Here is a 121,464-nt window from a genome sequence, read left to right as displayed (position 1 = left end):
AAGCTCAGGCAAACTCACTGATTTACTTCAATGCTGTGAATATATTAAAGAGGCTATTGTATTACGTTCATCCCATTTGTAATACTTGTTTAATGTTGCACCAATATGTATATTCTATATGTCAATATTTATTTGCACACAGGCCTGTGGCCTTGATACTGAATAAAGAAATTGAATTGAGAAGCAAACTACATATGCGCAGCCTCAAGAAAAGTTGTAAGGTTTCCAACTAACGCTTAGTCCTTGGCATAAATTAATCTTTTTTTTTTAAATATATATCTACAAACTAAAAAGCCCAGAGAAATGCCCAATTAATCTAAACTTGCCAAATCATTCTTGACTTCAGCTGAATTTAATCTAAAATTATTTTCTAATAATAATAATAAGAAGAAGAAGAAGATAGAAGTAGAAGAAGAACAGTGAGTGGGTATGGTTTTACACCGTTTTTAAGCAATATTCTAGCAATATCACGGCGGGGCACACCAGAAATGGGTTTCACATATTGTACCAATGTCGGGAATCGAACCCGGGTCTTCGGCGTGACGAGCGAACGCTTTAACCTCCAGGCTACCCGACCGCCCCGAGAAGAAGAACAAAATAATAATGATAATAATAATAATGACAATATGCATATTTATAATGCTTCAAATCCACACCCTACAGCACACTCAAAGCGCTAAATTATTACCCGGGTCACTGTATCAGTGTGCACCCGATTGCATTCCGATTATCTTATCCTGCCTGGTACCCATTCACTGCTGGATGAACAGTCACATTTCGAACAGTCACTTACCTTAGAATTTGTGTTTGTTGTTTAACGCCGCACTCAGCAATATTCTAGCTATATGAGGGCAGTCTGTAAATAATTGAGTCTGGACCAGACAATCCAGTGATTGACATCAGGATCATCGATCCACGCCATTGGGATACCGTGACGTGCATCAACCAAGTCAGCGAGCCGACCATCCGATCCCGTTAGTCGCCTTTTACGGCAAGCATGGTTTGCACGCGTTGACCATGCACATGTCACATGCTAAAAGCAGAGTCTATCGTACGATTGCGACTATACAGTATGACCAGAGATTATTGAGAATTTAAAGATACAACATTACTCCAGCGTCAAAGACAGGTGAACACTTCGTATTTTGTCAAGTCACCATGGGCAGCAATGCAGGCTTCAAGGAGGCTGGGCATACTACTGATCAAAGAAGTTAGACAGTCGTGGTTCATGCTGTCCCGCAGGACCATCTCTTCTTTCATTTCAGCAATATTTGTCAGATTTTTTGATTGACTGACTGACTGAGTATGGTTTTACGCCGCTTTTAGCAATATTCCAGCAATATCACGGCGGGGGACACCAGAAATGGGCTTCACACATTGTACCCATGTCGGGAATCGAACCCGGGTCTTCGGCGTGACGAGCGAACGCTTTAACCACTAGGCTACCCGACCGCCCCTTTTTTATTGACACTTTCCTTCATAGGACTTGATATCTGGTCAGTGTTTTTTATACTAGATATCCACTTAAACATATCCCTAAAATTCTCAATAATTTCTGATCATACTATATATCATAAGCACGTGTCACCCAGAACACATGGTACAAGTCAAAATATGGAAATGCATCGGACACCATTTTGGTCACTGGTGCTTCAAATTTAAAAATGTCCTCCACAAATTTAACATAATTCTTTTTTTTCAAAACTTTACAAAGGCCGTGTAACTTTGGAGCAAGAGTCTTCTGACGCTCTTTGAAATCTTCGTAGAACAGCACGCTCGACTGACATCAAACGGTATGAAATGTAAACACCAATTGCAAAATGTAAACACCAATTGCAGAGCTCCTGGAATATTGCTTGACATGAAGGGAAAGTTGACTAGTGGAAAGTTTAAGTCATCACTCTTGTCATAAAGTCTTGTGAGTGAGTGAGTGAGTTGGGTTTAACGCCGCTTTTAACATTATTCCAGTTATATCAGGGCGTGTCAGCTTAATGTGGGAGAAAAGCCCGAAGTGATGCAGGTCTCAGACGTTTACCACTTCGGTGAAACCCACGAGCACGGGTATGGTGCTGACAAACCTAGAAACATAATCGGGGCGAACCGGGATTCAAACCCACAATCATAGGTTTCTGGCGTGCCCAAGGGACGCAACTCTGCACAGCGAATCGCGGCGCCTTAGACGACTGGGCCACCCGTGCCCCCTCATCAAGTCGTGTGAATCTGTATGCATATGTACTGGCCACTTTCTTTTCTTTTGCTCAGGTGGGTAAATCAGTGAAAGAACTGTTTGACTATCACTGAACCAAACCAGTCTTCGATATACCATTTATCATGTTTATGCAAAATTGATCTATGTTTGAAATGTGCTGTTACACATATCCCCTGCAGGTCCAAACCGGGTTGAAACGTAATTTCCGACCATAATGCATTAGGGGCTGGTCACGTGATCCCTTTTGGAAACCTTACCATGTGTTAAGGATATATGGAGAGCCCTTGGAAATGTGCATTCCACAGTATCACTAAATAAATCAAAACTACCAAAATAATGACTTAATAGGCATTTGAAGTTATGAAAAAATATAAGTAGCCCCTTACACTTAAAGACCAATGTCGAAACCCCTAACGACCCGTAAAGATTCCGGGGTAGAATAGGTCTTCAGCAACCCATGCTTGTCGTAAAAGGCGACTAACGGGTGGGATCGGGTGGTCAGGCTCGCTGACTTGGTTGATGCATGTCATCGATCCCAATGGCGTGGATCGATGCTCATGATATCAATCACTGGATTGTCTGGTCCAGACTCGATTATTTCAGACCGCCGTCATATAGCTGGAATATTGCTGAGCGCGGCGTTAAACAACCAACCAACCAACCAAAACCCCTAACAATATGGTATCTGCGGAAAGAGCAAACCCAGGGTAGAAATCTCCATAGAGCCGAAGAAGGCAAGGGGGAAAACGAACCAAAGACAAAAGAAGAAAAAAGAAGTCCACTCGCATACATTTAACGTGGCTGAGGTGTGCACAGAACGTTTCCCCAAGCTACAAATACAGTAAACTACGGTTATAATGAACATGCTTATAACGAACGTACTGTTTTGGTCCCGACTATTTGCTGTAGTTATGCTGTATATATGCTTATAGCGAACTACGGTTATAACGAACTAAAATTAGCAGTCCCTTTGAGTTCATTATAACCGTACTTTACTGTACATTTTTTCAGATCCTTAGGGTATTTGTGACTGCGTACTAGAAACTGTAGTACAAGCAATTTGATCTATTTCAAGCACACTAAACCTAAGTGTTCTACTTCACGACACGAGACAGAACCCATGGATGTAACACTTTCAGGACGCTTCCATGTGTTCTGAAAATATTCTGAACGCTGATGTTCTCAACCCAGAACATTTTCAAAACGTTTTGATGCGCTCTGGCGATGTAACACTTTTATAACGCCCTTAACGTGTTCTGGACCGATATTCAGAACATGATGCGTTCTCAGCCACTTGCTTCTACAGCTCTGAAATGACAAATCTTGGTGCGTGTCGAATACAATTAACCCGATGGTCTTTTAAGGTGTAAGAATTCAAACCTTAGCTTCACACCCATGCATATTCTCTAGTATACGTCACAAAGACGCAATTGTGAACTATAATCATGAATTATTTATTATCTTTATTTCTCATGATCATGTGGATATTCAAGGCATACAGATGTGAGTCAGAGTTCTACAAAAACATTATAAGGTGAGGTGAAATGGGGTTTAACGTGGCGACCAAGAGTATTGCACTTACAGCGCCGTGCATGCACGTGTGTGTGTGTGTGTGTGTGCTTGTGATAGTCCGGACTGATGCCGATTTATAGTCCTAGCCCACTGAGATACCATGCCGCAGTTTAACATGAATACCCCACTCAGACACAGTATACTGACTCCGAGCCGACCAGTCCTTGTTTTAGCCCCTTAATGCTGAGCGCCTGACAGGGTAACAACAAGTACCATCTTTTAACGTCTTTTGGTATGACGCGGCCGGGGATCGAACCCCGGACCTTCCGCTCTCCGGGCGGACGCTCTACCATTAGACCACGGAGGCGGTGAGCAAAAGACAACAACATTACAAACTATCGTGTAGCATTGTGAAGCAAGCGATCCATACTTCGCCTGAAATGTTACCTGTTGTGTTCATCTTTCTTCATCGCAATCGCGGGGGCACAGGTCGCCCAGTCGTCTAAGGCGCCGCGATTCGCTGTGCAGAGTTGCGTCCCTTGGGCACGCCAGAAACCTGTAATTGTGGGTTCGAATCCCGCTTCGACCCGATTATGTTTCTAGGTTTGTCAGGACCATACCCGTGCTCGTGTTTTTACCGAAGTGGTAAACTTCATGGCAAATAAGACTCCCCCAAAACACGAAACATGTATTTTGTCATAGTCATATGAATGTATTTATCAAACTCGTACATACTGCATAAGACATTGCCCTGACAAATGTTCGTTAGTAAACACAGGGTTACCGTGACAATTACAATAGTTTCATCATTTGCTCTTGGACAGTACTGATAATCTGCAATCCACCCTGTAATAGAAACAACGTGAGACCGTTTCTCCAAAATATTACACACACCAAAAAATCTAAATACGTCTGAGGTGTAGGTTTAGTTCTTTATGCTCAGTAATATCAGTGAAGATTAGGGGTAAAATAGGTCTTCAGCAACCCATACTTGGCGACTAACAGGATCGGGTGGTCAGGCTCGCTGACTTGGTTGATGCGTGTCATCGTTTCCCAATTTTGTGGATCGATGCTCATGATGACAAATCACTGGATTGTCTGATCCTGACTCGATTATTTACAGACCGCCATCATGTAGCTGGAATATTGTTGAATGATTTACAAGGATCGTTACGAAACAGGTTTTTAAGTTAAATACCCAAATGTGAAGACACAGGTGGGTAAAAATAAATTGAATACCCTCTAAAACCCGTGGATAGCCAATCCAAATCTCCCCCACCCCCGACCCGTGAAGATTCCGGGGTAGAATAGGTCTTCAGCAACCCATGCTTGCCGTAACAGGCGACTATGCTTGTCGTAAGAGGCGACTAACGGGATCGGGTGGTCAGGCTCGCTGACTTGGTTGATGAATGTCATCGATCCCAATTGCGTGGATCGATGCTCATGATGTCAATCACTGGATTGTCTGGTCCAGACTCGATTATTTACAGACCGCCGTCACATAGCTGGAATATTGCTGAGTGTGGCGTTAAGCAACAAACCAACCAACCGACCGAGGTAAAATACCCAAATATCCAAAAGCTCATCTGTAGCTCTGTTTAATAAATTTCACATAACACACCTGACGACGATTTCTGAAGTGTAATGATTACAAATACTCCTGATTGAATCCACATAAAACGTATGTAATACGGGCATTTAGGTTTGATGAGCAGCAATGGATTGAAACATTCCAAATGAAGAAAGAAACATTTTATCATCAGTGCCAGAGCTTCTAGAGTTTCTTGGAAAGACACATCAAGTATGTCAAACCCGTGGATGTTAAACACAAAGCTGGACAAGTAATATCCTGGTAAGATTCATCAGCTGAATTCTCAACTGCAGCGGTCCCTCTCCCCAATCAGCACAATCCAGCTGCTCGCTTTGGTATTTTTGCAATGGGTTCATATGACAAGAAAAGAAACGAGGCAAATATAAATATGTGCAAAAATACACTTGACTAGGCGAAGATGTGCAGACCTTGCATATTAACGTATGTATGTATTTGAGTTTATATACACTATTTACAGACCTGTATAACTTGACAAATTTATTTATTAATGTATATACTAGTTACTGTGTGCTTGTGAACAGAGGGTTAGCATGCTTTTTGTTCGTTTACTGCCTCAAAACAAGTATTTATATTCAGTGCAAGGATCCGAACAAGTTACTTTTTTTAAATTTATTTCAGGACATCTATGTTGTAAAGCGAACAATTTACTTTTGTGGGTAAAATCTTTTTTCAAGAACAGATTATTTAAAGAAACTCATCACCACCATCCCATCCCGATTATCAAATGACGGGGCTATAAAATATATATTCAGCTAAACAAGCATCACAGTTATGATTATTATATAAACAGGCGTATTGCGGGGGGACACTGTGACATTAATCGACAGACGACTTCAAAACCAATAGTATAACTGTAATGTGTCGCGCGGGGAATAGTACATGAGGAAAAGCCGGTCAAGAAGATGAATCCGCCATTGTTGAGAATTTTCCAGAAAATCGAAGAGCACTTGTGCAGCTGGATTGCACATTAACAGAAGATCTTTCGATGAAAACCTGCATGAACACTACACTAAGAAGCAAACGGGCGAAGTTACTGTATGTATTGTGTTTGCATTGGAGCGAAAACAGGTGATTTAGCTGAGGCTTTTGTTTCGACATTCCGCGCACCTGCTTGGCGGCAAAGCTCAACATGCGGTGTTATCTATACATGTGATCAACCACCGATCTAAGCGCTCAAGATTACTAACATTGAAAGCATTTTGTGATATTTCTACGTGTTATATTCCGACATAATCAATCATGTTCATCGAAACTCTTGAATTCACAATTCCTGTGGAATTGTGTAATGTTTTTTCAACTCTTCAGAAGGGACAGAGGTCAAACGTAGAGTTTCCGGCATCCGTGAACTCATACGGCACAACGCAAGATGCCAGTGTGCAGGTTGTGTTGCGCTCAAACAAACTAACGTTCAAAGTGGACGGTGTGTCGTCAAATGCTAGCATGATATCAAAGAGTGAATGTAAGACATTAAAACTCTCTGTGTTTGATGTGGACCGCACATTAATGCCTCAAGAAAATGACAATTACGATTCAAATAATATGTCCGCAATGCAGCATTCTACACCTGTGTCATTTCCATCCAAGAGACATCAAGAAATATCAGTGTCACAACCACCTGCTAAAAATCGTAGGACTTCTTTTTCTGAGTCTCCAAGACCCAGATCTCCACTTCATCGTCGCTCACAACCTCAAATCAGTCCACGTCCATCTCAAAACACACAATCAAAATCCAAAAATGACTCTCCAGTGAATGTGAAACAAGAACCAGAAGATCCAGATTTAATAGAAATAGAACTAGACCATGATCCCGATGATGTTGTGCCAAAGAAAGAGACTCCATACATGCAAATAGATTATTCATCAGATGTACCTCATACGCAAACGTCCCAAGCAGCTCTAGATCGACTCTCTCATCCACAATCATCCCATTCTCAATCACCCGGTTCTTCATCATCGTCCTTCCATCAAAACGTTCCACATGTGCCAGATTACGCCGAACCCAGTACTAGTCAAGTTCATCATGGTGACCAAAGTGCAGATGACTTTTTAGTGTTTCAAGAACAAGACGAAGATTGTGATGACAACGATGCTGATTATGGAAATGATGGTGATTATATTTTTTCAGTTTTTCACCCTCAAGAAACTGCTGGCCATGCTCACAACTTACCAAATTATTGTAGTTATGGATAGGTATGAATTAGGAAGGCATATATATTTGTATTTTGCTAATAACCAGACCAACAAAGGGTAAGAGGATTTAAATACTTAGTTACACGTTATTGTATTGAAGATCAATGTTAGTGTATGTCTAAATTGAGAAAAATTTGAACTTTTAAAAAATCCTTTTTTGAACAAACATTATTTCCCCAATTTTCCTGCCAAAAGCTCTTAATTTTGAATCCTGGATATATGCCTGTTGCAGTGATGGGAGGAGTTCAATCGGTAAGCTGAATTAATGTTAGCTCATTCATGGGAAACCCAGGCTCAGTTGTTCATGGTTTGCCATGTGGGTTGGTGTGCCTCAACCAAGTGTTTTTAGCCGCAAGGATTTGTGTGCAAAGCTAATCTTAGTCCTGTTTGTTGTAAAGTAGATCAATGGTGATCTGGCTACACAATTTTACCTTTGTTCATTGACTGCATCACAAGATCCTGTGATATGATCAGTCCCGGTTAATCCCACTCACTCTTCTTTAATTGCCAAAGTATGGGGTAGAGCTATATTCTGAAATATGGAAAAGATACGTTAAGAACATTTCGTGCACTAAGGTGTTTTTTCTAGTATGTGAAGGGTCAACAAGAAAACTGCACGTCTAAGTCGTGTTGGTTTATGATTGCAGTGAATCATTTCTGATTCAAATGATAGTATTTCTACCATATCGCCTAAGTAAGTACCATGATGGAGGTTCATCTTGAACTTGTGTCTGTATATATTTATAATTTGCCTTCCTAACATTCATGATTTTGAAATTTTATTAATCAGATCCACAACATTTTAAGGGGACAAACAGCAAAACTGGTAACAGGACTTTTGTGTAAACATAGCCATCCAATGAAAACCGACAGTCTGCAACAAGACACCATCATATGTCTACATTACACAAGGATTGGTAAAAAAATGATATAATGAGAACATATTTAAAAAAACTGAGAAACAGCATCATAAATCTGAGAGCATGCTGCTGAAAACATGGAAACAGCAGCACTGAAGCACACAGACCATAGCGGGGGCACGGTTGGCCCAGTCGTCTAAGGCGCTGCGATTTTCTGTGCAGAGTTGTGTCCCTTGGACAAGCCAGAAACCTATGATTGTGGGTTCAAATTCTGGTTCGCCCTGATTGTTTCTAGGTTTGTCAGCACCATACCTGTGCTCGTGGGTTTCACCGAAGTGGTAAACGCCTGAGACCTGCATCACTTTCAGGCTTTCCTCCCACATTAAGCTGACATGCCGTGATATAACTGGAATACTGTTAAAAGCGGCGTTAAACCCCACTCACTCACAGACTGCAGCCTTCCAAACTAGGCATGTGCAGAACAAGGTGTCATGTGATGAGGATCAACAAACAGTGGGTAAATGTACATCTTTCAGCGGTAATACAGCATATTGAATGTTGGTACTGTAAGATGTACATTTACTCACTGTTTGTTGATCTTCATGATTATGACTGCAACTTCCTTCTTGTTCAGTCAATGATAGTTTGGAAGGCTGCTGTGTCCAAGTTTTTTGGCAGCATGGTCTCTTTATGATGCTGTTTCTTAGTTTTTGGTTACATTCTCATTATTTTATGTAGCCTATCCCCTGTGTATTGTAGGCATATGACACTTTTCCGTTGCAGTCTTGTCAGTTTTCATTGGTAGGCCTGCTGAATGTTATTATGGAATGGAGGTATGATAAGCTGGATGATCGAGGGTGCATTTAAAGATGCGCAACACCCATCCCTCCTGTGTTCAGAATATATATTCTGTGACATTGTTTTTGAAGACATTTGGGAAATTATTATTTTCTAATAAAATTTGTTTCTGGAAAATATCAATTGAAATCTGTCTTGTGATTAAATATACCGCCTTACCTTATGTTCTTTTGTAGACTTTGCAAAAAACATTTTCACGATTATTCCTGATGGATTTTGATGCCCAGTTATGTTGTTAGCATTGCCAGCAGTTTGTTTTTGTACTGAGTTTGGGCATTGACATTAGTTGAGAACTTAAAATTGGTAGCGTTTGAATATTGATATGGTTAGGTAAGTTTCAGAACATTATCAAGGATGTGTTTTGTATCGTTTGTTGTGTAAGGATTACCTCAGGCTCTACATTAGATTTCTAATTTCTAATGCTGAAGTACTGATTGAAATGTCAGAAGAAAGCGAGCGTGATACTGGACTAAAGAAATGTATTTGTGTTTGGTTTTTTTTGCTTATTGCAAGTCTGCACTTCTTCTCCATGAAAGATGTCAACTGGACTAAAGAAATGTATTTGCATTTATTGTATTTGCTTATTGCAAGTCAGTGATTGTTCTCAACAAATGATGTTAATGACCCAGCTCTGTCAAAAACAATTTCTTTATAAATTTTGAATTCAGTAATAATGTTTGTGGTTATCAATAAATATCAATTTTGGTGCCATGTCATTATAAATGGTAATTGTTAAGCACCATACTTAGTTATGTACACACATGCACTACTTTGGCCAGTGACAAGACGGATTCATATACCTGTGGAAAACTTGAGACTTTTCGGTAAATCAAAGCTGGTTTACAGTTTAAACACCCAATATTTCAGGCATAAGTGAAATTGTTCAAGTAGCAGGTTCCACCCTTTTATCAGTCTTGTCACTTGCCATGTTGACACACCCAGTGCCACAGTACAGCGAATGAAGGGGGCGTGGTTCCAGGCATCACAAGGTAAGTCCACACACTGGCTTCCTGATTCAACTGTGGCCTGGGCTAGGACGTCTCAAGCTCATCAACGATAGACCAGGTCGAAAACATTGGTAAAATACTGCAAAATAAGTTCTTGACCACAGGCGTACCATATTTGACACAGTATTTAAAACATGAATTATTCAGGGTTTTATTTCATTAATATCTGGATCTATTAGTCTCCTGCCAGTGTTGCATTTTCAAGTCTTTTTCTTTTTTCTTCTCAAAATGACATTTTATTTCCATTTTAGTGGTCATTTTTTATGATTCAAAATTTATGGAATTGTTATGAGTAATGTAAAGCAGATTTCATGATAAACAAATTTTGTATATTTTGAACAAAAAAGGTAGGGATCATGCATATTTTGGGGGATGTCTATGAAAATGTGTTCTCAGTCTTCACTACAAAAAAATAAAATTTAAAAAATATTGACGATCCGTAACCCTTTTTGTTCAGTGTGTGGAATTTGGTAATGACCCTGGATTTAAAGTGAAATAGAACCCTTAACTGTTACATATGAACACACATGCATTGCTTTGTGAATAAAGTCTGCAAGATATGGATGAATTTGGTTCTTTCTTCCCAAGTATATTATCTTGAATCACCTGTTGTAGTTGATTGGTCATCTAGGATTATGAAGGTGATAAGGCCTTGGAAAGTTGTGGTTCTGATTAACTATGATCTTATTTTTATTTCCAGACCCTTGCAATTAATTATACTGAAATTTCTAGTCAATTTCTTTTCATTGCTCTTTTATTAATGAAAAAATATCAGTGGAAAATGGATAGTGACGATCAATGGCAGTCCGAACCACAGCTTGTCGGCCAAACGTTACACAGTGGCACACATCTAACAATCAATGTCTTTATGTGGTATCGATACTGTGTCAAACATGGAACCACAGTGTTGGTGAAATGAAAGAAAAGTCGATCATCTATTAGGATCAATATTCCAAGTTAAAAAATAATGCATTTCATCAAATTAGTGATATGTTTAAGTCGATTGACATGGCTCTTCTCACATAAGCTATCCCAGCTTATACATAACAGTTTTGTAGATTCAGTTATTCACTTATTTTGCATATTTTTCCTTGACCTGAGAAACACATAGGGTTATTGAACATGCACTAGTGAACAGATAGGTATGTAACTATATGTCTCAGTGGCTAAATATTGACTATTGTTGACCATATTTGACCAATTATGTGTATGTATTATTTGTTTGGGGTTCTTAAATAATGAGTCTTTGAACTTGGAACATTGACATGCATCGTCTCTAAAGTGTTTTTGATTTATCTGGGTAATATTGTGATGTAGAAATGATCATCCCAACAAGAGGATAATGTCTGAAAATATAGTTTATACATAAGAGGTCAGATGTGGTGCTGTATGTAAGTGTTGTTATCTAATACTTTTGATATATGATAATCTACTAATACCTGATTTACTGCTTATAAGTTACAATTTCATACACCCTTTGTATCCGATAACACACATTAGTGAAATATGACTTCTATAGCGAATTAGGACATGGATCTTTATTTAGCGTAAACACATGTCGGGATTTTGGTATGGCGGATATGAATATTTCATGATGAATGAAGATAATTGGAGACTACAGTTGTAAAGAACCTATTTGAAAGCGATGTTTTAATGAGGATCGACATGTTGAGTACCACAATTTAATGCACCTCCCGTGAGAGTACTGGGAGCGACTGATACAAATATATGAGGGACTTGCCTGCACTCTGAACTTGAGCCGTGTAGTCAGTATTTCAAGGAATGATAAGACCCAGTTTGAAAAGATTCTCATTTATGATTGATTGCTTGGTGTAATGCTGTCATTTTGATAGATCCACTTCGAGTAATTCAAGTGAATATCTTACCGTTTGACATTGAAAAAAACGTTCACTAGGTCAAGTATTATTTACATGCTCTGTGGTATCAAGAACCAGTCACTCGGTGATTGTCACAGTAATATCTACCAACAGTCCAAATGCCTTCAGTCGTATTCAGCAGGGATCACACCTGTCTGTTTTAGCACCCCGTATCTGTGACATGCACTGTTTGCACCCTCCGTAGTGGTTTCCACGTGTGTCAACAAGTAGCCCATGTAACATTCGTTCAAAAAGGGAATTTTATGGGGTTCACAATATAATGTGACGTCACAATGGGCTATTCCATCTGCAGATCTGGTCTGGGATTGAAAAAACCGTGTTGAGCGTATCCGAAGTATAAAGATACGGACAGGTGTAGATACCCCCGTGAACTTTATACCAAATCAATTTTTGCAGATACAGGTTAAAGAAGTGTAAATGGTCAATTAGGCTGTGTGAAGTGGGTTTATTGTTTTCGACTCAAGTTTTGAAATAGGCTCAAGTGCACCATAGAAGATTGATACTGGTTATAGGTTTGCATCCTGCTGTGGGACACAACTGATGCTCTAAGAATTGTGATAATAATTGCATGAGAGGGTAATGCCTGTTAAGTCTGGTTCAGATTACATGTTGATATTAAGCCAGATAGCTTTGTCTTGAAGAGAGAAACATTACTTTTAGGTTGTGATGTGGAAGGGAAAGATAATCTGTAGACTTTCTACCCATATGACTGCTTCTGTGCCTGATGTATTCGTTACTGTAACACTGACAATGGCTTTTCCATTGTTCTTCAGTTGCTGGCCATAGTTTCAAATACCACAACTTTATGTTGAAGAGACTGTGTCGAATATGTGGGAAGCTAGCGGACGGTGGCCCTAAGAAAATAAAATTCCTGCCAGAACTGCTGGAATTGTTCCATGTCAACGTTTTGACCGATGTTCCCGATGTACATCCATTGAAAATTTGTCTAGCCCACAAACAAGTTCTGAATCGCTTCAAGCGAGCAAAGATGTCTGGGAGGCCGTACAGCACCCACGCTGTTCCCCTTGAGTTTGTTCCCTACGAGGAAATCCACACGGACTGTTTTGTATGCTTTCCTTTTTATGGGTGACTGAATTGTGTTCATGGAAAGGTTCGTCATCTTTCGCTGTTTGTGTTGTGATGCCTCTGTAGAACTGTTTCAACTGATGATTGTGAAATAACAATATAAATTTGTACAAAATCTTGAGTCGACCATCCCTGAACTGAAAATTCTGAACCTACCAGGTTGGTGGGTTAGGGTAGCCTGGTGGTTAAAGTGTTCTCTTGTTTATTCCCCACATGGTACAATGTGGGAAGTCCCATTTCTGGTGTCCCCATTGTGATATTGATGGAATATTGCTTAAAGCGGCGTAAAAACCATGCTTACCTTAAACAAGTGGCCAATAGTGCAGACAGAATGCAATACTCTCCCTTAATGAACTATTTGTCGATGTCACCAGTACTACTTGTATATTTTGTCAACAACTCAAAGACTTATTTTGAAGATGATCTGTCACATACGCAATCGTTTTATTAATATACACATTAGTTTTATTTCAATAGCGTATTTGATATGCTAGGATTTGATTTGTCGGCATATTTCAGTTTATTTTATGCGTATTTTACGCAAATACACAGCTGTCTCTAGCTGTGTAAGTTTCCGCCTCCCTTTCCTGTTCATGTTCAGTATGGTCAAGTTGATCTGACTGCTATGGGTGTGTAATCAAGTTACACACAGTGCAGATACCCATCAACAAATGCAACAATACCCTACCTGGGCACCGTTCCACAAAGCAATCTTAGCACTACGACTATCGTAAGCCAGTGTTAAAGTATGGGAGTTACGATCACCTTTGCGCTAAGATCGCTTTGTGGAACGGGGCCCTGATGTTCCCAAACCGGATTGATTGTTTCCCAATCATTACGATGATGTTTATTGATTCTCACCTTAGTGACAAGAGATATTGGTACATGTAGGCTTTTTATTGCTTTCAGGTTGTGCACCGAGGCAGGGTATGTTAGATAGTTATTATGACAACTCTCACACTTGGCCTGAAAGGGAATACAGAGCAGGATCCTCCACAGTGATTGGACATGACATAGTGATCCCAAATCTTGTTAAGAAACAGTTTCCTTGTCCTCAGTGCAGCAAGACATTTGCAGATTCTGGCGCTCTGCTGAATCATAGGCAAGCCATACATTACCAGATGCGCTTCACGTGTGTATGTGGTCGTGTGTACAAATACAAACCTGGCTTACTGAACCATGTCAAAACCTGTGTTATTGCTAAACAGCAAAGCAGGAACTGAACTTCTGAAAATGCCTAATGCCTGCTTTTATGAAGAATGGGCTGAAGATTCTTTGTCTGAATATGGTCTTGGTTCTCTGTGCTGCTTGATCATGTCAACTTCGCTGTTAAAGTGTTATGTTCAGGGTATCATTGTCTTATTGTCTCAGTCTTTGTGAAAGGGGACGCGGTCGGATAGCCTAGTAGTTAAAAGCGTTCGCCGAAAGACCGGGGTTCGATTCCCAACATGGGTACAATGTGTGAAACCCATTTGTTGTCCCCCGCCATGATATTGCAGGAATATTGCTAAAAGCGGCATAAAACCATACTCACTTAATCACTTTGTGAAGGACACAAGCTAATTATGAAACTCTATAACCCTTAATTACTGTCTTGGGCTTATGTTTGAATTCTGCCCTAATGGGTTGGAAGAATGATCTTCAGAAGAAGAATAAAGGTGGTGATGTTTAGTTTGTTTTCTTCTTCTTTTTTCAGAATTCAATGTGGGCCAGTCAGGGAATGTCAAAAAGCAACAGTATAGTTCAATGCAACAGGGACATGGTTATTATCCATGGGGTTCACAGTTGTCAGAAAGATTGTGGTCAACAAGTGTTGATGCGAACAGAGAACAATTCCCAAAAAAACATGCATGTAATAAATGTGATAAAGTGTTTGCAGATGTCAGTGGCTTACGGTATCACCGTCAAGCTATCCACGATAAGATTACATTTCAATGTGTATGTGGGAAGACCTACAAGTACAGATCTGGTCTTGTGTATCACCAAGGATCCTGTGTTAGTTACCAATCTCAGCGGAAATAAATGGTAAATGCTTGACAAGATTAATGCCAAGCTCAAAGGGAAATTCTGGACATAAAATTTGTACAATTAGAGGGAGATGTGCATGTTTGATTTGTACTTCATGAGTAAACCTGAACTTTGTCAGTCAGCCTATACAGATAAAGATGACACCACACACAATATTTGACTATTTATAAGTTATTGCCAACTAGTCCTGAGGAAATTTGACCTTACTGTCTTGTAACTGTAGTTGGCAACTGTTTGTTCTCTTAGCATGTCAGGTAGCCTGGCGGCTAAAGCGTTCATTCGTCATGCCAATGACCTGGGTTCGATTCTCGACATGGGTACAATGTCTGAAGCTCATTTCTGGTCTCCCCTGCCATGATATTGTGGGAGTATTGCTAAAAGCGGGGTAAAACCATAATCACTCACTCACTCACTCTTAGCATTACATGTATGAATGGCGTATGAAGATGGGTCTTTCACTAGCGTCCCTTCAAACAGTTGTACTGTTTTAAACTAACTGTTAATAGGTGTCCCATTTCAGTTTCAAGTCACTAAAACGTCATGAAGAACATGTAGCATGAGACTGTCTCAACATAGGCTTTTTTCTTGGGCTGAACTGGTGCAGTTGATTCTATTTGGGGAATCATTGCCAACTGCTTGCTGTTGGAGGATTGGTTTTGCTGTGATGTCCTTGGTTTAGTTTTGAGGAAGTGTGTCTATTTCTCACTGTTGTTGGCCTTTCTGTGGACATGAGTGGGATGAACAAGAACTTTTTGTTGGTTTCAGGTTGTCAGGGTTATGGAGAAGGGTCTTTCGGTGATGATCAGCATTTCGGAGACCCTGCTCATTGTCCACAGCAGTATGGGAGATTTAACAAAGTTGATCCGATTTCAAACCGAGTTTCACACCAATGGTCACAAGACAATGGTGCAGCCGTAGGGGCTTACCCATGTCCAGATTGTGACCGTGTGTTCATGAATTCAATGGCCAGAAAATACCATGTAGAGTCTGTGCACCAACAGATGAGTTTCCCTTGTATCTGTGGCAGGGTTTACAAGTATCGGACAAGTTTACGAAATCATCTTACGTCAAGTCCACAATGTGTAGCTCTTAAGAACAGTCAGACACAATATGATCCGTGAACAGCTCAATCTGAATGCTAAATTGTCCAACCTGGCACGATATGATCCGTGAACAGCTCAATCAAAATGCTAAGATATCCAACCTGGCACGATATGATCCGTGAACAGCTCAATCTGAATGCTTAGATATCCAACCTGGCACGATATGATCCGTGAACAGCTCAATCTGAATGCTAAGATATCCAACCTGGCACGATATGATCCGTGAACAGCTCAATCAAAATGCTAAGATATCCAACCTGGCACGATATGATCCGTGAACACCTCAATCTGAATGCTAAGATATCCAACCTGGCACAATATGATCCGTGAACACCTCAATCTGAATGCTAAATTGTCCAACCCGACAACTCAGGAGCACATTATGTAGAAATGCAATGGCCTCCAGTAGCCCAGAAGGAAATTTCATCAAGAAGACTGAACTATTTCTTATTTTCAGGTTTTCAAGGCCAGGTTTCACCCATGGTCTACAGCCATGACTATGCTCAGTACGGTTCTGGAGTTGAGCAGGGACTTGGCAGATACATATGCTCTGAGTGTGGGCGTGATTTCATGAATTATATGTCTCGGAAATATCACATGGAGACTGTTCACAAAGGAATGTCTTTCACATGTGTGTGCGGAAAAATGTACAGATACAGAACTGGCCTACAGAAGCATCAGAGGCAAAATAGGGAGTGTGCGCACCAAGCAGGGTTGATATAAAATAGGGAACTGGAACTGTTTTTTTTGTTGCCAGTATGGCTTACTCAGTCCTCAAAACTTGCTCAGGACCAAGAAATAAATGCAAAGGACAAAGAGTCTACACAAGTCAATATATTCCTAACCTGAACTTTGTCGCCACTGGGGAAATGCTCCTCAACACTGCCTGTGATGGAAATTCATTTTCTAGTACATTGACTGACATTTCAAATGTCCTGGAGATATTTTTGTAATTCACAGTGATAAAGGAGAATGTTTTTTCAAAACTTGATCAAATCGCATGTCACAATCTGTGAACAGAGGAACTGAAAAAAACTAACAGGAATATGAGTGGATCATTTTCTTCCACTTTCCAGTGGTACTACTGATTATACTCTCTATAAAATATGTTATTCCTGAGGCGGTGTCCCTGTGGTTACAGTGTATGTTCATGTTGTGGATTTGAATTGTCACATGGGTACAAGGAGAGCGCATTCATTCTTGCTGTGGTCCGTTTGGGATATATTTCTGCAGAGTGAGGTGAAACCCTATTCACAGTCTATCTTTTCTCAAAACAGTGTCAACAGAAGGGTGTCTGTCCCGGGGTCGTACTTGACGCACAAATGTAGAGAATTGACACAGACAAATAATAAACAAATCATAATGTATCTACAGCATATCGAGCGATTATGGGCATCTGTCATTTCATCCTACAATCATGACCATGGTCCACATGACTATTGATTCATTCAAAGCTCTAAAATAATTATCAATAAACAGTACACTTCACCATTTCAATACTCTACAGGACCCCCATATTGTCCACAAGGACCCTTAAAATTAATTATTGGGGTTCCAGGGGGAACCCCATTTTGTAAGTCAATGTAAAACCCTGCTGCCTACAATTATTTTCTCGGTCAAGGATCAGTTCCTCCATTCCATGGTTGTTAGTGATAACGCTGTTTTCTTGGTCGTTTCAGTAGTTTAATCCTTCATTTGATACATCCTGAGAAAATTGTTAGTAAAGGAGACTAGAGAAGACCTTTTTGTTACTTTCAGGTTTGGCTGAATTTGGCAGTTCATTCAGCTCTAGTTTAGGACAAGTGACTGGTTGTTTTCATGGAGATTCTCCTCATGGCTCCTACTACCCATGTCCTGAATGTCACAGAGTGTTCATGAATCATGTTGCAAGAATTTATCATATCGAGACTGTACATAAGCATCTCATCTTTTCCTGTGCTTGTGGGAAGGTTTATAAGTATAGGACTGGTCTTAGGAGGCATCAGAAAACATGCTCCGTGTTCATCATGTCATTGAATCACGATGGCCGTCAACTGACATGACAACAGAAACATTGTTGTTCCAGCCTGTGCCAACTCTTGAGACTACGGTCCCGGACATAGCTCTTAGCATCATTTTCAGTACGTCCTTGTGTTTTTTAACGTAAAATTATAAGCTGCGCAAACAGACGTGGGTTTCAGATGTGTGGCTAAAGTCACAGAATGTTATCCAAGGAAATTTGTTTGTCAGACTGAAGCATTTTCAGTAAATTCACAGATTCATCTGTCTTCTTTGAGTTTGGGGGTGGTTGGGTAACCTAGTGGTTAAAGTGTTGCTCGTCACGCCAAAGACCTGGGTTTGTTTCCCACTGTGTGTAACTCATTTCTGGTGCCAGCCTTTATATTGCTGGAATATTGCCAAAAGCGGCGTAAACCATACTCACTCTGTCTTCAGACTGTTTTGAACTTCAAATCGGTGCATCGTTTTGGATATTTTTGAGTTTCTCCAGAAAAAAAAACCATTCAATGGATTCATATTTCTTCAACGTTTTTAAAACATTGTAACATGGGATAATGCTTATTGACTTGTTCTATGCATGGCTGATCTTGTAGACTGGTAGACTGAAGTTCTATAGATGGACTTTTTGTTGTTTTCAGGTTTTCATGGTTATGGTGGGTCTGTGTATGGTGATTACTATGACCACCCTGCCAACTCATATGCCCCGGGTGTGAGTAGTCCGGGTGCAGGGATGCATCAGCAGACCTTCCCCTGCCCACAGTGCGATCGTGTCTTTACTAACTCCCTCACCAGACGGTTTCATATCGAGACTATTCATGATCGGAGAGAGTTTGCATGTGTGTGTGGAAAGGTTTACAAATACCGTACAGGCTTACACAGGCACTGGAGACAAAGCAAGGAGTGTGCACCTACTAATAGTGGGGACCCTGCAATAAGCTACCCCTAATTTGGGGTGTAGTGTTTTCTGTTGTGTAATGCTGCACTCCGCAATATTCGAGCTGTATGACGGCGGTGTGTAAACATCGAGTCAATCCAGTGATTGATATTGTGATCAACGATCCACGGGTTGGGGTATGATGACATGCCATCTACCAAGTCACCAAACCTGATCACCCAATCTGTTTTAGTCACCTCCATCGACCAGCGTCGGTTCCTGGGGACCAGTTCAAACCAAGAAGGCAACTAGCCCAAATGTGTCTATTTGCATCATTTTCATTGTAGTGTTATATGGACTATTATTAGCTATTATAAGCTTACTAGACCAAACCTTATTTTGCTTGACACGGGCTTCGGACCAGTGGCTGAGGTTACAGACTGATGCCTTTGATACATAATACTTGTTATGGAGGAGCAGGTAGAGGTGAAGCTCTTTCAGACAAGGCAATCATGTGTAAGATTTCCAAGGACAGTATTGCTGGGCAACAGCCATGATTGACATAGTGTTGTTTCCTGCTGCTGATCATAGCAGGAGAAAAGGTTCATACTCACATAAAAAATTTGGAGTTCATGCATGGAGTTCATTATGGGCATCTGTCATTTCATCCTACAATCATGACCATGGTCCACATGACTATTGATTCATTCAAAGCTCTAAAATAATTATCAATAAACAGTACACTTCACCATTTCAATACTCTACAGGACCCCCATATTGTCCACAAGGACCCTTAAAATTAATTATTGGGGTTCCAGGGGGAACCCCATTTTGTAAGTCAATGTAAAACCCTGCTGCCTACAATTATTTTCTCGGTCAAGGATCAGTTCCTCCATTCCATGGTTGTTAGTGATAACGCTGTTTTCTTGGTCGTTTCAGTAGTTTAATCCTTCATTTGATACATCCTGAGAAAATTGTTAGTAAAGGAGACTAGAGAAGACCTTTTTGTTACTTTCAGGTTTGGCTGAATTTGGCAGTTCATTCAGCTCTAGTTTAGGACAAGTGACTGGTTGTTTTCATGGAGATTCTCCTCATGGCTCCTACTACCCATGTCCTGAATGTCACAGAGTGTTCATGAATCATGTTGCAAGAATTTATCATATCGAGACTGTACATAAGCATCTCATCTTTTCCTGTGCTTGTGGGAAGGTTTATAAGTATAGGACTGGTCTTAGGAGGCATCAGAAAACATGCTCCGTGTTCATCATGTCATTGAATCACGATGGCCGTCAACTGACATGACAACAGAAACATTGTTGTTCCAGCCTGTGCCAACTCTTGAGACTACGGTCCCGGACATAGCTCTTAGCATCATTTTCAGTACGTCCTTGTGTTTTTTAACGTAAAATTATAAGCTGCGCAAACAGACGTGGGTTTCAGATGTGTGGCTAAAGTCACAGAATGTTATCCAAGGAAATTTGTTTGTCAGACTGAAGCATTTTCAGTAAATTCACAGATTCATCTGTCTTCTTTGAGTTTGGGGGTGGTTGGGTAACCTAGTGGTTAAAGTGTTGCTCGTCACGCCAAAGACCTGGGTTTGTTTCCCACTGTGTGTAACTCATTTCTGGTGCCAGCCTTTATATTGCTGGAATATTGCCAAAAGCGGCGTAAACCATACTCACTCTGTCTTCAGACTGTTTTGAACTTCAAATCGGTGCATCGTTTTGGATATTTTTGAGTTTCTCCAGAAAAAAAAACCATTCAATGGATTCATATTTCTTCAACGTTTTTAAAACATTGTAACATGGGATAATGCTTATTGACTTGTTCTATGCATGGCTGATCTTGTAGACTGGTAGACTGAAGTTCTATAGATGGACTTTTTGTTGTTTTCAGGTTTTCATGGTTATGGTGGGTCTGTGTATGGTGATTACTATGACCACCCTGCCAACTCATATGCCCCGGGTGTGAGTAGTCCGGGTGCAGGGATGCATCAGCAGACCTTCCCCTGCCCACAGTGCGATCGTGTCTTTACTAACTCCCTCACCAGACGGTTTCATATCGAGACTGTCCAAGGACAGTATTGCTGGGCAACAGCCATGATTGACATAGTGTTGTTTCCTGCTGCTGATCATAGCAGGAGAAAAGGTTCATACTCACATAAAAAATTTGGAGTTCATGCAGGAATCTTATACAGAGGCAATTTTAACCTGACTGCCTGTGTCATTAAATGATTTTTGTCCCCGCCGTGATATTGCTGGAATATTGCTAAAAGCGGTGTAAAACCATACTCACTCACTGTCAAGGTCTTTCCTAATGAAGTCATTGGATTTTTGGGTGACCAAGGTAAACATGATAGTTTATTTCATCCCCTTGTATTAAGCTCTTGGTTAAGTCAGGTGCAATGTCATCATTTGGTCTCGTGATATGAATAATTTGTTTTCATAATAAATCTCACATCATAGTTTTCAGGGCTTCACATGGCACAGGAGTCCTGTGTATTGGACACAATTTCCATCCAAAATACTAAACAATATATTTTCTGTGAGTTGTGTTTGACACATTTTTATCGGTCAATACAAGCTCCTACATAAACATCCAAATAGACTGCAGCCGAAGAGTATATTTTTTCATTATAATGTGTAACAATCAGCTAAATGTTCATGATATGCATTTGTTGTCCATATCTTGTAGACTGTAATATGAACTCATGCATTATTTGTAAAAGAAATATTCAGTGATTCATGATAACTCCCAATTTCACCAGCAAGGGGAACCCCTGAGTTTTGAATGATACCACCCTCACTGCCTCGACAAAGTTGTATGTGAAAATAAAGATGTCTCTGTATATTTTGTGTTGGTCATACTTTTGTAGATGTTAGGACAACTATATGAACAGGAACAAAAACATATCTTTGAAACAAAGGTTGATTTTTCGATGACATTATTGTTTACCAACAGAAAAAACCAAATGTAATTTGGAAATATTTTTTGTGATAGTGAGAATTAGTGTTTTGTGTAGATAAAAACAACCTTTGTTGTGTTTTTGCCAAATGTGTATCTGCCTTCTTACATGTCGAACCGATATTGGGTAGCCAAGAGGTTTGAGCGTTTGCTCGTCATGCCAAAGTCCTGGGTTCGATTCCCCACATGGGTACAATGTGTGAAGCCCATTTCTGGTTTCCCCACCCGTGATATTGCTGCAATATTGCTAAAAGCGACATAAAACAATACTCACTCACTCACTCCAATTGATTAAAGGTATTAAGAAAGACTGCTTGGTCAGGTTTTGACATGGATGAATAACGATTCTCTGAACTCAGCCTGATATAGGACTGTATTTCAGTCAGGTGTCGAGTAGCTGTAAAAGAGCTGAGCTTGGCTTTGGGCGTGTCTACAGTTTAGCCATAAAATTCATCACAGCCACTGAAATATAGTTTCCCATAATTACTGCTGGAATGTGTCCGTACGGCCTGATTTAGAGCAAAAATATGCAAGAGTTTGATCCATTATAGTTACGCATGAAAAGAGAAAAAAACAACCCTATAAACGAAAAAATTGAATTGTACTTTTTGAACGTAATTTCTAAGTGAAACCGAAGTGTTTGAGAAATATTTTATCATGCCTTCCAAAAGAGAATATTTTGATGGACTCTTGCATATTTCTGCTGTTTCAGGCTGTCAGGTACACTTTGACACAACGTCATGTGACCTTCCAACCCACCAATCAGCAACTGTGTATGATACATCAGGTGACCTATCAACAGGCATGTTACAAAGACAAATGACAGTGTTTGAGCCTAAGAAAAGGAAACTGACTGTGAAATCCTTAGAAACAAAGTTCTTAGCCCTATTGGAGGTGGAGAAGGGGCAGCAATCCAAGGCACAAATAGCCAGGGAATTTGGAGTCCCCCCGAACACTCTGTCCACGTGGTTAAAACAAGCAGATAGAATTAAAACTGCTTACTTAGAATGCAGCTTCAATCCGACTCGTAAACGGCTCCGAAGCGTCCAGTATGAAGATGTGGATGATGCAACTCTGCAGTGGTATAGAAACGCCATCATGAATGACGTTCCGGTGTCTGGTCGTATCCTTCTGGCCAAGACTCAGGAGATAGCACTACAGAGAGGTCATGTTGATTTCAAGGCTTCTCTAGGGTGGCTGGAGAGGTTTAAATGTAGACATGGTATCACCTTTGGGAAGGGAAGGGGAAGACACCGACAGCTCAAGGCCATGCTGGAGGAATATGGGCCATTGGATTACACGGTTTCAGAAAATAGACTCGTTCATGAAGCTGTAAATGCAGCTGAGACAAAAGATGGTGGTGAAGCTGTAGATTACACGACTGTTGAGACTAAGCCTGAAGGCGATGACGCTCATGGACGCATCCAAGACTACGACCCTGTAGATTACACTATGTCCGAGACAAAAGATGATCATCCGGATGGTCAGCATGACAATTTGCCTGAAACTACACATTACAGTCAAGATGTTCAGCACGACATTTTGTCTGAAAACAAACATTATGGTCAGGATGGTCAACAGTCTTCGGAGACTAGACATTCAAGTCAGGATGGTGATTGAATTTAGATAATGTGGCTGACGCAATATCTCGCCTGATCGAGAAGGTTGACATGATGCTTTGTATTGAGACAAAGCATTGAAGTCAGGATTATGATTAAATGAAAATAATATATTCTGTGGATGGTGCTACATCTCAGATGTGACTTAATGATCAAGGTACCTTAATGATACCTTGTCTGAAGACTGAATATTCAAACCATTTGAAAATAATCAATTGAGTGGATGATGCCTCTTTGGCCCTCACATGACGACGGGGTCAACTTGACATTTGATCCAGAAAGGAGACTGGATGACATTAAATATCTGTTCATGGGACAACAAATAAAATATGATAATAAGTTACAACGATCACTTTCTCTTACGCAAACGTTGCTTGCTAATGTCACACATAGACTGTGTTCGCCCTGTACGAGGACTTATCTCACAGGCATTGTTTGTTTATGTCACACATGGACAGTTAGTGAAGTGGTTTACGCATGGATTCAGATGTTCTCATGAACTTGGGGCGGTGGAGTAGCCGAAAACCAGGGTTCGATTCCTCACGTGTACAATGTGAGTAAAACCACACCCACTCAGATGAACTTTATGGAGCTGGATGGTGTGACAAACGAAATGTCTGTTATAATAATTGAGAGAATAACTATGAGTACCTTCTGAATCCTATATAATCAGTCCGTGTTTTGTTGTAGCACGCCATTTGTAGTTATAGAGCATAATTAGCACAACCATGATAGTTGGACAAGAATCCTGAGTCAATAAATTGATTACAACCACAAATGTTTCTATACAAATAAATATATTCACATCAATTTGAAATTTTGGTGAAACTTTCAAATTTGTCCATTGATTAAGGTGTATCATTTGACAACTAGTGCTTTCAGCATTTATGTATATATAGATAAGAATATGTTTTTATGATTTCCATTAAACTTCCCATGCTTCCCTGATGTTTGGTATTTTGCTTTTTGAGTTGGAGCAAGGGGGGGATGGCATCCACTCACTGTGCAGAAGTTCCGGGTTTAATTCCGCATACAGGAACTTTTCTAGCTCCATGGTCTAGTGGTAGAGGTTATCCCGGAGAGAGGAAGGTCTGGGGTTTGATCCCTGGTCGCGTCATACCAAAAGACGTTGAAAGATGGTACTTGTTGTACATTGCTCAGCATTGAGGGGCTAAAACAAGGACTTGTCGATTCCGAGTCCGTATACTGTGTTTGAGTGGGTTATTCATGGTTAACAGCGGCATTATATTTCAGAGGGCTAGCACTGTAAATCGGCATCAGTCCAGACAAGTTCAGGCAGCCACACACACACACATGCACACGCACACACATCGCTGAATGAGTGCAATATCTTAGGTCACAACGTCAAACCCCATTTCACTTCTAGCTTGGTTTAACATTGTGTTACCTGGATCTTGAGTCATCATGAAGGTTTGAATTTTGTTTGACATTTATATAACTATAGTCATTTTAATTCCGTGGCGTAAAGCATTACTCATCATCTTGAAAATCTGTGTGGTTTAAGAGATAATTTATTGACTTACAAGGCAACTTTCTGTATGATGGTGACAGTGACAGATATCCAATAGAAATGTTGCATCATTTCACTGATGCTAAAAACATTTGAGTCTACTGTTTGTTTGTTTAATGCTTAACTCAGCAAGATTCCAGCTATATAACGGTGGTCTGTAAATAATCGAGTATCGGCCAGACAATTCAGTGATTGATATCATCAGCATCAGTCTACACAATTGGGATACGATGACATGCATCAACCAAGTCAGCGTGCCTGACCACCTGATCCCATCAGTCGCCTTATGACATGCAATCTAGTGTCGTTAAGGTCACATGATTATGAAGCCGAGGAAGAGGTACTTCATCTTGAGGCAAGCATTGGTTGCTGAAGACCTATTCTCTACCTGGATTTTCACAGGTCTAAAGTTTACTGAACCGAACATTTCTCTTTCCATCATTTTCAGTAGATTTTAGTGTAATTAACAGGACCATGATTAGCCGACATTCTGGACTGAACGTTATCTTACCCCCGACCTAAAAGGTCGCAGACTGTCATTTTAAGGAATAAAAGGGTTAACCCTCCAGAATTTGACACCTGAACGCATTTTGACCGATAACTGTTGCATAGTTTTCGTAATTGTAGAAGCAGGCACCAGTTTTCAGATACTGGCCATCAAAATTGAGTTTTCCTTTTTGTTACTTTCAGGGAACTTGTGGTCTATGGGTAGAGATCATCATATGGCCGACATTACAAGACATGAACTGGCAACAGACAATAAACCTTATCAAAGATCAAACCAAAGTATAGCAGAATATGGTTCATTGGTGTTGCCAGACACTGCTCTGTATCCAGTTCATGACCTTCAAAGAAAGTCTCTGACGCGGAAGGTTGAATGGCCATGTCCAGAATGTGGCAAAGTGTTCGCTAATTCTGGGACGAGGACCAATCATATGAATGCAGTTCACAATCATAGAACATTTGCATGTGAATGTGGTAAAGAGTACAAGTATCGGACAGGGTTGAGGGTTCACAGGAAAACCTGCGTATCTGTTCTTAGGGACTAGTTGTGGGGGATATTTTACAGGTGCTTCACTGATTTTGATGTCAAGTGTTTGTCCTCCAGTCTCATGGAGTGACGCTGTCTGACCATACCATGTTTTGAAGCTTCCGCAAGTGTGAGTAGTGATCAAGCAGGAAAACGAATGTGTGCAATCTCTTTTGTCAAAGTTGTCCACAATAATCAGTGATAAGACGAGAGCTTGAATGAATATTCAGAAACAGCCTCCCTTTTGTGCTCATTCTTGGTATTTGCGTCAAATGATTTACAAAAATGTATGCCATTGAGATTGATCTCAGAGAGACCTTTTTAAGCTATTTATCATCTGTCCATCTTCCATTGTATTTAAGATTCAGTTTGTAGGGTCATGATAGAGATTCATTAGCAAAAACGTTGTGATGAAATTAACAAAATAAATATATCAATTGTTTAGCAGCAGTCTGTTTTGAAGATGAAGTGTATTTCTAATGTGTCCAATACCCCATTAACAAAACAGTACCATTCCTTGTCAAGTCCTAGTTATGATTTTTTAATAAAGAATCACAAGTACTTATTAATGTCCCTTTTGTTTTTAGTAGTAGGTCTGTAATCATCCAGAATTGTGGATTGTTGCTCATAATATCAGCCACTGGGTTGTCTGAACCAGATTTGATTATTTACACGATCTTGTATCTGGAATAATGCTGATTGCGGCACACAACATCAAGCATGAAAAGATCATCACCGTGCACAGTGAAACAGGGGCGGTGGGGTGGGTAGCCTGGTGGTGACCAGCTGATGACCACTGATACAAATGTGCTAGTTTATTCTAGGGCTTAATAAATAGTTGACAATGGCTGCAAACAAATGTAGAATACATTTCTTTTGGAAACAACTCCAAACCAAGTGCATATTGGATCATATTCGACATAGTAATACTTCACGCATTGATATTCAAGCATGGCTCGTAGATTCTAGTCTTTACAATATCTATTATCTTGGAATGTTAAGTGCTGATACTCTCAAAGATAAGGCCTCTCTGAAATGGATGAATCAGTTTCCCTTGGAGTGTATTCAGTGTTGGAATTGTCCCTTGCGTTAACATGACCATACCAAAGAAGAGTGCTTGACCTATTTGGTTGCTTGACCTATTTGGTTGCTTGACCTATTTGGTTACATCCTGTCTCAATTTACTACATTTGCTGAGATGTGAACCGTGGTTTTAGACATGGGTGTTGGCGTCTTGAAGGTACAATGAATTTTTTAAAATTAAGTCTTTATTTTTTTTCATGAACATGTAACTGAGAGATACAAGTTCCAATCTTTGTTCCTTTCAGATGAGGAGACATCTGTCGTTACCGATCACTTTAACGCAGGCAGTGTGACAGGTGCTTGTGGCAACCTGAATGCCGTCGACCTCAGTGCAGCAGAGGCCTATGTGCGCTCCTTCCCATGTGACGAATGTGGGAAGATGTTCAGTAGGTCCGACAATAGGACAGCTCACAAGGAGGCCATACACGGCAAAACCACCTTCTCCTGTGTGTGTGGGAAAACTTACAAATACCGAAGTGGTTTTCGCCAGCACCGGCTGAAATGTATTGAAGGCTTTCAGTCTGAACCTATCAAACACTCTGTTGATCAAAAGAGACTGTGATTGATGAAATGGTCCCTCACTTTTTCACTTACAAGAAATTGGAGAGGATGTCGCGTAATTCGAAGTTATTGGAGCGTTAAGTGGACAAACAGACTTCCCGTTGGAACGTGAGACATTCCGTGTTCGGAAGGACTGAGCTGACTTTACTTGTTGCCGAGATTGTTGTGAGATATGTTGTTGATTGTGTGTAGAGGAGGCTAAATATGTCATTCAAGAATTTGCCAATCATGTTTTTTTGGTTGTTTTTTGCTCCACATCACGAGCAGCAATTGGTTCAATGACATGCATCGACCAAGTCACACAGCCTAACCACCTGATCCCGTATGTCGCCTCATATGACAAGCACGCTGTTTATTATTTTGTCCTTTAAAGCATTTGCTCGTCACACGGAAGGCATGAGTTCGATTCCTCTCATGGGTACAATGTCCGTGTGCGACATATGCTGTTAGTCGGAAAGCGCACGTTAAATCCCCAACCTTAGTCAGTCAGTCAGTCAGTCGGGTACAATGTGTGAAGCCCATTTCTGGTGTCCCCCACAGTGATATTGCTGAATATATAAGGGGCGTTAAACCATACTCACTCAAAGTAGTTAAACACATGCATGTATGTGTACTGCAGATGGTGTTCATGTGTCGGATGGGAAAAATGCAAGTCCGTTGACTGAAAAGTATGCTTCTGAGTAACCAGATGTGCCATTGTGCTGTACAACTGAGGATTTTAGATTTGAGTCTACTGTTGTCTTCTGAAGTAAAGGGTGTGGATGGTGATGAAAAGATGATTGTTGGCTTTGTGCAATATTGTTATGAAATTGAAGGAGAAAACATAACAGGCTTATTGACATTCCGAAGATTGATTTGTGGGATCACACACTTCATTTGGGAAATATTCAATTGGCGAAAATTTGGATTGATATAGAATCTTTACCCAAGACTTAATCGTTTATAAGACATTTACTTGCCCTCATGAGGAGGCAGTTGATAACATTAGTTTTTTTTACCAAAGGTCATTGATGAAATGTTACAATTCTTACTTACACTATTTGTATTTGTCGATGCTTGCTATTGTTCATCAATACAATTTGATTCTGGAAAGAAATGCGTTTGTTGTCATCAAATGACTTATTATAAGACAACAGAAAAAGTACTCCTGGGTTTCTTTTGTTTTCAGGTCCTGGAACTTTGCATGGTATAAACACTGATTTGGCAGAAATAGCTGGTCAACACATGATCTTTGAAGGGCTAGAAACCCACGCAGTAGATCTTAATGATCCTGCTCTGTCTTGTCAGTTTGTTCTTCCAAGAAAGAGATGTAACGTTTGTGGTAAAGTGTTCACCCGTCAGGACACCCTGAAAGGTCATATGGACTCGGTACATAATGACACGACGTATACATGCATGTGTGGGAATATCTACAAGTACCGCAGTTCATTCAGGAGGCACAGGCTTGTCTGCCAGAAAGGCTACTGCACGGACCCTTTGTAGAACTGAAGGGTTTTATTGCACATGTGGACTGGCATTATGTAGGTAATAAAATAGAACCAGACAGGAACTCATGTTGTCTTTTCAGCACTCAGTTTTCAAATATGGTATCATTGCTTCATGGGGGGGGCACAGGTGGCCTGGTCGTCTAAGGCGCTGCGCTTCACTGTGCAGAGTTGCGTCCCTTGGGCACGCCAGAAACCTGTGATTGTGGGTTCGAGTCCCAGTTCGCCCTGATTATGTTTCTAGGTTTGTCAGCACCATACCCGTGCTTGTGGGTTTCACCGAAGTGTCGGAGACCTGCATCACTTCGGGCTTTCCTCCCACATTAAGCTGACACGGCACGATATAACTGGAATACTGTTAAAAGCGACGTTAAACCCAACTCACTCACTCACTCACTCACTCACTCACTCACTCACTCACTGCTTCATGGTACAAAGAACTCTGTTGAGGTCCCTAATATTTACTGTCCATATTTGTAAGGTGCTTCCTTCAGAAGAGCATTCTTATATAGTTGTTTAGATCATGAAGTAGTCAATACTTAGCCATGGAAGAAAGTTCATCTTCCCGCGCATAAATAGGGGCGGTCGGGTGGCCTAGTGGTTGAAGCGTTCGCTCGTCATGCCAAGGACCCAGGTTCAATTCCTGTCATGGGTACAATGTGTGAAGCCCATTTCTGGTGTCTCCCACTGTGATATTGCTGGAATATTGCTAAAATCGGCGTAAAACCAAACTCACTCGCTCACTCGCTTGAACATAAGGGGCTGAATGTCTTCCTTACCACTTGCGTCGACAACTCTTTCACTGCTCTGATTCCTCAACATTATGTAGTCAAAACTTGGCTGCAGAATAATGTTCATCTTGACGTGAAGGTTATCAGACTGAGTGTGTTTGTTACCACCGGGGTGAACCGCTATTTCACTGTTAGAATCCCGAACTGATGATGTTATCCACCCCAGACTCCCATGTTGACAACATAAACTTACAATGGACATCGTTTAGACAGAAGTTAGGGGTGGTCAGTGTTCATTGGAGCTGAGTATCGCCTGGTATCTTGTGATACATTAAGCGTCATGATACGGACTCACGATACTACTGGTATCATGATTCACCTATACAAATTGTGAGAAATGATGTAATCACTGAAATACGGCTCTAAAACCCCTTGCTTCACGCATGTATTTATTTTTATCTCAGAAACAAAAACTTGTTATCAACAAAAAATAAACAAGAACTAAACAGTTTTAAATGAAGAGAAGCTTATGGAATGTAATAGCTAGTGGGTGTGTCCTCCACCATGTCCTCATGTTCAGCCATGCTTACAAGTAGAAGTAGCTTACGGTAGAAACTAACATGTTTGGTCCGCTAGTCCTTATAATTATAACATATAGCAAAACCCTTATAAATTGGCAAATTGGCAAAAGAACCTGTGTGAAGGTTATTCCTGGAGCACCTGTTGCCACAGCACATCGGTACATGCAACACCAGCTGTTTGAACTTATAAAGTAAAGTAGGGAATCAGGTTTTAGAGTGTGACAGGCTTGAGCCAACTGACAGGCCATTCACATTTGATTCTGGTCGTTGGAACCTGCTGTCCGTGAAATGGGATGATGTTCATGTATCTGCAAGGTGATGATCATCCTGACTTTACACAGGCAATGTCCCTAGTTGACAATGTCAGGGATGTGTTCAGGATTCCAAACTAAGTGCCCTTGGACTATCACTTTTTTTCCAAACTTGAGGTGTTTTTTTTATCAAAGCAGCATTAGAAACTAAATTTTTAGTCCACTAGTACCTACAATGATAACATATAGGAAAACCCATAAAAATGGCAAATTAAAATGATGCCTTTACATTGGGCAGATTGGCAAGGACTACAGGACTAGTGCCAATTTCTAACGCTGCAAGTTGCACTTTGCTTCTTCTGCTATTACCAGAGGTAACTCTTATCAGCTCCTGCTCCAATGTCACAAAGTGACAATTCAAGTATTATCTGTTAGCTTAGTATCGATGATATTGTAGGTATCAATGACTCATTACAGCCCCAGGGGCCACAGGTGGCACAGGTGGCACAGGTGGCCCAGTCGCCTAAGGCGCCGCAATTCGCTGTGCAGAGTTGCATCCCAGAAACCTATGATTGTTGGTTCGAATCCTGGTTTGCCCCAATTATATTTCTAGGTTTGTCAGCACCATACCTGAAGTTCACCGAAGTGGTAAACATCTGAGACCTGCATCACTTCGGGCTTTCCTCCCACATTAAGCTGACACGCCGTGATATAACTGGAATACTGTTAAAAGCGGCGTTAAACCCAACTCACTCACTCACTCATTCACTCAATATAGCCCCAGTGTTCATGCTTCATGTTGACAAGATAGGCAGATGCGCAGTGGATCCTGAGTGTTATGCATGTTTCTGGTACAGAGAGTGTCAAATGCATTAATTATTGGTTGTGCATGATCTTCATAGAAATGTATTGGAATTCCCAGAGCTTAGAGCATATCTATTGTTACTTTTCAGATGGTTCTAGACAAGGTCCTGTTTTGGTGCACACATTTGGATACCCTTACTCAGAGCAATTTGGTCAACATATGCAGAAAGACTATGGCTCACTTGTCAGTATTGCTTCAGACACTGTCAAGTTACGACCCTGGCAATGTGAACAGTGTGGAAAAACATTCACAAATTCTAAAAACAAGAAGTTGCATATTGAAGCTATTCATAGAAATGTAACTTATTCATGTGTGTGTGGGAAGTTATACAAGTATCCGAGGGGTCTGAGTAGGCATCAGAAGGATTGTGATTGGATAAATCAAGGAGAGAGGGGTCACGGGGTCACCTCCGCTTGTGAACTTGATTGAGAACGAAGCAGGTATGCTTGACCACAGTCTTGTTATTGGGAAACACATGTTGAAGTTATCTGATCAGTTGTGAAGGATATGTCAATGATTTGTATGCATCTATCTACAGTACACTACGTTTATAACGAACATGCTAAAACAAACTGTCTGATATAACAAACTGTTTTTTTAGTCCCAGCCATTTGCTGTATATTAGTGTATAACGAACTCTGGCTATGACGAGCAAAAATTTGTAGTCTCTTCGAGTTCGTTATAACTGTAGTTTACTGTACTTGCAAGCCCACAGCACTACTGGCAATTATTTTTTGGGTCAAAGGTAGATGTGTGCAGTATTATTGTATTCCAGTAATCAAGATTTGAAATACTGATGCATATGTACCACAGTACATTTGGAAAGAACCGGTATAGTGCCTTTTTCAAAATCATGCATATTTTCATCTTGCAGACAAAACTTACTTCATTCACAAATCAAATCCAAAGTATTCGCGACCAGCCTCCTGAAAGTTTACTTGTTGAAGATGGTTTTTAATCTAGTTAAAGTAGTCATTTCAATGTGAGTGAGAAGAAAATCAACACCTTGAGTTCATATCTTATCAGCATAAATAACAATGTTATTCAGGGGTAGAAACTAAACTTTTTAGTCCACTAGTCCTTATAATGATGACATATAGCAAAACCCTTAAAAATGGCAAATTTCTACTAGTCCTTAGGATATCTTAACTATTGGGCAGTTTGGCAAGGACTACAGGACTGGTGCCAATTTCTAACGCTGTTATTGATTCAAACCTTTCGTATCTCCCAGGACACTGAATGAAAATTATTCGCCTATGTTCTCAAGTTGTATAAGTAATGCACTCACTATTTTGTGTCTGGAAAAACCTAGGAGTAAATACCATTTGTCAAGTCTAACAAGTCGGCAGCTTAATTTGGACTGGTGGTTTATGTACAAAACTAGATTTGGGGGATAAAAGCAACAAAACTCATTTCCATAATCATAAAAAATCTCGACTGAGAGCAGAATCCATTGTATGATTTGTTTACAATCAGCATGTGTTTATGAATCACTGCCAAGTACTGATGACACCAGATGTTTGCTAAAAGATGAGAAACAACCAGTCTCTTATGATTTTCTCTCGTCTCGGACTAAGGGATTAGTGGATGTGTGTAATCCTCTAAAACCCTGTAATATGAAGGGAAGGACCCAGGAAAAATGTACAGAATCAGCTGGTAAAGTTTTTTTTACACAAAGGCACATTGCTCGTGGAAGGATATGTACAGAATCAGATGGTAAATTATTTCTTTTACACAAAGGCACGTTGCTAGTGGAAAGATGTACAGAATCAGCTGGTAAAGTTTTTTTACACAAAGGCACGTTGCTAGTGGAAGAATCGTTTTGTCACTAAGTCAGAAAAAGTCCCTTGAGATTCTTGAGGCAGCGAGCATGCTCAGCTGGTGATAACTAAGAAGATGTCAGGGTTAAAAGCTGTTTTGTTGTTTTCAGATATGTCAATGGACGCCAGCCTTGGTATATCTGTCCAGAGCATTCCAGCAGGTGCTTCACTGAGCTTGTATGGAGAGACATATTTTGAGGATAGTGAGGGACCTGGTTTGGTCAGGAAGAGACTGTGGCAATGTGCACAATGTAGAAAAACATTCACAAATCCTAGAAATAAGAGATTGCATGAGGAAGCTGTCCATGGAGATGCCTCCTATCCTTGTGTTTGTGGCCGTGTGTACAGATATAGCAAGAACCTGAGCAGACATAAGAAAGAGTGCATTTTGATGAACTCAGAGAACCTTTCACATTGATTCCTTCTTGTCCAAGATGAATGGCAGTTGACTCGTGGTTGAATTGTTCAGAAATCTAGGTCATTGGTGAGCTCTGAAACTTTGTCTCTGTTTTAAATTCAGACATGAGCAATGGTTAAAAAAAAGGTCACATGGTGACAAAAATGATTATTTTATGCATCACAAGGTGACTAGTTTGTTGCAATAGCTGTGGTGAAAATGCTGTTTTGTTACTTTCAGATATGTTGGGCTCAAGGTGCTACCTTCCACCAGATGAATATTTGACAGTTCAGTTTGGTGCCGGGGATAGTGAAGGGGCATTGAGTTCCAAGAAACGTGTTTGGATATGTGATCAGTGTGGAAAAACTTTCACAAATTATAATAATAGAAAGTTCCATATGGAAGCAATTCATGGGAATGCAAAGTACTCTTGTGATTGTGGGAAGACATACAGATATCCCAGTTGTTTGATGAGGCATAAAAAACAGTGTGTCTTGTCAACAAGCCAGTGAGGAATGCCTTCACTGCTGAAGATGAAACATTACTTGTTTCCAGCATTTATTTTCTGTTAGGCCTGTTTTCAACTTGAGCGATATATTTTACCAATTGACCTTGCGGTCACCTTGACTGAATATTAGCTTGGTACTTGCTTCATGTCTACCTAACTGTGCTCACCCTACATTGCACTTACATGTAAGAAGAACTTCAAGGAATAAATCATTGTCTGAAAAATCCTCGTTCAAATGATCTTTTTGAATCTTTTATGATATAGAATATTACAAAATGGATCTTATGGAACACGCTGCATCAACATGATCAACCGAATACAAATATTCAAAACATTTTTATTTTTATTCAAAACATGCACATGTTTTGATCCTCGTATCATCTTAATTCACAACAAAGATCTGGCTATTGATACTGATTACTGAAGATTCTTTCTTATCCTTGTTCGCTTGTGTGCTCTTTGAAGGAGCTATGTTGTAGTCAGAGAACAATGTATCTTGGAGATATCACAAACCCCTCTTTGTTGCTTGCAGGTCTGGGTTCAAGTCACGGTTTGTCGAGCACTTCTCTTCAGGGCTATGGATGCTCAGTGCAAATGTTGCCCCGTCAGCATTATACACAAAGTGTAGAACATAAGTGGCCCGAGATATGTGGCTCTGGGGATACAGGGGATCCCAATAGGAAGCGTCTGTGGCAGTGTGAACATTGTGGGAAAACATTCACTGGGCTTCAGAATAAGAGGTTTCACGTTGAAGCTGTTCACGGAAACGCATCGTATTCTTGTGTTTGTGGGAAAAGTTATCGTTATCCCCGCAATTTGTCAAGACATCAGAAAGAGTGTTCTGTATTTCTGCAATCGGGAAATATCTCATGAGAAAATCACATGGAATCTGGAGGAGATATGAACATGCATATCCTACTTCTTGCTTCAAGACAGTTCCATGGTTATTGACTGTTCAAAGCAGAGTTAAACCCAACTATCTCTATGGTCAGTGGACCAAAGACAACTTTTACCTGTAGGCTAGAGCCGGTATATTTCTGTTCCTCTTCTCCCCACCCCGGTCTCAGATGAATAGGATTGGACAAATGTTGGTCGACAATTTCATAGGCTTGAATCCCACTTGAATCTGTAGACACTGACTTATGGTACCACCATTATTATTTCTGTCCCTCTTCTTCTCTCTCCTCCCCGCTCCCCCCTTCCCCCTTCTCCCCTTCCCCCACCCTGGTTTCAGATGATCAAACCCAACTAACACTGTGGTCATTGGACTCCCACCAAAGCAAACTTTTACCTTTAGGCTAGAACTAGTATATTGCTGACGCTCTTCTCCCCAACCCGCTCTCAGATGATCAGATGTTGGTCGACAGTTTCATAGGATGGAATCCCACTTGAATCTGTAGACACTGACTATAATAATGATACCATCATTATTGTTTGCTTGAATGTCTGGATGCCGTTGCAGCAAGTTAACATTGACTCTGTTCTTGATGTTGTAATAGTCTATTCCCTCCAGACACATAGTAATAACTTGCAGAATAGATCTTCCTTTTTGTTGCTTTCAGGTCTTAGAATGGACCCACTCATGGATAGTTCTGGCATGTATCACCCTAGTTCTCATGGCATTACGGGCAGTTTGGGACTTCATTTGTCACAGATGCGAGGCACTTTATTGGTTCCGGGAAGTAAAGATTCTGACTTGGCCCCCAAAGCCACCTGGGTGTGTGAGGTGTGTGGGAAGACCTTCCAGACTCAGCAGAACAAAACTTTGCACGTTGAGGCCTTGCATGATAATGTCACCTACCCCTGTCCTTGCGGAAGAGTCTATAGTTACATCAAGAACTTGAATAGGCATCGAAAGACCTGTTCCTTGTATCAGGCGTTTTATCAATCTGAGCTTGAAAAGAAAAATTCTTGAAGTTGGTCTTGGTGGTTGTTGGAACAAAAGGAACTGGTTTTATTGAAAATAAGCTTTACATTGGGGTCTTTCAAAGACTAACATTTATACATATTTTTGGGTTTTTGGTTATTTGAAAGCAGACATACCATTATAGCTTCTGGGATGTTGGTTCATGATAGCTGAATCATTCTGGACTTTTCGGGCTGATGATGCTCCCTGCTGGGTCGTTTAGACATCCGATCATGTCTACCGGATTTGTTGCTGAGTTTCATGAAAAGTTGGTGCAATGAATTGGTTCTTTTGTGACAAGTATGGTTATTTTTAGTATGTGCTGAATTCACTGAAATCATTTCACATCATGCCTGATACCTCTTGAGCTTGATTACATGTTTAAGGGCAGTGTGAATATGTCTGAACACGATGTGAAACCTCACTCCCTCAGCAGGCCTTGAACCCTGACTGACAGTGGCTGTGGACGGACATCAGTTTGTGTGGGTTGAGCTCCATGGCTCATGAAGATATTACTCTCTCAAACATCACCTGGATCTTTGAACTGGAACTTATTCTACTCTAACACAACTATTCCATATCTTGTGATTAAGACTGGCACTAGATGTGACTTTTTGTTGATTTCAGATTTGGGAACTGAGTCAAGACATTTTTCTGGGAGTAATCATCCGGAATCCCATATGGGATATGGGAATGATTTCATGCCGCATATGCCTGGAGATAGTGGTGCTCATTCTGTAATGTATGGCCTGTCCAGTTCTCAAGGCCCAGATGGCAGTTCTAGGGCAATGTGGCAATGCGAAATTTGTGGGAAAACTTTCACTGGACAGCAAAATAAAAAGCTTCATGTTGAAGCTGTGCATGAAAATGTCACTCACCCATGTATTTGTGGCAAGGTGTACAAATACCCGAGGGCTTTAAGTCGACATCAAAAGAGTTGTGCTTTGTTTTGCCAGACTTTGTAGAATTTGCCAGGACCTCCGTCAGTATTGGTTGCACTCCGACCAAGTTCCTTAAAGCTGCTCCTATAATGTTGTGCCTGTGCCGTTTGAAACATCCCAATGGCACCAACATTTAGTTTTCATGTTTGATGAGATGCGTTCATCAAAGTGGTTGAGTTGGACATGCACGGAATGCTTCTTTTGCATAATTTTAAGTTGTTTGAATAAAAAGATGATAGCTTACTTTTGACTTTGTGTTGCTTTCAGATGTCGGAATGGACTCCAACCAAATGGGTTTGAATTATGGAGGTTCGGCCTATTCAGAAAGAAATAACAATGGAGTTAATTCTTGTGGTGATATTGGAAAACGCTTTTTCCACTGTGAACAGTGTGGAAAGATATTTTCAAGCAAGCAGACAAAGACTATACATGTTGAAGCTGTGCATCAGAACCTTACATATCAATGTATTTGTGGAAAAGTGTACAAATATCGCAGAGCTCTCAATAGGCACAAAAAACTGTGTCCTGTCTATTGTAGTGTATCTCCCGAAAATTTGGGTTTATACAATATAGAATCAAAGTAGAGATTCTTGCTGTTGGCAGTATTGAGAATTTGACAAAACCATATCTACGGACATGAAAGGATATGTTTGGACAATCATTTATCAGAACCATTGATTCCTGTCGGTATTTGCCTGTTTTTGACGAAGACAAAAATAGTGACCCACATTTTACCGACTACGGACTTACAACTTATCTGTTATCAGGACTCTCTGTTATGAGACATTGTGCTTACAAACTGAAATACATTAGACCTGACATTTTCCACTTTGCCCATATTACATTAAAACCAGGAAGTTGCACTGCATGAAACGGTGTGTGGTGTCGTGGTCCAGATGAGGTTGCAAGTATTGATCAAATGTCCCTACAAAGGTTATGCCAGTTGCCAGACAATCACTGCAGGTACCTTTGTTCCAGGGAAAGGGGAGGGTGGTCGGGTAGCCTAGTGGTTAAAGCGTTTGCTTGTCAACCCGAAATCCTGGGTTCGATTCCTCACATGGGTACAATGTGTGAAGCCCAATTCTGGTGTCCCCCCGTCATGATATGCTGGAATATTGCTAAACGCCACGTAAAACCATACTCACTCACTCCAGGGAAAAGCTTGTGCCCATCATTGCATTTCTACAACACTCCTGATGGGGATGGCACGACCCATTAATTTGAAGTTAGTTCTTGATCTAGTGTCTCCACATGGGATTCAGCAGACTGGGCAAGCGTCATTCATTTTCCAACTTTTATTTTCAGAGGGTATACCTGTTGGTTCTAGCATTGGCCAAGATGTTAGTTCTCGATGGCTTTGTATGCAGTGCAACAAGACATTTGCCACACAACAGAACTTGGGCGTCCATGTTGCCGCCGTTCATGAAAATGTCACTCATACCTGTGTTTGTGGGAAGATCTACAAGTACCACAGAGGGCTTAGACACCACCAGATGACGTGTGCTGCTGTTGTGTCCACACCGGGAGGCATGCATGATGAGTACACATGTGTTTGTGGAAGGGCGTACAGATATCTGAACGGGCTGCAGAAGCACCAGGAGGAGTGCCTGTGGATGTTTGGTTGACTGATGTAGAGCGATCAATACAGGTGTTTGTGGAAGGGCGTACAGATATCTGAACGGGCTGCAGAAGCACCAGGAGGAGTGTCTGTGGATGTTTGGTTGACTGATGTAGAACTATCAATACAGGTGTTTGTAGAAGGGCGTACAGATATCTGAACGGGCTGCAGAAGCACCAGGAGGAGTGCCTGTGGATGTTTGGTTGACTGATGTAGAGCGATCAATACAGGTGTTTGTGGAAGGGCGTACAGATATCTGAACGGGCTGCAGAAGCACCAGGAGGAGTGTCTGTGGATGTTTGGTTGACTGATGTAGAACGATCAATACAGGTGTTGTGGAAGGGCGTACAGATATCTGAACGGGCTGCAGAAGCACCAGGAGGAGTGTCTGTGGATGTTTGGTTGACTGATGTAGAACGATCAATACAGGTGTTTGTGGAAGGGCGTACAGATATCTGAACGGGCTGCAGAAGCACCAGGAGGAGTGTCTGTGGGTGCTTGGTTGTAATGTTATAAAATTGTTAAAAAAGCAACATTGTGCTCCCTGACCTTGTGATGGATTGAAGAGTATATCCAAGTATATTCATATCAGTCTTATTTCTGAAACTTCATACATGGATGGATTTGACTTTGTGTGAAGAATTGGACTGAGTTTTGATAGATATGCTGATTCAGGGCAGCAACCTTTTTTGGTACAATGTGTGAAGCCAGTTTCTGGCGTCCCCTGTCAGGATATTGCTGGAATATTGCTAAAAGTGGCCTGAGACCATACTTGCTCACTCACTTCTTGGAATAATGTTATCTGAAACATTGAACCAATAAACACTGCTTCATTAACATCGGCTGTTGGATCCCTGGATACATTTATATAATACAGTTGCCCTGCGTGTAGTTAGTGCTGTTAGGTTCGCTGTAGTTTGAAGTGTAAGATTTCGGTCCTCAGGTGCTAGTTATGACATTATATTCAACGAGCAAGTTGCTTGTAATCTCGTGTGGTTCCTGTACCCGATGTCGAAGCTTTAACTCTTGCTGTTCACAATTTCGAACTCTTCCCAGCTATGCTATTTGCTGAAGGGGTAGACTTCAACAGTCATTGCTTTTAGATCTGATGTTGAATGTAGGCACATGATCAATATCAATATTGAATCAAGACTGGATCTTTTGTTGTTTTCAGGATATGGATCCACCAATATGAGTCTCGTCATTCCTGACAATTCTAACCCAGGTTATCCTGGAGACAGAGGTCAAGTGCCTGGAATATTTGGATCCTATCTTGAAAACATCTCATCTTCAGAACTAAAACATGTTCCCATGCTAAATTTGGGGAGACTTGAGGTATTAGGAAAACGTAGGTCTGTCCGATGGCCATGTGATGAATGTGGCCGAGTTTTCACTGATCCTCATTCTCGAAAGCAACACAGGGAAGCTATTCATGAGAAAGTCAAATACACGTGTGATTGTGGGAGGGCCTTCTCTTATCGGAATACTTTACAAAGACATCAGAAATACAACTGTGTGCTCAAGAAGTAGGAAAGACATGTGTTGCATCCTTTGGCTTTCAGGACCTGTTGGGGTAGGGTCCAAATCAGCAAGTCCCCAGGATAATGATGCTTGTCAGTCAAACCAGATTAGGTCTCTTCACTCATTGGGGGCGGTCGGGTAGCCTAGTGGTTAAAGCATTCGCTCGTCACGCCGAACACCCTGGTTCGATTCTCGACATGGGTACAATGTGTGAAGCCCATTTCTGGTTTCCCCCGCCGTGATATTGCTGGAATATTGCTAAAAGCGGCGTAAAACCATACTCTCTCACTCACTCACTCTTCACACATTGTGTTGGAACTGCAGGAACTAAATTAATGTTCAGTATTAAAACATCGTTCATGTGCTTTCTAACCAGTACTTGTGTGTGAGTTTAATAAGGCTCTATGTAAGAACCAAGGCCCCAGTTCTAACCAAGCACTGAAACTGTGTGCAGATGCACCTAGGATTAGCATTGAGATTTTCAATGTTGAAGGAGGTGACTTTGTGGCTCAGAGAACTATTTGGTAATCTCCATGTTTTACAGAGGAGCAGCTATTTCAGACTTTTTCCAATCAATAAATGCTGGTTGAGTTAAGTTTTTGTGGTATATTGCTGTGATTATTGTTTTAGACTAACGACTGAGAGACTTCCATTTGTGTTGAAGGAGTGGCTGAGAGATCTATTTGGTAATCTCCATGTTTTTCAGAGGAGCTAATTGAGACATTTTTTATCAATCATTAAATTCCATTGAAGCCAAGTGTTTGTGTTAAGTGGATGGTCACAATCTCTGCTTAAAGGTTTGATCACCAAAATAAGAATGTGACATTATCACGTCACATTTTGCGTTAAGGTTAACCTTTGTCATGTAAATTACAGAATGAATGGCGCCATCATGTGGTCTTGTGTTCCATTGTGTATTATTACTTATGTGATTGGTTGTCCTGACTTTACCTGCGTGTGTTCACCAGAAGTTGGAAACACTTGTTTTATTTCCATTCAGTCCTATATGTTACTAACACCAGTGAAGACACTGGAACGGATGCATGCTTTCTTTATTTCTAATGTTGCCATGGTTTCTACCATCATTGAGTTGGTATCCTGGAACATGTGTTCGATGAAGACATATGACAATAAATAACTGAATTATAACCTTGTGTTTGTTTACTTTGAATATTTGACTGAGCATTTTGTTGGATATTATTGGAGTCCGACTTTGACTCACTAGCATTGTCAAAGACTTTCATATGAGGACATACTTCTTGAATCTTCACTGGGAACAAAAAAATTATGCTACTCCACTCCATGAAACACTAAACTCATTCCATAATGTCAAGACCTGTGAAGATCCGAGGTAGAATAGGTTTTCAGCAACCCATGCTTGCCGTAAAAGGCGACTGTGCTTGTCTTAAGAGGCGACTAATGGGATCAGGTGGTCAGGCTAGCTGACTTGGTTGATGCATGTCACCGATCCCAATTGCGTGGATCGATGTTCATGATATTAATTACTGGATTATCAGGTCCAGAATCAATTATTTACAGACCGCCATCACACAGCTGGAATATTGCTGAGTGCGGCGTAAAACAACAAACCAAACAATGTCGTCAAGTGTATAATTAAAAGAAATGACAAGTGTCCTTATTTCTATCAAAAGTTCAGCAGTACACTTTTATTTCTGACTGACATTTTGACACAAGGTTACTCTTTCTAATCACACACGTGTTAGGCTGGTGATCACCCATTTCCTGTACTGAGATGCTCCATCCATGATGTGAAGCATGTTTTTAGGAAGTACTACACGACGCAGGATGAAGTACCTCCTCCTTGGCTTCATTATCACGTGACCTTAACGACACTAGATTGCACGTCATAAGAGGCGTCAAACGGGATCGGGGGGTCAGGCTCGCTGACTTGGTTGATGCATGTCATCGTATCCCAGTTGTGTGGATCAATGCTCATGATGCCAATCACTGGATTGTCTGGTCTAGACTCCATTATTTACAGACCGCCGTCATACAGCTGAGTGCAGCATCAAACAACAAAATGAACAAGTATGGTCGGGATTTTTCTGGATATTTGACTTGTTGAAATAATTCAAATAATGTTTAAGTAATTGCAATAAATAATGAATAATGTTAATGCAATTTATTGTTGGAGCCTGGACAGTATCAATTACATGAAAGACACTGCAGTCCCAAACATTTGCATGTTGATCGCCTGAGAGGCTTCCATTCATCGAGGCCTCTCTGTGGACAAAAAGGAACCTGCATGATGGGGTGATAGTATACTACTCAAAAGAAGTTAAGCAACACCTGAGTTTTTATATATTTTGGATATTATGATGGATTAAGTATGGTTGTTTAAAAAAATTGCGTGTCTTTTACTTTTAATATACTGGAAATTTTAAGAAGTAAATGTGTCCTTGATATTGAGATGAGCTGTAGTTAGGGATCCAGTCTAACATGAGTAAGAGATCTGTTTTGAAACTTTTTAATCACCATTGGACCACAATTTATGTTTTCAATCAAAGGTGCACAATTGTGAATCTGTAATTCCACAGGTTTGAAAGCTGTCTGGGTCATTTCTGTAATTCATTTTCATTGATGAAATTCCCCGTTGAAAGTGTTTGCAACAATTACCATCTTGTACCTCCATATTTATTTCAAATCCTTGTTGTATGAGCAAAGAAAAGTTTGATATGCAGTGCTTCAGATTGCCAGGGACCATGACCCAACAAAGGAGATCCATTACTGATATATCACAGGCAACGGTTCCCTTGACCCACATCAATCTGAAGCTCTGTATACGTACTTTGATCACTTGTAATCACGAATTTGACTCTTGACCAAGCCTGTATCCAAATCAACTGGCCTGTTGTCAGTGTCTCCTTTGACTAATGCCCTCCCTCTTGTTCCTTGCAGGTCCCATGGTTTCCGTAGGTACTGAGTTAGGGAACAGTCCGGGACACTCGCAGGACAGTGGCGACGATTTGCTTGTCACTTTCGCTTCTAGTGTTTATGGCTCATTCGGCCCGGAAAACAAAAACGTAGGGCATATATTCAAGTGTGACCACTGCAACAGGTACTTCTCTAGTTCGTATTCGCGGAACTCTCATAAAAAGGCCGTTCATGAGGGCGTGACCCATGCCTGTATCTGTGGCAAGAAGTACAGGTATCGTAGAGGACTAATGCGACACCAGAAAGAGTGCCAGGTTGTCCGTAGTCTTGAAAACACCTCTAATTAGACAAAGCTTGGCGTGGGCTGCCAGTGGCATGTTAATGTACAGGACTCTATATAGACCTTGTGTTAAGATAGCTTTGTGCAAGTGGTCCTGATATAGACCTTGTGTTAAGATAGCTTTGTGCAAGTGGTCCTGAAGCATTTCAGGGGACCAGTTTTTAGTTTGTGTTTTTTCATGATTGACTGTCCCAAAATTTCATGCCAAGCCACTTTTTTGGTTCTATTTTGGCTGACTTAAACCCAATCTACCTTTTCAAAAAAGTTCTTTCAGTACTACCAACATTAATGAGATGAAAATGGCAAATGACCGGCTCAAGTGATCTTGTTATAGCTTTTTGCCTTTTTTTTCTAATCATCTGTCTGATTTCCTGAAAGGTGAGAGATACGTGAAACACACAAATAAAAATATTGACCTTCTAAGGCGTTATCTGCATTATCTGGCTGGCATGATATGTATTTTATCAGACAGTGGGTCAACCATCCATGTGTTCACTTAATACCCAAAAGACACAGGCTTGATGGCACACGTGGACTGTGTGAAGGCTATTCCTGGAGCACCTGTTGCCACAGCACATCGGTACATGCAACACCAGCTGTTTGAACTTGTAAAGTAAAGTAGGGAATCAGGTTTTAGAGTGTGACAGGCTTGAGCCAACTGACAGGCCATGCACATTTGATTCTGGTCGTTTGAAACCTGCTGTCCATGAAATGGGATGATATTCATGTATCTGCAAGGTGATGATCATCCTGACTTTACACAGAGGCATTGTCCCTAGTTCACAATGTCAGGGATGTGTTCAGGATTCCAAACTAAGTGCCCTTGGCTTATCACTTTTTTTCAAAACATGATTTTTTTTTATCAAAGCAGGGATAGAGACTTGTCAGGACATGTTAAATGTGTCCTAAGGGCTGGTGGGGAAAATATTGTTATATAACATCCCCTTTGTGGCTAGTAGACTTTCTTCGTTAACTTCTGTCCCTGTGAGGGGGTGATTTTAAAACTGCATTCAATGCAGTAGTGTAAAACTAAGTACAAAAGCAGCAGTAGAAACTAACATGTTTGGTCCACTAGTCCTTACAATGATAACATATAGAAAAACCCTTAGAAATGGTAAATTTCTACTAGTCCTTATGATACCTTAACTATTGGGCAGTTTAGCAAGGACTACAGGACTAGTGCCAATTTTTAACGCTGAAAGCCTTCTCCATCCTCTACATTGGTCCTGGTATTAGCGATAAACAAGTCACCTCTTCAAGACCTTAATATTGGTTATCGGCACAGGTCTAGATAAATACCTTATTATGACAAGCATATTCCCTCGTTTCCATCAGTCATTGGTAATAGCTGGTTTGTTCCAACCTCTTGATCATCAATGAGAATCAGTTTCAGATATTTTATGTATTTGCCAGATATTAATGCTATGTTGCCTACTCCAATCATGAGATTAAATTGTGAAATCTTGTTTGTGTATTAAACAGTTCTACACATGTGAAATATTGATTCATGTTGGTGAATTTTGTTTTGAAATGAATTAGAACATGCACAGATGCGGCAAGGAATTACAATGGATAACAAATTATTTTTGCCTGACCTTGACCATGACCTTGCCTCAATGAAGATATATCATTATTTATGCCACTGTTGTGTGGAATTGAGGATTACTGAGTTGAACTGGACAAGCTCCCATGTCCAACAAGGTGCATCTGTGTTGTTTTCAAGGATTGTTTAATATGCTATTATGCTGTACTCGCCTTGTGATACTGTAACATGGTGGACACAATGTAGTTGTGTGTTTGTTGTTTGTGTGAACAAGCCCAAAACATGGGTTCTAACTGGATATACTCCCTATTCTGAAAGCAAGTTGATAACAATTGTTATGCTATGGTCATTTTATTGTAACCTTGACCTTGACCATGACCTTCGTGTTGATTGGATGATTGAAGAAATACTGTCCAGATCACAATATTGACAGATTAACTGATGAATCTGTCCAGCATTAAAGGCCATGAACAGTCATTAAGACTGAATGACCAAGGTGTTCTTGTACATAATACTGTTTAGTTATTTACAAATCTGTGCCTCCTCATTGTGATCGATATGTTGTGTGTCCTGTGAAATGCTTTCATATATGAAAATTGTACAGTTTAAGGAACCAGTTCAAAAGTTCTGTGTCGGATAAAAATCTTAATTGCTTAAGTTTTGGGGTGGGGGTTTAATGGCCCTGCAAGTTTTCCATCCGACTTACCTGAATGTTTTATACAGTAACTAAACCAAGCTAAATCTCTGATCCTGTTACACCATCATTTTAATTCATCATCACAGTCAGAGCTTGTTAAGAGAAAAAGCAGAAACTCGGCCTGCAAGCTCTTAGCACCTCTGGTAATGTAAACTGTAACACAATAGGATTTGCCAGGCATATCCTGTTTGGAGTTGTCAAAAAATGTATTTGTCATTGTTCATGACAGCATGTGTTTGAGTTCAAAATTATATTTGGGGATATTTCTCAAAACTAAGGAATTAAGTTTTTTTAATCTTCTATGGAACTTTTGAACTGGTCCCTATGTTACCTGATATTTGCAGAAAACTTTTGTGAATAGTGACTTTCTACATGCCAAAATGGTGTGCAGTCATGGTGCATGTTGGTGCAGCTGCATTGAGACGCTGCACATTGTGGAACATAAACCAGGGATGAGCATTTTCAGTGGATTTACAGAATTTTACAGATTTCATTACATCAAGGGTCACTGTGCGATACATGCCATAACGCTATACACATGAATCATATAGCACCCTGGAGACTCAGCTAACTTTCTCATCTCTAATTGGTTGAGTTAGACTTTGTATCAAACTGTTGAGACCATGTTATATTGTTTCTTTTTTTCCAATAATCTCATCCTTCCAGTGGTGTATCAAACTTTTTTCAGCATAATAGTGTCAAGTGTCGGATAGCTATTTTGTGTAACCGTTCTCATTATAGCCAAGTTCTTACAAGTGGACAATTTCTTTTCAGAAAATGGACTGAATATGAGCAGGAATTTAGCTGAACATAATGCCCTGGGCCTGAACAGACTAGGACAAGATGCAAGCTTATATCCCATATCAAACGAAGATTATAACCTGTCTGTATTCCTTAATAGCTGGAAAATCCCCTCCAAGGATGTCAGTGTTTTAGACAAACAGCTTTGGCCATGTGATCAATGTGATAAAGTTTTTACCGAACAACGCTCAAGGAAACGACACAAAATAGCTATCCATGACAAGGTTACCTACTCATGCTTGTGCGGTAGGGTTTTCTCCTTCAGGTGTTCCTTAAAAAGACATAGGAAAACTTGCAGGCTGCATATGATGAGTTCTTGAGAGTGTTTGTAAGCATGGGTGAGACCAGGAAGGTGAGCTGATTTAGCAAAATGGATGATGGGCAGATGTCGGGGGTTGATGTGGCCGATGTTGTGGGTAGACGTGGCCGATGTCGTGGGCTGACGTGGCCGATGTCGTGGTCTGACGTGGCCGATGTCATGGGCTGACCTGGCCGATGTTGTGGGCTGACGTGGCCGATGTCGTGGGCTGACGTGGCCAATGTTGTGGGCTGACGTGGCCGATGTCGTGGGCTGACCTGGCCGATGTCGTGGGCTGACTTGGCGGATGTCTTCTGAGCTATTATGTGATAGCTGTCATCAGATGACATGGTAAAGTATGCATCATGCTCATGCATGTCAGGTTAAAAAATGACAATGTGTGAAGCCCATTTCTGGTGTTTCCTGCATTGATATTGCCAGACTATTGCTAACAACCGGGTACTCACTATTCTTGATGGCTGGCATTTGGCACGGTGTTTGTCCTGGTGATAGAAATAGCCTACAGCTGACATAGCAGGACCATGTGCCATCACCTTAGATTGGTTGGTTGGTTGGTTGGTTTGTTGTTTAACGCTGCACTCGGCAATATTCCAGCTACATGACGGCGGTCTGTAAATAATCGAGTCTGGACCAGACAATCCAGTGATTGACATCATGAGCATCGATCCACGCCATTGTGATCGATGATCGTGCATCAACCAAGTCAGCGAGTCTGACCACCCGATCCTGTTAGTCGCCTTTTACGACAAGCATAGTCTCCATTTACGGCAAGCATGGGTTGCTGAAGACCTATTCTATCCCGGATCTTCACGGGGCCATCACCTTAGAACTATCTACAGGGCATAGGTCATGGTCACAAATCAGGTCAAGCTGAGAAGCAGTAATCGTGGAGAGTCTTTAGATGGGTTACCATGTTAGGCAGCTTGGGTCCTGAGAGTTTCTAGTGCAGGATATAGGCAGATGGTATCATCTTGTGTCATTTGATATGCTGGGCATAAGAATGTCTCAAGCCTTTAGAGATTTGTGAGATTGTATTTCCACTAAGATTGTGTTTCTCAAAGTGGAAGATTTGTGAGATTGTATTTCCACTAAGATTGTGTTCTGCACACTTACAGTAATACAATACTGAACAGGACCCACTTGCACAAAGCGATCTTAGTGCTAAGATGATCTTAACTTGCATACTTTAACATAGGCTTACAATAGTCGTAACGCTAAGATTGCTTTGTGCAAGTGTCACCATTGCACTTCTTTGTGTATGAAAGTTATTGAATTTCTTTTGGACCTACTTTTGAATAATGAATGAATGAGTGAGTGAGTGAGTGTGAGAGAGAGAGAACGTGGCTATCGTGGCTCTTGGCTTATTATGACACGAGTGATTGACCCAGGGGATATTGATGCATGGGTGTATGTCGCCTTCAGCTCAGACAGACGAAGCCTGGTCTTCACTTCGGATATATGTAGGGGATTTCATGCTAAAAGTGAAGTTTTTTTATTGAAAATATGTAAGTTTTAGGAGAAAATATTCCTTCAGAGATTGTGTATTGACCTTGAACCTTGACGTTGTAATAGGTGTTGTCCAAAAGACAATAACTAGGGATGTCATTGCAGGGTGTGGTTTGAGAATGAGAACGTTTGTTTATAATTGACAATTTTTTTGTTTATTTCGCTTTGCCAGACTTTGCTATGTTTACGAGAGCTGTAAGCTGATTTGTCTGGAGATGAGATATTTTTGCAGCTACAGCTGCAATACCAGATTTAACAAATAATACATAAAACAGAGCCCCAACCCCCCTGAATATCAAATGGTCGGCCCCCTTAACAACAAAGAAAAAAACAAAAACGGTCATTCAGACCAAGACCATGGGTCCTTGTAAAATGATTCATTGAGGATTACTTTTGGTCAAAGAATTTCTCCATAGGTATAAACATATCTTGCTGTCATAAAAAGAAATCTGTGTCATGTTCATCCAACAATATATCTTTGCTTTGCCCAGTGAACTGAACAGATATCATTTGTTATATAATCTCGATATATAATCATGCCATGCTAGGAGGCACATGTATTTCATAAGAAATAGATGACTAACAAAACATATTTAATAGATTTTTGTTAGTAAATTAAACAGTGGCTTGAGATCTCTTTTCACAAAGGCAGATAATAGAATTTACCATTGAATTTCCTCTGAAGATCCGGGGTAGAATAGGTCTTCAGCAACCCATGCTTGCCGTAAAAGGCGACTAATGGGATCGGGTGGTCAGGCTCGCTGACTTGGTTGATGCATGTCATCGATCCCAATTGCGTGCATCGATGCTCATGATATTAATCACTGGAGTGCCTGGTCCAGACTCGATTATTTACAGACCGCCGTCATATGGCTGGAATATTGCTGAGTGCGGCATTACACAACAAACAAACAAAACTACAAGTAAATTTCACAGGATACTATGTCAACCTTAAATACACATGAAACGATACTACCTTAGTCAGAGTTCTGCGATGCATTGACCTGTTTGATGAATCATTACATCCTTTTGTGACAATGTAGCTTTCTAGCTTATTTTAAGCCACAACTATACTACTCAAAAGCAGATAAGGACCACCTGATCGATAGTAATATAAAAGAATTTGAGGGTCAGATTAACTATAGTAATATGAAGGAATTGGATGGTCCTTAGCTTCTTTTGAATGCTGTATTCGACATAATAAGCGCCCCGCTCTAATAAGCGCCCACGGCGATATTTATGAATATATTGGCTTGTGAACAATCCCAATTAGCACCCCTTCCGATTGATCAATGTACACAAGACTTATTTATTCGTGTATAATATGCACTCGTGTGTTATATGCACCCTTAATTATCGGCAATTATATTCTGGAAAAATATATCTGTCGTATATAAACATATCAGGCTGTCAGCATAAACCACAAAATTTATCTTTCAACTTTTTTCCCCACCAAAATACCATTCTAATAAGAGCCCCCTATTTCTAATTTTGAGAGCGCCCTGGGCGCTTATTACCTCGAATACGGTGGTGTACTTTCTATGGTCAATGAGATCAGTATTGTTGATTAATTCAAGGGCATGATGACTGGCTGGTCACCATGTGATTCTTGGCGCCATTAATGGCTTGTCATTTCCCTCATCAGTATTCAAGAAGCTTCTAGTTCTTTCCCAAGTTACATGTTACAGATCGTTGTCATATTTTAATAACATTTTTAAACAAGTCTACATACACATTGTCCAGGCTGGACGACATGGTTCCTGTACAGACGTTTATGCTTTTAATGTTGTTTTTGCTTCAGTGTTTTTCAATAAAACTGTTTCAGTGTTACATATTTGCTTTTGGTTCTCATTTCATCATGAGGGCGGATGGGTAGCCTTGTGGTTAAAGCGTTCGCTCGCCACGCTGAAGACCTGGGTTCGATTCCCGACATGGGTACAATGTGTAAAGTCCCTTTCTGGTGTCCCCCACCGTGATATTGCTGGAATATTGCTGAAAGCAGCATAAAACAAAACTCGCTCACTCACTCTTATCATCATGAGAAGAGCATGTGAAGGCGGCCCGCGACTTACGCCACAAGCCTCCATCACATGATACCAGTCCTTAAGCTGAAACTAAAGACACTGAAAATTATACCAAAGACTTTTTGAAACACATGGTGAAGGTATGTTTGGCTGAGAAGTAATTGTAGAAACATGTTGCGGGGAGAGTGGTTGTGAAACCGTGAAGGAAGTGATAATGTGTCATATTTGGGTAATGTTTCATTGCCTGTATGGTATTTGTTGTTTTTTTGGTTACATTCATTAACCTGATTACTAACACAGCATAGTAGAAATCAACAGATTAAGTCAAACGTGAAAATAAATATGAATGACATCGCAGGACAAGCACCAGTTGCAATTTCTGTTATTCCACTTCCGCAGTTCACCTGCTGCCAGAGAGTCAAAACTGTCAACTAGCTTTGACTTTTATTTGCTTTCAGGCTACAGAGGTTTGAGCCTGGGTCGGGGAACACTTTATCCAACTCTTCCAAGACCTGTCATGTTCCCTGGAGGAATAGCCCTCACTGCAGCAGCAGACCCTGTAGACTATGAGTTGCCCTTGTTGTTTGATAAAGCAGGGAGGGGGATAATCCAGTCAATTATTGGCGACCAGAGGGCCCTGTATCCCTGCGAGGAGTGCGGGAAAATGTTCACGGATCAGGCGGGGAGGCGACGGCACCGTGAGGCCAATCATGACAAAGTGACGTACACGTGTGTCTGTGGGGGGGTGTACATGTACAGGGGGTCACTACAGAGACACCAGAAGCAGTGTCCCATGTTCCTTGCCCAACAAGCATGATGCCAGGGGAAGGTTGGTCCTGGTTTTGTTGGGTGCCCATTTCGGTGTCCGACTGTCTTGCGACGCAGGAATAGCAAAGATAGATTCATTGGTATTGTGACTTCTGTTCCTAATGGCTGGTAAAACCAGATGAAATGGACCATCAACTCGCCATTTCTCCTTATGTGGAAGGCACAGGTCTGCTGAGGTCATTTCTTGTTTGTAGACTTTCAATGGAAATCTCACTTCTAGGAGTCCCCAAATGAATGGTTCCTATTTATTAAGAATCCTTGCTTTCTGGACAGTTGATATGTCTAAATAAAACTACAAGTGATCTTACAGCACAAACATTCGTTTTCTGGATATTTGTTCACTAGACTTTACCTGGAACGTTGCAGTCCGGATTATCAGGGTTTCATGTGAAATAATTCAAGAATTGTATGATGTTATTATGTCAGAATTATTTTCTTAGAAATTCTTTGCGATTGAAACCGAAGACAATCTTTGGAAAAACAATTATGTATTTACCATAGAATGCCCCTTGTGAAATCCAGCATTCTGTCCCATTAGGTTAGTGTTACTGTTTATGAGAGGCCACAGGTGGCCCAGTTGTGTGGAGCTTCGTTGCTTTGGCACGCCAGAAACCTATGATTGTGGGTTCCTACAAACTGGTAAATGTCTTGAAATCTGCATCACTACGGGCTTTCCTCCCACATTAAGTTGACACGCTGTGATATAACTGGAATACTGATAAAAGCGGCGTAAAACCGGACTCACTCACTGCTGTTAATGAACAGACCAGTCTGCAACTCTACACACTGGCTCGAAGCCCGAATCTAGTAAGATCAACTCCTTCTAGTCCATATGCTCCGAAAAAACTCTTCTGATAATAATGTCAAAATAGAAGTTTGGGCCAGTAGACTCTAGGGTTTGGGCCAGTAGACTCTTGGGTTTGGGCCAGTAGACTCTTGGGTTTGGGCCAGTAGACTCTAGGGTTTGGGCCAGTAGACTCTAGGGTTTGGGCCAGTAGACTCTTGGGTTTGGGCCAGTAGACTCTAAGGTTTGGGCCAGTAGACTCTAAGGTTTGGGCCAGTAGACTCTAGGGTTTGGGCCAGGAGACTCTAAGGTTTGGGCCAGTAGACTCTAGGGTTTGGGCCAGTAGACTCTAGGGTCTGGGGCACAGACTTATAGTCAATTGTCAAAAAGCCCAGATTTTGCAGCAGTGGCCTTTCACAACGATCGTGGTATAGGCTGATATGTAATTTCTTTTATGAATATCCTCTCTTGTATTCTCCCATTTGACTCAAATCTGTCAGATTTAATCAGTTCGCTTATCATTAATACATGTTGCAGTTCGGGTATCAACAAAATCTAACTTTTGTTGCTTTCAGACCATGGCAGTTCAATGAGAAATCACCAAAGTTCGGTTCTTGATTTGCCACCTGGAAGAAACAGTGTAGGCTGGAGACAGTTGTCAGGGATTAGTACTGATGTGTCCATGTTCTTTGATTATCTGGGAGGATATCAAATGCCCAGTGATGGCAAAAAGGCAGGCTATACTTGTGAAGACTGTGGGAAGGTGTTCACATACAGTCAAGGGATAAAACGGCATCGTCAGGCTAATCATGATAATCTCAAGTACATCTGTGCTTGTGGGGGAGTTTATAGCTATCTGGGCACACTGCAGAGGCATCAGAAAAGATGCCCTGTGCACAGAGAAGCTAATCCTCAGGATCCTAGTGAATAGTAGATAATCCCTAGTGCATTGTCAAGAATCCTAGTACATTGTCAAGGATTGTAGTGCATTATCGAGGATCTTAGTTCAATGCAGAGGATTCTTGTGCCTTGTCGAGGATCCTACGGCATTGTCAAGAATCCTAGTACATTGTCAAGGATCCTAGTACATTGTCAAGGATTGTAGTGCATTATCAAGGATCTTAGTTCAATGCAGAGGATTCTTGTGCATTGTCGAGGATCCTACGGCATTGTCAAGAATCCTTGTACATTGTCAAGGATCCTAGTACATTGTCGAGGACCTTAGTGCATTGCAGAAGATTCTAGTGCATTGTCGAGGATGCTGGTGCATTGTCAAGGGTCCTAGTGAATTGTTGAGGATTCTAGCACTCTGAATGACCATTGTCCTTCTCACACTATACATTTGGGCTTTAATCTCTGTTGAAGCTCATCCATCGTTGTCTGCGCATTTGTAGCTGAAAATAACAAAAGACATTCAATTATTTTCTGATTGTGGTTCGTCACACCAAGGAGGCTTCTGTGACAATTTCCTGAGAACGTACAACATTGTTTACCATTGATCATCAAATAACTCGAAAGTTTGTTTTGACATTGCATATTTTCAACTTGTACGTGGACTGAAGATGTGTTTGAAAACTCCGCAGTGAATAGGACATTTATATTTTCATTACTACATGATGTATGTTCATCACATGGGCACAAGAAGTGTCCTGGAAAGCAACATCTATGTGGATGGAAAATATCTCTTGAGTACAAGATCAGATCCTGGGTTATCATTTGTGTTTGCTTTTAACTGGACAAAATATGAGTACTTTGTAAAATTTAAAAATTATTTTACTTTTTTCAGATGTACATAAGATGCATGTAGCTTTGGAGTAGATTATTAAATTGGTACAACCACTAGGTTTGACTTTTGTTTGTTTGCAGGCTCGGGCAGCTATTTTGGTCCAGGCCAGCCTTTGGGTGGAGATAGTGGACTGGATATTGCCAGTGATCAGATGTGTATGGGAGGGGAGTATGGCAGGGGGGCAGAAACAGTGTCTGTGCCACCTATGATAGCTAAGCGCTTCAAGAAGGAGAAGGGGAAAGGAAAGGGGGATAGTTTTCCTTGCGAGATTTGTGGAAAGGTGTTCACTGATCCGAGATGGAGGAGAAGACATAGAGAAGCCAACCATGACAATCTCACTTACCCTTGTGTGTGTGGGAAAGTCTATAAGTATCGTTGTACTCTCCTAAAGCACCAAAAGTCCTGCTTTTACCACAAATCTAAGATGGGTTTTGTTTAGATGGACTCATACCCGACCAAGGGAGATAACTCTCATCTTCACTGACATGAACGATGCAGACGTTTTTTGTTTGTTGTTTAACGCCCCACTCAGCAATATTCCAGCTATATGATGGCGGTCTGTAAATAATCATATCTGGACCAGACAATCCAATGATTGATATCATGAGCATCAAACTACGCAATCTGGATACGATGACATGAATCAACGAGCCTTACCAACCGATCCTGTTAGTCGCCTCTTATGACGAGCTCATTCGCTTTTTACGGCAAGCATGGGTTGCTGAAGACCTATTCCAAGATGCAACAAGGCTAGGGTTTCAATGGAAATGGACCAATACTACCTGCGTGTTTCAACTGAAAAGTATTTCTTCAAATTGTGATGCAGATTTTCCCTAAACAATGAGAAGCTATCTTTCCAAAGACATGTTTTGTACCTCTTAAGGTACACAAGGCATTGTCTTTCTCAAGATGAAACCTGAGAGTGAGACAGATCTTGGCATTGGATCAATTGTCCTGATCCTTTTGTCAGGTGATTATGGATGAATATTTTTTAACGTTTTATGACTGTTTAAGTATTCAAAGCCTAATTCTACAAAGCACGGGGTGGTGGGGTTGCCTAGAGGTTAAAGCATTTGGTCACACCAAAGACCCGAGTTCACTCCATCAATGTGTGAAGCCTGTTGTCTTACGACATGATATGGCTCAAATATTGCTGAAACTGTCATAAAATCCCAACTCACTCATGACTTGCTTCGACAAGACAATCTTTTTCTTATGGCTGGCGTTATTTAGGCTTTTGGCATGTACCTACACTAGTTTGTTATGTGGGATCTAGCCCGGATGTAGATTGAGTTGACAGTGTGGTTGTTGAGACATGCAGGAGATGAATGAAGTCGGCATAATGCCGCCCCTTCCGATGATTCACAGGACCAGTTTGATCTTATCATTTCCAAAGCCTAAAGACAACTTTTGACCGAGATTGTTCATTAATAAAAAGATTTTTGCGAATGAAACTTCGTGGTGGGATTGATTGTATCATACAGTACCACTTTGTAATGTGGCCTTTTATAGTCCGTCACCCTTTGCCTTTCAAACATTTAGTTTGACAGATTCCTTTGCCTAAAATTTGCTTGACACCTTGAGTTTTTTGACACTCTGTACCTTCGCAGACAACACACCCATTTTAATTTTGTTGCATGACTAAAAGTCGTTTTTGAGTTTGAAAAGCTGAATCATATTAGAATAGATTTTTTATTGCTTTCAGACTATTTGGCAGACTCTTCTTATCAGGATTCAAGCAAGTTTGGTCATTATGGAGCGGCCTCAGGACAAATATCTACCCATAATCTCGAAACTAGTTTGTCTTCTGTGTATGAAAGTTTTGATAATGGCCAAGCGAGGACCATAGACCCACAAAAACCTGTTTTCCCTTGTGATGAATGTGAGAAGGTATTTGCGGATGCACGAGGCCGAAAAAGACACAAAGATGCACACCATGACTTTGTTACCTACACCTGCCTGTGTGGCAAAATCTACAAATATCGCTTTACATTCCTGAAACATCAGAAATCATGCTTTATCTTCAACTCAGTTTGATTGCCAGAATGTAGCACTAGACGCTTCTGTTGTGACATGGCTTTAATCTTCAGCACCAACTAGAATCCAACTTTTATTGGTTTCAGGTTATGCTGCTTGTGTTGGTTTGAGTGAATCCTTCAGGGGTAGCTCTGTGCAGGGTGGCTTTGACCTTGCTTCAAGACAGATTCAACCTTGGCCCAGACATCAGCCCCAATTCGAGGCTGTGGCTCGGTCCCTGCAATATTGTCATAGTGAGGGTATGGTGGAAGACATGGCTTCAGATACATATAGTTTTCCGTGTGAAATCTGTGGGAAAACATTCTCTCAACTTCGCTTTGTGAAAAGACATATTGAAGCTACTCACGAGAATCGGACTTATTCTTGTGTTTGTGGAAAGATCTATAAGTATGTCAGTGCTTTACAAAGGCATCAGAAAGCCTGCAGCGTGTTCCAGCTGTCCAAGAGCTGAGGTGCATCTCGGTGAATTGGTGGAAGAGCTTGCTTGGTCCCAACTGGAGGTTTAGAAATCTCAGAAACTGATTTTTGTTCCTTTCAGATTTGAGTCGTCATTACACAGGGGATTCTGATGGCCATAACTGGATGCATGTAGGCGGAGTGTATGGACAGTCAGCAATAGACGGAGCGTGTGATCAGTTGTATAATGTTGGTGATGCACCCAGTAAACTAAAGTCTGGCGAGGGAAAGACACTTTGGCCTTGCACAGAATGTGGCAAGGTCTTCACTCATCCCCACTCCCGAAAGCAGCATAAGGAAGCCATTCATGATAAACTGACCTATGCATGTGTTTGTGGGAAGATCTACACCTTCCGTAATGCATTACAGAGACATCAGAAGTCATGTCGTCCATATCTTTTGATGCTGAAGTGAATGGTGATCACAACAAAGAAAACTTTGGAATGGGCCTTGCTTTGTAATTTAGAAGTATTTTGTCTTGCGATTTCTTGTACAGCTGTCATCTGCGATGAATTGTTCAAGGTAAAGCTTTCCATCCTGGAATTGGCAATCAAACATCTGTAAATATGTGGGAAGATTTAGTTTTAAGACTTCTGGATAATTGCTGTGAATGTCCCTCAAATGTTACAGCTCTTGCCATCCTTGAAATTTCAGAAGTTGAGAGGCCGTCGGGTAGCCTAGTGGTAAAAGAGTTCACTCGTCACGCTTAAGACCCGGGTTCGATTCCCGACATGGGTATAATGTGTCAAGCCCATTTCTGGTGTCCCCCGCTGTGATATATTGCTGGAATATTGCTAAAAGCCGCATAAAATCAAACTTACTCACTCGCTCACTCAGAAGTTGGATTAGGTAAATTTTGACTATGTTCAAACTTGTTCAGCTTTAGGGACAATCATATTACTTGATAGCCAGACAGATCTGACACAAATCTCGGTGATTAAGCTGCAGGAGAAAGATGTGTCCAGAAGGAGGACATCAAATCAGTGTCGGTTTAGCACAGTAGTCTGTTGGTCCAGAGACTAGTGAAAATGTGAAAGGACTACTTGTTTTCTGATATGCTCCTGTTCTGTCACATGAGGCACAAATGAGCTCGGTACTAGCTGGTATGTCATGGCATATGGATGTCATGGCTCCAGGGTAATGAATCTTTGGAATTAAATGTTCATTCAGACAATAGGTGTCCAAAATCGGTCGCCATGACATTTAACTTACCACATCCACCAATGTGCCTCCATTGATGAGGTGATCTTACCATGGGAGGTGTTTTGCAGAACCTTGTTTAATCATGACTTAGAAAAGAGTTTTGGTCAGCCTTATGAACTGAGAACAAATCTTGTCAAATTAATCAATTGTTGCCAGAAAACATTCAATTCCTGCAAATTGGTCATCACTGCCATAAATCCTGTATTTTGGCTGTCATCACACTATAAGAAATATGAAATTTTCAACAGGAGTCCTCTTAATTGTCAACTGTCCATAATCAGTTGTACAGACAATAGTGTCCTGCTGCCCCATGCCCTTGCACATGTTCAAGGTGGAAACCTCACTTCTTTCCCGTGTACTAGAGTCAATATCTGAAAATATTTTATTCTAGCACACTTTCGTAGTTGGTCACAATGTAGTTAATCTATATCCTCAGTTTAACGTTTCTAGATTGTTTCTGGAGTATCTTATTTTCGGCTGATTATTCTCAGTTTGGTCATGTAATTGAGAACAAATCCCGTCAAATTGAATAATTGTTTCCAGGAACTATTGAGTGTTGGCATGTGTTGTTGAAACTGCTGAACGAGGGGAAAATGATGACTTTGTTTCTGTGGCACATTTGCCTGTGTGATTTCAGTCCGAAACTCTATGGTACTTTTTGTTGCTTTCAGATTTTGGATGTTCAGTTGATAATGAGCAGCAGACGGCAGGTCAGTCTGTGAGTTCTGGTCAGTGGGATTATTGTGCTGGTTCGTATGGACAACCATTGTACCAGTCTCAGTCTCAAGAAGGGGGACAGGGGAGTTGGAACACTCATAGGACTTCAAGTCACACCAAAAGGAAAGGCCCCTGGCCGTGTACTGTTTGTGGCAAAGTGTTCTTGGACTCTACGTCCCGACAGAACCATAAAGAGGCCGAACATGATAAGCGTAAATATGCATGTGCATGTGGGAAGGAGTACAAGTACAGGACAGGTCTACGCTTGCACAAAAAAGTCTGCTCAATGACGAATTAGGAAGTTGATGAGGATTCATTCTGTTTGGATAGAGTTGTAATCAATCGTACAGTTGTAATTTTGGTGATTCAGTTATGTGGTGAGGGCACAGAAAGGTGACCACAGATGTACTGAGGATGGGACATTAGTGTTGTCACAATTGACCTTTCAGTTGTTTGATAAGTGCATGAAAGGATGCCTTTCCCCCAAGCTTGTCCAATACAGAATTGGGAACGTCATGAATTATTAAAATATTGAAAGATTCTTGATTATCGGACATGACTCACAATGGCACTAGTTTGTGGTGGCTCTGCAGTATATGATTGCTTGGGTAACTGACTTATTGTATGGGTGTGCCCTGTGAATAGGAACACGAATTGCCAATTATCAGAAGGCATATTCTGAAAACATGTGAAACGCAAGAAGATATTACTTAGCGTCCAGCGGTGAATTATGACCACATAGGATGATACAGATTGACAATCCAGAAAATATGTGAAACGCAAGAAGATATTACTCATCGCCCAGCGGTGAATTATGACCACATAGGATGATACAGATTGACAATCCAACATTTCAGAAGGTACATAATCAGTGGCATGTGAAGAGCAAGGAAAATGACTTGAGAATGTGTAATGAGTGTGTAACAAGTATGTTCTTGAAAACTAGACTTTTTGTTGCTTTCAGACTTCTCTGTGGTGGCTAATGCTCCAAAGACAGAGCTTGGTGAAGGAGGATTTGATAGTCAAACGGTTGGATCTGCTGTGTATGTAGCCGACAACATAAGGATGGGTGTCACCCCCCAGGGAGACCCCTTTGTTAATTCCCCCCACGGCCTGGCCAATATGAAAGGGGAACTGTTTAGGAAGCGATGGTTTTGTCCAGATTGTGGGCGAGTGTTTCTTGAGAAAAAGACCATGATGGTCCACATAGATGCTATCCATAACAATGTGACACTGCCTTGTGTGTGTGGGAAGACATACAAGTACCCATTTGCTCTCAGGAGACATAAGAAAACATGTCAACTGAGTTTACAGGTACAGAAGTAGACTGCTATAGCAATTGTTTCGGGTATCATTGTTGAACGGTTCTGTGATGAAACTAGCCAAACCTTTTTGTTACTTTCAGATATTGGAGGACAGAGTATAAGCCAGGCAGAGTATTCAGTAGGTCTGCTCAGAGAGAGAATCTGGAAGCCGGGTGGATTTCTTGGACATTCGTCAACTCCTGTTGTTGGTGAAGGCCTCGCTATGCGTGTTAATCCATTTGATAGTTCATCATCTGCTGTTGTTGCCGAAGGCCTTGCTATGCGTGTTAATGCCTTTGATGGTTCATTCCTTGGCAAAGATGGCGATTTGTCGAGTCAGGTGAAGGCAATCCGAAATTCCACCTGTGATGAATGTGGCAAGATTTTTGCAGATTCCAAATCAAAGTCAAACCACAAACGGGCAGTGCATGATAAGCGACCATTTTCTTGTGTCTGCGGCAAGGAGTATAAGTACATGACAGGACTAAGGATGCATAAGAAGAAATGTGCTTGTGCTAAGATGATGAGAGATGACAATGACTGAGCAGCTGCAAGAGTGAGGATCGTTACCTTCTTTTGATAATGTCGCTTCTTGGGAGATGACAGTAATCCTGTTGTCTAGGGTTTAGTGCACTGCAAGAGTGAGGATCGTTACCTTCTTTTGATAATGTCGCTTCTTTGGAGATGACAGTAATCCTGATGTCTAGGGTTTAGTGCACTGCAAGAGTGAGGATCATTACTTCAAATTGAAAATATCGCTTCTTTAGAGATGACAGTAATCCTGTTGTCTAGGGTTTAGTGCACTGGATGAGTGAGGAACGTTACTTCAAATTGAAAATATCGCTTCTTCAGAGATGACAGTAATCTTGTTGTCTAGGGTTTAGTGCACTGGATGAGGGAGGAACGTTACTTCAAATTGAAAATATCGCTTCTTCAGAGACGACAGTAATCTTGTTGTCTTGGGTTTAGATGGACTGCCTGTATTCTTTTCAATGTACTTTGAAAATTATCTGACCTTGTTCATGTATGCTTTTGGAATTCTTCAGTACTTTTCTTGGGATTTTTATGGGTATTTAAAAGCAAATCTGTCCTGAAACTGTTTTGACTTTTTGTGTGGCAAGTTTTCCGATGAAGTTACTTCCGATGTCAGGCTTGGAGAATTGTAGATTGTTGTTGGAACAGAACCAGCAAGCCTTCATGCCATGTGTATTTGGATGGATGATCGGTACTTGGTAGCATATGTACTGCAGTAATTTAATGATGACTTTTGTGTTGCATTGGATGATACTGTTGTATTCGAGAGATGAAAAAATCCAAAACATTTTATGCAAGGTCTAAGACTCAGGAGACTTTGGTGACAATTGCCATACAGCGTCTGAAGATACAAAATACCAAGGGTGTCATTTGTACTGGGATGCCATTCTCTTTGATGGCATTTGTATCAAACGATAAGAAGATCTTAAGAAGCCAGACAGTTCAGTGACTTGTTTTGAGGTCTGAAGGCACGACACTGACGTGCCAGTGTATTGAGATCTAAAGATGTCTTTTGTACAAGAGAGACGATGATGACTGCTGCACCTCATGTCCTTTGTGTAAGATTATTTTTCCTGTTACATCGTGAAAGCCAGCATGATATCTAATGCACTCTCCTTTGAAGAAACTAGAGAATCTTCTTCGTGTGTTTCAGGTTACAGAGTTTCTATGAACCCACATCAGCACTTAACTGACAGTGTTGTCCAGCCATGGCCTTATAGACAGGCTTTCATGAAACAGTCGGGTTCTGATCCGTGTGGCGCTCTCCCCTTCTCTATCAACCTGGCTGACAATTCTCTCGTTCACATTTTCCCGTCAGTCAAACAGGGTGATAAACCTGAGAGGAAAGCATTCATATGTGACCAGTGTGGCAAAGCGTTTGGTGATGCAAAGGCGCGGAAGACGCATGCTGAGGCCGTGCACGACAATCTCACCTTTCAGTGCCATTGTGGCAAAGTCTATAAGTACCGACCTGGTTTACTCAGGCACAAGAAGTCATGCATATTATCTACACAGACAGCCAGACATAATCCTTGTGGTGATGGGAACTGATTGATATGGTGAACCTGATCAGTTACATTTTATCGTATTCATGTCTTCTTCATCGTGCAATGCAACTCAATTTGCTGTTCAAAGTTGCTTCAGAAAATGGCTCATTCAGGGACGTCTGAAACCTACCGTATGATTGTGGGTTCCATTCCCTGGTTCATAGTTATTATGTTTCTAGGTTTGCCCACTCCGTACCAGAGCTGGTGGGTTTCACCAAAGTTGTAACTGTCCTCCATCACTTTCGGCTCTCCTCCCACACTGTGCTGATATGCCATGATGTAACTGAAAGAAACTCAAGGAAGTTTCAAGCCAAACTCAATACCCTAATCCAACATTCTTTGAGTTTTTTAGAGGGGACACCGGTCTGAAGCGAATCTGATAGAAATCTGCCTCTGATTATTTTCCCAGTCCGCTGCCTGTATGATGTTAAACATAAATTGGAAGAAATAGTTTCACTTCCACACTTTTCAATGGCACGATCGATGACAGTGATCAGCGATGCTTGTTGAGCATTGATTAACTATTCTGCATGAACAGAGTAAGATACATTCTGTTTACAGACTTTCAAACACATCAAGGCCATTCATTTTTTTAGTTGGTTTACAGAGTTTTTGTTTTTGAACATTGAATGTTGGTGGTCGAAAAAATGATGAAAATAATATTGTCTTTGAATGAATGTGTTGGTGATAGAAATAGAATATTATGAAAAGTCTTAAATAACTTTTTGAATTTCTGCAACTCGACTGCACTCACGAGGTATGTGAATGCTGCCATTTCCCCACCCAAACAACTGCAGCTGAATATGTCATATCTAATGGCTGCAACTCTTTTCGCTCTACATAGCTTTTAACTATGCGGTAAACACTTTGCTATGTATTTTAACTCTAATTTTGAGTGATGTTTCATGTTTATTTATTTTTTTTATTAATTTATTCATACTATTAGAGTTGGCAGTATTTTTTTAATACCATTTTAATCTTATTTTGTCATATGATCTCTTGCTTCCATGAAATGAATAGCAGGAAATGCCAAATAAGGCATATTCAAATGAGACAGGTCAGGTGATCTGACGAAGTCATAGTGCATTTTTACAGTAGTTTGGATGGGCAATCAATGTTTGAAATAAGTTTAAAACTTAAAAAGACAGTCGGGCTCGTGACCCATAAGTGTTGTCTTCCCATCTTCAAAGTTATTAGTATTGAAAAATCGCAAAAGAATATACGAGACTTATTGCATCTTGATTCAGTTGAAATAATGCGCACAATTACTTGAAAATCCCCAAGGAGTTATAATAAAGCTGAATATATTAGCAGTCTCATAATGTTCTGCCAGACAGTAGGGCAGGTGGAGGAAATGTTCTGCAGGCGGGCAGACGGCAGGGCAGACGGCAGAGGGCAGGGCAGGGGAGGGCAGGGCAGTTATTTTGGACACTTGTGGGCAATGGATAGTGGCCATCATTCTCCTATGGGAGTATTGGTTAGATGTGTGATTATAATTTTGCAATAGGGATTTTTGACTTTTGCTGATCATGTCTTGTTTCTTCTTCGATGTGACTGTTAAAAGCTGGAGAATTATCTCCCTTTGCATGTTTTGATTTTGACTACCGTATTCGACATATTAAGCGCCCATGGATATTTGCTAATATATTAGCTGGTGAACAATCCCAATTAGCACCCCTTCCGATTGATCAATGTACACAGGATTTATTGATTCGTGTATAATACTCACTCGTGTGTTATAAGCACCCTTAATTGTGGGCAGTTAAATTCTGGATAATATATCTGTTGTGTATGATACGTACATACTTTTCTTTTATATCATTTCAGGCTGTCAGCATAAACTACGAAATTTACAATTTTTCAACTGTTTTTGTTCTCACCAAAGTTATATTCTAAAAAGAGCCCACTATTTCCAATTTTGAGAGCGCCCGGGGCGCTTAATATGTCGAATACGGTATTTGTTTGAATTGTCTGAAGATGTTTTTCATTGTCAATACCAAATTATTTTTATCTTTCTTCAAAAAATGAAATGGCTGTAACCTCAACACATTGGTCTGGGGAACAGCTTAAAGATCTGATACAAGCATGATTGCTGTAATAATTTCGGCCATTTTCCAATCAACAACACTTTGATAAATTTATTGATTGTTTGTGCCTATTTTAAGCTATCAACTTATTGTTTGTCTGTGGTTCATGTATAATGTCCCAAGAACACAATTTTCTCTGAGCAAATGGATTCACATTTCAACGGACACTGCACACAGATTCCAACAGAAGTTGTCGGACATGAATTGATTGGTGCACATCACATTTACTATTTGATGACATAGCTGACAGTGGGTTACCACATACAGTCAAGTCCTGTTAATCCGACATCGATGGTTGCATATGATTATGTCGGATTAACGAGTATGTCGGATAAACGAAATTTAGTAGTATCAATGTTCGTGATAAAAAATCGGACAACTACACGGTAGATAAGGATTCAAACACGTAATAAAATATAGAATATATATTCATATTGTTATGTTACGTTGTTGGCGGAATATGTTTTCTAATCATGCAACCAGTAATCTAATCAGTACGCTGATCACTGTGTCGGATAAACCAGACTGATTAATGAGTGATTTCGGTAATTCGTTTCAAATTAGGTGTGTCGGAGTCGGAGTGCGAGACTGTCGGATTAACGGGTCTATACAGCACTGATTTAATCGGTTCCCATCATTAGTGTCGGATAAAGCCGATTGTCGGATTAACGAGTGTCGGATTAACGAGACTTGACTGTACATTGTAGCATGGCTGTATGTTGTCAGTGGCGGTTTGCCATCAGTATTACACTGTATTGTTATTTTTAGCTGTAGAAATGACAGAATGAATTTTCTCTCTCGAATTGAGATTTCTGTGGACATTAATAGCTCTGAGTTTCAACTATTATATATTGCTTTTAGATTTTAGACCTTCTTACCGTTAGCAGATCTTTTGCAGAGGTACAGGCCAAATAGTATTTGTTCCTGATCAGAAAATTACCCCAAATTATATATTCCAAATTTGATTAAAGGTCACCATTTTAACAAATAACCAGTTTGTTTTAGCCTCTCTCTTTTTAATCATTTTAAGTGTATGTTATGAACACATTTAAGAACGACTTGATCAGAAGATAATCGTTCATTGTAACTACCGGTATTCACTTTGAGTGATGTGATGTGATGTGATGTGCTGGTATGTAAACCTCTACAGTGGATCTCATTTGTAAAATATTGTTGTTGCTGACAGAAGAAGATATGTAACCACCTAGAATAATATTTTAAACCATTAATGTGAGATGAAAGACTGAGGCTCACTTGCACAAAGTGATCTTGGCGCTGAGATCATCTTTTACTCTCCTATTTTAACATAGATTTACAATAGTCTTCATGCTAAGATCTCCTTGCACAAGTGGGCCTATGTTATTCTGATTCTTTCGCATAATATCGTTTAGAATCCTCGAGTTTCAGATTGATATTGATACAGATGTGTGAAATGACCCTTTACCAGTAATACTATGGCCCTGTTTTCTGAATTTTAGTCTAGGGGAGCCATATTGCTGAAAAATAGAGTGTCATGTGTCTTTTAAGGGTCAGTGACCTTAGCCTCAATCTGACGCACTGGGGTTATGCAGTATTTTAGAAAGTGTATTTTGTCTTTTTATGTTAATCATGAACGGGGTAGTTTGAAATGGCAACTATGTTTATAATGTATACATATATATCTTACAAGTTTTGGTGATCATCAAAATTATGTGGAATCATTGGTGAAACTCGTGTCCGGGTGAGGGAGCTGGTTTGATTACCAGAGCTTGTGAAGCTTGTTCCTTTAAGTGAGAATGCTGTAATCTTGCTGAAAGCAGCGGGACACCCCCTTCTCTCACATGACATGAATAGTTGCTGATTCAGCAGTATGCAGCAGCCAATCGTTCATGTGTATATTTGGTGCATTTAGGAAGATGTGCATATTAATCAAGCTGTAACATGCGAGTACGGACTGTGCGCACTCATGTTCTTCTCCTCAATGTTTGTGTACATACATGTAAATTTCAATTCATCATGTGCATATGATTTTCATAATAAAAGTCTAAGTATTTCTAAAGCTGTGTTAAGCTTCTGTCTTAATACTTTGTGTAACTGAGGTGGGGTGAGATGGGGCTCAGTGTTGCACATAAGACTCTTTCACTCATAGCCATGTGCATGGCTGCTCTCACTGGGGACCGCCTCCGTGGTCTCGTGGTAGAGCGTCCGCCCGGAGAGCGGAAGGTCCGGGGTTCGATCCCCATCCGCATCGTACCAAGATGTTAAAAGATGGTACTTGTTGTTACCCTGTCTGGCGCTCGGCATTAAGGGGCTAAAACAAGGACCGGTCGGCTCGGAGTCAGTATACGGTGTCTGAGTGGGGGATTCATGTTAAACTGCGGCATGGTATCTCAGTGAGCTAGCACTATAAATCGGCATCAGTCCGGACTAGTACAAGCAGCCACACAAACACACACACCTACATGCATGTCGCTATATAAGTGCAATAATCTTGGACGCGACGTTAAACCCCATTCCACCTCACCTCACCTGCTCTCACCGGTCTGGACTTGTGCTGGTTTTATAGTGACAGACGATGAGATACCATGCCACAATTTTATATGGATACCCTACTCTGAAACATCACATTGACTAAGAGACCACCAATCCTTGTTTTGTTAATCCCCTAATGCCGAGTGCAAGGCAGGGTAACATCAAGTTCCATCTTTTAGCGTCTTGACGTGCCCAGGGGATTGAACCACCAACGATTGTGTTTCTAGGGTTGTCAGCACCATACCGGTGCTTGTGGGTTTCACAAAATTGGAATATGCTTAAGACCTACATAACTTCGGCCTTTCCTCCATCATTGACCTGACATGCCGTGATGTAACTGGAATACTGTTAAAAGCGACCTTAAACCCAGCTCACTTGCATGAAGAGTTTACAATGTGATAAGTTTTCAGCCAGTGTCCTGAGCATATATCAGCTGCACACTGAGGTGCACACAAAGAGTCTGTTCTTTCATCCCCATATCGCTGGAATATTACTTTGTAAATTACTTTATGATTTTGTGTTCCGGAAAAACAACAATTAAGTTCCGAGTTTACTATCAGAAAATTTTCAATGATGTGAATCAGCATTTCACAGTATCACTGTTCTATAGTAACACTTTTCTTGTACCGATATGTGAATGAAAGAAGAGAATGGAGAGTTTTTTCCCTAAAGTGCTTGGCTTGTTGTACTACAAACATAAGGTTCTAACTCCTGGGTAGCAGATACTTACTAACAGAACTTAATATAAATGAAAATCAATCTTGGCATTTAAATGATTGTAACTCGCATACCTTAACAGACTTGCAGCAGTCGTGGCACTAAGATTACATTTGGGCACAGATCGTGTTGTTGTTTCAAGAGAAATAAGAAAACTCTTTCTCCAGCTTCCACTGAACAAGAAGTTGTTCATAGTTTGTAAAAAGTTTCAACTATCAATGCTGATATCTACAGCTGATGATTCCAGCCTTCGCTGACAATTCATTTAGATGGTCTGTTGGTTGTGAGAGGCAACCTAAGGGAATGGTAGGCCAGACTTGGTAAAACACACAGACATACACTGATACCGAGGGAGACACACTCACTCACACACAGAGAGAAACAGACACTGATATAGAGACACACAAGCCTACAGTAGTCGCCTTTTGTAAGAGGCGACTAATGGGATCGGGTGGTCAGGTTTGTTGACTTGGTTGATGCATGTCATCAATCCCAATTTCGTGGATCGATGCTCATGATATAAATCACTGGATTGTCTGGTCCAGACTCGATTATTTACAGACTGCTGCCATGTAGCTGGAATATTGCTGAGTGTGGCGTTACAACAAACCAACCATCCAACCATCAGTCATATGTGCTTGTTTAATGCCCCAGTCAGCATTATTCCTGTGTCACAACAACCTATACATGATGTCTCTATCAGGACATGTTGGCACAGTCGGTGAGCCAGAGTTTGATAGGTTCCTTACATTGGTATGAGTGAAGGACATGCCATGAAACTCATTAATCTAGCACTCATGTCTTGTGTGCCCTGTTACAAGTTCAACAGCTAGTGGAGTTAGTTGGATCTTGACCGAGGCAGAACCTACACAGTATTACACAAGGTACATGAACGAGTGGATTCCATGTCAGATTCGGTCAACATTCTGTTGTAAGAAGGGGGCGGTCGGTTAGCCTAGTGGTTAAAGCGTTCGCTCGTCACGCCGAAGCCCCGGGTTCAATTCCCGACATGGGTACAATGTGTGAAGCCCATTTCTGGTGTCCCCCGTCATGATATTGCTGGAATATTGCTAAAAGCGGCGTAAAACCAAACTCACTCACTCACTCACCATTGTTGTAAGAGGCAACTAAATGTACCGCATGGACAGGCCTGGTGACTTGGTTGATGGTGTGTCACCGTACACATCGATGACATGGATCTTTACTCATCATATCAATCGTTGGTTTGTTTGGTTCAAACTCGATTACATGCTACCATCCTATGGCCGAGTCAGGCATAAAACGACAAACAGGCAAACAGAAACATGTTGAAGGACCATCACTGGATGATATACTTCAGGAAAGAATTTTATTTCTATTTTTATACCAAGGTTCCGTTCATCCGCCCGTCGGTCTGAAAACTTTGTCCGCGCAATCCACTATTCAGTGGATTCATCTCAAACTTAGTACATATAATCTGTGTCATATGGAGGGGTGCAGTCAAAAGAAAAACATTGTTTTTATTAATGTTCCATTTTTTTATGAATTTTTCAAACCCTAACCCTATCCATTATTTAATTTGAAACTACTGACACACGAGGCCGGTTGGGGGTATTAGTGAGCCACGCTCACTTTTGCACTTGTTGTCATTGTGCCACTGCCATGGTGTATAAGTCAGTGGTGTTTAAGACCTATTTCAGCTAATTTTGTAAGGATGATGTTACCACTGATTTTGAAGAAACAAGTTTGCTTTGTTCAATGCACCAAAACTATGACAATTTGCAAAATGATCTATTATTTGTCATTTCAATCTACCATTATGCAGCACCTTTCCCCTGATTTTCTAGAATGACAGAGATCGACTGAAACCAGAATGAACTTTTTGTTACTTTCAGGTGAGGGAAGTTCTATCAATTTCAGTCCATCTCTGGCTCACAATACAATGATAAGAGGAAATGGACCTGAAGCCTATGCCCAGACTCTGTGGCAAGGAAAACACATGCAGTTGACCCCTGCAGGATTGTGCATGGGGCTTGATCTCAGTGCTAATTCCATCATCCAAGCCTACAACCATGCCCCCATACGAGAAAAGCCGTCAGGATCCAAATGTGCTGTTTGTGGCAAGGTGTTTGCCACTCCCCGATCCATGTATGACCACAAGGCTGCCGTGCATGACAATGTGTCGTATATTTGTGTCTGTGGCAAAAAGTACAAATATAGACCTGGCTTAAAGAGTCATCAGAGAAATTGTGTTGTGAGAAAAAATAGCTTGAATCTCCCCGTGTAGGATGGATTAGGAGATTGGTGTTAAGGTGAATATGTGTTTGTCAAGTTCAGGATCCTTTCTTCTGTATTTTAAGTTTTGTAGAGTCTGGTTGGTTTAGGTTCAGATCTGATTTACTTTCACAAGGATTTCATGTTTTTCACATTATGCTTCTCCAAAACATTTGAGAATAATCAGAGATCAATTTTCATCTTCTAAAGTTATGGTAAATATATGAACGTGTATTACTGTCTGTTTGAAACTGAAATGGTTAGTCATAGTGTCACTGTTATTTGATATTTTACCTTTGCCATTACTGATTGTCAAAATTACTGGTTGAGGAATATTCTTCAAGGCATGATTGTGTATTCCTGACTTATGCTTTGCCCATAGCTAACAACATGTGAGTTGAAGACTGACTAGCATGGCCTCAGCAGTATTTCATATTCCGTGTATGTAGATTTTAGACTGACTGACACCAGTTGAACTTTTTGTTACTTTCAGATCACGGAGGTTCAGTCAGTTTCAGTCAGTCTCAGGCAGACAGTTCATATGTAGAGCAAGATAGTGCTCTGCCTCTGACTCTGTCCAGAAGGTTGGGTCAAGGACCAGCCGGCCCATGGTCAGAAGCTGCTCTCTCTCTTGTTCGTCACCAGTCCGCTGGTCAGTCAGTATCTCGTTCATTCAGACCTGTCCGACCCAGTCCAGCTCATTCAGGGGCCCAGATAGTGGACTTCAGTGTTGTGGGTCCTCAGGAGTCCTATGCTCAGGATCAGCCTCTGGATGCAAGAATGGTCAGGGCGTCTCCTGGAGCCATGCGCCTTGTGAAGTGTGTTGAATGTGACTTGATGTTCTCGAACAAGAGCGCCATGAAGAACCACAAGTCGGCTGTGCATGATAAAGTCACGTATGTTTGTGTTTGTGGCAAGGTGTATAAATATAAGCCTGGCCTGCTGAATCATCAACAGAAGTGCTCTTTGTACCTGTTCCAGAGGGACACCACTCCAAGTTGATTCAGGAACTCATTGGAACAATGCTTTACATTGGGTTTGGAACTCACCAGGACAATTCTCCACATTGAATTGGGATCTCACTGGAACACTGCTGTCCAGTGATTTGGGCTCTCGTTGGAACAAAGCTCCACTTTGAATTGGGATATATCACTGGGACAATTCTCCACATTGAATTGGGATCTCACTGGAACACTGCTGTCCAGTGATCTGGGCTCTCGTTGGAACAAAGCTCCACTTTGAATTGGGATATGTCACTGGGACAATTCTCCACATTGAATTGGGATCTCACTGGAACACTGCTGTCCAATGATTTGGGCTCTCGTTGGAACAAAGCTCCACTTTGAATTAGGATATGTCACTGGGACAATTCTCCACATTGAATTGGGTTCTCGCTGAGATGTACTTGAATGACCTACTTCTATTGCTTTTGCAATTTTCTCAGACAGTTCATGTCACTACATGGATATGATTTTTTACATGTTGCTTTCCAAACGGCAGTTATTTGGAGCAATGCCTCCCTTGTTCTGGACAGATGTCATTGCTGATTAATGCAGTCACAAATGAGTTTCATGATTAATAATGTGGACCAAGAATATTGCTATTTGGTATCATGTGCTATCAGTGAAGCGTTGTTCAGATGACTGCAATAGCTGAGACACAGTGGCTATATTATGGCATTCACTACAGGAACCTCAGAAAAAATAGTTTACCAAGTATCAATGATCTGTCAAGAAAAGTTTATATCTTGAAGCCTTTTTTCTAAGCTGTATACATTGTTCACATCATGTAGATGCTGAACTCATGAAGATCCGGGTTAGTATAGGTCTTCAGCAACCCACGCTTGCTGTAAAAGGCGACTATGCTTGCCGTAAGAAGCAAGTTACGGGATCGGGTGGTCAGGCTCGCTGACTTGTTTGATGCATGTCATCATATCCCAATTGCAAAGAGCCATGCTCATGATGTCAATCACTGGATTGTCTGGTCCAGACTGGATTATTTACAGACCAACGTCACATAGCTGGAATATTGCTGAGTGCGGCATTAAATAACAAACAAACAAACAAACAATACAGCTAATACCACAACCTATTCATGTAAACTGTCACAGATTTCATGTTTGATCCATGTGATCTGGATTGTCTATAAATTTTAGACACATATTCTCTTTGGAGGTAGTGAAGATGTGATTGTATGTGTAAAAGATAATTAGCCTAGAACAATGTTTGGATGCCGTAAGAGAGATGTTTTGCTTTTCTTTGACTACAGTAGTCATATGGAAGACTGAATGTATGCAGTATATACTACTCAAAAGAAGTTCAAGACCACCCAATTTTTTCATGTGACTATAGTTAATCTGTTATGGCTGGTTGGTATTGCAACTCACAACCTTCCAATTGTGGGTGTTCTTTAACTTGTTTTTACTAGTACATGTTCAAGGTGGGCTATGTCTGCCACAAAAAGGTTGTTAAATCCATATTTGATCTTGCTTGTTCAAGTACGCTGTTCTTCTTTCAAGAATTTCAGTTTGATAATCTAGACAACCTGATACTGATTTGGCACTGGTAAGCCAGAAAGACACGTACCAGTGTTCATATTGATCACTGGGTACAATGAGTGAAGCGCATTTCTGGTGTCCCCTGCCATGATATAGTTGACATATTGCTAAAAGCAGCGTTAAATCAACTCACTCACTCATACTGATTACTTACTTTTCATACAGTGCACATATGGACTGGCATCAAATTGTGGAGGTTAGCCCATCTTTGAACCAAGATAACAGTTGATGAATAGCATACCTCTCAGTAGATCTGTTAGAACATGAAATAAAAAAATATTTTAAAGAAAAAAATGTATTTTTTTGTGCTTCCCCCTTTCTAATCACCATCCAAACCCTGTGATGATTACCTGCTGAAGTTTCGTAAGAGGCGACTAACGGGATCGGGCGGTCAGGCTCGCTGGATTGGTTGATGCATGTCATTGATCCGAATTGCGTGGATCGATGCTCATGATATTAATCACTGGATTGTCTGGTCCAGACTTGATTATTTACAGACCGCCGTCATATAGCTGGAATACCTCTGAGTGCGGCCTTAAACAACAAACCAACCAACCTGCTGAAGTATGTCTGATACATCCTGGAAAAATATCAAAGGAGACTTACTGAGGTTTATTGATTTTCTGTTACAGTGTAGTAAATTCAAGAAACAACTCATTCGGATCACTGAAGTTGTGTTATTCTGTCTTTCATCATTGCCAAAGTGACTTTGATTTACACATCTATTTGCAAATTTACGCTTGACAGTATTATAACAAAATAAGACTACGCATGTATAAACGCATATTTTAAACCTGGGATAATTCTTCTTCTTCTTCTTTGTTTAAGTACTATTTACTCCTGATAAGTAATCTGTCTCTCACAAAATATGTTTGCATAAAACTATCGGAAAGAGAGAATGTTAACCCGTCACGATAGTTAAACGCAAACTGGTTGATCAGTATTATATTATACATTAAGATGTCATACGGGCCGGTAGGGTAGCCTAGTGTTTAAAGCGTTCGCTTGTCACACCGAAGACCCGGGTTCGATTACCGACATGGGTACAATGGGTGAAGCCCATTTCTGGTGTCCCCGCCGTGATATTGCTGGAATATTGCTAAAAGCAGCATAAAACCATACCCACTCACTCATACTTATACAGACATATCTGCTCAAATGCGGTTATGTTTGTTCCCTGATCAGTGCATCCATATGCATTCCAGTTGTCCTACTCAACACCGTTACCCTAAAAACTACCTCACACTTAATGAAGATTTTCTCAGTCAGAATGTGAAGTAAAATAAAATCATAGAAATATTTTTTATTTAAACTGATTGGATGTAGCTGTAATGTTGCAGCCTAAGGAATGAAATCTTACTCACTCACTCGAATCACTTACAGATCACAAAACAAAAGATATATTACACTGTATTAACAGGATAAGTTGGGTGCTGGGTAGCTTATTTTCATCACTCTTTTGCCTTTTACACACATTGTAATCTATATCGTCAGATATTCATGCTAATAATTCTTTGGTGTTGGCGTTTTCAACTTAATGGTTAGGCGTATGTTTGCTGATTTGGTTGATACATGTCATCATATCCCAACTGCATAGATCAATGCTTGTGATGTCAATCACAGGACTGTCTGGCCCAGACTCGATTATTTACAGAATGCCATCATATGGCTGAAATGTTGCTGATGTAGGCATTATACAACAACACCCCCCCCCCCCCCCCCCCCCCCCCACACACACACACACACACACACACACACACACACACCCCACACATCCCCACACCACCCACCCCACCCCCTCCCAAAAAAATCCTATCCAACAAACTGGAGTTTCTTGTTACCAACCATGAGACGAAGCCTGAACCTACTTTTTGTTCCTTGCAGGTTATGGCTGTGGGGTAATCTATGATCCTGGTCCCCTTGTGTACCAGGCCCAGGACACGCAGGCACAAAGCAAGGGAGTAGACTGCCCACAATGTGGCAAAATGTTCTCCAGCAAACGGACATTGAGTTACCACAAAATTGCTGTTCATGATAAGAAGACCTATTCTTGCTTGTGTGGAAAGGTGTACACTTACCCATCCAGTGTGTTTCACCATCGAGCAAAGTGTCCTGTCTATAACAACAGTTTTAGCAACTGATTCAGGACAAGCCAAAATCAAGGCAAGGTTCAGTAGTTTTAAGAATTATCCTCAAAGCATTTTGAAAGCAAAATTGAGGTCAGTAGGTTGAAAAAAATCTAAAAGCAAATTTACATTTCAAATATCTTTTGGGATTTCCTAAAAATGTTGAGTAGGTAGGAAAATTGTTGAAAAAATGTTGGGGAAAGCAGATTTAAGATTTTAAAAGGGTTTTAATTATAGTTTCTTTAATAATTTATTTATATTGTTAGTGATTTGTAAAACGTTAAAAAAACTCATTTACTATTTCTGGTTGGTGGAATAAAAAATAAACTCACTGCTTTTAAATTTAAAATAATTTTTGGAGTCTGTGGATTTTTAAACCATGTTTATAAAGTCTGGCCAAAGGTGTACAACAATTTAGAGCTCTGTGTCACAACAGTATGTTTGAACATAGACTTACAACACTCATAGCACTACAGTCTCTTTGAGAAACAGGCTCCAGTGGTATACTTCCCTCTAAATAGCTTATGTCGTAGGAGGATCACGAGGGGTACATGGGGTTATTCTGCCTCTCAGAAATCCATGTGCAGCCTGACATGCTTATAAGGGATTTATTCCCTTGCTGGAGGTGTGATAAAAGGCTTTTACCCAAAATATAATTCCAATGAACTACCCATCATATTCTTACCAGATTGCAATGACATAAATCAAGTCTACCACACCCTCATGGATCACTGTTAAACGCCAATGTTATACTAGCTGTTTTTTCTCGAACCAATGTTTGTCTTCAGTACCTGTTATTGGCTTCCATGTTCAGTACTAAAGTCCTGTTGGAAATGCTAGAAAAATGCTTTTTGCCTGTTTAAACAAGATAGAGTGTTTCACAGACTGTTGCTATTGAAATATCGAGTAACTACTGATCTACCTACCTGTGGTTTGACATATTTCAGTCACAAGGAGTCCTTTCGACAATTTTACAGGAGAAAATTTTTAAAAAAGAAAGCAAATGCAGATTTATTTGAAGTCTAATGAGTGAAGTTTGAAATGGACTATAAAAATATGTGCATGTTAAACTGTTGTAATAAAAAAATAAGAAGTCATGTGAAAATTCTAGATATGCATCTCAGAAAATAACAAAATGATGCTGAATTTGTTTTGTAACCACTGCTTCCATGATTCATGTAGCATGAGACTGCCACCGTGGTCTTATGGTAGAGCGTCCGCCCGGCAAATCGGCATCAGTCCGGACTAGTACAAGCAGCCACACACACACATACACGTGCATGCACGTCACGATATAAGTGCAATAATCTTGGACGCGACGTTAAACCCCATTTCACCATCACATCATGTAGCATGACACGTACAAAGCCATAGCCATGGTACACGACACAGAGTCTGTTGTAGGAAATGTATTCACGTTCTTTACTCTTGATAGAGATAGAGGGAAACCATTTATAAGTTTATAGTATTACCGAACTGCCCAAGCTCTGGGGCTTTCATTCCAACATGTCTATGGTATTAGAAATAAACCAAAAAAGGGTAGGGGAATCTCAAAAACAAAACCAGGACCTAGAAGAATATTACACAACTTGGATACAGGGGTGATGAAGTGTACAGGGTACAAACTTAATGAGTAGACCGTACACCCGGGAGGAAATTGTAGACACAATTAATGTTTCCCAGACAGTTCACAAATTATTGCTCTCCATGCGAAGGGATTTTGATCCACTATGCATGGTGATGACCGAGCAGTATTTTGGGGACACATATTCCATCCTGTCCATGAGGTCACATTATCTCCGCACCATTCATGACTATAGCAGTCAGGGCTTCCAGATCAGGTACCTTGATGAAATGTGGGTGTTTAAGAATCATTCCACTGACACAATGTGGCTATACCGGGGGTAGTTAGATGGATGAAAAGCATCCATGGTACCATTAGGTAAAGGTAATCGTGTCATTGGATTGCACACCGGAATCCGTGATCTGGGGCTTACGGAATGGTATTGGCTTGTATTCAAAGTGAAAAAGAAAACTGGTAATTATCATAAGGAAATGAATCGTAATGTGTTCATGGACTGGTTGGAACATCAGCCAAATCTAAACAACACAAGTCATCATAATGTCAGGGAACCAGATACTGTCGTATCAATCATGAGAGTCTGAAGACAACCATGCAGGAATAGCTGACGTCTGGTAATTTCGACTTCAGACCATATCAAACTAAAGTTGAGTTCATGAAAACAATTTGCCTGAATAAGAAACCAGTAAAGTCCAAGACAGATGTTCTGGCGGCACAACATGGTCACGCTATCTTGCGAACCTCAGTCAGACATTGTGAGCTCAACCCTTTAGCTTATGTAGGCAAACTGTGAAGGGTTCGTGGCAAGATGTTACAAAACATTCAAACTCACACATGTCAAAGGGTTGATCAACACAGTCTTTGCTAGAATCACACCAGGGGTAAATCAAAAGTCAGACGATACGTTCTTGAAATAGAACGTCGGTACCGCCAACGTTACAGCGTAGATATCAGCCTTGTTGCACCAGTTATCACACTGATTACCTCAGGCTATATGCTGTTTCATACATACATGACAACATACGGTTATGTTCTCAGCTTATCATTTTACCTGTAAAAGAACCTTTTTAGGGTGATCACCGTGTCAGTTGGGATAGGCTAGAATAAGTAGATTTGCATTATTTTAATGTATGCTATTTTAATAGCCCTATGGTTCGTATTTATTAATTGAAGCCAGAAAAGTATTTTTGTAGCATTTCCGACAGTACTTTAGAATGGATTTTCTCCTATTTTCAGGTGGTGCTTGGTTTGTACATCATTCTTATAATCCCACAATGCCCCCTCTTGGCACGGAGGGACATCTACCGAGCAGAGTGGCATGCCCTCAGTGTGGGAAGATGTTTTCTAGTGGGAAAACGCTGAGCTGTCATAAAGTTGCAGTTCATGATAAGAAGAGTTATCCATGTCCCTGTGGGAAGGTGTACATGTATCCTTCAGGACTTTTCAAGCATCGTGTTGGCTGTCCGATATATAGACAACACCAAGCAAAGTGAAGTGTCACATGAGAATGTGTCTACATACAGACAACAACATGCTTAGTGAAGTGAAACATCGGAATGTATCAACAGCCATAATGACAACAAAATATATCAATACATTATAGATGCTCAATGGTGGCTCAGTCAGATGCTCGTTTGAAGAGGATGATCTCGAGGGATCACCCGAAAGTGCAGATAACCTCTGATCCTGACATCCAATGGAAGCTCATTCCGTAGAGCAGTGCCAGCTCAGCTGAATGTTCTGTTTCAATACATTGTTGTCCGGGCTGGTGGTACCACGTTGACACAGTAAGGGATTTACAATGGTCTTAGCACTAAGATCACTTTGTGCAAGTGGGCCCTGATCTTCATGAACTAACCTATACGTATAGGATAAAGCACGCCTCCGAGGTTTTGATGGAAAATGTAAAACCGTGAATGAGGGAAAGCCCTAGGAGACATGTTTTATCCATCTAATGAACTGACTAAATGCAAGAAATACCAGAACAAATAAGAAAACTATTACATACCTTATAGTGAAACAATACAGTGTAAGGCGGTATAAAAGGAATTTGAGAGAGAAAAACCATGTGCAGCATGGAGGAGCTGGAGTCATGACATGATAAACTCACAAACTTCTCATCACCTGCCCTGGTAGCTCTGGGAAAACAGTGGGTTACAAAACTTTACACGATATGTGAGGTTGCAGGTTCGATTCACACCATGACATTTTCATGTCAACAAAATTGTGATTTTTAACCAATCATCCAACACTATTGTGTTCAAATCAAGAGTCAAGTTAATAAAACGTTAATTGTAAAACCTAGGTATTACAGCTGAAATATATTCATCAGGTCCTGGGCAATCCACCGGAACACCCCGGGCATTGTTGATAGTTTCTCAACATTTAGAAGAACCTTCTGTTACTGTAGTGTGACGTCATCAGTGGTTTATAAGAAGGGTTATCCACATCTTTGTTGGAGGGTGACATGAATCAAGCTAGTTGTCCAGTGTACAGGTGGTGAGGTGAAATGGGGTTTAACGTCGCGTCCAAGATTATTGCACTTATATAGCGACGTGCATGCATGTGTGTGTGTGTGGCTGCTTGTACTAGTCCGAACTGATGCCGATTTATAGTGCTAGCCCATTGAGATACATGAATTTAACAGTTTAACATGAATATCCCACTCAGACACAGTGTACTGACTCCGAGCCGATCAGTCCTTGTTTAAGCCCCTTAATGCCGAGCGCCAGACAGGGTAATAACAAGTTCCATCTTTTAACGTCTTTTGGTATGACGTGTCTGGGGATCGAACCCCGGACCTTCCGCTCTCCGAGCGGACGCTCTACCACTAGACCACGGAGGCGGTCTCCAGTGTACAGACAGAACCCAGGACAGGGAATGTAAGTGTCACATTGAGCTATTGGGTAGATGTGACATGAGACCTCAATCTATTTGTGGAGTGCCTTGAACACAACATGACTCTCAATATGGAACACATGTAACATTTCAGCTAATGAGATGCACAGACAGACTTCGAGTAGTTTGAGCATGATATCACATTTTAAATGGATCTTGTGATTTGTGTCAGCATGTTAGATTTAGGACATCCTCCGTCATTACAAGTTATGCATCAAAGTCAGTGAAGATATTAACCCAAAGCCCTAAAATTGAGAAATTTGCCTTTGAAACACCTTCAAGGCTAATTCAGCTTAAAACTCCAGATATTCAGACATGACTTAAAAAGGACTGCATTTGCCAAACTGATTATCTGAAGTCACCCACAGAATAATTTTTCATGTGTACATAGTTTGAGAAAATAAAAAGTTTATGACAGTTTGAAACACCTGATATTCAGACATGACTTGAAAAAGATTGCATTTGCCAAACTGATTATCTGAAGTCACCCACAATAATTTTTCATGTGTACATAGTTTGAGAAAATAAAAAGTTTATGACAGTTTGAAACACCTGATATTCAGAAATGACTTGAAAAGGATTGCATTTGCCAAACTGAAGTCACCCACAGCTTAATATTTCATGTGTACATAGTTTGAGAAAATAAAAAGTTTATGTCAGTCCTTTGCAGTGTTTCATTGACTCCCCTGTCTGTCTTGGAACTTACGGAATGTACAAATCTGTGTGGCTGCAACAAATTGTGCATATTACAACAAATTGGCCGAGTAGGGAAATGGGGAAACCTTTGACAAGATGCAAAGGGAAAGAACTGCTTAGTGAGGTTGCAGATTATAAACATATGGCATATTGCATGCTGTTTCTTTAGTTAATCTGGACTCAAGTCCAACATACCCGATGATTGGCATAAATCACAACGTGGAACATTGGCTTCAGATTGTACCCTGTTGGGACTTTCCGGGGTAGAATAGGTCTCCAGCGACCCATATTTGCCGTAAAGGCGACTATGCTTGTCGTAAAAGGCGACTAACGGGATCGGGTGGTCAGGCTCGCTGACTTGGTTGATACATGTCATTGATCCCACTTGCGTTGATCGATGCTCATGATGTCAATCACTGGATTGTCTGGTCCAGACTCGATTATTTTACAGACCGCCGTCATATAGCTGGAATATTGCTGAGTGCAGCGTTAAACAAACAAACAAACAAACAAACAAACAAAACTGTTGGGACTCTCCGGTCTCGGATCAAATGGATCGGGTGGTCAGTCTTGGTGACTTGGTGGACTGCATGTCATCATAACCTGACAGCGTGGATAGCTGCTGTCTACATCAATCACTGGATTGTCTCGTCCAGACTTGATTATTTACAGGCCACCATCGTATAGCTGTCGTGCAGCATCAAACAACAAACAAACTTCAGGAATGATGATGTATTACTTTCTTTCTGTTACAATACATTTAGTGCTGGTGCGACAGTTAAAAATGTTAAACCATAATTGTGTTACTGAAACTGATATTACTGCAATGGCTAGTGACCATTCAAGCCCCTATTAATGGCCAACCATGGGTTGACTGTCTCATGAAGAACATCATCCGACACTAGTCTACTGATTGGACATGTAACTGAAATACTGTTCCAAGCAGTGCTGGCTACAACTTACTCAGTCACTGACTCCTGAAATATGAAACGTGTATCTGGAACATTAATGCTGTTATTCCTCTCTTTGTCTGCTCGTATCCCTTGAGTGTCACTGTACATGACTTCATAATTCCTTGGGGGCGGTCGGGTAGCCTAGTGGTTAAAGCGTTTGCTCGTCACGCCGAAGACCCGGGTTCGATTCCCGACATGGGTACAATGTGTGAAGCCCATTTCTGGTGTCCCCCGCCGTGATATTGCTGGAATATTGCTAAAAGCGGCGTAAAACCATACTCACTCACTCACTCATAATTCCTTGATGGAAGTTAGTAATGTCTTTGTACGAGGGGGTTTTATGAAACGTCACAGCTTTGAATATTTGAAAAACCAAGAGTTTGCGAAATCAAGCTGGAACTTCACCAGCTGAATCTACTTTCAGGAAACTATATACCAGAAGTGTCCAAGTTGAGGGGCACAGTCTGCTCCAGTTGCATGCAACCAGCTGATAGGATGTACTCAGCATGTTTGCATAGATAGTACAATAACGATGACAAAACTTATTTCTTCCGTTGAATATTCAATATAATTACAATTAGATACACACTGTTAAAAAGTTTGATGATCTTCTATAGGCTTGGAATCATTTTGGGAGTACGATTCAAGGTGTAACCTATTGATATAAGTAAACTGGACTGTTTTCTGTGTGCTTTCCATTTTCTGAGCATACTTAAAAGGGGCGGTGGAGTAGCCTACTGGTTGAAGTGTTTACTCATCCTACCAAAAGTAGCCTACAGCTTAAAGTGTATACTCATCCTGCCAAACGTAGCCTACTGGTTAAATTGTTTACTCATCCTGCCAAATGTAGCCTACTGGTTAAAGTGTTTACTCATCCTGCCAAAAGTAGCCTACTTGTTAAAGTGTTTACTCATCCTGCCAAACGTAGCCTACTGGTTAAATTGTTTACTCATCCTGCCAAATGTAGCCTACTGGTTAAAGTGTTTACTCATCCTGCCAAAAGTAGCCAACTGGTTAAAGTGTTTTCTCGTCCTGCCAAAAGTAGCCTACTTGTTAAAGTGTTTACTCATCCTGCCAAAAGTAGCCTACTTGTTAAATTGTTTACTTATCCTGCCAAATGTAGCCAACTGGTTAAAGTGTTTACTCATCCTGCCAAAAGTAGCCTACTGGTTAAAGTGTTTACTCATCCTGCCAAACGTAGCCTACTTGTTAAAGTGTTTACTCATCCTGCCAAAAGTAGCCAACTGGTTAAAGTGTTTTCTCGTCCTGCCAAAAGTAGCCTACTTGTTAAAGTGTTTACTCATCCTGCCAAACGTAGCCTACTGGTTAAAGTGTTTACTCATCCTGACAAATGTAGCCTACTGGTTAAAGTGTTTACTCATCCTGCCAAATGTAGCCTACTGGTTAAAGTGTTTACTCATCCTGCCAAACATAGCCTACTGGTTAAAATATGTACTCATCCTGCCAAAAGATGCCTACTGTTTAAAGTGTTTACTCATCCTGCCAAACGTAGCCTACTTGTTAAAGTGTTTACTCATCCTGCCAAAAGTAGCCAACTGGTTAATGTGTTTACTCATCCAGTGAAAGGTTTGATTCCCCTCATAGGTATGAAATGTGAAGCTCATTTTGGTGACCCCACTGTGATATTTCTGGAATATTGCTAAAAAGATGCGAAACACAACTCGCTTACACGCCAAGTAAACTTGAGATCGTTTGAAAAATGAGAAGGATTTGGAAAAACATAAGGTACAATAATGGATGTAAGATGCTTTGAAATTGCATCAGTTTGAGTGACACCGATCTCTGATGAAGGTTGTGGAATGTCCCCTTTGTTTATAAAATAATGAAAAAAGAGGTGTTGAAATACCCACTTATTTCTATATTCTTCTAACAAACTATGTTAACATTACAACAGATACATATTAATTCAACTCTTTCTTTTGGCACAAGATAGACACTATTGTGAACTTTTTGTTGCTTTCAGGTGTGAGGACTTCAGTCAGTATGATTCATTCCCCCGAACAGTTTTCAAGCAGAGGCAACAGTGGCTTACAAAATGAATCTTCATTGAACTTCTTGGAGGACTTTTATCAAAACATTAATGATGGTTCTTTTGATCTGATACCATTTGGCTCAGCTAAACAACCACAGAATAGAATTCAGTGTCCACAATGCGGAAAAACCTTCTCAAGTAGAAGAACACTCAGTTTCCACAAAATTGCCGTGCATGATAACGTCTCCTATCAGTGTGTTTGTGGCAAGGTGTACAAGTATAAACCTTCGATATTGCACCATCGACAGAAATGTATCGTGTATCAAAGTTGTCGTGACAAACACTAACCCTGTGTTGTGCTGTGCTTACATCATTGTCCCTGTGGTAGATAAACTGAATCTCGAAATGCCCTTTTTGTTGCTTTCAGGTGATGGGAATTCACTCAGTTTCAGTGAGTGTATAGCAGACAGCATTTTGATAAAACGGGAGGAGGAAAGAGGTCATGAACATATGTCTTCTCAACAGTTTCCAGATGGGTATGAAGAGGGCACATATTCTTACAGTGTGCTTTCAAAGGGTGAAGATAGCCACCTTGATTTTCTGAAGGGAAGAAGTCATTTTGCACCTCCTCCAGAACATACTTCTTTGAGCCACCTGGAAGCTTCTGTTGAAACTTGGTCGCCTGAGGCATTTAGTAAGGTTCACACACAACATCCACACCATGGTTATCATTCACTCCCAGGAATCCCTGCTACCAGTTCATCTGCAGAACATGTGGTTGGTGTATCACATAACTTACCCCCAAAGAAGAACAATAATGCATATAGTCTCAGCTTAGAAAGCACTTATTTAGATTCTGAAGTAACCAGAAATATTGAGACCAAGTCCGATCTGTCATTGCCAGGATTGGTAGAAGCTGCTTCAGTGTCAGAACAGCATTCATCGTGTTCCGGATCATCTAAGCGTGGTTCAAAAAAAGACCATGCAAGGCATAGCACCTCTGCACAAAGTACATCTGATGAACTAAGATGCCTAGATCCTGAGAATTTGACAAATCAAGTTGTGTCATCTTTTTTCCAAACAGCATCTCTGAATGTTATTCAGGAACCTCAGCCTTCACAACTAGGAATTCGACATCCAACTAGTCATGCTAAGCCACTGGCAAGACCAGTGCTGAATAAGACACCATCTAAGGTGAGCAGTGGATCCAGAAAGGGCAAAAGGCTGGATGTGCTTTGTGAGGATGAGGACTATGAACCAACATACCGTCCACAATGTTCCAGGACATCCACCAGCTTCACATGCACCGAGTGTGGACAGACATTCACTCTGGGCAGATCTTTGAACAGACACAGATTCAATGTTCATGGCCTCAGCTCTGACTGTTAGAACAAAGACTTTAACATTATCATTATCGATCTCTATGGCTTGTGGACAACTGATATGGGTCTAGCATCTTGACTGTGACTCACAGCTGCATAATACATCTATGTTTTAGTTATTTCTTAATGCATTGATATGTTCACTGGTGACAATCTTTCATGGATTTGGGAAACAGATCGGTAATCTCCGTAAGTTGATTTATTCAGCTTTGATACCCAGGGTCCCTTGACTCTTGCTGTTTCTGTTTTAGTTGATTGAGGACAGTGTTCATCTGCGATTGTGGTGCTACACAGGATTTTTGATTGTGCAATACTTCCAGAATTTACTCATGGGTTTTCATTGACCTTCCAGAGGATCAAGGAACCTTGTGCAATCAGGTGTGAATGACTACTTTTGATTATACAGGTATCAGCGCCGAAGCTGTGAGGTAGTTTGTAATCATGTGATGCCCTTGTGTTTCTTTAAAGGTATTTGTACATCTTACAAACAAGGCTGGATCTTTTATTTACTAGTTTGTGACAGAGGTCTCTGTTCTAAATAACTTGGATAGTGTTATTTTGCTGCATAGGTGATGTAGTTGGGCATCTCCTTGGTTTGCTGGTTGCTTTGCCATACATTAAGCTTGTGTTTAATCCCTGCAAAATGTGCATTTTGTTTTGCCATATTTTTCCTTTGCACCTATGATTTGGGTCTCATAAACTTCCCCAAATTCACTCTCAACTGGGGGGCACCGGAGGCCCAGTCGTCTAAGGCGCCGCGATTCGCTGTGCAGAGTTGTGTCCCGTGGACACGCCAGAAACCTATGATTGTGGGTTCAAATCCCGGTTCGCCCCATTATGTTTCTAGGTTTGTCAGCACCATACCCATGCTCGTGGGTTTCGCCGAAGTGATAAACGTCTGAGACCTGCATCACTTCGGGCTTTCCTCCCACATTAAGCTGACACGCCGCGATATAACTGGAATACTGTTAAAAGCGGCGTTAAACCCAACTCACTCACTCACTCACTCACTCACTCACTCACTCACTCACTCACTCTCAACTGGAGCATGACTGCCAAGGTTAGGTGTCCATTCCCTGGTGTACAGTGCTGATCTCACATTCTGTGGATTGCATGAAACTGATCCAAACCTTTTGTTACTTTCAGGTCAAGGAGTTTCTGATGGTTTCATGCAGGTCCGAAATGACAATACAGGATATCAGAAAGATCCAAGTTTATTGTCAGGTTTCCCATGGAACATATCACTCACGACTGCCACAAGCACAGGTTTCTTGAATTCGACTGCAGAATCTGAGGGCAGTGGACGAGTGATATGCCCTCAGTGTGGAAAGGTACTGTCCAGTAAAAGGACGTTGAAGTACCACACAGCAGCCTTCCATGATAAGGTCACTCATGCTTGTGTGTGTGGCAAGGTCTACACCTATCGATCAGGCTTGGTGTACCACAGACCCAGATGTCCACTTCTCACGCAACATGTGGTACCAAAGTGAACTTAATTCTCAAGGACTGATCAGCCAACTTCTCCCCACTCGTTGACGAACAATAAAGAGATGCTGAATGATCTCTTGTAGAAGAGAGAGTGAGTTTGGTTGAATGTGTCCTGTGAACAGTATTTCAGTTTCATCACATGATTGCTTGATATGGGTGGAAAGCCCACAGTGATGCAGGTTTTAGACAGTTACCACTTTGGTGAAAAACCCATGAGGGGGTGTATGGTGCTTACGAACATAATCAATGCTTAACAGCGATTTGAACCAAAATCACAAGAATCTGGGGGGGCGGTGGGGTAGCCCAGTGGTTAAAGCGTTCGCTCTTCATGCCGAAGACCCAGGTTCGATTCTCAACATGGGTACAATGTGTGAAGCCCATTTCTGGTGTCCCCTGCCGTGATATTGCTAGAATATTGCTAAAAGCATCGTAAAACCATACTCACTCACTCACTCACTCACTCACTCACAGGATTCTGGCACTCCAAAGGAAGAAACTCTGCATAAGGAAGGAATGATGGCACCGCCCTTGCCAACTCCTAATAAAGAAGAGCCCACTGTGTGACTGATCAGTTCTGTGTCACTGTGCCCAGCTCTTCATTCATGCACTGCATATTCAAACTGAACATTTTCGCAAGCAATTTCCTATTTGTTTAGAACATGACTAAGTAACAGAAATTATTACAATACTTCAAGGGGTTTTTATTCATTGAGACCAAATATTTGATCATATTTCAAATGTTACAAAATATGGACACTTCGTTACCTTTATGCTAAACATTTTATTCATTTGGTGTGTTTCCTTCTCCAAGCAAATATATTGTATGTTTTGTTATTATCTTTTGCCTTAACAGTGTCAGTTTAACATGTCTCTGTTGTTACTTTATTATTAAATATGAAAATGATGTTTCAAACTAGCCAAAATGTTTGTGTTATGATAGTGAGGTCTGTTCATTCTAAGTATACTGTAAATCTGGAAAGTTTTGCGGGCAGCAAAGTACTGCAAAAACTGCGAGTAACATGCACTTGCAATAGTTTTACGATGAGTTATATTTGTGGTTTCAACAAAAATAGGTAAGGAGGCATATTTCTTGTATTTACTTCCACATGTTGTCAGTCAGCCAACTGCATAAGTAAACCAATAATCCCTCACATCCTGTTTCCTTAGTGACACATGGTTACTCAGTCTCAGCAGGAAAAGTCACGACCTGCCTCACTCGTCAAGTTGACCTAACACCGAGTAATCCAGTCATACACCAGCCAGTCGATACTCTTGTCAAATGCCACCACATGTGTCTTTAGTTAAAAAACACTAACACTGAGTTACCCTGTCATCATGTGGCTTCCCACTTATGAAAAATAACGTGCAGAAGTAGCTTTGATCTTTGGTAATCTCACCAACAGGATGTTGCAAATATTTTCAGTCACAGTTGAGGCTAGTGTTAGCCACTTGCAATAATTTCATGGTGCTAATCTTTCCAGATTTACAACACTGTGTAACAAGCTGGCCGTGTCTGCACGGTTGTTTGTTCAGTACTGGTATATCTTATGTTCAGTCTGATGTTATCCCTCTCCCCTCTACACTGTGAGGGATGATGATGCTATCCATATAAGACACTACGTGTTTTCATCGGATGCCATGTTACAAGGAATCCAGGGGCTATAACTCTAGCTGGATTATAAGATATAGCACTTTTCACAAGCAGAGATATAGAACAAGTATGAACCTTAAACGAACAAGAGTGTTTCTCAACATTGCACACTACATACGCCACCACTGCTTTCGGAGACCATGCTCCTGAATACTCACATTATATTTTCAAGGTACCTATAGTCTGGAAGGTAATTTAAGGTACTGACGTTTACTACAATATCTGAAAAACTATCGGACCTACTCCAGTCAAAGTTGGTATGAGATTATTAAACAGGTGCATGAATAAACAATCTGTCTATTTAGCTATCACTATATTTCATCAACAACCAGACCTGTTCGTCACGGGTGGAACGAGCATTCATTGAAACAGCCATCTGCATAATGCTACACCTGCGTCACAGGGCCATATGACACAGTTGAACCAATCAACTCAACTCGAAAGTTATATATGACTGTTTAATAATCTCTTACCAACTTTGACTGGAGTAGGTCCGATAGTTTTTCAGATATCGTAGTAAACGTCAGTACCTTAAATTACCTTACAGACTATAATCGTGTGGACATTTACAATGCAATGACTGTCCAACATCAAATGTCACTGATATTGGTGCGGTGGATCAGTGTATTTGTTAAATCATATTACCGTACTACTATTCCTTGAAGAAATAGGTTAAGGATATACTTCCTGGTTGGTTGTTGTGGAAAATTCCTCAGGTGATAAGATAGCCCAGTCATTGACGCTGTGTTGGCTTTTTCTGGGTACACCTGAGGTAACTGTTTGAATGGCATGTACAATAAATAATGATAATGTGTAGATTTATGATGCACCTAATCCACACCCTAGAGCATACTCAAAGAGCTACTTTATTACCTATGGATCTAGAGTTCACTAGACTTCCATTTTACAATATATTCATTTTCCAGTAAGCAACCGAAAAAACTTACAAAAAGGGCATTTATTTAATTTGTTCAGTTGTTCTCTGTTTGTTTTATGCACATGGTTATTATTATCACTGAGGGGCAGTGGGGTAGCCTAGTGGGTAAAGCGTTCACTCGTCACACTGAAGACCCGGGTTCAATTCCCCACATGGGTACAACGTGTGTGGACAAGGCAAGACAAGCTTTGTTATGTTTTTGTCCAAAGGGTATATTTTTTTATTGTTCAGAATATTTTGTGCTAAATTTGTCAGATACTGTTCTTGGTTTTGGGACACCCCTTCAATGCGAAAGAATGTTTACTTTTTTCTGATTTTAGCCTTTGCAGTCAGTTATTAATTAATCTGAAATGAATGATGTCAAAATGTAAAATGGCAGCCACATTTTGAATGGTACAGTTTTAATTACAGTTACATATTTCATGTATATATATTATGTGGTGAATATGAATGTGACTTTTTGTGACCTGTTTTATCAATATGGTTTGTACAAACACAATAAATTGTTTTCATGAAACTTCTTTTTCTTTGTATAATTAGGGATGGACTGGATCATATATGAATGGTTAAATGAAGATGAGTGATGACACCAGGTGTTCGCAAAAAGGGTTAGGGTGTCCTGCCCTACAGATAGAACCCGCCACTCAGACAATTTCCAACCATTCACATAATTTGCATAACAAAGCAAATGTTTGATTTTTGATGGTAAAAACACACCAGACAATCCAGTGACAGATAGCTCCCATAACATGATTGCAAGGATGAATAATTGTAGAGGAGCATTTTGACACAGTACGTTGGTTGTTTAGACACTCAATACACCAATGCTGCCTTTACATTCCGCAACTACTTGTGAGTGTGTTTCTTGTTTAGCTCGGCAATATTCCAGCTGTATGATGGCAGTCTGTTAATAATGATGGACCAGACAATCCAGTGATTGACTTGAACATTCATCTATGCAATCCGTCTTGTCAATATGACAAAACGTCGATGCAAGAAAATAACCAGTCTTTATAACTTCCTGAAACAGATTCAGTTGGGCAAAAATGGCAAACGTTGCTTATGGGATCAAATACCCTGAAATATTCATGACTGAGAAAGCTTTCTGCTTTAAATACTGAAACTGTTTCTTGTACAGAGAGATGTGTCCTCCCTTGCCCGTTTTCTCTTGTTGAACACTTTAGGTCGTACTGCAAAGTATATAGAGGATATTATATTTGTGTTCATGTCATACTATGTTTAGGACACGAGTGTCCTCAACATAGTATGACATGAACGCGAATATAATGTTCTATTTTTTACCGAAGATGTCTGCATACAGAGACGAATTTTAGCGTTTACCTATCACAGCAAGTTGCAAGCATTGTCGAAAAGTAGGTTCTTACATATTGTTGCCATGGAAACCAAACTTGTAACCTGAACCATTCTTTTTAAAGATATTAGGAGTGGCTGTCTGTTGGAAAGTCCAGGCAAAAGATTCAACTTATGATAAAAGAGAAAAAAGCAAAACAAAAACAAGCAGGCCCAAACCGTTCACAGATTGCAGGGCAGTCTTTTGTGTGTGTCAGTTACCCCCTGGATGGTCAAACCCAAACAGCCATTGCCTTGGCTGTGGAGGCAAGGGCTAGGGTCCTACATCACTTCAACGAGGGGTCTGTCACTTGATACAGACTACTTCAAAGGCCCTGTGAGCCCAGGTAACAGACCACCTCCGTGGTCTGGTGGTAGAGCGTCCGCCCGGAGAGCGGAAGGTCCGGAGTTCGATCCCCGGCTGTGTCATACCAAAAGACGTTAAAAGATGGTACTTGGTGTTACCCTGTCTGGCGCTCGGCATAAAGGGGCTAAAACAAGGACTGGTCGGCTCGGAGTCAGTATACTGTGTCTGAGTGGGGTGTTCATGTTAAACTGCGGCATGGTATCTCAGTGGGCTAGCACTATAAATCGGCATCGGTCCGGACTAGTACAAGCAGCCACACACACAAACACACATACATGCACGTCGCTATATAAGTGCAATAATCTTGGACGCGACGTTAAACCCAATTTCACCTCACCTCACCCAGGTAACACCGACACTGACCTTTGCAGTTGAAAGAGCGTTGCCCTTTGAGCATGCTCTTACATATCTTGTCTGACTGAAGAAGCTGAAATTTGGCAGGTTCCTGCTTATGAAGACATCTTATCTGCTTCAAATCAGTGTGATTTTATTGTAAGTTTTCTTTTTAGGTATAAATCTTGTTCTTAGGACCCATTGGGCACTGGGCATAATCTCTGTGATAATGTCATGACAAGATCCAAGGTCCACTATTAGCACTCAATATCGTTGTCCTCAACGATGTTGCAAAGCTACTTTTTTACCTTTTCCTACAAGCATTTGTAACGTTTATCTCACTTGGATATGTTTTACCAAAACAAGGTTGAAGTGTCATCGGCTTATTACTTCATAAATCAGGTGAGCTTGCAGAGCCTTGTGGCGCTAATTTTCAGCTGTATGTATTCATAACAATAGGCTTTACATTGAACACGTGAATGCCATACATGAAGTACAAATTGGTCAAGCTTTGGCTTTGTTACTTTCAGGTTATCCTATGATCCAGGGACAAGTTTGGGGACCTCAAGTTGGACTCCCCATGCCAAACTTTATGCATATGAGCCCGTCAATGAATGCAGTGCTTCAGTCTGTGAACCTACCATCTGGTGGTTCAACTGTTAGGAAGAAAGCATGGCCGTGTCCTCAGTGTGGGAAATCCTTCTCAGACCAGGGGGCTCTGATCTACCACAAGGAGGCCATTCATGACAGGAAGGTGTTTCAGTGTCAGTGTGGAAAAATCTACAAATATAGAACTGGACTTATTGGTCATCGCAAAGTGTGTAGTGTCTTAGCAATGGGTGCTAACAATGGTGGAATGAACTCCTAGAGCCTTTGTCATCTCAATATTGTGTTCGTAGGTATCAGTCAATATTCTTTTGGATATGAGGATTTTGATTGCATAACTTGAGGTTTCAAGGATGGTGTTGTTTGTTTGTTTGTTGTTTAACGCTGCACTCAGCAATATTCCAGCTATATGATGGCGGTCTGTAAGTAATCGAGTCTAGACTAGACAATCCAGTGATTAATATTATGAGCATCGATCTACGTAAGTGGGATACAATGACATGCATCAACCAAGTCAGCGAGCCTGTCCACTTAATCCCTTTTGTCGCCTCTTACTACAACCATAGGTTGCTGAAGACCAATTATGACCCGGATCTTCACAGGTACCCAAAGAGAGTAATACAAGCATTGTCGAGCATGATCTGATCCTCTTATGCGTCCTCTGTAGTAATCAGATGCTCAATTACTGGATTGATGAGGACAATTATGACCCGGCTCTTCACAGGTACCCTAAGAGAGTAATACAAGCATTGTCGAGCATGATCTGATCCTCTTATGCGTCCTCTGTAGTAATCAGATGCTCCCTTACTGGATTGATGAGGACACACCAGGTTACAAGGACTGGAACAACTATCCACGCAAACCTTAAGTTATTCATGTTTCCATCGGTAATTAACCTGAACATTATTTTGTCACTCACACGTGTGTCAGCAAAACATAATTCACAACTATACACCTAGAAATAAACCACCACATCTTCATTTTCAAACATACACTTGACATTGATCTCATTTTGATAAACATTGAAGAAACCACTGATACCGATTGATATTCATGTACCAGAACACCATATCTTTCCCAGACTGTCGCAAGTACTGAGTTGTACCAGAGGAACTTTTGAAGTAGAACATTTTCGATACATGTTGGGGCACAGGTGGCCTTCCGAGGTGCTGCCATTTGCTGTTCAGAGTTGTGTCCCATGGCACTCCGGAAACCGATGATCCTGGGGTGAATCCTGGTTCGACCCGATTATGTTTTTAGGTTTGTCAGCACTATACCCATGCTTGTGGGTTTCACCGAAGTGGTAAACATCCAAGACCTACATCATTTCGGGCTTTCCTCTCACATCAAGCTGACACACTGTGATACAACTGGAATACTGTAAAAAGGGGTGTTAATACCCATCTGACGAGGATACATGTCGCTGGATGACTGATTTTGTTTTCTGTATGTCAGTATGAGTGTCACTTTGGTAACAAACAAATGTGTTTCGTGGGAAGCAAAATGCAGGATACAAAATAAAAAGATGGCTATTTCATGTGGACGTAAATACAAAGTGATGCATAACTTTCTTTTCCATATGACATGTTACTGTCAAACTGTCAAATTGGTCATTTGGTAAAATGACTGAACCCTAGTTATTTGGTTAATTTTCTAAACTTGAACATTTTTCACTGGATAAGAAGACTAGGAAATTGGAGACTATTCATGACTTGATGTTGCAAAATGAACATATTTCTAAACTGTTCCTATTCTTTACTATTGGTATCCACATACCAGATATACATTTCATGGCACCCAGCACTGTGGCATCCAGAAAACAGCTTAACAGGGCTCAGCATCCTGGGTTCAAAAAGCAGGTTGGCTCTCTCACAGTACGCCATTATGCATTTAAATCCAACATGTAAACACCATACTGACAACCATTTTGATATGGCTTTCTTGTTCATTTCAGGCTGTGGATCCTTTCCAAAAGTACACACGTCCGATTATCTCCCAGTCGGAGATCAAACCTATGGCAGCCATCTTGGGTCTTTTTCCGAACAATTGTCGTACCCTCAGGGATCAGGAATGTTACAGATGGGATCTTTTCAGGGCCTCCTGTCCTCCCGGGGACATGTAGAACTACCAGGCAGTAGTGTTAACAGCAGCTTGTTGTTTGAGTCACCCACCCCTGGAAAAGCTAAAAGGAAACGAACAGCATGCCCTGTATGTAACAGGCTGTTTTCTGATCAAAGAGCCATGTTGTATCACAAGGAGTCTGCTCATGAGGACAAAGTGTTCCCCTGTGAATGTGGGAAGGTGTACAAGCATAAACCCAACCTTATGGCACATGCCAAGCGGTGTGGCTATCGTTTGACTTTCGTTCAGAAGGTGGACTGATTCCATCGCAACTGTTTAATGCTTTAAATTCTCTTCGTAAATATTGTTTGGTTGGTCGAATGTTTAGACTCTCACAGCCTTTCGCAGGCTCTTACTTTATCGTCATCTCATTGACACATACAGGGCGGTCGGGTAGCCTAGTGGTTAAAGCGTTCGCTCATCACGCCGAAGACCCGGGTTTGATTCCCAACATGGGTACAATGTGTGAAGCCCATTTCTGGTGTCCCCCGCCGTGATATTGCTGGAATATTGCTAAAAGCGGCGTAAAAAACCCATAGTCACTCACTCACTCACTCACTCACTCATTGACACCTGCTTGTGCAGTGATATAAAGGATCCTGCTTTCATTCTTTTCTTTTCATCTCATTGACAAAGTGTCCAAGCCCATCTGGTTCTCACAATACCATCAATACTGTTGAGACACTGCAACGGCCTGGAGAACAGATTATGCTGACTGGGATACATGTTTGTTCCCTCTTTCTGAACTGGAGATTATTCTTGATGATTTTGTTACTCTGGTGGGTGGGTGCAATCAGCCATGTGAACAAAGATGCTGCCAAAATTTACTCAGGTTCATAGTTGAGGGGTCACACAGATTTTTGTTGTTGTTGTTGTTTAACGCCTCACTCAGTTATATTCCATCTTTATGATGGCGGTCTGTAAATCCAGCGATTGACATCATGAGCATCGATTCACGCAGATAATAAGAGATAAAGTATTAGAGATAAATATTTTCAAACGTCACATTTTCACTGCAAAGAGTGCAGTTCAGTTGCATCTAGAATGAACCATGTTATACCCACATTGACTGTTCCTTGTCATGCATTGCTTGTACTGTACATGGGCTAAACAACTGGTAAGGATAAGAATTTATGGATAAACAACTTCTTTATTACAATTAAGAGCGACGTTTCGGTGTAGGTTCTAATAAAGAAGTTGTTTAAACATAAATTCTTATCCTAACTTAGTACTCCAACTTCTAAATGCCTATCCTATCAAAGAAGTTATACAACTGGTTGCACTCGGCGTGTGTTCTGAGTAGCTGTGTCAATCACCTTCAATCATGCACTTTTCATTGTTTTTAACAGTTGTCAATTTTCCCACTTCTATTAAAGCATATCCCGACATGGGTACAATGTGTGAAGCCCATTTCAGGTGTCCCCCGCCGTGATATTGCTGGAATATTGCTAAAAGCGGCGTAAAACCATACTCACTCACCCACCCACTCACTCACTCACTCACTCACTCACTCACCCACCCACCCACCCACTCACTCACTCACTCACTATTAAAGCATCCAATCAGTGTGACATAGGCACACACATGTTCACATTGTCACATACTCAGACCTCACTGACGCTTGTTGACATATTTTCATGTTGGACACCCTACACACCTAGGTGGCCCTTCAATAATGACGTTGAATTTATATGATTACAGCAATAATTGGAAATTGCTTTAATAGCCAGGTTAGAAGCTGAAGTCACAGTGAAGACAAAGCACTTCATGGGCACATGTGAATAGAGGGGAAGGATAGGGCAATCGAACAAACCTTTCTGCCATCCAAGATTCAGTACTTGACCCTTGATTGCCTTACAAAAAGATCACAAGTGTGTTATCAGAAGTCTGTTTGGGGTACCTGGTTACCCAGAGAAAATAGTCTGCATTCCAAATACATTTGTCATGTATATTTTTTAGTTAGTTCACATTCACTATAGTCATGACTGACATTATACATATATGTGACAATGTTCTTTTAGCAATAGAAATTTTAGTCCTTTTTGAGTTCATGTGGAAACACAGTCACATGATGTGTAGTCCATGTGATAGATGTAAATACAGTGATTTATAGACGAATGTCACACATGATTTGAATAAAAGTCATGGTTTATTCACTCTTATGTCGTATGTGTATGTGGTAGTTATTATGTTTCCAAAATTTGTCACTCAGTTGACTAGCTTCACTCACACAAAATTGACTCATTTTAATTTATCCTTGAGCTACGACCCTAATCGGTGTCACTTAGCTGTGGTGTTTGATGTTGACTGATAGCATCCAGTTACCCTTGCAAGTCATGTATCAACAACAAAAACACATGTCAGTCTGGTTGCAGCTCTTTACTTTGTATCCTTTATTATGATATCGGGGGGGGGGGGCGCTCACAGGTGGCCCAGTCGTCTAAGGCGCCGCGATTCGCTGTGCAGAGTTGCGTCCCTTGGGCACGACAGAAACCTATGATCAGTTCGCCCCGTTTATGTTTCTAGGTTTGTCAGCACCATACCCGTGCACGTGGGTTTCACCGAAGTGGTAAACGTCTGAGACCTGCATCACTTCGGGCTTTCCTCCCACATTAAGGTGACACGCCGCGATATAACTGGAATGCTGCGTTAAACCCAACTCACTCACTCACTCACTCACTCACTCACTCACTCACTATGATAAGCAGTCTCTGCTAATACTTTTTCGAAAATGTCCTGTTTGCCAATTATAACCTGTCCTGTTTGCACTATTTCAAATCGGATATCTGGCAGTCACAATCGGGCAAGTCTGGCGCACGGACCGGTTTCAGATCCCTGGTCCAAAATACTGCAGAAATTCTGTTCTATTATATAGGTGAGGATGGAAACCATTGATTCCATGTTAATTTGTATTTTGAAAATGTCATTTTGGACATAAATAACATCATTGTACCAAATATGACACACAATTTGCATGTGTATATATTTTCATAAATGGACATAGTTCATATGTCCATCAAGTGAAAATCAGACCCAGATGCTTATTTAAAGGAGATACTCAGAAGACATTGACTGAATGAGATTACGTTTGTACTGGTAAACAATACACGGGCGGGCAAGATCCCATTACCCAATAAGACAAGGACTGGTCGGCTCGGAGTCAATATACTGTGTCTGAGTTGGGTATTCATGTTAAACTGCAGCATAGTGTCTCAGTGGCCTAGCACTATAAAATCAACATCAGTCTGGACTAGTACACGTAGCCACACACACATACATACAAGTGCACGACCAACGCTATATAAGTGTAATAATCTTGGACGCGACGTTAAACCCCATTTCCCCTCACCTCACCATTACCCAATATTTTGTCGCAGGAGATGACTAAAAGCGGACCGGGTGGTTAAAATGTTTGACTTGCTGGGCCGTGCCCATATTATTCTCAGGTTTTGATGGCTGCTCGCCTTTCGAACCACTTGATTGGCTGGCCAATACTATATTATTTACAGGTGACCTTGAAAAAGTTGTAAGAATGTTGACTGAAGTTTAAAGATTTAACAATACACTTACATTACACTTCCACTGATTTACCCACCTGAAAGATGAGATCAGTAAAAGCGGATCCTCTGTTTCATATTTAGATCAATGTATAAATATTCAGAATGACCACAAACTATGCACAAGACTGTATGACAAGAGGAAGACTTTTAACTCTCTGGTGGTCAAAGCTCCCTTTGTGAGGGCGGTTTTCTGGCAGCTCTAGACTTTGGTGTCCACATCTTGCAGTCAGACGTGCTCTTTTTGGAGGGATGTGAGCCAAGGCTCAAAACACTCAAGAGCGATATCAGTCTTGGCCTAGGTCACTCTAAAGTGATCTCAGCTAAGACCCAAATCACTCAAGAGTGAATTGTATGGGTCATTGAGTTGGGCCTCCTTTTTACTGGTGAGTGAGTGATTGAGTGAGTAGGATTTTATGCCTCTCTTAGCAATATTCCAGCAATATCACGGCGGGGAAAATGGGCTTCACACAATGTACCCATGTGGGGAATCGACCCTAGGTCTTCGGCGTCACAAGCGAACGCTTTAGCTACTTGGCTACGCCACCGACCCCATATTTGTAGTGCGCTTGGATTTTCGCGAGCGCTTGGTGTCGTCGGCGTTGTTGCTGATTCGTGGACACCTGCTTGTGGTGTGGTGTGGTGTGGTGTGGTTGGTGTGGCGTGTTGTGTGGTGTAAACCCAGTTTTAGCAGAGACTTCTTGTGATAATGGAGCGTTTTTTGTCGCTTTCGTTTTAGAAGTGGTGGTGTGGATGGCTTTCGCGAGCGCTTGGCGTCGTCGGTGCTGTTGCTGATTCGTGGACACCTGCTTGTGGTGTGGTGTGTGGTGGCGTGTGGTGTGGTGTAAACCCAGTTTTAGCCGAGACTTCTTGTGATGATGGAGCGTTTTTTGTCGCTTTCGTTTGAACTTTAGTACAGTGTATCGTGAAATATGTGCATACGTATTGTCAGGACCATTATGTTCATGCTTGAAATATTATGAGGGGTGGCTTATACATAATATATTAATGACGAGGACTCGAGTACTTGTCTGTTTGGTAAAGTACATTCACTGCCTAACGAAGGAAAAATATCTATTTGGGTGACTCAGTTTTTAACACAACAACATTGTCCAATATTGTTACTCTTCTAATCCAAATACCAAATATTCACAGCTGGAAAAACGAACTATTGTATTGTTGTTGTGCTACACAAAATATATATAAATGTTGAAACGCATGTTCAGTACCTGTTTTATTATAATAATGTTTGTTGTCCTTACGTGTGGCCGTAAATGCTATTCAGGATAGTTAAGTAATAATTGCTGAACATTTCTCTTTCCAGAGCGAGATAGTGAAGACGTGACACAGGAACAGGACCTCCTCTACTGTAGATCCTGCAGCTTCTTCACCATCAGCCAACACGACCTTCATCAACACATGGCGTCCCACGCAGCAGGAGATGCTGGAGTCTTCTCGTGTGACAGCTGCAACCAAACCTTCACCACCCAGCACAGGTACTACCTCCACCTGGTCCAGCAACACGACTACAGGGGACAGTTTGAATGTGCACATTGTGGTCTGCAGTCCGCAACCTTTGACGAGCATCAACGCCACGTGGACAACCACGCCCACGAGTTATTTCTTGGCTCTGCCTCTTTCCTTCAGTGTCCAAATTGTTTCAAGCATTTCTCTCGCAAGCATACTTTACAGCATCATATGAGGAATTGTGGTCTTCCAACAGATCTGCATAAAGCATTTTTATGCAATATGTGCAATACTAATTTTTCGTCCAAGAGAGCTCTGAATACTCATGTGAATGGTATGCATAAGAACAAGCTGTATGTGTGTGGTGTATGTGGAGAGAGGTTTCGGTGGAGAGCAGCTCTACGAAACCATAGGTTAAAAAGTCCTGCATGCCAGGTGAAAAAAGCACAAAATTCGTAAGTTGGGTAGACAGATGCAAAATCCAGATAACTTTATTTGCGTCGAACGTCAGGACGAAATGTTTGGAAGGAAGGCTTTATGTGTGAACCATGATATTCTTTAATAAATATTCTTTTAAAGATATATGCATCACAAGTACAACAAAAAATAATCTCTTCAGCAACCCAGTCTTGCCGTAAAGGGCGACTATGCTTGTCGTAAGCGGCGACTAATGGGATCAGGTGGTCAGGCTCGCTGACTTGGTTGATGCATGTCATTGATCCCAATTGTGTGGATCGATGCTCATGATATTAATCGCTGGATTGTCTGGCCCATACTCGATTATATACAGACCACCGTTATATAGTTGGAATATTGCTGAGTGCGGCGTTAAACAACAAGCCACCAAAACCACCCTTCTAAGTGAATGAGTTACTTGTGTTTAACGCCGCTTTGAACAGTATTCCACATAGGACACACAGTTTTATGAACTTTGCACGAGTGTTATTTTCGCCAAAAGCACCAGAATAGGCGATTAGAATCCAGTGTGTGTACATGGCGCCCAGTTAACTCAGTCTACTCCGTGTAGCATTTTAAGAAAGTTTTGAAATAAATGATTGTAACAGATGAAGGTATTCTTGTATATGTCTCCCGTGTAATTATCGAGTTTTGACCGGGAAGCTGAGTGACCTGAAACATGAACAACTCTCCGTTCCAACAGGTATGATGTCACAATTTCTTTGTTTGTTGTTTAACGCCGCACTCAACAATATTCCAGCTATATGATGGCGGTCTGTAAAAAAAATCGAACCTTGACAAGACAATCCAGTGATTGACATCATGAGCATCGATCAACACAATAGGGATACGACTGAACCACTGTGGAATTTATCTCCCGATTACTTAAAGAAACACACTACACGATAAATATATTATTACACTACTGTGTTTCCATATTGTAAATATGTTAGGAATACAAAAATATATATTACGCTCTCATTATAGCCTACAATTGTTATTTCTAATATGATATTTATGATACAAAAACACACGATGGTAATGATCTCTATGTAACTACACTATTCCATCTATGTCTGAACCCAGATATATGAATAGCTTCTTGAAAGTCCTGGCGGGTTATCAAAGCCCATAGTGCGAGTACAAGTGTTGAGTATGAACTCACACTAGTACTGTCAGGTACATTTGGGTCTTTGAATGTGGTCACTGATCGATTTCTATGAAATCTTCGCTCATTACATCAACTCCTACCTCATTTCACGGATCCCAAATGAAAACTTAAGACAAATAATTCAATATTATCATATATTTAGTTAGGCACGCACGCACGCGCGCATTCAAACATATTTACATCGCTTAAAATTCCAGCTAACGCCGCTCGAAAGAGCTACTGCGTCGGTGAAAAAAGGTCAACATATTCATCATTAAGTGCAGGTTAAGTCTTCAGATGGGACTTAAAGTACATGATTAGTTTCCGTGAACTGATGTTCCAGAGGTAGGGTCCAGTTTTCAATGGTACGATCGCCATACGTTTTCGAAAGCGAGGCAATGCTATACATTAAAAACATTAAATTGATATTTTTCTTGAGTGAAACAACATTGAATACCCATCTACCCTCAGTCTGCTTCAATGACAGTGTTTTTTACTGTAAGGTTATGAGGATCAGAAAGAAAAAAGAATTTGTTTGTCAGGTCACTAGACGAGATAACCTTAATAGACAGGAGAACGCAAATATCCCACTTTTCCTTGCACTGCAATGTCTATTAGTTTGACCGTCATCAGTAAATTGTGTTTGACCAAGCTTCTTTTGAATTTGACTGACGTTCGCACCATAGATTATCTGAATTCTTGTAGAACTGGCTACAAATCTTTCAGAATCCAGGAAACTAAAGTTCTTGAGAATAGTGAAATACACAGGTCTGAATGCAGTGAACTTGCAGAACTAATTCTTCAAATTACCACCAGAATAGTCACTCATGAGGTTATAATTACATCAAACAGACACTTTGAAACTTCCTATTAAGGTTGTTGACTAGATATCAAGATGTGAAAAGCAATATACAGATTCCCCCAAAATATAATTTTTTTCTCTTTGAATGTATTTAATATTCAAACTAACTGAAAATACAGTGTTTTACTTTATGATAAAATGGTGCAGCCAACATCTTGTTGGTGCAACCTGATTAATTTACTTGGTTGCACCTAGTGCAGGTGGTAAATCAGAATGAAATCGTTCCCTGTATTGTTACGTGTCGATTCCCAAATTTAAACAACATGTTAACCCAGAAATCTGTACGTAAAAGAAGTTAGTTTGAAACCAACAAGCAACAAACAAGTGGCATACAATCAACAAATGTATTACAAAATTCACTGAGCTCGCAAAGCAATACAAATCGCTGCACAACAATTACGATGGCAGTTAAAAATAGAGTGGTGGTACAATATTCAATAGCAATATATAATATCATAGCAGTGGTCAGTATCAAGTACAAAAATATGTGGTGAAAGCAAAAGTCAGTGATAATAATATATATTCACACAGCGGCGACAATGGTCAAGCTTCCGAGATGGGCTATACGGGGAATCAGGGATGATGAGCGATCCTCACATGAAAGCTCCTTCCGATGTCTTGAAAATGTGTGAGAGATACGTAAACACGTTCTTGTCCCACTATGTATACAGCCTAACAAGCTACTGGAAATTTCTATACCTGCCCTCACCACACAGCACATTACAGAAATTGTCCATATCATACTATCACAGTCCGTCCACGGTATACCTGACCGGAAGTTAACACGCCACACAAGCATCTAAATATAGTAATTTCCTGACAACTGATCACTGTCCAAACACGATGCAATGAGCGTCTACCAAATCAAACAGAAACAATGCAATACAGCTACAATCACTGTTAAACAATAAAATAGACTTCCATATAACAGTATTGTACATTTTGTTTGTTTGTTTGATGTGTAACGCCACTCGTGCAATATTTCAGCTAAATGATGACAGCCTTTAAATAATCGATCCACGTCATCGGGGTGCGATGACACACAATCAACCAAGTCACCGAACCTGACCACCCGATCCACCAAGTCGCCCCGTACTGCAAGCGTAGTTTGGTGGGTAACTATTCTACACTGTATATGACCGCCTCCGTGGTCTAGGGTAGAGCGTCCGCTCGTAGAGCCGAAGGTCCGTGGTTCGATTCCCGGCCGCGTCATACCAAATGACGTTAAAAGATGGTACTTGTTGTTGCCCTGTCTGGCGCTCGGTATTAAGGGGCTAAAACAAGGACTGGTCGGCTCGGAGTCAGTATACTGTGTCTGAGTGGGGTATTCATGTTAAACTGCGGCATGGTATCTCAGTGTGCTAGCACTATAAATCGGCATCAGTCCGGACTAGTACAAGCAGCCACACAAACACACACACGTACATGCACGTCGCTATTTAAGTGCAATAATCTTGGACGCGACGTTTAACCCCATTTCACCTCACCTCAACTCACCTACACTGTATATGGCACTGTATACATATATATCGGAAATATATATAGTCCATGAGTGAGTGAAGACTGTTTTACGCCGCTTTTAGCAATATTCCAGCAATAACACGGCGGGGGACACCAGAAATGGGCTTCACACATTGTACCCATATCGGGAATCGAACCCAGGTCTTCGGCATGACGAGCGAACGCTTTAACCACTAGGCCACCCGACCGCCCCCATCTTATTTGAATGAAGGTAAGCAGAAAGCGATTAAGAAAGTGCTTCGTGCCAACACAGCCAAACTGTGCCAAAGTCAGAGGGGGGCACGGGTGGCCTAGTCGTCTAAGGCGCCGCGATTCGCTGTGCAGAGTTGCGTCCCTTGGGCACGCCAGAAACCTATGATTGTGGGTTCGAATCCCGGTTCACCCCGATTATGTTTCTAGGTTTGTCAGCACCGTACCCGTGCTCGTGGGTTGCACCGAAGTGGTAAACGTCCAAGACCTGCTATTTGTGACGTGTCAGTTTTACCATTGTCATATGCCACAACATCTTCCATTCAATGAAAACAAAAGGCAACATAACGCTTTTCATATTAAAAAATATATATCTGTCAGAAGCAGAGTTCACTGTACGATAGTTCTACATCTAGAGCATGTGTTTATGAATCACTATCAAATAATGATGATATCAGGTGTTTGCGAAAAGGTGAACGTATCCTGCCCTACATGTGACACATGTCACAAACACACGCAAAGGCAAGGCAAGTGTTCATTAGAAATAATACGGTAACATATGGTCCAAGTGAAAAAAGGGAATTGCATCGGGCATAATTTTTCTCACCAATGCGTCAAATTTGGAAATATCCCCAGCATGTCTACCCTACATTTTATTGAAAGCATTGATGAGGCCTTGAATATAGTTACTCTGAAGAAACAACTTTTGAGCAACAGTCGCGATTCATAAACACATATTCATGACATAATCGGAATCGTACAGTCGTACACTCGAGGTTTTTATATCAATATGGAAAGGGTTTTCTAGCTTTTATTGAAATCTTGGTAGAAAGAAAATGCAGAATATTGCTCGACATAAAAGGAAAGTTGTCTCATAGAAGTTGAAGTCATCCATCTTGTCATACAGTCTTGTTCACATTCTTATGTCACTATGATTCCTTATTCTTACCTCTGATTCTAAATAGAGTGGTGGGGTAGCCTAGTGGTTAAAGCGTTCGCTCGTCACGCCGAAGACCCGAGTTCGATTCCCGACATGGGTACAATGTGTGAAGCCCATTTCTGGTGTCCCCCGCCGTGATATTCTGATCGATATCAGATTATCGATGTCCCATTGGCTTTCTCGATATAATCATTATTGTTGTCTGTGTACGTTAATCCTACCACAGGGGGCACGGGTGGCCAAGTCGTCTAAGGCGCCGCAATTCGCTGTGCAGAGTTGCGTCCCTTGGGCATGCCAGAACCTATGATTGTGGATTCGAATCCCGGTTCGCCCCTTTATGTTTCTAGGTTTGTCAGCACCATACCCGTGCTCGTGGGTTTCACCGAAGTGGTAAACGTCTGAGACCTGCATCACTTCGGGCTTTCCTCCCACATTAAGCTGACACGCCGTGATATAACTGGAATACTGTTAAAAGCGGCGTTAAACCAAACTCACTCACTCACTCACTTATCCTACCATATGTACATATATTTGGATGTATTATATATATTCACTCAGTATGGGGAAAAAAGAAGTAGCCACAAGAAGTATAAACAATAAAAAAATTGTTATCAAGGTTAACAGATTAAAGATATTAAACGTGTCAGGTGTTCTGGATATTTGAGGCTCCCTGACTGGCCAGTGAGAATCAGTATCATTTTCAGTTATCCTCCAACAACTATATTTTTACTAGGCATATCCATCTGAAATATAGAATAAAGTACTATTATGTTCAAAGGGGTACACGTTTTTAATTTGGCGTTAGTTGTAATGTTATGTACACATCAAGTCAGGAAACAATTAACAGTAAACTTTTTAGTCCCGACTATTTGCTGTAGTTATACTGTATATATGCTTATAACGAATTACGGTTATAACGAACTCAAATTAGAAGTCCCTTTGAGTTCGTTATAACCGTAGTTTACTGTATATTGTTTTTGTTTAGAACAATGGAGTAGTTCAAAGAAATACGTTTTTGACACGTGATGGTCCTGAGATACTACATTAATCTTCTGAATGGACCTAGACGGTCACGTGACTATGTCGTGCATCGGCTTTCGACGAATGCTCTCAATCAGGTGCACCAGCCAAACTGTGCCAAAGTCAGAGGGGGGCACGGGTTGCCTAGTCGTCTAAGGCGCCGCGATTCGCTGTGCAGAGTTGCGTCCTTTGGGCACGCCAGAAACCTATGATTGTGGGTTCGAATCCCGGTTCGCCCCGATTATGTTTCTAGGTTTGTCAGCACCATACCCGTGCTCGTGGGTTTCACCGAAGTGGTAAACGTCCAAGACCTGCATCACTCCGGGCCTTCCTCCCACATTAAGCTGACACGCCGTGATATTACTGGAATACTGTTAAAAGCGGCGTTAAACTCAACTCACTCACTCACACAAAGTCAGAGGCATAGAGCTGTACATACATAGAGAATCTCACCGAGTGCCTTTTGATATCAAATATATCATCACGAGTTATAAAAGTGGAAAAAATCCGAGGTTTTTTTCACTTTTATCAACGAGTGTTCATATATATTTGATATCAAAAGACACGAGGTTGATATTTTATCTATCATTCAACATCGTTCTTCAAACCTTTTCAGTATATAACTAGTGTCATGGTAACCAATGATGTCACAATGGTCTGCAAAGCATTGTGATGCAATTTCATTGCAGCGATATATTTTGTTTTGTTTGTTTGTTGTTAAACGCCGTTCTCGGCAATATTCCAGCTATAAGACGGCGATCTGTAAATAATCGAGTCTGGACCAGACAATCCAGTGATAAACATCATGAGCATCGATCCACGCAATTGGGATCGATGACATGCATCCACCAAGTCAGCGAGCCTGACAACCCGATCGCCTTTTACAGCAAGACTTGGTTGCTGAAAACCTATTCTACCCCGATATTCCTGTGGGAGCCAGTTTTTGATGATAAAGGAATATTCAGCACACATTGTTGAAGTTAAAGAGTGATTTTGTCGTTTAGCCTTATCTGTCCGTCGGTTGTCAACTTTTACATTTTCCACAAGGCATAGATGACATAGATGATCACAGTTATAGCATCTAAACAATTCTCAGACAATGTTAATTTTGGATGTTACGGCATACTGCAAATGCCATATCAGTTCATTTTTATTCGTTTCTGAATATAGTGTCTTGAAATAAGATGTGCAATAACAATAGTCTACGCACTATATCACGTTATGCTTTGCTGTGTATGATATTTGGAACAGCTTCAATGAGTGAGTTAGTGAGTGAGTTGGGATTAACGCCTTTTAACAGTATTCCAGTTATACCGCGGCGTGTCAGCTTAATGTGGGAGGAAAGCCCGAAGTGATGCAGGTCTTGGACGTTTACCACTTCGGTGAAACCCACGAGCACGGGTATGGTACTGACAAACCTAGAAACATAATCGGGGCGAACCGATATTCGAACCCACAATCATAGGTTTCTGGCGTGCCCAAGGGACGCAACTCTGCACAGCGAATCGCGGCGTCTTAGACGACTGGGCCACCGATGCCACAGGAACAGCTTCAACGACCTGCATGTACCACAGTGGCTGCGGATAGTCTCAGGACATTGATCTTGACATGTAAATATTGAATAGTAATTTAGGCATTTTGTAAATGCGTCACTGATGATTGCCTCAGTGAAGATCCGGGTTGCAGTTGGTATTACCCAATCCATGCTTGTCATAAGAGGCAGCTAACGGGCTCGGGTTCAGGTGGTCAGGCTTGCTGACTTGTCATCGTATACCAATCCCTCATTTTAAGCATTCTCACAAACTATATATTTCAACCCCCCAACGCCTAAATAACCATCAGGAATCACATATTCATGTTAGTAAAGGAATATATAAAACAAATATCCGCTTACATAGTGTACAGGCGGTACGACACTTGCGCAAGACACTTCTCTTTCCACACATTTGTCGCTTAGCCATGTTGTAACATTGAAACGAATCTGAAAAAATATAAGATGAAGTTGCATTTTGAACTGCATTGCATGGAATTCTGGATTTTATTTCACCTACTTCACCTACTACTTTCGCGGTGCAGAGGGAGAGAGAGAGAGAGAGAGAGAGAGAGAGAGAGAGAGAGAGAGAGAGAGAGTGTGTGTGTGTGTGTGTGTGTGTGTGTGTGTGTGTGTGTGTGTGTGTGTGTGTGTGTGTGTGTGTTTGTGTTAGTGTATGTGTGCGTGTGCTCGTGTGTGTGTGTGTGTGTGTGTCTTCAAGAATAGTTGGTGTTATTCTTTCTTTTATTTGAAACAACTCTTTTGAACATTTTATAGTAATGAAATAATTTTGTTTATATTTTAGTTCCTTTACTCAATCATCGAGGTGTAAAGTGACATCACCACACTTTCTGAGACTCAAATATGTCAATCAAAATTATTGCTGGAATGTCAGGACGTCCGTTTTCAGATGTCAGGATTGTAAAAAAATGAAAAAATACATCCCCGCACTCTTTCTGACAGTACAACAAGTGATCATAGTTCTCCTGTGTGGGCCATTACAAACTTGTACAAAACATAGCCTCACCCTTGCTATGAGGAGAGGGACATGACATTGCACTCTATTACTTCTATTCGCTTACTTTTGAATAAAAGGGCGGTCGGGTAGCCTAGTGGTTAAAGCGTTCGCTCGTCACGCCGAAGACCGGGTACATGGGTACAATGTGTGAAGCCAATTTCTGGTGTCCCCCGCAGTGATATTGCTGGAATATTGCTAAAAGCGGCGTAAAACCATACTCACTCACCTTGAATAAAAGCGGCAAAACCCTTTCCATATTTAAAAGAAATCTCTCCCAAAAGTAAATATGATGGTCCATTCCGACCATATTATGAGCATGTCTATGAATCACATAATGACATAAATAAAGACATAAATACTGATTCTACAAAAGTAGATCTGATGGTCCATTCCGACCACATCATCAGCATGTCTATGAATCACATAATGACATAAATAAAGACATAAATACTGATTCTACAAAAGTAGATCTGATGGTCCATTCCGACCATATCATGAGAATGTCTATGAATCACATAATGACATAAATAAAGACATAAATACTGATTCTACAAAAGCAGATCTGATGGTCCATTCCGACCACATCATGAGTATGTCTATGAATCACATAATGACATAAATAAAGACATAAATACTGATTCTACAAAAGTAGATCTGATGGTCCATTCCGACCACATCATGAGCATGTCTATGAATCACATAATGACATAAAAAAAGACATAAATACTGATTCTACAAAAGTAGATCTGATGGTCCATTCCGACCACATCATCAGCATGTCTATGAATCACATAATGACATAAATAAAGACATAAATACCGATTCTACAAAAGTAGATCTGATGGTCCATTCCGACCATATCATCAGCATGTCTATGAATCACATAATGACATAAATACTGATTCTACAAAAGTAGATCTGATGGTCCATTCCGACTACACCATGAACATGTTTATGAATCACATAACGACATAAATAAAGACATAAATACTGATTCTACAAAAGTAGATCTGATGGTCCATTCCGACCATATCATGAGCATGTCTATGAATCACATAATGACATAAATAAAGACATAAATACTGATTCTACAAAAGTAGATCTGATGGTCCATTCCGACCATATCATGAGCATGTCTATGAATCACATAATGACATAAATAAAGACATAAATACTGATTCTACAAAAGTAGATCTGATGGTCCATTCCGACCACACCATGAGCATGTCTATGAATCACATAACGACATAAATAAAGTCATAAATACTGATTCTACAAAAGTAGATCTGATGGTCCATTCCGACAATTATCATGAGCATGTCTATGAATCACATAATGACATAAATAAAGACATAAATACTGATTCTACAAAAGTAGATCTGATGGTCCATTCCGACCATATCATCAGCATATCTATGAATCACATAATGACATAAATACTGATTCTACAAAAGTAGATCTGATGGTCCATTCCGACCATATCATGAGCATGTCTATGAATCACATAATGACATAAATAAAGACATAAATACCGATTCTACAAAAGTAGATCTGATGGTCCATTCCGACCACATCATCAGCATGTCTATGAATCACATAATGACATAAATAAAGACATAAATACTGATTCTACAAAAGTAGATCTGATGGTCCATTCCGACCACATCATGAGCATGTCTATGAATCACATAATGACATAAACAAAGACATAAATACTGATTTTACAAAAGTAGATATGATGGTCCATTCCGACCACATCATGAGTATGTCTATGAATCACATAATGACATAAATAAAGACATAAATACTGATTCTACAAAAGTAGATCTGATGGTCCATTACGACCATATCATCAGCATGTCTATGAATCACATAATGACATAAATAAAGACATAAATACTGATTCTACAAAAGTAGATCTGATGGTCCATTCCGACCATATCATCAGCATGTCTATGAATCACATAATGACATAAATACTGATTCTACAAAAGAAGATCTGATAGGCCATTCCGACCACACCATGAGCATGTCTATGAATCACATAATGACATAAATAAAGACATAAATACTGATTCTACAAAAGTAGATCTGATGGTCCATTCCGACCACATCATGAGCATGTCTATGAATCACATAATGACATAAATAAAGACATAAATACTGATTCTACAAAAGTAGATCTGATGGTCCATTACGACCATATCATCAGCATGTCTATGAATCACATAATGACATAAATAAAGACATAAATACTGATTCTACAAAAGTAGATCTGATGGTCCATTCCGACCACATCATGAGCATGTCTATGAATCACATAATGACATAAATAAAGACATAAATACTGATTCTACAAAAGTAGATCTGATGGTCCATTCCGACCACATCATGAGCATGTCTATGAATCACATAATGACATAAATAAAGACATAAATACTGATTCTACAAAAGTAGATCTGATGGTCCATTACGACCATATCATCAGCATGTCTATGAATCACATAATGACATAAATAAAGACATCAATACCGATTCTACAAAAGTAGATCTGATGGTCCATTCCGACCACATCATGAGCATGTCTTTGAATCACATAATGACATAAACAAAGACATAAATACTGATTCTACAAAAGTAGATATGATGGTCCATTACGACCATATCATCAGCATGTCTATGAATCACATAATGACATAAATAAAGACATAAATACTGATTCTACAAAAGTAGATCTGATGGTCCATTCCGACCATATCATCAGCATGTCTATGAATCACATAATGACATAAATACTGATTCTACAAAAGAAGATCTGATAGGCCATTCCGACCACACCATGAGCATGTCTATGAATCACATAATGACATAAATAAAGACATAAATACTGATTCTACAAAAGTAGATCTGATGGTCCATTCCGACCACATCATGAGCATGTCTATGAATCACATAATGACATAAATAAAGACATAAATACTGATTCTACAAAAGTAGATCTGATGGTCCATTACGACCATATCATCAGCATGTCTATGAATCACATAATGACATAAATAAAGACATAAATACTGATTCTACAAAAGTAGATCTGATGGTCCATTCCGACCACATCATGAGCATGTCTATGAATCACATAATGACATAAATAAAGACATAAATACTGATTCTACAAAAGTAGATCTGATGGTCCATTCCGACCACATCATGAGCATGTCTATGAATCACATAATGACATAAATAAAGACATAAATACTGATTCTACAAAAGTAGATCTGATGGTCCATTACGACCATATCATCAGCATGTCTATGAATCACATAATGACATAAATAAAGACATCAATACCGATTCTACAAAAGTAGATCTGATGGTCCATTCCGACCACATCATGAGCATGTCTTTGAATCACATAATGACATAAACAAAGACATAAATACTGATTCTACAAAAGTAGATATGATGGTCCATTACGACCATATCATCAGCATGTCTATGAATCACATAATGACATAAATAAAGACATAAATACTGATTCTACAAAAGTAGATCTGATGGTCCATTCCGACCATATCATCAGCATGTCTATGAATCACATAATGACATAAATACTGATTCTACAAAAGAAGATCTGATAGGCCATTCCGACCACACCATGAGCATGTCTATGAATCACATAATGACATAAATAAAGACATAAATACTGATTCTACAAAAGTAGATCTGATGGTCCATTCCGACCACATCATCAGCATGTCTATGAATCACATAATGACATAAATAAAGACATAAATACTGATTCTACAAAAGTAGATCTGATGGTCCATTACGACCATATCATCAGCATGTCTATGAATCACATAATGACATAAATAAAGACATAAATACTGATTCTACAAAAGTAGATCTGATGGTCCATTCCGACCATATCATCAGCATGTCTATGAATCACATAATGACATAAATAAAGACATAAATACTGATTCTACAAAAGTAGATCTGATGGTCCATTCCGACCATATCATCAGCATGTCTATGAATCACATAATGACATAAATAAAGACATAAATACTGATTCTACAAAAGTAAATCTGATGGTCCATTACGACCATATCATCAGCATGTCTATGAATCACATAATGACATAAATAAAGACATAAATACTGATTCTACAAAAGTAGATCTGATGGTCCATTCCGACCATATCATCAGCATGTCTATGAATCACATAATGACATAAATACTGATTCTACAAAAGAAGATCTGATAGGCCATTCCGACCACACCATGAGCATGTCTATGAATCACATAATGACATAAATAAAGACATAAATACTGATTCTACAAAAGTAGATCTGATGGTCCATTCCGACCATATCATCAGCATGTCTATGAATCACATAATGACATAAATAAAAACATAAAAACTGATTCTACAAAAGTAGATCTATGGTCCATTCCGACCATATCATCAGCATGTCTATGAATCACATAATGACATAAATAAAGACATAAATACTGATTCTACAAAAGTAGATCTGATGGTCCATTCCGACCATATCATGAGCATATCTATGAATCACATAATGACATAAATAAAGCCATAAATACTGATTCTACAAAAGTAGATCTGATGGTCCATTCCGACCATATCATCAGCATGTCTATGAATCACATAATGACATAAATAAAGACATAAATACTGATTCTACAAAAGTAGATCTGATGGTCCATTCCGACCACACCATGAGCATGTCTATGAATCACATAATGACATAAATAAAGACATCAATACTGATTCTACCAAAGTAGATCTAATGGTCCATTCCGACCACATCATCAGCATGTCTATGAATCACATAATGACATAAATAAAGACATAAATACTGATTCTACAAAAGTAGATCTGATGGTCCATTCCGACCATATCATCAGCATGTCTATGAATCACATAATGCCATAATTAAAGACATAAATACTGATTCTACAAAAGTAGATCAGATGGTCCATTCCGACCACACCATGAGCATGTCTATGAATCACATAATGACATAAATAAAGACATAAATACTGATTCTACAAAAGTAGATCTGATGGTCCATTCCGACCATATCATGAGCATGTCTATGAATCACATAATGACATAAATAAAGACATAAATACTGATTCTACAAAAGTAGATCTGATGGTCCATTCCGACAATTATCATGAGCATGTCTATGAATCACATAATGACATAAATAAAGACATAAATACTGATTCTACAAAAGTAGATCTGATGGTCCATTCCGACCACACCATGAGCATGTCTATGAATCACATAATGACATAAATAAAGACATAATACTGATTCTACAAAAGTAGATCTGATGGTCCATTCCGACCACATCACGAGCATGTCTATGAATCACATAATGACATAAATAAAGACATAAATACTGATTCTACAAAAGTAGATCTGATGGTCCATTCCGACCATATCACGAGCATGCCTATGAATCACATAATGACATAAATAAAGACATAAATACTGATTCTACAAAAGTAGATCTGATGGTCCATTCCGACCATATCACGAGCATGTCTATGAATCACATAATGACATAAATAAAGACATAAATACTGATTCTACAAAAGCAGATCTGATGGTCCATTCCGACCATATCATGAGCATGTCTATGAATCACATAATGACATAATTAAAGACATAAATACTGATTCTACAAAAGTAGATCTGATGGTCCATTCCGACCATATCACGAGCATGTCTATGAATCACATAACGACATAAATAAAGACATAAATACTGATTCTACAAAAGCAGATCTGATGGTCCATTCCGACCATATCATGAGCATGTCTATGAATCATATAATAACATAAATAAAGACATAAATACTGATGTGAACGTATAAAAATGTTGTTACTCATATTGCTGAAATAGCAGTGAGCTCGTAGTTTGGGCATTAAATATTCGTGTTGCATGTGCGAAAATTATATAACACATATAAAGTATTTCTATTCATTTTAAATTTGACCTACCTGCATTTAGCAGTATTCCAGTTTTATCACCGCATGTAACCTAAATGTCGGGGGAAAGCCCGAAATGATTCAGGCCGCAGACGTTTACCACTTTTGTGAAACCCACGAGCACGGGGCTGACACACCAAGAAACCTAATCGGGGCGAACGGGATTCGAACCCACAATCCTAGGTTTGAGGCGAGCCTAACTCTGCATGGTGAATTGAGGCACCTTAAACAACCGAGTCACCCGTGACATATTGAACATTTTGTGTTAGCGACATATCATGAGGGATTATATACTAGAATTGCGACATGACAGACTGTTTTGATCAGGCTTTGGTTTGTTGTTTAACCCCGCACTCAGCAATATTCCAACTATATGACGGCGGTCTGTAAATAATTGAGTTTGGACCAGACATTACAGTGATTAACATTATGAGCATCGATCCACGCCATTGGGATCGATGACAAGCATCAACCAAGTCAGCGAGCCTGACCACCCGATCCCGTTAGTCGCCTCTTACGACAAGCATAGTCCCCTTTTACAGCAAGTATGGGTTGCTGAAGAGCTATTTTTGTACTATTCTATCTTCACGGGGCGATCAGGGAATGATTGGGTGGACTTGTGTTTTCTGTCCCCGGAACGGTTTTCCCCTGCATAAATCTGTAAAGCAATGTTCGAAATTAATAATCTTACCTGCCGAGCACCAGTAAACATCGGACCTCCCCCTCTTATGCTTTTTCTGGTGTCCCTTGTAGATAAGACAAGAGCATAACTTCCACCCCCTTAGTCTATAACACAATCGTGATTTGTCCTCTCTGTTTCTTGCAAACGCTTCACATTTAACACCGCATTGTATTAAACCTTCACATTTTAAGTTGATTACGAATGTTGGGTGTCTTCTGCTTGATACCGCTAGACGTGATGCATGGTCTATTGATATTTGAGATGCACGTGCAAAGGCAGTTATCACTCCTATTATTACAATGAAACCTCTTGCCATCTTCTCGAGGAAATGCGGATCTGAAAATAAGATGCTTATTTAGACTTATCATATGCATAATGAACGTGATTTGGGGGCGTTTTTCAAATAGCTAAAATAAGGGAGTTAATGAGTTGAATTGAACGTCGCATTGGTGACAGTCCTGTCGAATTGCAATGAGAACAGTAAATGTACCGTACAACTTGTCAACAAAGGACAATAAAATATCTGTAAATTATTCCAGATTAAAGATATAAAGATTTTAAATCACGGTGTCTAATACTGCCTCTGCTTCCTGCTCGAAACCCCATTGGAATTTACTGGATCAGCTATGATACTGATGTTTATAAACATAAAATTGCTCAAATATACTCTAAAAATGAAACGCATAGATGTTAACAACTTTTTCAAAAGTAAATTTCGTGAACTAAAAGTATTCATGTGGTACCGTTTAATAAAAATAAAGCATCTTCTTTTTTTGCTTAGAAAGTGGCGCAAACGTCATTGATACAGTTTTCCATGTGCATAATTTGTTTGTGTTTTTAAGTTATGAATTGTTCACAGATTTTGTGGACAAGTTTATGACACATCTTTAACAAAAATATTCAGTTAACGAAGTAAATTTTTGAAATTTTCATGCCAAGACCTAATAATAATGCGAGAAATAATGCTATTGGTGTATTGTAAGGCATTTCAGCGTTACCCACAGCACAATTTCCCGATTTGGGGAACGACGTCGGCAGCATGGCACCACAAGAGATCGTACAAGATCAGAAAGATCCCGCACCACCGCAGCAACCCAGGGTTCTTGCACCCCAGTCCTTCAAATTCGAAACGGGGCTTGATATGGCTGGAATATTGCTAAAAGCGGCGTAAAACCACACTCACTCACTTACTCAAATTCGAAACAGGACACTCTCTGCAAAGCACATGGCAACACAAATACCTGGTTTTCGTCCATATAAACTGGGCCGCAAAAGTAGTATAGGTCGAGTTCCATGATCGATAAAAAAAATAACAAGAAAAGGTTTTGTTGTGAATTGTAATATAATCTAGGGAGGGGTAACAAATGATTGATCAACCACAGTTTGAATGAAATTGTGCAATCACAGGTTATGTAAGCTCAAGGTAAACAATGGTGGGGTAAGAAATTGACGTGGACTGGAATCCGTTGCCACTCGTCTCTCGGGGCCTTCTGCAATTCTTGTCTGTTTCATATCAGGTGAGTGGGCAGGCCAGGGCAAAACGTCAACGTTCTGCTGGTTTACAAAGTTCCGAGTCAGTCTTGCAGTATGGGGCCTAGCATTTTCGTGTTGTAACAATGTCCCCTGCTGTTTGTTTTGTAAGCACTACTGGCTGCAACACTTGGTCTCTGTACTGCACAGCGTTCAGGTTTCCCTGTATAATCACCCTGTATAATCAGTCTTCTGATCTCAACAAATATCGCCCCACACCATGACACATCCCCCGCCGAATGGATGGACCTCTCGAATACACGCCGGAGCCAAACGTTCCCCTCTGCGTCGATAAACTCGTTCTCTGTCGTCATTTCGAAACAAGCTAAACCGACTTTCATCAGTAAACAGCCCTCGACGCCAATTTCTCACTTGCCAGCGTCGAACCTGACTCGCCCATCGCAGTCTCAGGCGTCGATGTTGACCGGTCAGTACCATTCCGCCAGTACCAGCAGCACGAAGTTGGCTAATGGGATGTTCCAACGCTGTTGCTGCCGTCGCCGTTACGAATCTGTTTCGCAGGTGAATGAGCCGTATCTGACCGTCTTCCAGTGGTGTTGTCACTCGGGGTCGTCCGGTTCTAGGCCTGTCCTGTGTCCTTCCTGTCTGCCTGTACCGTTGAATCACCTTGGTGTACAAGCAAACCTTCTGCAAATTGTACCTGTGTCGCCCCCATTTCGGCCATACCGATGGCTCTCTCTCTCTCTGCTCCTGTGCCAGTCGTGGCATTTCATTTGTGTGCTTTCATCACGTGTGGTTACACACTGCAGACAAACGCATTTATACAGCTAACATGCACGTACAGTTTATGCAATAGGCGGGAAACCTGTTTCACCACTTTTTTTGTCACCGCACGAGCGCCGTTAAAGGTGGCACGTTCGGGTGAGGTGTTTTTTGGTACCTGTTCCTGGGCAGTCATATTCCCAATACCCACTTTCCACTAGTTATCGCTGTTTTTAGGAAAATTACAAATTGCCAACCTATACTTTTTAATTTGCCGCTTTGTTTTTATATGATCACATATTGCGAGCTGACAGAATTCGAGCGACGAAACCCTTTTCATATCCAATTGAAATATCTGCATGTGTTTATGAATCACTATCAAATGAGTTCGCGAAAAGGTCAGCGTTTCCTGCCCCACCGGTCGCACGCCTCTTGCCGGTGTTCCCTCCTAGGTATTGCTGGAATATTGTAAAAAGCGACGTAAAACCATACTCATTCACTCTCCAGGGCATCAGGGAGTCATCCCACAGATGACATCCTTACCCTGTCAGCTTGCTGACGGACCGCCTCCGTGGTCTAGTGGTAGAGCGTCCGCCCGGAGAGCGGAAGGTCCGGGGTTCGATCCCCGATCGCGTCATACCAAAAGACGTTAAAAGATGGTACTTGTTGTACCCTGTCTGGCGCTCGGCATTAAGGGCTAAAACAAAGACTGGTCGGCTCGGAGTCAGTATACTGTGTCTGAGCGGGGTATTCATGTTAAACTGTGGCATGGTATCTCAGTGAGCTAGCACTATAAATCGGCGTCAGTCCGGACTAGTACAAGCAGCCACACACACACACACGTGCATGCACGTCGCTATATAAGTGCAATAATCTTGGACGCGACGTTAAACCCCATTTCACCTCACCTCACCTCAGCTTGCTGACGGGGTTAACCTCTTTGGTCATTTGGACAAGGCCCTATGTGTGTTTGCTTTGCCACTACATTCACCTCACGGGGGTAATAAGAACAATGACTTGAATCCTTAAAGATAATCCCCAAATATACACAATATTAGTCAGACAGTAGAAAGGTCATGATGCCCACAGTACAATTCTTGTGATTATCATTATCTTAAAATCGTGTGTTCCACATCAAAATGTAGAAATAGCTCTGCATGCGTAACTTTACACAATTTATATCAACTTAATTAGATTAAATAACAGCGACAAAACCTCTTCCGTCAGTTTCCATGAGGTGCAATATATTATTAATCGATCATGTTTTTTCTACCAAGATTTCAAAGAGCACCATTCGACTCTTGCTCTCAGAGTGAGTGAGTGAGTATAGTTTTACGCCGCTTTTAGCAATATTCCAGCAATGTAACGGCGGGGGACACTAGAAATTGGCTTCACACATTGTACCCATGTCGGGAATCGAACCCGGGTCTTTGACTTTAACCACTAGGCTACCCGACCGCCCGTTTAAAGGGGAAATGAGGTGAAGTTCATATCCAACCGACCATTCAGCCCAGCGGCGACCGCCTTGTTGCGTTTGAATTTTAACTTCACGGCCCTGAAACGCGTATTGGCATCTTGTGAAGGAATGCCCAGTCTTAATTTACCAGCATGCCTCACGTGTAAAGCACGTTCAGTGAATACATATCGAACGTGTAACGCGTTACGCCCCTGGAACGAAACGAAACATGACAGACGAATGGAAGACGTTTCTATTCCTTCCGTTATAGTGAGTGAGTGAGTGAGTGAGTGAGTGAGTGAGTGAGTTGGGTTTAACGCCGCTTTTAACAGTATATCAGTTATATCGCGGCGTGTCAGCTTAATGTGGGAGGAAAGCCCTAAGTGATGCAGGTCCCAGACGTTTACCATTTTAGTGAAACCCGAGAGCACGGGTATGGTGCTGACAAGCCTAGAAACATAATCGGGGCGAAAGGGGATTCGAACCCACAATCATAGGTTTCTGGCGTGCCCAAGGGACGCAACTCTGCACAGCGAATCGCGGCGCCTTAGACGACTGGGCCACCCGTGTCCCCTTCTGTTATAAACCTCATCCTATTGTTCTCCAGTCGGGTTAAATCTCATAAACAGGGATGCTTGTTTAATTAAACACTTGGATTATTTGAACGCAGATTAACAATTAATGTATAGATAATGCTAAAATGTGACACAGAGGCTGATTTTATATGCTTTCAGGAAGCGTATTTCTAATATTTGAACGTGGCGAAGATTTGTCCAAAATTTTCTCAGGAGATATTATCATTAAAGTCAGATCTTAGCTCTCGCTACCGCTAAACAAAGATCTGAGGACATCCGATTTCACAACACGTCAGAACGACCTTTCGCGAAATTAGGGAATACCCAGTTTTTGGTTACATTATTAGAAAACACATTCCGACTGTAAATTTCCTGTTCTGGTAAGCGACGCTCTGATTGGTCGGATGAAAGATCCTACTGAGGTGACCTGTAATGGGATGTCCTCAGATCTTTTTTCTTCGAACAAAGATCTGACTTTAATTAGATTGTTTAGGACAGTCCAAACATAACTGTCAACATTTGTATGTCTGATATTTATAATACCATTATTACCAACCTCAAAATTTGACATCTCTAATGGACCCAAACCGGCCTTTACTCTACCCGGTCCTTTCTCGTCAAAATCATTTTTGATTTTTCTGTAAATGAACAACGAAGTGCATGGCAAGAACTGACTTTTTCTCAATATAACATAACAATGTCTCCCAAAATAAAGTCGGAATAGCTTTGCCCCGTTCCTCACTTTTAAGCCATATGTATTTAGCATCTCTACAGGATGCATGGTATTGTGGTATGACAGTATGTGTAACGGAATATATCTATGAATAATTATTTGATCACTGCCGGTTTGTAATTCAGAATTATCTAGTCTGAATAATCAGTGCAACAGAAGTATATATGATCACATTCCATCCTGTAGCAACCATAACATTTCCGATTCCCTTGATGGGATTCGAACTACGGACCATCTGACTCCAGGTCGGGTGCTATTTCGACATGATCATTGAGGTTAACCCATCGGCATAGAGGTTAACCCCATCAGCATAGAGGTGAACCCCATCGGTATAGAGGTTAACCCCATCAGCATAGAGGTTAACCCCATCGGCATAGAGGTTAACCCCATCGGCATAGAGGTTAACCCCATCAGCATAGAGGTTAACCCCATCGGCATAGAGGTTAACCCCATCGGTATAGAGGTTAACCCCATCGACATAGAGGTTAACCCCACCCGGTAAGGCGGTCATTTGTCGGAAGGCGCTACGCCCTGCCACATAAAGTATATTACCTTAGAGTTTGGTGGTAGTTAGTCTGCAGTCGTTTCTTGTGCACTTGATCCTCAACTGCATCGAATACTGAGGATATAAAAAGTCAATATGGTTTTATAGAGGCACTCTCAAAATCTTATTCAATATTAATTTCTTCATGACAGTACGGGCAAATGTACTATCGCTTTCTCGACCGAACTAAATGTCATTGAAAAAAATCCAAGTTGTCGAAAGCGTACATTACCTATCGATGATAACAAATAAAATGACAATACTTATCATCAATAGCGATATTAATCATATCAATCAAGTTTCATTCATCTTTCAGGACACGGGTGACACGGTCGTCTAAGGCTCCATAATTCGCTGGGCAGAGTTGCGTCCCTTGGGCACACCAGAATTCGAAGATCGTTGGTTCAAGTCCTAGCTCGCCCCAATTATGTTTCTTGGTTTGTCAGCACCATTCCCATGCCTGTGTGTTTCTTCGAAGTGTTAAACGTCTGAGACATGCATCACTTCGAGCTTTCCTCCCATTTTAAGCCATGATGTACCTGGAGTACCGTTCAAAGCGGGGATAAATCAAACTCACTCACTCATTTACCTTTTAGGGCATTTACATGCCGGGCAACTATAATCAAATTTTGAATACCACAGCTGCCCTCATAAAGTTCCAGATTCTTGGTTCTTCCTAGAATTGAGAAAACATGATTATGATGACTCAAGAAAAGAAAAATAGGAACAAGATTGATGCAGTCTGAAAAAGGCATTCTCTAAACGAACAAAAAGGATGTTGTCCTAACTGCGCTTCGGGGTGCCAACATCTTCCCGAGGCAGGAGAGTTAAATGACTATAAAAGTCCAGTTTTCCCCCTTGCCGAACTAGGCTGGTATTATGGAGTTACATTTTGGCTGGACTAACGAGTCTATGCATAGTCCAATCAAAATCGCGCAACGAAATCGAAATCCGGTTCGTAAAATGTCGTGCAGATTTCTGCACCGCCAACTCGTTTTCAACAGATTCTTTTCAAGTCTTTTCATGTTTTTAATCAAGATGCTCACGTGATTTGATGCACTTCGCTATGTGAGTCCCGATTTTATCACAATATAGATCTTGATTGTCGATCAGATCGTTTTGACTGGGCGCCGCAATTTTGGTTTGAAGCAAATGCAAGTGATACGAGAGGTGGAATCTGATTGGTCTATAGGAGAGGCTTAGAAGGGACATAACTCGTAATAACCAATGGTGGCGCTAAGCTCGAGCCCAGGAATTCCAACCTACTTCGGCAAGGGGGAAAACTGGACTTTTAAAGACAGTTAACTCCCTTGCCTCGGGAAGATGGGGTGCCAAGGGACCCTACAACATTTGCCAAAACACATTGCCGTTCTGTGTTGTCATGGTCAGTGTAAGTCAATGAGTAAGGGGTCCGACGACCGTTTTACCTGACTATCCCCACAGACATTCATGTACCGGTACACTCAGGTACAAGGATTAAAGCAGCACAAGCAAAGTTTCAGTTCATCTAAGAAGATACAACTATTTGGACAGGACCAGACAGGACAGACTCATCACACAGTGGGGAACTAGATCGACCGAGGTTCGACTCTGACTTTGAAACCCGCGCACTAATCTCCTAATGTTGATGGTAGGTATTTAAGGCTTTACCATCTGACCTGCTTTTATGACAAATCAGCTTTTGAATATGAATCAAGTAAAATTTCAGAGGGAAGATATTGTTTTCATTAGAAGATTAATATTTTCTATATCACGGTATCAATTAATAAACATGTTATTAAGAATGTCAGATGACACATAAAAGAAATAAACGATGTCTGATATAGCCTTTATCTCCTTTTATACAAAATTCATGCATCAGTATCAGTAACAAATAAACTAAGCGGCAAAAGAAAGTATAGGTTGGCAATTTGTTATTTTCCTGAAAACAGCGATAACTAGTGGAAAGTGGGTATTGGGAATATACTGCCCAGGAACAGGTACCAAAAAACACCTCACCCGAACGCGCCACCTTTGACGGCGCTCGTGCGGTGCCAAAAAAATGGTGAAACAGGTTTCCAGCCTGTTGCATAAACTCTACGTGCATGTTAGCTGTATAAATGCGTTCGTCTGCAGGGTATAACCACGCGTGGGTAATAACGGCGACGGCAGCAACAGCGTTGGGAAATCCCATTAGCTAACGTACAGTACTACGACGACTTCGTGCTGCTGGAATCCGAGCGTATAGTCCTTTCCGAGGAATGGTACTGACTGCTCAACATCGACGCCTGAGACTGCGATGGGCGAGGCAGGTTCGACGCTGGCAAGTGAGAAATTGGCGTCGAGTGCTGTTTACTGATGAAAGTCGGTTTAACTTGTTTCGAAATGATGGCAGAGAACGAGTTTATCGACGCAGAGGGGAACGTTTGGCTCCGGCGTGTATTCGAGAGGTCCATCCATTCGGCTGGGGAGGTGTCATGGCGTGGGTCGGTGTTTGTGGAGATCAGAAGACTGATTTGGTGATTATACAGGGAAACGCTGTGCAGTACAGAGACCAAGTGTTGCAGCCAGTAGTGCTCCCGTTCTTACAAAACCAACAGCAGGTGAAATTGTTTCAACACGACAATGCCAGGCCCCATACTGCAAGACTGACTCGGAACTTTCTTAACCAGCAGAACGTTGACGTTTTGTCATGGCCTGCCCACTCACCCGATATGAATCCTATTGAACAGCAGTGGGACCATCTTCACAGACAGATTAGAACACGCCATCAGCCTCCCGTCAACAGACAAGAATTGCAGCAGGCCCTGAGAGACGAGTGGCAGTCCACGTCATCAGAAGACTGACGTCATCGATGAGGCGGCGTATCACAGCATGCATTGAGGCAGCTGGACGTCATACACGTTATTGAAGGCAACTGTGTCGA

The 121,464-nt window shown here is 40.8% G+C and overlaps 1 protein-coding gene across 50 annotated transcripts; it reads left to right on the top strand.

Annotated features, from left to right (window-relative positions):
* The first annotated feature begins 6,200 nt into the window (after positions 1–6,200).
* Positions 6,201–98,664, top strand: LOC124128726 (zinc finger protein 58-like). Of its 50 annotated transcripts, none has more exons than XR_006860294.2 (5): positions 6,202–7,440; positions 56,745–57,184; positions 58,537–59,442; positions 59,547–59,896; positions 59,988–61,567. XR_006860294.2 is itself a non-coding variant. In XM_046492445.2 (5 exons), the coding sequence occupies exons 3-5, from the start codon at positions 59,410–59,412 to the stop codon at positions 60,428–60,430; spliced, it is 555 nt and encodes a 184-aa protein (XP_046348401.1). In that variant the 5' UTR covers positions 7,312–7,440; positions 56,745–57,184; positions 58,537–59,409; the 3' UTR covers positions 60,431–61,567. The 50 variants fall into 50 exon arrangements, 39 of the variants coding, with proteins under 39 accessions (XP_046348133.2, XP_048246792.1, XP_046348142.1 ...); XR_006860311.2 differs by lacking the exons at positions 56,745–57,184; positions 58,537–59,442; positions 59,547–59,896; positions 59,988–61,567 and adding exons at positions 29,192–29,543; positions 32,024–32,375; positions 33,866–34,239; positions 34,393–35,006; XM_046492445.2 differs by having other exon boundaries at positions 7,312–7,440; positions 59,547–59,625.
* The last annotated feature ends 22,800 nt before the right edge of the window (positions 98,665–121,464 follow it).

Source organism: Haliotis rufescens, unplaced genomic scaffold, assembly GCF_023055435.1.
Source record: "Haliotis rufescens isolate VD_foot unplaced genomic scaffold, xgHalRufe1.0.p SCAF_9, whole genome shotgun sequence".
Lineage (NCBI taxonomy): Eukaryota > Metazoa > Mollusca > Gastropoda > Lepetellida > Haliotidae > Haliotis > Haliotis rufescens.
The sequence above is the reverse complement of the archived record's forward strand: the minus strand, read 5'-3'. Positions and strand labels throughout refer to the sequence as shown.

Bases quoted from the DNA above. Each gene is read 5' to 3' on its own strand.
- LOC124128726 (XM_048390835.1), top strand. From the start codon at position 6,573: ATGTTCATCGAAACTCTTGAATTCACAATTCCTGTGGAATTGTGTAAT. The intron at 7,441-82,767 runs GTGATTATATTT...TGTTGCTTTCAG, and splicing joins TGCTGATTATGGAAATGATG to GTGATGGGAATTCACTCAGT.